Source organism: Choloepus didactylus, chromosome 3 (assembly GCF_015220235.1).
Source record: "Choloepus didactylus isolate mChoDid1 chromosome 3, mChoDid1.pri, whole genome shotgun sequence".
In the NCBI taxonomy this organism is placed as follows: Eukaryota; Metazoa; Chordata; class Mammalia; order Pilosa; family Megalonychidae; genus Choloepus; species Choloepus didactylus.
Window position 1 is genome coordinate 55748610 of NC_051309.1, and position 115733 is coordinate 55864342.

Here is a 115733-nt window from a genome sequence, read left to right on the forward strand (position 1 = left end):
CATTTCAAATTAGCTCCCAGACACTGCTGATGCTGCTTGCTGGAGGCTCATATTTTAAGCAGCAAAACTCTGGGCTACTCTGCCAGGTAACTATCTCCCTGCTGCCCCATTCACATAAATAATTATCATAGCTGATGTGGTCTTGGCTGGACTCTTTAGTCAAACAGGGAGACTTAGCTGTGCACTTACCAATGCCCTTCACTCCTGCATACAAAGAAATTTGATGTCATATACTGCTATGAATTCAGCCAGCTTTACCCAGGAAACAAAGTAAAAGATAAAGATTCGGTTTCTAAGGTATTTATTCAATAATATAATAATTATTTACTAAGCACCTATGTTAAATATGGTCCAGGTAGGGAACCCCAAAACATCCTTTTTTTTTTTTTTTGGTCACCTGGATATCCCAGGCAAATATCCAGTTGCCAGACAGACCTCTGAATTAGTTAAACCATGTTGGTTTTATATATAATGCTGATTGATGCTATTTAATTGTAATACAGCAGCTTGAGTTTAGGAGCCAACATTATGTTTGAAATGTAAAAGTTTGATCAGCTTTCAGCTATCTGTTTTTAATGGAATGGTGTGTCTATAAAAGGGTGCCTGGGCAGCCCAACTCCTTTCTTTCTTTTTCTTTTTTTAATAATTTTTTATTAGAACAGTTGTAGGTTTATAGGAACATCATGCAGGAGGAAAAAAGTTCCCATATACTCCCCTTTCACACACATAGTTTTCCCTATCATTAACATTTTGCATTGGTGTGCTACCTTTGTTACAATTCATGAAACAATATTATTATAATTATGCTATTATCTTTAGCACACTGTTTACATTGTGCTGTACAGTTCTATGGGTTTGTGTGTGAATGTGTGTGGTAACTTCCAGACAACCTAAAATTTCCCTTTTTTTTCCCTTTTTGTGTTAATTACAGACAAACTGGTGTTAATTACATACAAAGTCATGCCTCCACCCCCATTGTCCATTGCCAAAACTCTTCTGTCACCTCAAAGAGAAACTCCACACCTATTAAGCATTAACTCCACATTCTCTTCCCCCTCTTATCCCCTGATAATCTGCATTCTAGTTTCTGACTTCAGAATATGTTTATTTTGCTTATTTCATGTAAGTGAGATCACACAGTTTTTGTTCCTTTGTGTCACATGTTTTCAAGGTCCAGCCGTGTTACAGCATGCATCAGAACTTTATTTTATGGCCAGATAATATTCCATTGTATGAGTATACCACATTTTGTTCATCCATTCATCTGTTGATGGACACTTGAGTGGTTTCCACCTTTTGGAGATTGTGACTAATGCTGTGATGATGGTTGGTGTAAAATGTCTATTCAAGTACCTGCTTCAATTCTCTTGGGTATATAACTAGACGTGATATTACCAGGTCATATGGTTATTCTACGCCCAATTCCTTTCTTAATAAGAATTAGGGATGCACACAGGTGGCCCTATAACTAGGGCCAGATAATCATCTTATTTGATTGGAACCCTTAGAGTCACACCTCTTGAGACCTGCTGAGACTGGACTCATGTTGCTGACTAGATGAAGAGAGACCCAGTTTCCCTAGGGACCATTCACCTGCAAGAACAACTCCACCCTCTGACATCTGCATGCATGCCCCTGCCTGGAATGCCAAGAAACTGGAATTCTTAACTTCTCTCTCTCTCCAGAATCTACCTCCTTTCTTTCCCACTAGGCCTCAGGAAGAGCAAAAGGTGGCAGTCAAGCTTGCTTTGATTTACCCATTCCTGGGTGTGTAGTACAAAGGCCTAACTCTGGGACTATAAACATACCCTTTAACTAGCCTCCCACAGGTAGGCCCTGGAGAAACAATTTGGTGAGACAGACACAGTCCCTCACCTCTTGCTGGCATAGAGATAGACAGAGACCAGGACTCCAGGATTTACAGGGTCACACACTGCAATGGGGAACGGACAGTGTCACTGTAGGACACTCAGAAAGGGAATGGGCACTCATCCTAGTCTTGGGAAAAGGTGTGGGAGTGGAGACAGAAAAGGCTTCCCTAAGGAGTTGTTCCCTAAGCTGGGTATTAAGTGGGTAGTATTTAGCTAAGCAAAAAGGAAAGGAAGGGTGGTAAGAGAGCATTCCAAAGGAGAAAAAAACATTACATAAAAGAAGTTTGAAAGATGATGCGCTTGTTTGGAGCTGTTATGTACCCCAGAAGAGGCCATGTTTTTTTAATCCATTCCTGTGAGTGCAGACCCATTGTGCTTGGGACTTTTTGATTAGGTTGTTTCCATGGAGATGTGACTCAGCCCATTCCAGGTGGATCTTAATCCTTTACTGGAGTCCTTTATGAGAGGAGAAAAGGCAGAGCTATTTGGAGAGAGCATAGAGAGAGATACACCCCAGAAAAGCAAGAAAGAACTCACAGAAACTGAAAGAGCCAGAACCTGAAAGCAACAAAACCCAAGAGAGAAGGACCAGCAGATGTCATCACGTGCCTTCCCATGTGACAGAGGAACCCCTGATGCCAACAGCCTTTCTTCAGAGAAGGTATCCTCTTGTTGATGCCTTAGTTGGGACGTTTTTCACAGCCTTAGAATTGTAACTTGTAACCTAATAAATACTTCCATTGTTAAAAGCCAGTCCATTTCTGGTATACTGCATTTTGGCAGATTTAGCAAACCGAAACAGATGGAGTGGGGATAAGGAAAGGGAGTTAAGGCTTAAAATCTACAGAGTTTCTATTTGGAATGACAGGAATGTTTTGGTAATGGTGATGGTAGCACAACATTGTGAATGTAATTAACAGCACTGAAATAACTGAATGTGGTTTAAAAGGGGAAATGTTAGGTTGTATATATGATAATAGAATAAAACAAAACAAAAAAAAATCCATGAAACTGCACTACACAGTGACCCTAAGTTAAACTATGGACTATATTAATAGCATAATTATAAAAATGTGCATTCATCTGTTATACCTAATGTAAGATATTAATAATAGGGTGGTATATGGCAATCATGTACTTTATGCATGATTCTTCTGTAAACCCACAATTTCTCTAATAAAAAATAATTTTTATAAAAGAAGTTTGAAGACCAAGTTATTGACACAAACTCAAATCCAAGTGACAATGGCAGCTGAATATGTGGGTAAAGCTCAGGGGCGAGATGTGTCTGAAGGTGGATTTGAGGAAGTCCCCAGGCCTTCTTTAGTTTAAACCTGGTATATCCTATTATTATTTATAGGAAAGAAATAGAATGCAGAACTTTCTATTTCTTAGTATTTGGGATTTGCTCCATTCTTTATAATTGTGCTCACTTGCAGAAAGGGAATTCCATATTGGAAAGCTTCCCTGGGGAAATGTGATTTAAAAGCTGTGCTGACATTTATCTTTGCTAAATCTACAAAGAAAGGATTTGCTAAGATAATTAATAGATCAACTGAAAGCAGAAGAAATATCTAATCTACTTTAAGGACACAAATTTTCAACTCTTTGTATACACACTATATGGAAATGGTGTTATGCATTGAATTAAAATCAGCCCCTTCTAGTCACGAGAGCAAGTCTAGGCTTATCATCTACCAGGAAGTACTTAGCCATTACAAAAATAAACTTGAATTTAATTATACAATGCAGGTTTTCAAAATACTTTCATGAAAACTTTGTAGTAATTCCGCATGACCTTCTAACATATCTCACTTCTGAGGTTCTACCCAATTGAATAAATGCTGAATTGCTGAGTTGGCTTATTTTTATTTTTTAGCCTTGAATATGGAAAGTAAAGTTTCTAAATTATTCTGATATTATCAGTTTAATTAAGGCTATAATAATCAATCAAAATAAGCTCATTTATTAATACAAAATTTAGGCCCAGCCTTTTTATCCAATTGTCTGATGGAGAACTTACTATTAAAAATAAAAAATTTAAGTCCTACAATGAATATTAAAGAATCAGAAAATGTTAGAGCTGGAAGGAGCCTCAGAAATTTTCAAATTGAAAGCTCTCTTTTTACATTAAAATAACTTACATGTAGAGAGGTGAAATGATTTCCCCTAAGTTCAAAACTTTTAGTCCAACTGCCGGCACAGATTCACCTTCTCATGTCTGCAATTCGGAAATCCCAAAATTTGTTGTTGTTTTTTTAAGTTTAGTGCCAACACTTATTTAGCAGTAAAACCTGGCCAAAACCACACAAGGCTATTTTTTCCACTTAATATGAAGATTCATACATTTCCCTAAAAAATACTAATGTGTTTTATAATAGAAAGTGTTCCATATGTACACCATATGACCTCTCTGCAATCTGCAGAATTCTAGATTACAAAACATTTGCCTTCAAAGGTTTTTGGATAAGATATTATGGACCCCTAATAATAGCTATTCATTATTAGGCATTTGCTTTGCATCATCAGATGCTGTGCTAAGACTTTATTTATAAACTTTACATAATCTTCATTTCATGCATTCCACTCTGACTCCACCTCCTAACTTGCCAGCTTACTCCTTCAGGTATTCCAATTCCTCCAATGCTTCTAACCTATTGGGATCTCCAATCCATTGGTTCTTCCCTGCTTTTCAACTTGGGGCCCTCTCTTCCCTCCCTCTCTGGCTTAAATTCTTGGGTCAATTATTATGTTGTAATTACTCACTTCAGATCCCCTCAGATCTCTTGCCCTTCTCTCTCTTTGTCATACTTGCTTAGCAAAACCACAACCCTGGTTAAACCCAACTCTTCGCCTTTATCTTAATGGTTGAATATGACCAGTAAAAAATACAACAACCGTTCAAGGTGACTGGCCTCATTTTGAGTTCATGATCATTAACACTGGGCCCTTAATGCTGCCTGGCTATCACACTTTCATTCCCCTAGTCCATTATGGAGAACTTGTTCATTCTCCAGATAACTCTCCTATCCTCCTAGATACCAATTTCATACTTTCTTCTTTCTCCTCAAACCCCCAATACCCCTTCTCTTGCACTTACTCTTAGCTGATTACTTTGCTTCCTATTGCTCTAAGAAATTTGTGAGAATTAGAAGAAAACTTCTACAGATTCCCACAACCACATCTACCCACCTACTACAACTGCACCCACATCGGCAGCCTTCTCGCCTGTCAGCATAGGTGAACTGCTTGTGTGTCTACCGGAGCCACCCCTCTTACCTACTCAAGCGCATCTCCCCAGCAAGTCTTTCTCCTCTTTCCTGCATCATCAGCTTTACTTAGCTGGCTCAGTCCCATCAGCACACAAACGTGTTAGTTTTTATCCCATAGCTACTCCCCACCCCCCAACTCCGCTTTACACACATGGAGTAATTGTTTAAAATATTAATCAGACAGGCTCCCCATTTCACTCCAAGTTCTTACAGTGGCCTCAAAGCCCTATACAACCTGATCTGCAGTTACTTCTCTCTCTCACTTACTTTGTCCAAGCCACCCTGGTGTTTTGCTCTTTGTTCTCAAACTTGCCCTCTTGCCTTTATACTGACTGTTCCCTCAGTCCAGAACATTCTACCTCTAGATATCCACCTGGCTGACTCCCTTACCAACTTCAAATCTTTGCTTAAATGTCACCTTCTCAATGAAGTCTGCTCTGTCCACCCTATTAAGAATTGCAACCCACTCTCACCCTCCCATATCCCTTAATTCTGCCTTTCGAATTCCTACCCTGCACTACTATTTTCTTAGCACATAGAACTTCTAACATATTTCATAATTTGTTTTATTGTATTTGTGATTTTTTTCCCTCTCACCCCTCTCACTTGACTATAACCATCACAAGAATGAGGATCTTTATTTTGTTCACTGATATATCCCAATCACCTAGAACAATGCCTGTCACACAATAGGAATTCCAGTGCACATTGAATGGATGAGTGAATGAATGTGGTATTTTTCTTCAGCCTCACAATCTTTTCAGTTAGATTTTTATATTATCCCTAATTTATATGTGAGGAAACTGAGGCAGAGAGAGATTTTTTTAAAAAATAATGTGCCCATGATCATATCACAAGAAAGGAAAGGCAGTCAGAAATTCAGTGTCCCTAATTCCACAGTCTGCTTGCTAAATGGGCCAAACCATGCAGCCTCCCTACTAATCATGCCTGCCTCTCGGTTTGGAATAACATGCTGAACTACATCCATATAAGTGAACCCCCATCCAGCTTGACTCATATTTTACCCTGGGGCACCTGACAGGTTGGTCATTTTGATCTCACATCTAATGATACTCAATTCACTTCCTCGCTCCAGAAAACAATGGACCAAAAAGTCAGTTCTCTTTCCAATCAAAGGGGTTGATTTCACTGATTCATGCAACATTTATTTATTGAGCACCAACTTGCTAAGGCTTTGCTAAGGACTGTTCATCTGGATGCAGTCAATAAGCCAAATGTCTCCTCTTCCTTAAACCACCAGGAAAAAAAAAGTGCCCACATCAGTTTTGGAACTAAATCCACAAATGAAAGACATCTTTTCTTTAACCTCATCAGATGTAATGCCTCTCCTTCCAACCCAAGTAGAGCCTCGGGAGCGTCCATTCCATAGAAGTAAAAAGGGTATTCAGGGGCAGCAAGCCCTGTGCATCTGTGGTGTTATACGGCTATAGCTTGCTAGTTCTGAATAGCCTTGTGTTGGAATTGGGAAGCAATGTGTGTGGAGCTCAATGTGAAGCTCGGTTTGGCCTGAGGGACCATTTTAATTAAATTAATTATCTCAAGAAGAAACACTTAAATCTGTTTAAGCCTGAACAATAGGTACTTGTTCTCATTTCTAATAGGAGTCCCATTGTTCAGAGAGTTCTCTTGGAGAACAGAGGACAATACAACCACCACATAGTTAAGGAAGTTCCTCCCTCCTGCTCCCCATCCCCCCCTTCTCTTATCTTTTGCTCTCCTGTCACAAATAGTGAAGGGCCTTGCAAAGAAGAGGGATGGAGAGTCTAATGAGACATAAATGTTGACCAAATCTACACAAATGCATTCTACTGCTTTGTTAACTTTCCTGACTCATCTATGTTGTGCATTTCAGCTTGGACCTTAGTCATACTGTGTTGCTCTTTCTGTCTGCATTTCCAGGGACGAGTCCATTCTAATTGGTCCTTAACTGCTCCCCCTGAAGGAAGAGGCATCACCAATTTTGTATTATGTTCTTCCCTTCACCATTTCCTTCTAGTGTTTTCTTGTTTACAAGAGCTCCAGGCTGATATATATATTTAAGATTGTATACCCTACCTCATTGAAAAAAAAGATTCATTCTGGCTCATTTGTACCATTCTATCTGTTCTTTTTTTAAAAAAATATTTCCATGCAAATAGGTGAAATGAGTCAGTAATTCCACAGCCTTAATCTCATCCCCTGCTCCTCACAGCCAGCTGTACTCCTACAGCCTTGTCGGTAGAAGGAGTGTGAGAGAGTTCTGTTTATCCTTTGAATTCACTCCTCAGAGATATCAGTCATCTTTAAGGTGCATCATGCCTTTGTGGGAAAGCCTCGATACCCCTGGGTTTTCCTTACCCCAAATGAAAGTGACAAATCATTTTTAAAGCCTTTCTGTACTACGCTAACATGTCCTTCCTCCCTGAATCTTCCCTCTCAGAATTTGATTAATCTAAATTCCACTGACTCCTTAGCAAAGCTGTAAATGGCCATGAAGAATAGATGGAGCTGAATTCTGTATAAGATTCCTAAAACCACCATAACACAGTCCCACACACTACACGGCATAAAACAACAGAAATCTATTGTCTCAGTTCTGGGAGCTAGAAAGTCCAAAATCAAGGTGTCAGCAGGGTCATGCCCCCTCTGAAACTTGTAGGGGAGAGCTCTTCCTTGCCTCTTCTAGCTTCAAGTGTTTGTAGGCAGTCCTTGGTGGTCCTTAGCTTCTAGATGCCTCTCTCCAGTTTCTGCATCTCCTCCCCTTTCTTATGACACTGACCACACTGGATTAAGGGCCCACCCTGCTCCAGTAGGACCTCATATTAAATGAACTAATTCCATCCGCAGTGACCCTCTTTCCAAACTGGGTCACATTCTGAGGTACTAGAGGTTAGGACTTCAATGAATCTTTAGGAGGACACAATTCACCCATATCTGTCTCTATTCTTTGGTAACCTTCCCAATACTCAGGGGAAACAGACACAGCAGAGAGCCCTGAAGGATGTTACTACTTAGACCGATTGACAATAGCAGTAGTGTCATAAGGGGGTGGGGTTTGCTGCGTTTGGAAAGCACATAAGGACCAGCCTGTCAAGCTAGCTTCAAATAACAGTACTGTGCAACTGAGAGAGACAGCTAAAACCCAGGTCAGGGGCTAAACAAGTCTCTTCCCACTTTTACTGTCTAGTAATTATTTAGTCATCTGTTGCATTTAGTGGTAATTCTATGGTTCTTTAAAGTGGTAAGTAATAATGACACTCAGAGACAGCTATTGTTAACTTGGTTCTGCTATATTCTAGTTCATGTATAATAGGCACATAATTGAGAAAAGCAGGAAAACAGTTTTACTTTATCTTCCATTATTATTTAAAGAGAAAAAAACAGTTTTGTTGTAATTAAAATGTCATGGCTAATTGTTAATCGCTGGTTTTGTGGGGTTTTGTTTTTTGCACATAATTTCTTTTCTTTTCTTTCTTTTTTTTTTTTTTTTTTGATTAAAGAAGTTTACAGAAAAATCATACAGAAAGTAATGGAGTTCCCATATAACCCTCAAGGTTTTAGGTTTTGGGGTTTTGTTTTGTTTTTTATGGAATGACCCAGTAACAGCTCCCAGCCTATTTGGCAAAAACCATTCCACTGTTTTGGAACACACAGTAAAATTCCAAATCTTTTGTTTGGATGATTGGTTGGTTTTCTTTAATAATTTATTTGTTTATTTTTAATTGTGATAACATATACATAACATAAAAATCATTTAAAGTGAACAATTCTTTGACATTAAGTACACTGACAATAATACTGTGAAACTTTCACCACTATTTCCAGACCATTTTCATCATCCTAAATCAAAAATCACACTCATTTAGCAATAACTCCCCCATTCCCTCCCCCCACCACTCCTGGTAACCACAATGTTGCTTTTGTCTCTATGAATTTGCTTATTCTAAGTATTTCACATTAAGAGAAATTGTACAATATTTATTCATGTCTGGCTTATTTCACTCAATATGGTGTTTTCAAGGTTCATCCATGTTGTAGTATATACCAGCATTTCACTTCTTTTTTTTTTAATTCATTTTATTGAGATATATTCACATACCATGCAGTCATACAAAACAAAGCATACATTCAATTGTTTACAGTACCATTATATAGTTGTGCATTCATCACCAAAATTAATTTTTGACATTTTCATTACCACACACACAAAAATACTAAGAATAATAATTAAAGTGAAAAAGAGCAATTAAAGTAAAAAAGAACACTGGGTGCCTTTGTTTGTTTGTTTGTTTGTTTGTTTGTTTCCTTCCTCCATTTTTCTACTCATCCATCCATAAACTAGACAAAGGGGACTGTGGTCCATATGGCTTTCCCAATCACTTTGTCACCCCTCATAGGCTACATTTGTATGCAATCGTCTTCAAGATTCATGGGTTCTGGGTTGTAGTTTGATAGTTTCAGGAATTTACTGCTAGCTATTCCAATTCATCAGAACCTAAAAAGGGTTGTCTATATTGTGCATAAGAGTGCCCACCAGAGTGACCTCTCAGCTCCTTTTGGAATCTCTCTGCCACAGAAGCTTATTTCATTTCCTTTCACATCCCTTTTGGTCAAGAAGATGTTTTCCATCCCACGATGCCAGGTCTAGATTCCTCCCCAGGAGTCATATTCCATGTTGACAGGGAGTTTCACTCCCCTGGGTGTCAGATCCCAGGTAGGGGGGAGGGAAGTTATTTCATCTGCCAAATTGGCTTGGCTAGAGAGAGGGGGCCACATCTGAGCAACAAAGAGGCATTCAGGAGGAGGCTCTTAGGCACAATTATAAGCAGGCCTAGCCTCTCCTTTGCAGTAACAATCTTCCCAAGGGCAAGTCCTGTGATTGAGGGCTCATCCCATCAAACCACCAGTCCCCAATGTCTGTGAGCACATCAGCAACCATCAAGGTGGGGAAACCCAATACCCCTGCATTCTCCACCAGCTTCTCAAGGGGGCTCTGCATATTTTTTTCATTGGTGTTTTTTTTTGTTAAATTAACTCTTTTTTTTAAATCAACTATATATAAAAAAAAATTTTTTTTTAAACATTTCAAACAAACCGTAGCAAGGGAATAAGAAAAAGACAACTAACCGAAGATACCTACTTTACTTCCAACATGTTCCTATTCTACCCTAAGAAAATAACCTAATATAGCAACATTTCTGGGAACTTGTTCCTACCATACTCATCAGAAATTAACAGACCATAGTCATTCCTGGGCATTCCCAGAATGTTAAATTTACCCACGATAGCTTATCTGTTCTTATTGGGTTATCATTCCCCCTTCCTTAATTGCTCTCTATCACTAGTTCCCCTACATTCTACATTATAAACCATTTGTTTTACATTTGTCAATGTTCACATTAGTGGTACCATATAATATTTCTCTTTCTGTGCCTGGCTTATTTCGCTCAGCATTATGTCTTCAAGGTTCAGCCATGTTGTCATACGTTTCATGACATCGTTCCTTCTCACAGCCGCGTAGTACTCCATCGTGCATATATACCACATTTTATTTATCCACTCATCTGTTGAAGGACATTTGGGTTGTTTCCATCTCTTGGCAATTGTGAATAATGCTACAGGTATCTGTTCGTGTCACTGCTTTCATATCTTCCGGGTATATACTGAGAAGTGCAACCGCTGGATCGAAGGGTAACTCTGTATCTAATTTTCTAAGGAACTGCCAGACTAACTTCACAGTGGCTGAACCATTATACAGTCCCACCATCAATGAATAAGAGTTCCAATTTCTCCACATCCTCTCCAGCATTTGTCATTTCCTGTTTGTTTAATGGCAGCCATTCTAATTGGTGTGAGATGGTATCTCATTGTGGTCTTAATTTACATCTCTCTAATAGCTAGTGAAGCTGAACATTTTTTCATATGTTTTTGACCATTTGTATTTCCTCTTCAGAGAACTGTCTTTCATATCTTTTGCCCATTAATTAATTGGGCTGTCTGTACTATTGTCATTGAGTTGTAGGAGTTCTTTATATATGCAAGATATCAGTCTTTTGTCAGATACATGGTTTCCAAAAATTTTTCCCATTGAATTGGCTGCCTCTTCACTTTTTTGACAAATTCCTTTGAGGTACAGAAACTTCTAAGCTTGAGGAGTTCCCATTTATCTATTTTTTCTTTTGTTGCTTGTGCTTTGGGTGTAAAGTCTAGGAAGTGGCCACCTAATACAAGGTCTTGAAGATGTTTCCCTACATTATCTTCTAGGAGTTTTATGGTACTGTCTGTTATATTGAGATCTTTGATCCACTTTGAGTTAATTTTTGTGTAGGGTGTGAGGTAGGGGTCCTCTTTTATTCTTTTGGATATAGATATCCAACTCTCCCAGCCCCATTTGTTGAAAAGACTGTTATGTCCCAGTTCAGTGGCTTTGGGTGCCTTATCAAAGATCAGTCAGCTGTAGATCTGGGGGTCTATCTCCAAATTCTCAATTCAATTCCATTGATCAATATGTCTAGCTTTGTGCCAGTACCATACTGTTTTGACAGCTGTGGCTTCATAATAAGCTTCAAAGTCAGGGAGTATAAGTCCTCCCACTTCATTTTTCTTTTTTAGAGTGTCTTTAGCAATTCAAGGCATCTTCCCTTTCCAAGTAAATTTGATTACTAGCTTTTCTCAGTCTGCAAAGTAGGTTGTTGGAATTTTGATTGGGATTCCACTGAATCTGTAGATGAGTTTGGGTAGAATTGACATCTTAATGACATTTAGCCTTCCTATCCATGAACATGGAATATTTTCCATCTTTTAAGGTCCCTCTCTATTTCTTTTAGTAAAGTTACATGGTTTTCTTTGTATAGGCCTTTTACATCTTTGGTTAAGTTTATTCATAGGTACTTGATTTTTTTAGTTGCTACTGAAAATGGTATCTTTTTCTTGAGCATCTCTTCAATTTGTTCATTTCTAGCATATAGAAACATTTCTGACTTATGTGCATTAATCTTGTATCCTGCTACTTTGCTAAATTTGTTCATTAGCTCTAGTAGCTGTATCATTGATTTTTCAGGGTTTTCCAGATATAAGATCATATCATCTGCAAACAATGACAGTTTTACTTCTTCCTTTCCAATTTGGAGGCCTTTTATTTCTTTGTCTTCCTGGATCACCTTGGCTAGCACTTCCAGCACAATGTTGAATAACAGTGGTGACAGTGGGCATCCTTGTCTTGTTCCTGATCTTAGAGGGAAGGCTTTCAGTCTCTCACTGCTCAGCACTATGCTGGCTGTGGGTTTTTCATATATGCTCTTTATCATATTGAGGAAGTTTCCTTCAATTCCTACCTTTTGAAGTGTTTTTATCAAAAACGGATGTTGGATTTTGTCGAATGCTTTTTCAGCATCTATTGAGATGATCATTCAATTTTTCTCTTTTGATTAGCTAATGTGTTGTAATACATTGATTGATTTTCTTATGTTGAACCATCCTTGCATGCCTGGAATGAACCCCACTTGTTCATGGTGTATGATTTTTTTAATATGTCTTTGGATTTCATTTGCAGGTATTTTGTTGAGAATGTTTGCATCTATATTCATTAGGGAAATAGGCCTGTAGTTTTCCTTTTTTGTAGCATCTTTGCCTGGTTTTGATATTAGATTGATGTTAGCTTCATAAAATGAGTTAGGTAGTGTTCCATTTTCTTCAATGTTTTGGAAGTTTAAGTATGATTGGTGTCAGTTCTTTTTGGGAAGTTTGGTAGATACCCCTGTGAAGCCATCTGGCCCTGGGCATTTATTTGTGGGAAGATTTTTGATGACTGATTGGATCTCTTTGCTTGTGATGGGTTGGTTGAGGTCTTCTATTTCTTCTTTGGTCAGTCTAGGTTGTTCATATGTTTCCAGGAAATTGCCCATTTCCTCTACATTATCCAGTTTGTTGGCATACGGTTGTTCATAGTATCCTCTTATAATTTTTTTTATTTCTTTGGGATCTGCAGTAATGTCACCTTTCTCATTCATTATTTTGTTTATATGGGTCTTCTCTCTTTTTGATTTTGTCAGTCTAGCTAGGGGCTTGTCAATCTTGTTGATCTTCTCAAAGAACCAACTTTCGGTGTTATTTATCCTCTTGATTGTTCTTTTTTTGTGTTCTCTATGTCATTTATTTCTGCTTTAATCCCTGTTATTTCTTTTCTTCTACTTGGTTTAGGATTGGTTTGCTGTTCATTTTCTAGCTTCTTCAGTTGATCCATTAGTTCTTTGATTTTGGCTCTTTTTTTCTTTTTAATGTATTTGTTTAGTGCTATAAATTTCCCCCTCAGTACCACTTTTGCTGCATCCCATAAGTTTTGGTATGTTGTGTACTCATTTTCATTCATCTCCATATATTTAGCAATTTCTCTTGCTATTTCTTCTTTAACCCACTGATTGTTTAGAAGAGTGTTGTTTAACTTCCAGGTATTTGTGAATTTTCTTAGTCTCTGATGGTTATTGACTTCTAATTGTATTCCATTGTGGTCAGAGAATGTGCTTTGAATAATTGCAAATTTTTAAAATTTATTGAGGCTTGTTTTATGTCCCAGCATATGATCTATTCTGGAGAAAGTTCCATGAGCACTAGAGAAGAATGTGTATCCTGGTGATTTGGGATGTAATGTCCTATATATGTCTGTTAATTCCAATTCACTTATCAGATTGTTTAGGTTTTCAATTTCCTTATTGGTATTCTGTCTGGTTGATCTACCTATAGGAGAGAGTAATGTGTTGAAGTCTCCCACAGTTATTGTGGAAACATCAATCGCTCCCTTTAGTTTTGCCAGTATTTGTCTCATGTATTTTCTGGCACCTTGATTGGGTGCATAAACATTTGTGATTGTTATTTCTTCTTGTTGAATTGCCCCTTTTATTAGTATGTAGTGGCCTTCTTTGTCTCTCGTAACATCTTTGGATTTAAAGTCTATTTTATCTGAGATTAATATTGCTACTCCTGCTTTCTTTTGGCTGTAGCTTGCATGAAATGTTTTTTTCCATCCTTTCACTTTCAATTTCTTTGTGTCCCTGTGTCTAAGATCTCTTGTATGCAACATATTGATGGTTGATATTTTTTGATCCATTCTGCCAATCTGTATCTTTGGATTGGGGAGTTCAATCCGTTTACATTCAACATTGTTACTGTGAAGGCATTTCTTGAATCAGCCATCTTATCCGTTGGTTTATGTTTGTCAGATATATTTTTTCCCTCTCTCTCTTAGTGTCCTTTAATGTACCCATACTGAATCTCTTTAGTACTGAATGTTTCTCAATCTCTGTCTCTCCTTTCTTTGTTTCTCTGTCAGTAGGGCTCCTTTTAGTATCTCAAGTAGGGCAGGTCTCTTGTTAGCAAATTCTCTCAGCATGTTTGTCTGTGAAAAATTTAAGCGCTCCCTCAAATTTGAAGGAGAGCTTTGTTGGATAAAGAATTCCTGGTAGGCAATTTTTCTCTCTCAGAATTATATATATGTCATGCCACTGCCTTCTCACCTCCATGGTGGCCACTGAGTAGTCACTACTTAGTCTTATGCTGTTTCTCTGTATGTGGTGAATTGCTTTTCTCTTGCTGTTTTCAGAACATGCTCCTTCTCTTCAGTATTTGACAGTGTGATCAGAATATGTCTCAGAGTGGGTTTATTTGGATTTATTCTATTTTGAGTCTGCTGGGCATTTATGATTTGTGTATTTATGGTGTTTAGAAGATTTGGGAAGTTTTCCCCAACAATTTCTTTGAATACTCTTCCTAGACCTTTACCCTTCTCTTCCTTTTCTGGAACACCAATGAGTCTTATATTTGAATGTTTTATATTATCTATCATATCCCTGAGGTCCATTTTGATTTTTTCAATTTTTTCCCCATTCTTTCTTTTGTTCTTTCATTTTCCATTCTGTCATCCTCCAGGTCACTGATTCACAGTTCAGCTTCCTCTAGTCTTGTACTATGAGTATCCAGAATCTTTTTAATTTGGTCAACAGTTTCTTTTATTTCCATAAGATTGTCTATTTTTTAATTTATCCTCACATTGCCTTCTTTATGCTCTTCTAGGGTCTTCTTCATGTCCTTTATATCCTGTGCCATGGTCTCATTGTTCATCTTTAGTTCTTTGATTAATTGCTCCAAGTACTGTATTTCCTCTGATCTTTTGATTTGGGTATTTGGGCTTGGGTTATCCATAACATCTAGTTTTTTCATTTGCTTTTAAATTTTCTGTTGTTTTTGGCCTCTTGGCATTTGCTTAACTTGATAGGGTTCTTTAGGATATGTAGACTGATTCAAACCCTTATCTCTAATTTGTCAGATCTAGGGCTTCATGGAGTACACTTTCTCTAACTAACCAGCAGGTCGCGTCTGTAAGCCACCTATTCCCCTCAAGTGAGTTCTCCCCAACTTTGTCTTTGTGGTGAGTGGGGGTGTAAGTCTTGTGGGGTCCAATTGGTGCACCAAGCTTATGTGTGTAGTTGGTGTTGCCCACCCTGCATATGGGGTGTGTGTCTGAGCAGTTAGGGAGGGAGGTGTGGCTTTAATAATCAAATCTCCCAGGTATTCCTGGAGATTTAAAACTGTTGCAATAGTCTAATCCTTCAGTTCAGTCTTGCCACAGTTTATCTCTGCCGCTGACCCACAAGTCCTTAGTATTGGCATATGGTCCCTGGGACTTGTGAGTGAGTCCCTCTACCAAGCTGTGCACTCCTAGGTCCTCTGCTGGGGGATGACTGTGCTATGCTACAGGTAAGCACTGTCCCCTAAGGGAGGTTCTGAGCTGCAGGGCTGTGTAGGGGCGTTCCCAGCCTGCTGAAAGGATGGCTGAATGGGGTGTGTTCATTTACCCATTTTCACACAGCTCCACCTTCCCAGCTCTGGGACAATTAGCTGAGGGTGTGGGAAAGTCCATTGTCCATGCCTGATATTGTGGTGTGTGCATGTGTTGTTGGAAACACTTCCTGTCACACTGGGTTGTTTGGGGCAGCTCTGGGCTGTGGCGCTGGTGCCAGACAGGAGCATTCCCTGCCCACTGGGAAGATGGCTGCAAGGGGACGCCCCCCTTTTCTTGGGAAGTTACGGCATTTAGCGAATTTTCTCAGCCACTGGACTCATTGCCTTATGTCTCAGAGCCCTCTTAGCTCTGCTCTTGTCTGGGCCCAAATGGCAAGTCTTTGAGGCTTTCTGTAATGGGCTTCTTAGAGTAATTGTTTTAGAAAAATAGTAAAAGATTAAAAAAAAAAAAAAAAAGAAGAAGGGCCCTCCATGCAGATCTAATGGGCTATTGAAATGCTAAGAGACAAGGAGATTAGGGCCATTAAAGAACAATCGAGAAAGCAGAGAAACCAGCTCTTCAGACAAGGAAACTCACCCTCTGTATTTGCATATGAGCCTGACTGCCTGAGCCCTACCTTTCCCTGCTCTATGTTCACCAGAACTCCAAAAAGTCTCCACTTTTATTTTTGGGTTTTCCTTGTTTTTTGCTAGCCCTATCTCCTCTCCGCTGGGCTGACTGCTCCCAGATTCTCCGGTGTCTGGTCTCAGTCATCTATGTTTGGAGTTTGGATCAGCTGTCAGGTTTCAATAACAGCTGCAACTGCAGTTCTCCCTACTCATTCCCAGCATCAATGGCCCCTCCTCCCATGGGACTGAGCCTGGCAGGGAGGGGTGTGCATCCCCTGGCCACAAGAACTTACAGATTTTGCTGATCTCAGCTGTTCCACGCATTTGTGAGTGTTGTATGAAGTATGCCCAAAGGCAAATTGCTCTCCGGTGTCTGGTCCACACAGTTCCTGGCTTTCTACCTACTACCATGGAAGAGTAACTAAAACCTACACCTCACCACTCTGCCATCTTGCCCCACCCATTTCACTTCTTTTTAGGGCTGAAAATATTCCATCATATGGATATACCACATTTTGTTTATCTTTTCATCTGTTGTGGAAGCACTTGGGTTGCTACCATCTTTTGGCTATTGTGAATAATGCTGCCATGAACATTGGTGTTCAAATATCTGTCCAAGTTCTTGCTTTCAACTCTTTTGGTATATAGCTAGGAGTGGAATTGCCAGGTCATATGGTGATTCTGTGTTTAATTTTCTGAGGAGCCACCAAACTGTTCCCACAGCAGCTGCATCATTTTACATTGCCATCAGCAACGCACAAGGGTTCCTATTTCTCGGCATCCTTACCGGCACCTGTTATCAGTTTTTTTGACAATAGCCATTCTAGTGGTGTGAAGTGGTATCTCACTGTACTTTTAATTTGTATTTCTCTAATGGCTAATGATGTTGAGCATCTTTGAACATACTTATTGGCCATATGAATATCTCCTTTAGAGAAATATCTATTCAAAATCTTGGCCCATTTTTTAATTGTGGTGTTTCTCTTTCTGTTGAGTTCTTTCTATATTCTGAATATTAAACCTTTATCAGATATATAGTTTCCAAATAGTTTCTCTCATTCTGTTTGTTGTCTTTTCCCTTATTTGTGATCATATTCAAGTGGGTAGGCCAAGTGCAAACAATTTTTCAAGTTTTTCTAATCTGCCTTGCTACCATCTATTTGTCCCCTAGCAATATTGACTAAAATACTAATCCCTTCTACAGGTAAGGAAGCAGAGACCTGGTAAAACTTAACAGCAAAAGTGTGCATGGCTTAGTTAATGCCACTGAATTGTACACTTCAAAATGGTTAAAATGGCAAATTTCATGATATTTACTTATAGATATTGTTCCAGTTTGCTAATGCTACCATTATGCAAAATACCAGCAATGGATAGGCTTTTATAAAGAGGGTTTATTTGGTTACAAATTTACAGTCCTGAGGCCATAAAAGTGTCCACAATAAGGCATCAACAAGAAGATACCTTCACTGAATCATGGCCAATGGTGTCAGAAACACCTCTGTCAGCTGGGAAGACACATGGCTGGCATCCGCTGGTTCTGGATTGTTTTCAGCTCCTCTCTCAGTTCTGTGTGTCCTAAGCTTAACATCTCCAAACATCCTTCTGTCCACATCTCCAAGCATCTTTAAGCATCAGCAAACATCTCTCCAGAAGTCTCTCTCGGCTGCTTTTGGGGTGTTTTGTCCTCTCTTAGCTTCTCCGGAGCAAACTCTGGGCTAGCATCTCAAAGCATCAGCAAGCGTCTGGGCCTATGTCAGCTCTTTTTATAGGATTCCAGTAAACTAATCAAGACCTACCCTGAATGGGCAGGGTCAAATCTCCATGGAAACATTCAATCAAGAGGTCACACCCTAATCAAAAAAGATTAATCAATCTGCCTCCACAAAATTGCATTGAAGAATATGGCTTTTTCTGGGGGACATAATATATATAAACTGGCACATTCCACCCCCTGGACCCCAAAAAGACGTATTCTTTCCAAATACAAAATACATTCATCTCATCACAATATCACAAAAACTTAAATCTTTTCAGGAGCAATAGGTAAGTACAAGATCTTATCAAAATCAGTTACAGACATGGTCTATCCTAAGGCAAAATTCCTCTCTAGCTGTGGGCCTGTGAAAATTAGAACAAGTGATCTGCTTCTAATATTCAAAGGAGGGACAGTCATAGGACAAACATTCCCATTGCCATAGGGAGAAATTGGAAGGAAAACAGGGTTCATGGGATCAAAACAATTCCTAAAACCCATAGGGCAAACTTCACTAGATTTCAAAGTCTGAAAGTCATTTATAGACTGATGTTTTATCCTTGGGACTTGAGAGAACAGGAGTCCAACCCTTTCCAAGGGCCTTTGTGGCAGCACTTTTCTCTCCAAACACTGGGGTGAGTTCTCCAACATATCCACACATTGAGGAGACCATCTTCTTCTTGGCCCCACCTCATCAAACATAGAGGCACCACCCAGACTCTACCTCGCCAGAGTAAAGGCCCTACCCTCTCCAAACAGTAGACTGGTGGCCAGGTTCTCCCCAATCCCTGGGGAATGTGCTCCACATTCTCTGAGGCCTGGAGCTGTAGCACTCTACCTGAGCATTGAGGCAAGGCAGAAGGCCCACCCTCTGCCTCCAGGGCAAACTCACTCTTTCCATATACACAGGTTGCTCTGCTCTCCTTGCCCAAGATTTCTTGACTCCAGACCTCAATTTCCATGGTTCTATCTTTGAAGAAATTTTTCCTTCAATTTGTTCCTTCTCTGTCCCCTCCAGTCTAGACTGGCAGTGGCTCTGTTTGTACTGCTCTCACAAAAAATTTGTTGGCTTGGCATGAAGTACACAGGGGTCAAAGCCATCAGACAACAGGCATTTCCACAAATGCTTTCTGGATAACTCTCCAATCCTGGCTGGTACTGAAAGGCTATCAGGATCCAGGTGTGGTTAAATCCTACATGGGGCTGTAGCCTCTGGGGCTCCACCCCCTGGAAGCCCAGAGTTTTCCAGACCATCAATTTCTGGATCCTTTGAACCCAAGAGTTTAGTTCTCAGCCTATCTCTTTCCTCTCACACTTAACTATTTTACTGAAGCCAGGATGCATTTTGGACATTCAGTTTCAAAATCTCTTCAGCTAAGTATCCCAGCCTGTCACTTTCAAATGCTGCCTTCCATCCAACACCAGGACGCAATTTTGCCAAATTCTCTGCCACTTTAAAACAGGATCACCTTTCTTCCAGTTTGCAATGACACAGTCATCATTTCTGTGTAAGGCCCCATCAGAAGTATCTTTAGAGTCCAAATTTCTACCAACAGTTACTTCAAAGCATTCTAGGCCTTTTCTATCAAGCTCCTCACAATTCTTCCAGAATCTTTCCCTTATCCATTTAAAAAGCTGTTCCAACATTTTTGGTCTCTGCAAACTCAGCAATACCCCTGTCCAGATTAGTCAATCTGCCCCTACAAGATTGCATTAAAGAACATGGGAGAGAGACACAACCATGGAAGAAGAGGCAGGAGAGATTTGAAGTGTGACAAGGACTCAAGCAAAATAGCCACTGCTGTCTTTGAGGATGGAGAAAGGAGACCACAAGTCAAGGAGTGCAGACAGTCCCTAGAAGTTACTCCTCCAGGAAAGTAGGTAGAAAGCCAGGAACTGCGTGGACTGGACACCACAGAACAATCTGACTTTGGGCATACTTCATACAACACTCATGAGAACGTGGAACTGCTGAGATCAGCGAAATCTGTAAGTTTTTGCGGCCAGGGGACCCACGCCCCTCCCTGCCAGGCTCAGTCCCGTGGGAGGAGGGGCTGTCAGCTCCGGGAAGGAGAAGGGAGAACTGCAGTGGCAGCCCTTATCGGAAACTCATTCTACTGATCCAAATTCCAACCATAGATAGACGGAGACCAGACACCAGAGAATCTGAGAGCAGCCAGGCCAGCAGAGAGGAGACAGGCATAGAAAAAAAACAACACGAAAAACTCCAAAATAAAAGTGGAGGATTTTTGGAGTTCTGGTGAACATAGAAAGGGGAAGGGCAGAGCTCAGGCCCAAGCTCAGGCCTTGAGGCGCATATGCAAATCCCGAAGAAAAGCTGATCTCTCTGACCTATGGACCTTTCCTTAATGGCCCTGGTTGCTTTGTCTCTTAGCATTTCAATAACCCATTAGATCTCTGAGGAGGGCCCTTTTTTTTTTTTTTTTTAATCCTTTTTTCTTTTTCTAAAACAATTACTCTAAGAAGCCCAATACAGAAAGCTTCAAAGACTTACAATTTGGGCAGGTCAAGTCAAGAGCAGAACTAGGAGAGCTCTGAGACAAAACGCAATAATCCAGTGGCTGAGAAAATTCACTAAACACCACAACTTCCCAAGAAAAGGGGGGTGTCCGCTCACAGCCATCATCCTGGTGGACAGGAAACACTCCTGCCCATTGCCAGCCCCATAGCCCAGAACTGCCCCAGACAACCCAGTGTGACGGAAGTGCTTCAAACAACAGGCACACACCACAAAACTGGGCGTGGACATTAGCCTTCCCTGAAACCTCAGCTGATTGTCCCAGAGTTGGGAAGGTAGAGCAGTGTGAATTAACAAAGCCCCATTCAGCCATCATTTGAGCAGACTGGGAGCCTCCCTACACAGCCCAGCAGCCCAGAACTGCCCTGGGGGGACGGCATTCATCTGTAACATAGCACAGTCATCCCTCAACAGAGGACCCAGGGTGCACGGCCTGGAAGAGGGGCCCACTTGCAAGTCTCAGGAGCCATACGCCAATACCAAGGACTTGTGGGTCAGTGGCAGAGACAAACTGTGGCACGACTGAACTGAAGGATTAGACTATTGCAGCAGCTTTAAAACTCTAGGATCACCAGGGAGATTTGATTGTTAGAGCCACCCACCCCTCCCTGACTGCCCAGAAACACGCCCCATATACAGGGCAGGCAACACCAACTACACACGCAAGCTTGGTACACCAATTGGACCCCACAAGACTCACTCCCCCACTCACCAAAAAGGCTAAGCAGGGGAGAACTGGCTTGTGGAGAACAGGTGGCTCGTGGACGCCACCTGCTGGTTAGTTAGAGAAAGTGTACTCCACGAAGCTGTAGATCTGATAAATTAGAGATAAGGACTTCAATTGGTCTACAAATCCTAAAAGAACCCTATCAAGTTCAGCAAATGCCACGAGGCCAAAAACAACAGAAAATTATACAGCATATGAAAAAACCAGACGATATGGATAACCCAAGCCCAAGCACCCAAATCAAAAGACCAGAAGAGACACAGCACCTAGAGCAGCTACTCAAAGAACTAAAGATCAACAATGAGACCATAGTACGGGAGATAAAGGAAATCAAGAAGACCCTAGAAGAGCATAAAGAAGACATTGCAAGACTAAATAAAAAAATGGATGATCTTATGGAAATTAAAGAAACTGTTGACCAAATTAAAAAGATTCTGGACACTCATAGTACAAGACTAGAGGAAGCTGAACAATGAATCAGTGACCTCGAAGATGACAGAATGGAAAATGAAAGCATAAAAGAATGGGGAAAAAATTGAAAAAATCGAAATGGACCTCAGGGATATGATAGATAATATGAAACGTCCGAATATAAGACTTATTGGTGTCCCAGAAGGGGAAGAAAAGGGTAAAGGTCTAGGAAGAGTATTCAAAGAAATTGTTGGGGAAAACTTCCCAAATCTTCTAAACAACATAAATACACAAATCATAAATGCTCAGCGAACCCCAAATAGAATAAATCCAAATAAACCCACTCCGAGACATATACTGATCACACTGTCAAACACAGAAGAGAAGGAGCAAGTTCTGAAAGCAGCAAGAGAAAAGCAATTCACCACATACAAAGGAAACAGCATAAGACTAAGTAGTGACTACTCAGCAGCCACCATGGAGGCAAGAAGGCAGTGGCACGATATATTTAAAATTCTGAGTGAGAAAAATTTCCAGCCAAGAATACTTTATCCAGCAAAGCTCTCCTTCAAATTTGAGGGAGAGCTTAAATTTTTCACAGACAAACAAATGCTGAGAGAATTTGCTAACAAGAGACCTGCCCTACTGGAGATACTAAAGGGAGCCCTACAGACAGAGAAACAAAGACAGGACAGAGAGACTTGGAGAAAGGTTCAGTACTAAAGAGATTCGGTATGGGTACAATAAAGGATATTAATAGACAGAGGGGAAAAATATCACAAACATAAACCAAAGGATAAGATGGCAGATGCAAGAAATGCCTTCACGGTTATAACGTTGAATGTAAATGGATTAAACTACCCAATTAAAAGATACAGATTCGCAGAATGGATCAAAAAAAATGAACCATCAATATGTTGCATACAAGAGACTCATCTTAGACACAGGGACACAAAGAAACTGAAAGTGAAAGGATGGAAAAAAATATTTCATGCAAGCTACAGCCAAAAGAAAACAGGTGTAGCAATATTAATCTCAGATAAAATAGACTTCAAAGGCAGGGAAGTTTTGAGAGACAAAGAAGGCCACTACATACTAATAAAAGGGGCAATTCAGCAAGAAGAAATAACAATCGTAAATGTCTATGCACCCAATCAAGGTGCCACAAAATACATGAGAGAAACACTGGCAAAACTAAAGGAAGCAATTGATGTTTCCACAATAATTGTGGGAGACTTCAACACATCACTCTCTCCTATAGATAGATCAACCAGACAGAAGACCAATAAGGAAATTGAAAACCTAAACAATCTGATAAATGAATTAGATTTAACAGACATATACAGGACATTACATCCCAAATCAACAGGATACACATACTTTTCTAGTGCTCACGGAACTTTCTCCAGAATAGATCATATGCTGGGACATAAAACAAGCCTCAATAAATTTAAAAAGATTGAAATTATTCAAAGCACATTCTCTGACCACAATGGAATACAATTAGAAGTCAATAACCATCAGAGACTTAGAAAATTCACAAATACCTGGAGGTTAAACAACACACTCCTAAACAATCAGTGGGTTAAAGAAGAAATAGCAAGAGAAATTGCTAAATATATAGAGACGAATGAAAATGAGAACACAACATACCAAAACCTATGGGATGCAGCAAAAGCAGTGCTAAGGGGGAAATTTATAGCACTAAACGCATATATTAAAAAGGAAGAAAGAGCCAAAATCAAAGAACTAATGGATCAACTGAAGAAGCTAGAAAATGAACAGCAAACCAATCCTAAACCAAGTAGAAGAAAAGAAATAACAAGGATTAAAGCAGAAATAAATGACATAGAGAACAAAAAAACAATAGAGAGGATAAATATCACCAAAAGTTGGTTCTTTGAGAAGATCAACAAGATTGACAAGCCCCAGCTACACTGACAAAATCAAAAAGAGAGAAGACCCACATAAACAAAATAAAGAATGAAAAAGGTGACATAACTGCAGATCCTGAAGAAATTAAAAAAATTATAAGAGGATACTATGAACAACTGTATGGCAACAAACTGGATAATGTAGAGGAAATGGACAATTTCCTGGAAACATATGAACAAGCTAGACTGACCAGAGAAGAAATAGAAGACCTCAACCAACCCATCACAAGCAAAGAGATCCAATCCGTCATCAAAAATCTTCCCACAAATAAATGCCCAGGGCCAGATGGCTTCACAGGGGAATTCTACCAAACTTTCCAGAAAGAACTGACACCAATCTTACTGAAACTCTTTCAAAACATTGAAGAAAATGGAATACTACCTAACTCATTTTATGAAGCTAACATCAATCTAATACCAAAACCAGGCAAAGATGCTCCAAAAACGAAAACTACCGGCCAATCTCCCTAATGAATATAGATGCAAAAATCCTCAACAAAATACTTGCAAATCGAATCCAAAGACACATTAAAAAAATCATACAAAAAAAAAAAAAAAAAAGAACATGGATTTTTCTGGGGGACATAATAAATACAAACTGGCACAGATATAGATATGGATGGTACCACAATTTTCAAAAAAGGAAAAGATACAAGTGAGTATGGTAACAGATAAGTTTGAGACAACCCTTAACTCATAAACTACTAAACTTTAATTTAGTTCATGAGTTACCAGTTTCTCATGGTAACTCATGAACTAAAGATGAGCTGTCTTAAGACACAGAAGTGCTTCCATATTTGAAAACAATTTTTGAATAAGGGTAAAAATGAGAGATAAATAAGAGTAGAAATCATACTTTGCTTTCCACATTTAAATGCCTTAGTAAAGGTTACTTGGAACACATACATTCTTACATTAGGAAAATTCATTTGTATTAATTAAGACTAAGTTTCATTGTTTCACTCACTTGAAAAAAATTTTTAAAATATATTCAATTTGGGAGAAAGAAAGATTATTCTGTGATTAGAAAGAGTATTATCCTCTTGGGACTATCCTCTAAAGTCTCCTTCGGACCAACACAAAAAGGATAGACATGTTTATGCTACTTTTCTTTCCTGTGTTTTTCCTCATAGGATAGTCTGTGTGTTGTCTAAATCATGACCCATCAGATATTTACATATTTTCAAAGTAGATTCCAGCCTTTTATTCATTCCTAGCCACATCACATAAGACTGTGTTACCTTTTATCAGCGACATCAGGAAAGTATGCTTGTTTATTTAAATCAAGAGTCAGGAGAAATACTTGAAGTGTGAGGAAGGAGACTCATAACATGACATGTCTTTATTGTGTTTTGGCCTACACCAATAATTTCCTGATGAACTTCCTCACTGATGTTTATTCAAAGGCAGTATCCATCTTCTTTTCATTCTGAAGGGGTTTGGAGACTAATATTTTTAACAGTGGCTGATGTAGATGAACAGAGAGACTATGCTTCTCAAAGAATGGAATGAGATGAGATATGGACACACAAAGCCACAAGACACATTTCTAAGTTGTGTGATAAAAATAATTTTATATTAAAACAAATATGGTTACACTATATGATAGAGTGCAAAATTCAATTTATTCATTCAACAAAAATTTATTGAGCATGTAAGTATGGATCAGGCAATGGTCATAGTGATGGGAAATATAGTGATGAATGAGACAGACAAGGTCCCCAATTTCATGAAGCTGATTTTCTAATAGAGGACATACCAAATAGGTATGAAGAAGAGAAATTCCGATAGTGAAAAGTATAGTGAAGAAAATGAAAGATGATGTGAAAGTGGTTGGGTGGAGAGTAAATACAGACTGAGTGGCTGGGAAAGTCTTCACTGAGGAAGGGACATTCATGCTGAGACCTGAATGACAGAGCTGGTCATGAGACCATCTGGGGTAAGAACATTCTAGGCAGAGGCAACAAGTATAAAGCCCCCAATGGGGGACCAACTGCCTTGTTCAAAAGGCAATGTAATTAGACTAGAGTGGGTGAAATGCTGAGTGGTAGGAAATGATGTCAAAAGGTAGGCAAATACCCCACCTCCATGGTTGCTAACATGACCACAGACATAGGGGACTGATGGTTTGGTGGGTTGAGCCCTCTACCATAGGTTTTACCCTTGGGAAGACGGTTGCTGCAAAGGAGAGGGTAGGCCTCCCTATGGTTGTGCCTAAGAGCCTCCTCCCGAATGCCTCTTTGTTGCTCAGATGTGGCCCTGTCTCTCTAGCTAAGCCAACTTGAAAGGTGAAATCACTGCCCTCCCCCCTACGTGGGATCAGACACCCAGGGGAGTGAATCTCCCTGGCAACGTGGAATATGACTCCCGGGGAGGAATGTAGACCTGGCATCGTGGGACGGAGAACATCTTCTTGACCAAAAGGGGGATGTGAAAGGAAATGAAATAAGCTTCAGTGGCAGAGAGATTCCAAAAGGAGCCGAGAGGTCACTCTGGTGGGCACTCTTATGCACACTTTAGACAACCCTTTTTAGGTTCTAAAGAATTGGGGTAGCTGGTGGTGGATACCTGAAACTATCAAACTACAACCCAGAACCCATGAATCTCGAAGACAGTTGTATAAAAATGTAGCTTATGAGGGGTGACAGTGGGATTGGGAAAGCCATAAGGACCACACTCCACTTTGTCTAGTTTATGGATGGATGAGTAGAAAAATAGGGGAAGGAAACAAACAGACAAAGGTACCCAGTGTTCTTTTTTACTTCAATTGCTCTTTTTCAGTCTAATTATTAATCTTGTTATTCTTGTGTGTGTGCTAATGAAGGTGTCAGGGATTGATTTGGGTGATGAATGTACAACTATGTAATGGTACTGTGAACAATCGAAAGTACGATTTGTTTTGTATGACTGCGTGGTATATGAATATATCTCAATAAAATGAAGATTAAAAAAAAAAAAAGGTAGGCAAAGACAACTGCTGTAAGAATAAAAGAACAAAATTAAGAAAAAATAAAAAAGGTAGGCAATGACCAGACTATAGAGGAAGTTGCAAGAACCACTAAGAGGCTATTAGGCAGTGGATATGGTGAGGAATTAATGTATTAAGGATATATTTTGGCAAAAGAGCTGACAGGATTAGTATTATATTGAATATGGGAAATATGAGAAATGGAGGGGAAATGACAGCTCCTAGGTTTTGGCCTGAATACCTGAGTGAACAGAGGTGCCATGTACTGTGGTGAGGAAGAATGAAGAAAACACTTTTCACACAGAAAAAAAACATGAGTCCTGTTTGGCCATTTTACGTGTGAAATGTCTATTAATTATTCAAATAGAGAAGTGTCAAATCAGCACTTGAACAGCTCAGTTAATTCACTGGAAAGGTCAGAGCTGGCAATATAAATTTGCATGCTGATGGTACCTAAGCCATAGGAGTAGATGAGATTAGGTACATAAATAGAAGAGCAGAAGGTCGAGGCCTGAGCCCTGGAACGCTCCCTATCCTGATAGGGTCAGGAGCAAGAAACTGGGAGAGCATGCTGTCAGAGAAGCCAAGAGAAGACAGTTTAACAAGAGAATGGAATGGTCAACTGCATAAATGCTGCAGAATAACACGAAAAGTGCTCACTGATTTGGCAAAATAGAGATGTCTGGTTATCCAGACAAGAGCAGTTTTAGGGGAAGAGGGAATGAAAACCTAGTTAGGGTGGATAGAGGTAAGTTGAAATGTAAGAAAGCTTTTGAGGAGATTTCTGAGAAGGTGTGAGAGAAGGAGCAGAAGGGCATGTGGGATCAAGCGAGGGTTTTATTTTGTTTGAAGGTGGGAAGCAAAAAAGAATGTACAGGAGTGGCAAGATGGTGGCTTAGAGAGGTGTGGAATTTAGTTAGTCCCCTGGAGCAAATAATAAACAACCAGGAACAACTAGTAAATAATCTGGAATAACTGCTGGGGGACAACCATGACTGTCCACACATCATACACCAACTGGATTGGGTGGAGTGGCAGAGATTGCAGCATAAATCTGTAAGTAAAAACTGCGAACCGACACTGGGAGCCCCCTGCCCCCATGGCAGGCTGAGTTGCAGGACATCACTGTGGCAGAAAGCAGCATTCTTGGAGCAAGCAAATATAGCCCAGCCCAGCTCCAATTGGGGTTTTAATTAACAAAAGTGGACTGCTGAATACAATCTACAAACACAGAACCCTAATAAGCAGCAAAGTACCCTGAGGTTGCTCCCAGCAGAAAGGAGGTGGGCTAATGGGAAAAAAATTTTTTTAAAAGGAAAAATATGGAGGCTTTTAGAGACTGACCTTGGAGAGTCAGAGGACTGGGTGCTCTATCTGACTGAAGGGCAAAATTGGGGGGGCATGGACTGGCTCTGGAAGGGGGCTTTCTGTCCCTTTTTCTCTCACTCAACCTGAGTGGCCATTTTCAGTTTGCAGCACTCTGACCCTGATAGGATGGAGTTACAGAGCTAAAGAGACAAAGGAGCTATTCAAAAGCAGAAGATAACTCCCTAGGGGATGTATCTTCCCTAAGATGAAGGAGGTAGGACACAGCTCTAGTGCTGGCCCACCCTTCAGAACTCAGACACCAGGGCCTGGGGGAAAACGGTCAAAACATAAACTAAGCTAAGAATTAAAGGGGTCACACCTCCTAACACCAGTCAGGAACAACAGGCTGACAGGTGCCATCTGTGGGGCAGATTAGGAAAAGCACAGTGGCTGGAGGCCTCACAGGAAACTCTGTCAATCTACTAAGACACACCCTCAGGGAAACGTGACTCTGAATATAGCCTCGCTCTGAGACTTGAACCCAATCTGGTCTGGGAAAATCTGATAGGGGTAACCAAGGAAACCAGATGCCTAAACAACAGAAAACTACAAATCACATTAGGAAAACTGAAGATATGGCCCAGTCAAAGGAACAAACTTACACCTCAATTAAGATAGAGTTAAGATATTGTTTCACTTTAATGAAACAATCAATTAAAGATTTTCAAAGAAATATGCTAAATCATATAAAAAACCAAGTCAACAAGTTCAGGGAAATATGGCAAAAGAGATGAAGGATATAAAGAAAGCACTGGATGAACATAAGGTAGAAATCAAAAGTTTGAAAAAACTACTGGCAGAATCTGTGGAAACGAAAGGCACAACATAAGAGATGAAAAACACAATGGAGACATACAATGGCAGATATCAAGAGGCAGAAGAAAACACTCAGGAACTGGAGAACAAGACACCTGAAATCCTACACACAAAGGAACAGATAGGAAAAAGAATGGAAAAATATGAGCAACATCTCAGGGAACTGAATGACAACATAAAGCACATGAATGTACGTGTCATGGGTGTCCCAGAAGGAGAAGAGAAGGGAAAAGGGGCAGAAGCAATAATAAAGGAAATAAGCAATGAAAATTTCCCATCTCTTATGAAAGACATAAAATTATATATCAAAGAACGCAGTGTACTCCAAATAGAATAGATCTGAATAGACCTATGCCAAGACACTTAATAATCAGATTATCAGACATCAAAGACAATGAGAGAATCGTGAAAGCAGCAAGAGAAAAGCAATCCATCACATACAAAGGAAGCTTGATAAGACTATGTGCGGATTTCTCAGTAGAAATCATGGAGGCCAGAAGGAAGTGGTGTGATATATTTAAGATACTGAAAAAGAAAAACCGCCAACCAAGAATGCTATATCTGGCAAAACTGTCCTTCAAATATGAGGGAGAGTTTAAAATATTCTCTGACAAACAGACACTGAGAGATTTTGTGACAAGTTTCCTACTCTACAGAAAATAAAGGGAACACTACAGACAGATGGAAAAAGACAGGAGTGAACACAATTTTGGGTGATGGTAGCACAACAATGTAAGTACACTGAACAAAGATGACTGTGAGCATGGTTGAAAGAGGAAGGTTAGGAGCATGTGGAATACCAGAAGGAAAGAGGAAAGATAAAGACTGGGACTGTTTAACTCAGTGAAACTTAAAGTGCTCAACAATTGTGATAAAATGTACAAATATGTTTTTACATGAGGGAGAACAAATGAATGTCAACCTTGCAAGGTGTTAAAAATGAGGTGGTATTGGGAAAAAATATAATCAATGCAAACTAGAGACTACAGTTAACAGAAACATTGTATTATGCTTCCTTTAATGTAACAAAGGCAATATACCAAAGCTAAATGCCTATAAGAGGGGGATATAAGGGACGGGTATGGGACTTTTGGCACTGGTGATGTTGTCTCTTTTATAGTACTTTAGTTTAATTCTATCTTTCCTCTCATTGCCTTTTAGCTATCATTTTCTTCTTTTCTTTTGTCACTCTACCTTCTTTGACTCTTCCTCCTTTGTAGAAGAAATGGAGATGCCCTTATATAGACAGTGGTGAAGGTGGTAAATGCATAAATATGTGATTATACAGGGAACCATCGATTGTTTACTTAGGACAGAATGTATGGTGGGTAAAGAAAACCGTCTTAAAAAAAAACAAAAAAAAAAAAACAAACAAAAAAAACTGGTTGATGAAGAAAACTTCAGGACACTATATTGAGTGAAATAAGTCAGACACAAAACGACAAATATTGTATGGTCTCACTGATATGAACCAATTATAATATGTAAACTCATAGACATGAAATATAAGTTACCAGAATACAGAATGAGGCTAAAGAATGGGGAGTGATTGCTTATTATGAACAGAACGTTTAACTAGGTTAAGCTTAAGTGTTTGGAAATGGACAGAGGTGACAGTAGCACATTATTGTGAGAATAACTAACAGTGCTGAATGGTGTGTGAATGTGGTGGGAAGGGGAAGCTTAGAGTCACATATGTCACTAGAAGGAAAGTTGGAGGTTAAAATATGGGAATGTATAAAACAGTTAATCTTGTGGTAGACAATGTCCGTGGTTAACTGTACCAATATTAGAATCATGAACTATAACAAATGTATGATACTATAACTAGAAGTTAATAAGAGAGGGGCATATAAGGAAAAATATACCTATTGCAAACTATGTACTACAGTTAGTAGTATTTTACACATTCTTTCATCAATAGTAACAAATGTACTATACCAATATTAGGAGTCAATAATGGAGGGGCGGTGGTTAAGAGTATGGGAGGATTTGAGCTTTCTTTTTTATTTCTTTTCTGGAATAATGGATGCACAGCTGTATGATAGTATCACGGGCAATTGATCATGCACTTTGGATAATTGTACGGTGTGTGAATAATCTCAATAAAATTGAATTTAAAAAAATGTATGCTAATAGAATGATCCAGTAGTAAAGGAAGGTCAGTGCTAGGTATTTGAAGAGGGAAGTAAAGGTATGACAAAACAATTTTGGAGAGTAACAGAACAAACATTTGTGTAGTAAGATCTTTGGGAAGTACCTATCTGACATTTGTGATAATGAACTTAACATGAACTTAGTCAGAGAGCTAGAGCTCAGCAGATATGAATGTCAGTATTAGCGCATACAGCAACTGTTAAAAACAAAAAACAAACAAACAAACAAAAAAAGCTGAAAAGGAGCCCAGACTTCAAATAGTGATATGAAGGAAGCAGATCTGGTTAAGGCTAGGGCAAACTGGGCCAAAGGGTAAAGGTCAAAACTGACCATGTTTTAAAATTTCAACTTCCATGTGAGACCAAGGGAAAAGATGGCTATTTGGTGCAGGATCTATATTTTCTAAACAGTATAACTCTACAGTCAGTTTGTTCAAACACCGCAATTACATGGAACTTTGAATAGGAAGTGAGATATGGTAGGTTAGTATAGGTTAGAGTGAAATAGTGACACATCCCAAAGTAATTTGGGGAGAGAATAAAAATATATTTACAGGCCCCCCAGAGGAGCTGGGGAAAAGTGTGGGAGTGTTGGACTTCCTCACCTGGATTGTTGCTGATGTTCTCACAAACATTGAGGACTGGTGGTTCGATGTGCTGGGCCCCCTATCATGGGACTTGCCCTTATGAAGCTCATTACTGCAAAGGAGAGGCTAAACTTGCATATAATGGTGCCTAAGAGTCTCCCCTTGAGTACCTCTTTTTTGCTCAGATGTGGCCTTCTCTCTCTCTCTAACTGAGCCACCTCAGCAGGTGAACTCACTGCCCTCCCCTCCTACGTGGGACCCGACTCCCAGGGATGTGAATCTCCCTGGCAACACAGGATATGACTCCAGGGGATGAATCTGGACCCAGCATCATGGGATTGAGAGTATCTTCTTGACCAAAAGGGGGATGAAAAATGAAACAAAATAAAGTTTCAATGGCTGAAAGATTTCAAATGGAGTCAAGAGGTCACTCTGGTGGACATCCTTATGCACTAAATAGATAACACGTCTTAGGTTTTAATGTATTGGAACATCTAGAAGTAAATAACTGAAACTATCAAATTGCAACCCAGTAGTCTGGGCCCCTGAAGACAATTGTGTAACAATGCAGATTACAAGGGGTGCTAGTGTGATTGTGAAAACCTTGTGGATCACAATCCCTTTATCTAGTGTATGGATGGATGAATAGAAAAATGGGGACAAAAACTAAATGAAAAATAGGGTGGGATGGGGGAGATGATTTGGGTCTTCTTTTTTATTTTTTATTCTTTCTGATGTAAGGAAAATGTTCAAAAATAGATTGGGGTGATGAATGCATAACTATATGATGGTACTGTAAACAGTTGATTGTACACCATGGAAGAGAGTGTATGGTATGTTATGTGAATGTATTTCAATAAAACTGAATTTAATTAAAAAAAATGAAATTAGTCAGTATAGTTGTAGGTTTTTCTCCAGCCCCATAGAGCTGTTAGATACAAGAATAGAATAGGGAGGATAGCTGTGTTTAAAACAAGTTAGGACTCCCAGGTGACTACAACAGAGGGAGAGGGGATCAAGGAATTGTGATTACAAAGTAGCAACTGCTAATGACAGGCCATGATAAACTGAATCATGTGTTTGGTAAATGTTTGTTGAATGATACAGACCTGGGATCAAATCCTGGTTTTATCAGTTCCTAGAAGGGCAAGTTACTTAACTTCAACCTAAGTCAAACCTTCCTTGGTCAGAATAAGATACTACCCCTCATGTCCCAAGATTTCTATGAGAATTTAATTGTACTTGTATAGTGCCTAAAACAGTACCTCACATCCATAGCCACTAAATATATATTATTTTCAACTCTGCTTCCAAAGCACAATTTCTTTTTTTTTAACTTGTTCAGTTACTCAACAACTATTTCTTCAACACTTAGCCTGTGCAGGGTACTGTACCAGGTGCTAGGGAAAAAATAAAAGACTGACAGGGATCTGCCTTCATGGTATGGCAGGGAACACAGACATTATACATGTAACAATGCTTAATAAATACTTAAGTTCAGTCATGATAAACACTACAAAGTTTGACCAGTGTTATATGTTGGGATGATTCGATTTTAACATTTTTAAACTTATGTAACAATGTTCAAAGAATCTGTTGTGAGAAGTCTCATATTCTGACTTAATACTTTTGAGTATGAAAAATACTAACTCTAAGTACAAAATCTAAAACATAAGACAAATCTGTTCACTCAGAAAAGGAGTAAGAATGCCCTGACCAATACCAATAAAGCTGAATCAACACTGTTATATAAATCTCAAAAAATGGGCCAAATTGGCCATTATACTAGGGTTAGAATGAATTTGAGAGTTGTGTTCAATATTTCAATTCCTTAGTAAATATTTCCTGAGCTTTAACTTTCTGCCAGGCATTGTGCTAAGTAATGAGAAAGAGAAAAGCAGCTTCTGACATCCAGGAGTTGGCTTGTTACTATCATCTAGGCCTTTCCCGTGGAACATAAGCTTAATCTCACAGAACATCAGTAAAGTCCCTCTGTGATTGCCATAAAATGAGACAAAAAAACAAGGCCTCTTCATAATCCTATTTTAGAACGGACAAAAACAAAGTCACAGTGCAAAACACAGAGTACCAAACACCCCCTCTCCCACCTAATACAAGTGACTGCTGCTGCTTCACCAATTACAGCTTTAGCTTCATTTCATTCCTCCCACCATCTAAATGAGATCCATTTAAGATACTCAGTCATAAAGTTTACCCACTTCCTGAAAACCCAAATCTAGAGCAAACTCCTGCTTTCCTAAACTCTTCCCATTAACCAACACAAGCCCAAATCCTAAGGTCTTTCCGGGACCCTCTGATCTAAACACTCCCATGATTCCCCATGGTGTGTGCTCTAGTTCCAACAAGCAGTTAAGTCCAATTTTGTTCAACTACACGTGTGTTCCTAGTGGTTTTTGGTTGGATGCCACTTACAGAAGTATATGTGCATTATGTTATTTAATCCTCACAGCTATTTCTTGAAACAGATGCTATTATGTATCCATTTTACAAGTGACAAAACTGAGGCACAGAGGTATTAAGTAACTTTTCCAAGGCTACACCGCTAGAAAATAGCAGAGCCAGAATTAGAATGCAGGTTTATTTGACCGCAAAGAGATTCCCTGATAATGTCCCAGATAATTATCTAGAATTGTTAGAAGGCTAGTCTTTCAGCTCAACAAAGGGCAAAACAGTTTTTCTACACCTTCATTCCTTCTATCTTACCTACTTTTCGGCCTTTTTGCTAAAATAGTGAGTTCTTTAAGGAATTATGACTTGATAGCTATACAAAACACAGTAGGGTGATATCAGGGCTTGTTCATTTTGACTTACTGAGCTTTGTAAATGACACATCTGATCAGGTCCACTTACTTTCTAAAAACCCTTCAATAGCTTCAGGTTAAAATTTCAGCATGATTCACATATCTCTTTTGCCTTTTCTAAACTTATCTCCTGATGCATCCTCATAATTCACTAATGGAACAGGTAATTATTATGTATCAGATAATTGCTCCCTATTTTCCAGTCATGCAGAACCCCTTGTAATTTTTTAATATTTACATCTCTGCCTTTGCACTTGCCTGTTAAAGCTTCAAATGATCCTTCAAAATCACCCTGGCTATCTCTTTTGTACAACTCCTTAACCTTGCCACCCAATAGGAAATCTATTGCTCCTCTGTAGCCACCATACCATGCACATTCTGATTACTGGCACTACCACACCACATTACATGCCTATTCCTCCAACCTCAACCCTTTAGAAGAGAGATGTTATTCCCCTCGATATCCTCCTCACCTGGCACAATGGGAATGGGCCAAGCTTAACATATATTCCTTGAACCCTTCCTTCACCAAACCAACTTAAAATATAACTCTATTGAGGAGGACAATTCAAATGTCCCCAATTTCATTAGTAATGTTTCTAGCTCTGTTACCTGACACTCTAGAAATCTAAGTTGATTATTTAATAAACTGCTTATTAGCCATGCTGGTAGACACTTGGTCTTCAGATTATTTTCCTAGATCTATTGTGGACTATAAGATAACTTAATAACTGGATTTTTTTTTCCTCATTTAGGAATAGAAGTTCAATAGGTCTTTATGTTACAGCAGTGTCATCTCTTGGAAATAAACTATGATGTAGTTTTTGAGGAAGTCTTTCATCTGCTATTCTAGGCCCCTGGTTATACCTGATTTGGGGACACAGTGTAGTTTTCCTTGATAAACAGTACGAACATAAATACTAATAACAAAAACATGATCTCACAATAAAATGATTACTTTGGGAAAACAACTGAAGAGCTACTACTCTCTTTTTGTACTTTCTGGATTCTGAACTGATGTAAAAAAATCAATAAAAATATTTTAAAATTAAAGCTGTAGTTGTCAGAAGTAACAGAAATAGCCATACAGCCTGTGGGGGATAACTAAGAGGTAATTCATTTTATCTATTCAAATGTAATGGACAATTCTATGAAGAAAATTACATTAGAATGGTAGCTTTTAAAAGTAGATTTTAAAATTGAATGGGTTCTCCCCCTTTTTTTTTCAGTAAAAGGATTAGCTAATCATGTATTTTTAAACTATTAAGAATAAAATCGGGGACAAAGAAAACACACTTAAAGTGGCACTGAAATGTCAATAATAATTTTTTTGTTGGCTTCCAAGGAAACTTCTGTTTTGGAGAAAGAGAAGTCTTTTCAAGGCAATTTTGTGAGTAAACAGATTTCCTGTAATAGGAAATTTTGCCTTGTTTGAATTAATTTGACATTCTCTTTATTTCTGTAGGATTGGCTTTAAAAACTTTAACAATTAAATCTATCACAGTTTCAAAAAGTTCAAAGCCTTAACACATCTCTTGTTAAAAAGAAAAAGCCAAATAATCATTTTGTCAAAACAAACTTAAAAATAAAACTCAAATTCTGAAATCTAAATATCATTCCAAGACAGAGCTACTACTGACTTTGGATCTCTGGCCAACACTTTGAATTATTTAAAAACAAAAATTGTCTTTTGTCTTTTATTCCTTCTGTTTAAGCTATGTAAATGTTACCCCAGTTAACTGTCAACATAACCCAAAAGCATACCTTAAATAAATTTTAACCTACTGTTCAAGTATCAGAGTTTCAACATAGCCGGCTCCTTTACTTCATTTTTCTACTTAATTAAAAACATTCTCCAAATTGAATTATAAAAAAAAATAAATAAATAAAATTAAGGAAGTAAGTTAAGTAAGTAAATAAATAAATAACGAGAACATTGTAGGATATGCATTAACCAAGATCAGTGGTTCCCAAGTTTGGTGAGGGACCCCTGGGGATTTGAGATTCTTTCAGGGGGTCTGCAAGTCCAAATTATTTTCATAATAAAACTATGAAGTTATTTGCCTTAAAAAAAAAAATTCTCCGGTTCATTTAGAATGATTTAATGAATTTCATATGTGATCTTGCTACAAATTCATTCCAAGAATGCAACTTTGATGAGTAAATCAGAGTTTTAACATGTATTATTAAAATGTAGCTCAATGGAGAAAATTGACAAAGATAACCAAGAAATTGTTTATGTTTACTCATTCATGTTTGAAAATGTGGCATTCAAGAATCATAGCAGATTTGAAGCATAATTATAGGGACATCATACTGCTGGAAGGAGAGAGTGTAAGAAAGACAAATGCCAGAGTTCAGTAATCCTGCCACATCAAAAGCCTATATTTTTCACTGATGGCTGCTTCTTCAAGAACAGAATTCTAAAGCTATGAAGTTTCTGAGAGTGCTCCAGGAATTCAAAATAAAGGCACATTCATAAAACAAAAGCATTAAGAACTCTGATTTTTAAAGCGTATTTTACAGCATTCTTTTATCAAAAATATATCTAAAGCTGCTAAAATATTTTAAGCAGCTAAATTTTCACTCTGCATAAGATTGTTATTAAATAAGATATTCTAGTCAAAAGGCATGTCAGTAAAAACAATTTTAGACACTGTAACTTTCTGCAATTGACATTAATACACGTCGATGTATATGATATCCGATTTTACTCCCAGAAAATGTATTCCTCAACCATGGCCTGAAGTCATAATGCCATTATTACTTGATGCCCACAACTAAAAGTAGGGCCTTGCCTGTTATTTCTCCAGCAACTGCTTGTCAATTACTCAACTGGCAGCCTGCTGGTCAGCCACCTTCCTTGAGCGTAGAGTTCTTAGTTCTAACATTTCATTAGTTGGCCACCATTTCCCTCCACGAAACTTCCAAGTTTTGAAAGAATAACAAAACAGATCTGACTCATTCTATACTAGTCTCTAGTGAATGTCAATTATCAAATACTATTTTCTACATTGCCACTCATCATCATGATGGCTAATTTATACTCCATGTGGATGCAGAACTACAATGGCAAGTCTGTGGAGAGCTTGTTTACTATACAGATGAGCAACGAAGCTCAGAGCATTCTTCATTATCCCAAAGTATTTATTACATGATGATACATTACATCAAATTTATGTGCACACATCTATAAATAATGTGTAAGAGAAAGTAGGGTTCATTGAAATTAGTATTTCTACAGTTAGCTTATACCATAAAAATAAAGAGAGAAATTAATGGTAAGGAAACACAGTATGGTAGCTAGCATTGTTATTCAGTTGTTTGCTTGGAAAACGCAATGAGCATGCACGCACCTCCCCCCCCCCAACACACACCAGTGTTTGTAGACCTTTGTAATTTAAAATGTTAATGAAATGTAAATTTTTCAGTACAAAATTCATGACTGCTCATTTCTAGGCTATATTGTCTGACCTTGTAGAAGTCCTTTTTCAGTTTATTAGTACCAAAAGTCCCTCATTTGTCCATTTCTCTTCTATCACCACACCACCAAAGAAAATATATGACAATTACAATCAGAATGGTGGCAGAAAAACATAAAATAATTTTAATTTAGAAAACGCACCTCTTGCATTTTCAATAACAAAATAACATTTTGATAACAAGTTTTTGGGATCCAAGCTATTCATCATGAAGAGGATGTGTTTAATCTAATGTGAAGTTGGCTACCCAGCAGTCTAGTCAGGCTGTAGAATGTTTAACCCTGGGTCTGGTAGACTGCCAGCCATCCTAAATGTTTTCACATGGATAGGCAATAAATAATTAAATGTCTAAATCATAGTTCTCAGATTGGGCAGTAGATACATCTGAAAATCCAGCACTTAAAAAAGACAAACAAGAATTTCTTTTTTGGTCCAATCATTTGCTTTCAGGGTGCTCAAGGCATAAATGATACTCTTTCAGCTACAGAGAATCAATTTTGATAACACTTTCTGCATGGATATCAAATGATCACTTTTGAGATTTTTTTCAATCACTAAGTTTGCAAAAAGAAAGATTCTATTTATAGTATTTATTGCACATTTGTGATCTAGAGGTCAGTAGGCCTGGGGTTTTAGTCCTGGCACTGTCACTAATAACCGATGACCTTAGTCATGTGAAAAATTCCTTAGATCTTAATGTCATTATAGAAAGGTTAGACTGGAAAGGGTGATGTCTAAATACAACTGAGAAGTTGTTTCAAAATACACATGCTTTCCTTCCATCTCCTCTCAATTCTAGTCACAGGGGATGTAAGGTGGGGAAAGGGGGAAGGTACAGCCATGTATATTTAAAAACAAAAAACTCCCCAGTTGATTTCAATGCACATTTCCACTAGACAACCTCTGGGGTTTCTTCAGCTCTGAGGTTCCACCTTTTTTAAAAAAAAATTTTAATGGATATGAACTAAAGATCAAGATTCAATACTGACAAAATTGGGAAAGAGGTAGTGCTTATCACACATACCTTTTTAAAAACTCTCTTTCATGGTTTAGTTTAATTGTTAATGTTTTTGACAGTACTTAATAACATGTAATAAATTTACAGATGGCCTAACTGTTCTAAGCAGTATATAGGAGAAATACTGATCAATCAGGGCAGAATGGTGGATTTTCACAAAATCACCATCCAGCAGATAGTAGTGTGCTACAAACTGAAGACTATGAATTGCTGGCCTTTCAGAGTTCATAAATCTTAGGATATCTCTTGCATAATTTGCAGATCTTAGGGAAATAATTTAATGAGAGTTTTTATTAAATGTTTGATGCTCGGGATAAAACTATACTGCTTATGCTTCATGTGCATGAACAGAACAGGTCTGCCTACTACTTCAGGGTCGGGCCTTCCAAGTGTAAGAATTTAAGAGTTTAAAGTAATTTAAAAGTTGGTTTCAATAGATTAATTCAAACTTGGGGAAAAAAACAAAGCTCTCAATATATAGTATAGAAATATTTGTATATATCTCACTACCATTCACCTACAATTAATTCTGAGCTATTTTTCTTATCTTAGAATTCTTAACTTTGGGAGTATGCTACGAAAGAATTAATTAGAAACCATTAATTCATTAATATAGAAACCATTACAAATACAGGCAGAACTACCAGGTTGAAAATATAAATTCATCCCTATATTTTCAACATTATTCTGTAAGCTAGAGTTATTTAGTTTTAAAAGTTTTGTTTTTCTAAACAAAATATTTCAGGGAGGAAAAAACCTCAGAAGTACAAGTAAACCAAGATTTGAGGATGTAACACATTTAATCTGGAGATAAGCATTTTATCTATTTGAAGCACAAGCCTCTGGGGGGGGGACTCTACTGAAAAGACACTGTAAATATAGGAATTAAGGATTTCCCTTTTCACATGTTTTTATAAATTTTTTACTTCCCAATGACAGAAGACTGCCTCTGCAACTTAGGCTTCCTGCCTAGATCATTCAACATTAAAGGACTGACAGTTTAGACTTCTATTTTGGTGAAGTAATTAATTTTTTTCTACATAAGAATTTTTCATCTCCAAATAATGCAGGCTTGATTTTTATAAACACGAGATGCTCCCCTCTTAATCAATTTTCAATTTCCTCAAGGCTTCTATAGCAATTTTTCCTCATGGTTTCTACATTGTTTTTGACATTACTAATTTAAAATGTCTAAATATTCTTTGAGTTATATCAGTTCAATAGGTATGCTTAGTAAATGTTTAACATCATAATATTTTAAGAATGTAAGGCACAAAAGGGGTTTAATGTGACCTTCATTTAATGCAACTTAAACAAACTACCTCACTGATTAAAGATATGCCTTACTGGACTCTTCTATTCATACAGAATACTTGAGTTTTATTAAGAAGAGAGTGTTTGGAATCTAGAATATGATAGAAAATAAGGAGCATATAACTAAAACCTTCAATTTATTCTAGGTATCATTCTTCTCATCTAGGGAGATTTACAAACAATATTTGAATATGCTAGTTCTCAGAACCAAAAGCACTGGTTCATCCATAGGGCTTCCTTTAAAAGACAACTTAAGGTCATAAGGTATACCAAGTCTGGCCACAGCCAAGCTCTAGGAAGGACTCAAAAAGAGATTTAGGGGCAAGAGAGAACCATCTCTTGCTGCTTTTGTAATGCGCCTATATCAGTCAGTGAGGTAATCTATGGTGTGCCAGCCCAGGCTCCAGAAAGTGGGTGGTCTCTGCAGAAGGAGGCGCTCCCTCAATCTCTACCTCTGACCGAAGCCAGTTACTGCAGCTGGACTGAAAGAAGCCCACAGACTGCACTCGGCACATTTCTTCATTTCTCACTTGAGTGCCCTTCTTTAGTTCCCTTTCAACTGTCCACTTTATATCGGCTTCATTACACCACCGCTCCATTTGTAATGTAAATTGGGAAACTCGGGGAAGTTTTTCTTTTGGCCTTGTCTACGGAAGAATACCAAGAGGTATTCAAAACGTATTAACACAAATCAATGGCACCAATAAAAGCAAAATCTCCTTAGCAACATAATCTTGATTGCAAAAGGAGAACTGAGAGCATTTAGCAGAACAGTGGCCCACATGGAATACGCATTTGTCTGGAAGAATCCAGCACAAAGCCTAAAAGAGAGATTTTGAAAAAATCCAAAATTAACTCACAGCGAACAGTTACTCTTTTTTACAAAAGTACACAATTGGCTACATTAAATCTATCGTGTGCTTTTGGCTCAGCAACATTGTATCACACCGCTTTGCAAACTGAAATTACAACACCCTGCATGCTTCACATGAGTTACAGGGTGTTTTTTGTTTGTTTTGTTTTGTGGTTCCCCCCCCCTCCCTTGGTTGATTTCTTTGGTAAAGCAAACAAAAAAGTCTCAAGAAATATTCATCTCACACACAATGCACAGAAAACTGAATGGCTATGTAACAATATCAAAGACTGTAGGTACGAAGTTTTGGGTTACATTTTAGGCTTTCTGCAATGGATTCTAACATATAACTACTGAAATCAGGAATGGCATTTTGCTTGATTCTCCATTTGTGAAAAAAGAAACTCAATACACTTCTGAGAGTGCTCAAATTCTTCTCGTCAGGAGGAAAAAAATGAAAAAAAGACTAGAAATTCAGAAAATAAGGAACTCATTCTTTAAAAAACTACAATATTGAGATCACACAAGGAAACATAAAAGTATTCCACAAACATGAGTTTTCCCTCTTCATTTTTCAGATGTTCCAAATTAATCAATTATCACTTGGTATTTTAACTAAGAATCCAGGTGATGGAGGTAAAAGCATCTTTACTGCCTACTACTAAAAGAAGTTTCAGTGAACTGAGTCAATTACCTTAGTATATAATACAAACATTCATATATTCTAGAATATATTCTAGATTATTAAAAGGGAAAATGACCAGGAATTATATTAGTATACAATAATCTTAGACTATATATAATACATATGTATGTATTTTTTCCATATATATGAGACTATTTTTGTAAAGGTTTATATTGGAATCTGGGTCAATCTGAGTAAAACAAAAAAGAAAAAAAGTTTGTGAACCAAATAGTCATTTGATACAATGTAACAGAAGTTATAGTTAAATATTGCTAAATATGTATATTTACAAAAGTGGTGATGAGAATTAGTTCTGTACTATTTAAAAGCTGCATTGGCTTTTAAAATTTAGGGACAAATAAACTAAGATCTTTGAATACAAAAGTTAATACATAAGGTACATATTTTTCTATTCTTTTCTCCAACTATGATGCAAGTTCATGAAGACTCAATATAAAATTTTAATTTCATTGCACACAGTTTGTAAACTCCTTTTCATAACAATGTCAATTTAATTATTTTATTCACAGGCATTTGTACAAGATATGTCTACAAAAGAAAAAAAAATGTGTATATGTATATACCTACATGTACATACATACACCTGTATCTCTATTTAAACATCTACACATACCAAAATTAGTTTGGTCAAAACCCCTTTAAGGTGATTTGATCTCTGAGTTATAGACACCCTTTTCTGACTCTACTGAAACTACCTTAAAGACCAAATGCTGGAAATTTATCCGTATTTTAGTTTTGAGAAAGGACTTGTGTTGAAATCATGTGTTGGAAAAGATTCACTTAAAAACCACAGAAACTCAACTAGCCAAAGCCAGCAAACAAACAAAAAGTCAAAAACTCCTCTAGCTCAAATTAGGTCTCCATTCGTTTACTAGAAAAATTCAGTCAATGAAGACTTAAATGAAATTTTAACAAGATTACATATACTGCAATTAACATGGAACCAAAAACCAAGCCACCTTAAATACAATCCATCTTTATATTGCTTCACAGTAATGAAGGCTGTTACATTTTTATCTAACCAAAACCACCTCATTTTAAGAAAAATAGGCCCTGTGTGTCTCGGAATGGCTTTAATTTCTTAATAATAAAAGAAATGATATTAAAGGAAAATATTTTAAAAATACAATTAAAATTCAACTTTATATTTTATTAAAGTTACTTTCAAATTTTTAAATGTTACTATACTTACCTGAATTTATAATTTCCAAAATTATAATAGGGACCCTGCTATTGCTCTGCATAATTGCTCACCCATCAGAAGTTTATGATTACTTATTTGATTTGAAAATTTTTCCATGCTCTTTTAGGGTCACAGGAACAAATTCCTAAAATCCTTTTAGAGTTTTTAAATTGCTTAACTGTAACACTTAGTATAAAAGGTAAGTAGAAGTATATTTTATTCAAGATAGCCTCCCACAATTACCTCAAAGGACAAGATAGCAGACGGAGGCCCTATCTAGAACAACTGTTTTCTTTTTCTTTTTTAAAAATATAATTTCCACTGTGATATAATATAGAAAGTATAAAAGAAAGGATAAAGCTGTCTGCAGTTCCTGGCCACTGCATAACTTTCAACCTTGTAAATCAAAGTGTAGGATAATAATGCAGTTACTTCTCTCAACCTATAGATTTCAGAATCTTACCTTCCATTCACGTCTACCTTGTTTCCACAGACATAACTATTGTTAAGTTTCACAATGCTTAACTCTTCTGAGAGGACACAATGTCATTAACGTCAACAAATACTAAAAAACAGAGACTTTTTATAAAAGGCTTTGACCTTTATAAACTCCTGTTTATATAGACTTCATGATAATGTAATGAGACTGTTATAATTACCCAATTAAATAAGCTGTTACCAGTGAAAAAGAATCCTTGAGGGAGAAGATGCTTTCCTTCCAGAACATTTTAAATCTATATAGTATTTATGTCAAGAGAAAGAATGGAACCAGCTGTACTAAATCAAGAACCAGTAGGACAGGCAATAGAAAGAAAAATCTGCAGTTTGATGGTACACTGTGATCCAATAAAGGAGAATGAACAAAACACTGCTCTATCACTTATCTTCTCTTAAATGCTGCTTACCACTATGGTTTGTTTAAAAAAACAAACAAAAAAAAATAGACAATCTGCTAAAATTATGAATGCCTGCTGTGGTCAGCTCATTGAAATATATCTGAAATGAAGAGCTAGGAAAGCATATATCTATTTTTCATAAAAAGAAAAAAGCAGTCAAAAATTCAAAGCACTACATTTATGAAGTAGAGGAAATATTTTATGGGGGGGCATGGTTTTGCTTAAGCATCTCAGATGAATCTATCTTTAAAAATATTTTATCAAATTTTTCAAGTACTGTATTTAATGTTTACCTGATTTTTAAATACACAAAGCATTATTATAAGTACATATAGGGAGTACCCACTGTAACCCTATTTTTAAGTGAAAAATTTAACAATAACTCATTTATGCAACACTGTAAATAAGTAGAAAATGTTAATCATTACCATTAAGCATCTAACTACTTACTTTTATATGATTTAATAAATAGCAAAATAAATTATTGTTTCCTAAGTCAACACCATGAGGTAGTCATAGTAACTTTCTTTTGTGAAATGAAAATAAAAGCAGAGGCCCAGTAACTTGAGGATCTTGAGTAACATCAGAAATGAATTCAAAATCAAGATCAGCATTCCAAATTTCTGTTTTCAGTATGTCTATTAAGGCTCAACAACCTCTATTGGCTCAATTTGTCATTTTGGGGGGAAATCATTGCTCCCTAGTTCATAAATAATACACAGAATTGATTAATAATGAAAACAATATCTAGGCTTCTCTTAGATTACCATCTAAAAATCTTTGTAGAAGTGCAGAACAACACAGTAACTCAAAATTCAAAGACATCCGTCAAATCTCAACTTAGATAAAAAGTATGTTCCTAAAAACAACATGAAGTTGGATATTGCATCTATGGAAAATAAGGTTACTTTATTTCATTTTTTAAAGGGTATTTAAACACAAACCACTATGTGGGATAATTAATAGTTTGGTTTAGGATTGGCCCTGAACCTATACTTTCCTTCCAAAACCTAGAAATCAGTTTCCTCTAGAAATGGTGGTCTGAGAAGAAGCCCCGTGTCCAACCATCCTATTACAGGCATACCTCGTTTTATTGCGCTTTGCTTTTTTGTGCTTTACAGATATTGTGGTTTTCACAAATTGTAGGTTTATCACAAATTTGAAAGTTTATCGGCACCATTTTTCTAACAGTAGGCACTGACTTCATGTCTCTGTCTAACATTTTAATTAATGTATGTACTTATTTTAGACATAATGCTATTGCACATTTAATAGACTACCGTATAGTGTAAACATAACTTTTATATGCACTGGGAAACCCAAAAAACATGTGACTCGCTTTATTGAGATATTTGCTTTATTGGGTGGTCTGGAACCAAACCCACAATATCTCAGGCGCATGCCTCTGTTCCCTTCCTGGAAAGTCTGGACTGACAGGGTCTACTGACAAGGAGAACACCAATTGCTAAGAAACTTCTCTTTTAAAATCCAAGAACCACCTTAACAGAATTGAGGACGCCAGCCATTCATCACTTAATATGACACACTTTAAGTGGTCTTTTAAACACCTAGCTTGGATGCAACAGAATTAATATTCTGATTGGGAGTTTTGGGGAAAGAAGATGAAAGGCAATTCAAGAGGGCAGCTAAAGGAACCATGGTGCCTCAGTAGGATAAGAGAAGGAAGGACGGTCCAGGACTAGATATTGGAGTTTAGTCAAAGACAGTTTCACACACACTGAACTTCTGATTTAGTACTACTGACCAACCATGAGCCAAAGAAAATATATACAGAGAAACATCAGGCATGCAAGTAAAGGTTATAACTGTGACTGTCATAAAAGTTGAAACAGTCAGACTATGTACATAAAGTTATTAAAACCTAGTACAGCTTGAACACATGCAACTGTGGGGCCACTGTACCCATTGCTATTTAATATCATTCTTTTATAACCGAAGATTGATAGGGATTGTTGTCAAAGTTTTATAGGGTTGCCCCGTGTCTACTAACACAAAGAAACAATCAGAAGCACTCTACAAATAATTCTGAAAACACAGCCAGGGGAAAAGAAGTGATTCTTCCTGACTTCAAATTACTCAATTACAAAACTAGGTTTTTCTAAAGAAAAAAGGAGATCATTTTACTCTTGAGATTTGAGAACTTCTTGATTTTAGGCTAAAATTACATATTTATATTTTAAGAGAATGAAACCTAGTCATTAAAGAATCTTAATAAAACATCTGATGGTCACTTTATTAGAAAAGGTGACCTCTTGTCTGAGGGAGGGGCAAGATCTGCCTTAGAAGCTAAATGTATCACACCAGACTTTTACTATAGTCATTAGGCTTTGGAGAATAAATGTTAACCCAAATATTCAAAGCCATGTAGTAAAATATTGTTTAAGAATTTGCAAACTACATTATTTGATAAAAGACTGTTCAGGAATAGTGGGCTGATTATAAAATGCCAGTAAAGTATTTTTTTAAAAATCCTATTATTCACTTACCTATGTAAAAATCTATATGTTGGATTTTCTGCCCGAAATAACTTTTTTTGATCAATTTTAAAAGTATTTATGGTTCACAAACTTTATGCCAGAAAACAGGAGCTGAAGAACAATAATAATTTTAAATATTTCCTTTGGGCTAATGTTCATATAACACAGGCATCTCTGCCGTTTCTAATTTGCCAGTAACATGAGCACTTATATTCATGATTCAAGAAAGACTAAGCTAGAGTTATACTGGGGGTTACTAAAGAAAACAAAAGCATGGAAATCTAACTGGTCAAGGCATAATTAGTTTGTAGTAATGCCACAAATTAAACAATTACTATATATATATATATACACACACACACATACACACACACATTAGAAGTCTAAGACTGCATATTTCTCGGGAATTTCTTTAAACAACTGACCCACATCTCAATAAAATTAGAAAAGCTTTTTTTAAAATCCTAATACTTAGTACTATCAACTATGAAAATTATCTGTTAAAATATTCTTAGAGGAACATAATTTAAAACTGTAATTTGCAGAGGACATAGAAGAATAACAAGTATTTCTACATAAGTACAGTTCTTGTAAAGCTGTTAAATAAAATGGTCTACAGATTTACTCAATTTTAAATATAGAACACTGTGTTGCATAGTCTATATATATCTTTCTGCTCTTTCTGAATCCTGAGGCAGATTCAACATTCTTCAATGAATGATTTTTCACATTGAAACCACAGAGGAATACTAGAGTTTAGGGAATAGCATAACCATTGAATCACACTATTTTAAGGGGATGGGACACACCCCTATACACGAGTTAAATAAAGTGAGAAGCGGTTGAATTCTTTGTACTTTGAATTCTTCATAGCAAAATACTCAATAAATTCAAGTTCTCAGTTGATTGGGGGATAATGGAAACAATCATTTCAGCCAAAAAAAAAATCCTAGTTTTTAAGACAATTCCTCGAGTCCAATATAGGATTTGGATATTGACATTCAATGATTCAAATTCATATGGAATTACAGTACTTTGGAGAAGTATAAAGAAATATTTTTTAAAAATACAGGTATATAAATTAATGAAACTGGTATTTAAAAGATTTAATACAAGGAAAAAGGTATTGTATAGTGGTACCAACTCTTAATACAAAGTACTAAGCATAGTTTATATAATTTCAAAAGTTATTCACATTATTGCTCAATACCACAGTTGTATGGAACAGGTTCTTGACATACATTAAAATATGTATAATTTCAGTCTTATAAAAAGAAAAATTTACACATAGGCCATTTAGAAATTTTTAGTTTTAAAATGTATATACAACTAAAAGGAGAAAAAAAATGTGTATATGTGAGTGTGCCTATTTAAAAGAAACAAACTGACCATATTCAAACTTGTATGTCACACTTTCAGTCAAAAAAGTATACATAACTGGACAGAAAGCAAACTAGTGGATAAAAATGTACTAAATATGTTCTCCATTTATTACTAATAATCTGCTCTAAATATCGTTGGGGTATTGAATAACGGCTTACTTTTAACTGTAGACGTTCTGTTTTCTTTCAAAGACTTTTCAGAAACATATCCATTCCTCAATTTTGTTAGATTGGGAGAACTATTTCCTCTAGAAATTTCTAAAAGGATACTTCCATACCTTTGTATGTAAGATTTGACAAACAATAAAAAGTAACCCAAGTAAGGCCATTATTAATATCACCTTGATCAAAACTATACAGATTGTGATGCTACTAGATTTTTGTGATCCTGAGCTCTAGTAACCATTAGATGCATGCATACCATTCATTGCTTCCTCTATTCTAATAAAAATAATTTAATCCTGTCTTACTGCATTTGAAGGCAGAAATATTTTCAAAACGTCCCATAGGTCTTCATAATGATTACAGATATTTCTGCTGTAAACAGAACATTAGGAAGTATATAAGAAAGGGTATGTTTTTCTATTGAAAAAAAGTTAGTTTACAAATGATGACTATGTTAAATTTAAAAAGGAAGAAAAATAATACAAAGAATGTGTTTGCTAGAATAGATAGAGATAGAGGTATTTTTCTATGTTAAAGACTTTATAAAGAACTGTGTGTACCTCGGTGATAAAATAAAAAAGGCTGGCCACTTTTTAGGCTAAGTTCAAATGTATTTTTTTGATAATACAAAAAAGTAATCCTTGAAAATCAGAATACATAACAGAAAAGAGTACAATAACTTAAGTATTAAACATTTTGTATGAAATAACTGTTGGAAAGTTTGACAAAAAATGCACACTTAGAACATGCGATTATTTAAAAAAAAAAACAAAAAACAAAACACCACACGATTCCGTAGAACCCATGTTATGTCACCACCAGGAGAGCACCAAGCAAGGCACCATTGGAAAGACAACATACTTGGAAAGTCTCTATAAATAAAGTAAATGTTAATCTGGTCGAAAAATTGGTGTCTTTGGTAAAAATTCTATGAGGATGACCTGTGGAAGGAGAAAAAAAAAAGCTTTAAGATTTAAATAGGTTTTTATCATAAGAAAACTTCAACTATATTCAACTATATTCTATCACTTCAAAAAATTTTTGAAAATTCACTTATATTTCATAACCGTGATTTTGCATTATTAAAACAGACATTTATCTAATAACCCAGAGCTCCATTATTGATAATTTTTTCTTATTATTTCTGTATCCTTACCAAAGAGGCAAAATACCTCAGCTCTGCACTGCATGAAACAAACAAATAAATAAAATAACCAAAGTCTAGGAAAGCGAGTGGAAGTGTTTTCCAGATAATACCCCTAACACATGGGAGGAACTTGGATGGATGGATGTACAAATGGATAGAAGAGAAAAGGGAGCTAGCATTTACTTAGAACTAACCACATGCCAGTGTTTCATTCTATATGGATTCCACTGAATACTAACAACTTTTCTATAAGGTAAGTATTATTATTCCCATATTACAAATCAGGAAACTGATGATCAGAGAAGTTTAACACCATAGATTGTGGAGTCAGGATTTGAACAAAGAACAGTCTTGACTCTAAAGCCTTGATCTTTCTACTGTAGCTAACCCAATATTTAATTCTTCAGGCTTCCTCTCTTCTATCTAACCCAATTCCATGGACCTATCCTAGGTTCTAGAGTTGTTTTCATTTTACTATTTCATTTACTGTACTTTTACTCTTAATAAAAGATACCAGTTCCTCACTATTAATTTAAAAAAAAAAAGTCCTCTTCCTCTTAGGTTAGCAAAACTAAAAGTTAAAATTTGTTCCAAAGGATCTTTTAAGAGGAATCCGCAGGAAAACCAACAAAAACATACACTAACAGAGAAATACACAAGTTAACCAGAACTAATTTTACTCCAAATTGAACTGTCTTAATCACAATTAACTCTTTCTCTTGCTAAACAAAAATTCTTTGATTTGAACAGCTTCCATGTTTGGTGAACTCATTCTTTTTCAGAACCAGCATCTTGATATGATCTCCACGTCTGGACACTCTTCTATTCTACAGTTAATGCTTTGAGCTGGGAACCTTTATTTTCACTCTTCAATTCTCCTGGCTTTTGATTTGCCTCGATACATACCTGGTTCAAAAATATTCCTCTCCTAGTTCACTTTTGCAGTATATACTAAATACTGCCAAATACAGGCAACCTGTGACTATATTTGAATTATCATTAGGGTTTAAAGAACCTATTCTACAAACACGTATCCTTCCAAAGGCATGCATGCAAAGTAAGTGGCCACATCTCGTTTCTTCTGAGATCTCTACCATATCTGAACAAAGAAAAATTAGTATAAAATTGGTATTTTTTTCTAGATTGTCTCCAATATTCAAAATACAATCAAGGAGTCTGACTTTCCTTTAACTAACAAATGAAATTTCTGAAAGTTACAGAAAAGTTGAGATCAAAGAAGAATACATGGTAGAAGCCCCAATTCATTAGTTAAGGAATAGTCTCTTGTTATTAAATTATTTGTTATTTTAATATTTTGTTTTTAATTTAAAAGGGAGTTTTTGAAACTATGTTCTTCCCCCATCAACCAACCCAAATATACAGACTCTGAGAAAATCCAGGAAAACACATTTTTAAAGCAATTTTACAATAGTTTTTGTTTTCCCTACTCTCATAGATATCTTCCATGATGCTGTGAAAAATAATATGGCTTCAGAAGAAAAATATTCTAAATTTTCACGGTAAATTAAAGGGAACTATTTTACAAACAAAGCACCCCCGTAGTTCAGACTGTCTCTGGAGATCAATAAATTATTTTATTTTTACTTAATAAAAAAGTCATAAAAATAAAAATGAATATAATGAGTCTATTTTAAGAACAAATGACATTTACATAGCTCTGTCTGGAAATAACTGACGGCACTGGGACAACTATTATATTTTCCTTCCAAAGTAAATTTAGAAATGCGTTTAAAAAAAAAATGTTAAGTTTTAGTTTTAAGCTTAGTGTTTGAATTTATAAATGCAGCAAATATTTTTTCATAAAATCCTTTAAATTACTTATCCATTCCTCCCCCCAAATACATACATAAGCCCTCTCACCATCTATGATGAAAATACAAGACTAACATTTTTATAGGTCAATCTCAAAACAACCTACTCAGATGTACCTTTTTCATGATTATAAAGAAGTATCATGTGTCTTTCTCATCATCATAAATTAACATGTTTAATATAATAGATAATGATATGAAAAATCTACGTTGTTCAGTTCACTGAATAGAGCTATTCTATGAAAAAAAGGAATTTTTTAAAAGGTCTTTTATGTTCAAAGCTAGAAACGGTATTTGTGCGATAATGAAAGAAAGGGGAAACGCTAACGGAGAAAAATGATTTTACAATAATTTCCAACTATTTAAACACTGTTTTAATCAATCTTTTTTTTACATATATATTATCTATGATGGCTACATTGTTTTAAAGAATAGACAAGATTTGTTAGAAATGTCACGCCAGGTACTTCACAAAGGCTATGACTTTAATTTTCAATAATTAACCCTTTCTTAGATCTTGTTCTTTTAATGTAATAACCTTTCCATGTTTAAAATACCCAAACTCACAGGAATATACTGAACTTTTCAAAAGGACAAAAATTGTTAAATTAAATCAGGGAGTCGGCTAGGTAAATTTAATCCCATACTGAATAGTTCTAAAATTCATCGTATACACATGTCAAATTAGATATCTGCTAATGAATAAATATGGGATGAACAACATCCCATAATCACCTGCTTGCTTTTAAGATAATTTTTACAAAATGATATTCTAATAATATTTTGAAAGATTCGTTAAAAGGCCACTGAGGCATGGGCATTAAAAATGTATAAAGGCTAAAGGTTTCTTAAGCTCCAATAGCTTGGCTGAAAGATTTTCTTCCATACTTGGAAATTGATTAGCATTATATAAAAAAGCCATATCTGACTTGCTGCGTAACCAAAGTTGTGGTTATTCTTTATACAGCATCTAAAATTTCACACTCCATCAACACATGTTCAGGCTATTTTATCTTGGCAATTAATTTATTATTTTTCAGTACACAGTGAACCCTTGTTTTCAAGTCATTCATAACTTTATAAATCATTCTTGCACATGAAACCATGCATCTGTGAACCGTAGAAAATCCTTGCACTCAGGAGATTAAGCTCCTGACACCTTTGCTGATTAATAATCATGGAAAGAATAAGATCAGAAGCAAAATAAATGATCATTTAATAGAGAAACTCACAAAACAGCCCTTTAACTTACATATTCCATCATGTTATTCGTTTCACATTTCCTTTTGCTCAGTCTCCAGTGCAAGCACAGCTAGACAAGTAGGAGAGCAAAAGAAGAAAAATGAGCTCTATTTTATTGCAGCACACAGACTAACCCATTTGTCCACCTTTCATATTTTTAGTTCAACAAAAGCATCTGTTTCCATACTGTGCAATTCAGACTCCAACAGTACGAAGCTGCTCCCTGTGGTACTCACCTTGTGGTATAACCTATTGTTTTCCCATTCTAATAACTTCTCAATCGATCTTCGTGTCTGGAAGACATTAAGAAAAAAAGGTTACTCTTGACTGGTTTTAGAAAAATGAGAAAAAAATTTACTCTTGACTGGTTTTAGAAAAACTTTGTTTTGCAGCTGCTTTTTGTGTGAAAAGGGGCGACGTATAAGACACTGAATACAGGGTGGTCTGTAACACTACCAGCATTCTAGCTTTAAATAACAGTGCTAGCAAGTTTTTTTTAAAAAAGAAAAGGTTTTGATTTTCAGCATGTGTATCACTTTTTAAAGTTTCAAACTTACTAGCATCTGATTTTAAACTATCAAAAACATTCTAAAAAGCTGATGTTACCTACCAAATTATATAAATTTACATCCCCACTTTTTTTTCAAAATATTTTGCAATACTTAAAAGGTAATAAAAGTTTCTTAAAATATATTTGAAAACCAAGGTTATTTAAATATTAGTTAACAAAATACAAATGACCTTAGGGTAAATTCAAAAAAGGAAATAACTGAAAGTTAATAAATGGGAAAAAAAAAAACAATTAGTTATAAAATCAAACTAATTTTCACATTATATTTAAAAATAATGCCCAAATTTAAAGGCTAGTATACTTATGATTCCATAGATGGATTTTTCAGAAGGAGCCAAAGTTTTATTTAAAACAACATAAAAGTGACTTCTGATAGTAAAAACCACTCAATTCAATACTACTGTTTTAGGAAACAACTGAGAAATTTACCATTTAAGATCACTTGACTGGTGTAATATATACTATGCCTCATGAACTGTTTCTTGCCTGGAAGTATGAATAAAGGAGAGCATAATTCATGGTGCCAGGTGTTAGGATGAGACTGACACAGCTGCAGGTGCAAAAAAAGACAGTGTTGCCACAAGAATAAACCGCAACACAGTGCAGCTGCAGCTTCCTTACAAGGGAAGAAAAAAAGGATGTAGTGCTATTAATGCAGCACAACTGTAAACAGATACTAATAATCAAATATGAAAATCTGCATGTCAAACAAGGATGATCTAGGAGAAAGTAAAAATTGTTTGGATCAAGATGGTTTTGAATAGTTTAATATTTCATATAATGAAATGTTAAAATTTTTTAAAGTATGTACTGTAATCTAGTTACCATATTACCTTTCCATGTTAAACATGAGAAAGACACTCCATAGTCACATAGTTGCCAATTATAAGTCATAATTACCAACGAATTATCACTGCTGCCTTACATATTCCCAAACTACGCCATAAAAATCAGAAAATCAACTAACTTTCTGGGTAACAATACATCAATGACTAATTTATTACATTACTTTTTTTGGACAGCCTTTTTGGCAAGAATTTTGAAAAAAAAAGTGCCCTTGTTAACAATGATCAGCAGACCTCATTTGTTTCTTTGTAAAGATAGCCTTTTAGAGGCAGCTCTCCTTTTAAATGAAAATAGGGCAGCAGTTATGGTCACACTTTTTGTTAATTTAGTTGCCAGTCAGCCCCAAATCAAAAGAAAATAAGGCTGCAGAGTGTAATTAACATTCAGTTCAGTCGTTTTGTCCCTTGTCTAGCCCCCAAGCTTTGTTAAAATTGCCATCTGAATGCTGAAGGCTGTAGGGAAATCGATTTGATTCTAATCGCACCATGAAAAGAACATGATCTAACTGCTTTCAGCCCTCCGTAAATCTGTACTAGGTCTTTAGCACAATGCAACTTCCAATTTAAAAAGCACTGAATGTCTCGTCAATGACTTTGTGAAGAAAAAAGAACAAGGAGCAGACATAAAAATTCCAATAGTTGTTTAAGCATTAAAGTTCATTTGCATCACAGCGAACCTGAAAAGGGCTGACCTCTCAAACCGCCTCTCAGGTCTATGAAGTTGTAGCCTTGACAAGCTCACATTGACAGAGCTCATTGACTCTGAAAGGCTACTCTATCAATGGTGAAAAATGGCAATAGGTTCTACTCTGAGCAGGCATCTGCCTGCCCACCCGCTGCTAAACCAATGGCAAAACTGATTCAAAACCTGAATCTACCTTGTAATCTTCCTTTCTAGGACCTTATAATAATAGATTAAGATTACTATACAATTTGAGGTTTTACTTTTACTGATGGTTTGGGTGGGGGGGGCAATGAAAGAACTAGCTGGGGTGGGGAGAATAAACTTTTCAAGTCATTGTTTTATATTAATGTATAAAAATAGTACCCCAAAGCTTAACATTACAATCTACAAATATTTATTACTCAAAGAAAAAAGCGAATGTACTTACTATCATAATTACTTCTTTACAAAGTTAAACCCATGCTATGAGACTGGATCTCATTATGATATATATATAAACAATTAGTTTAGAAAATTAAAAATATTTACTTTAAATAACTTAAATCAACTACCAGTATTTGATTAAAAGATAATTATAAAGTATGAGTTGTAAAAATATTTATTATGTAGGCATTCTGAACTTACTCTTTGCCTCCATTAAGAGTTTAATGATAAGAGTATGGTATAATCACTGCATCTTATGATAGCTGAGAATTCTAAACAAAAAAAAAAGGTACCCCATATTCTGAATAAGCATCTAAATGTAAAATATTTCTGCGAACTTGACAGTCTGGAGTAAAAGCTGTGATTTAGACAGTACCATCTAGTCTTGCTATGAGACTTCTTTCCTGGTTGACAGGTGAAAAAAAAAAAGCACTTGCACGTGCAGCTTAATTAATCATTGCACTTGACATCTCAATGATTTACAGTGAGGAGCAGGTGAGAATATACAAAACCAGAAAGGAACCCTTGATTTGAGTGGAACATTCCTAGCACACTAAGGTGACAAGTATATAGATTCTGGCAGTCATTAAAAAAGAAAGAAAGAAAGAAAAGAAACCGTGCCACAAATTATTTGTTAGTAACAACAAAAGCTCAAATTAAATGGAAAAAAAAAAAGCTCTAACTACTGAGAATGTTTAATACTCTGCAATTATTTTTAGTTAACAAAATCAAAATATAGTTTCAAGATAAAATACAATACCAATTTGGCAGACACTGAAAAAATATATGACACTTCAGCATTTATAACAGCTATTTAAAAGCCTTTAAACATGAAAACAAAGCACATTATAATTGCAGTCATCTAGAAATAAAAGTTAAGATTTTTTGTCCACAGGGCTGGCAGATAGCTATTTCTAAAGAAATAAGATTCAACACTATCAAACCCTACAGTTACTACTGGACAAGCAAACCTAACCATATAAAAATCTGCCTTTGATTTTTAAATGTTTATAGTGACCCCCACATTTTCCAAAAAAGTTAAAGCAAGTTAATATGCATCATAAAAAAATAATGTATATAGGATATACCAACATGAAATACCAGTAGAACATCATCTTTCAATATTCTAGGATATCTTTTTTTGAAAAAAATAATTCATCTTAATTTACTTAAAAGAATTTAGTGCTTGTGAAAAGCACCAGATTGATAGTCATGGGAACTAAAAATCTTCTATTTAACTGAAAGAACAGGGGAAAGGGCAGTGCAGGCTTCAGCGCAAGCTTCCCTACAGTGCGCCTTAATCCTTTTCAGTACTCGCACCCTGGGGGTGAGGGGACAGGTTAGTGGTTTTATACCAATGAATCCTCTGTCCTTCTGCTTAAGATGAGATCAACAAGAAATCTAATTTTATCATGAATTCTTATCCTTAATTAAAAGGCCCAAGACCACCAACTCACACCATGCAAGCAAAACAACTCTTCTGTGATAATGCTGTGTCACTAACCTGGTCTGGAAGAGGACGGCTCCAAGCATCTGGGCTCCCACCCATTTCCCTCATCTGAGAATTCAATCTAAATGACCTTTTCTTTGAACACATTTCTTCGTTTCAATACTTTGGAAGTCATATTTTTCTCATTGGTGAGCTAATTCTAATATAGCCATTCAGCTATGTTCAAGTCAAAAATAACAAGAGATTCAAAAACATCATTTCAGTTACTAAATAGACTTAACTAGAACAAACAGTAGTAATAACAGGGAAAAAATTGTGGCTTCTATTTCTATTGCCTTTAGTACCCTTTAAATTTTTGGATGAGTTGTAGAAATAAGACTAAATGTAAAAGCTGCAGGAGAGGTTAAAAAAATAACCTAATTAGCCACAAAACGGCTAATTAGATAATAGTCAATTATCTAGCAATCAATATTAGGTTTGACTTATACCCTTAGCAACTACCAAAAAAAACAGTAAAAGCTTACCTTTTACTAAGGGAGGTTTACAATAGTAAAATAAATACAAAACAAGGAAAATTTTAATTACAATTAGGATAAAGCACCTAGAAATAGTAAGTTCCTAAAAGTGAGCATCAAAATTAGAGTTCCCTGAAAATTCAAATTTTACTTACTATAAAAGTATTTTTGTAATCTTTTCTAAATATCATAACTTTCTAAAGAATAAATTACTATTTACTATAAACAAATCAGGTGCTATCACACATAAATAACTTCTTCAAAGCAGCAAGGGCTCATTTAGAAAATCTTAAATGTATTACTCCCCAACTTTGTTACTTCTACAAAATATACTCATTACAAATGATTCACTTATTCACAAACAATTGTTTGAAAAAGTGAGTCACTTTCTAGAAGTTGTTAATATGGAGATGTCATTTTTTTTTCGTGGATTTTTAAAGTTCTTATAGCCAAAGAAAAACTCAAATGTATAAGATATATAAAATTTCTCTGCATTTTTCCTAAAGAAATAGTATTTATTCTTGTCAAAGTCTTTAGAACATAAAGATGCTAAAATAGGCCAACAGAATGCATAAATAAGAGCATCTCACTAATAACTATTTATGAAAGTTCAACTACCTTAACTTAGAAACTTAAATTTATTTGAATTGAGTTTATTCACAACATCACAGAATGTCACAGTGCAATTTCAAATGTTCAACTTCTCATTTAAAAAGTTTCATTTTTAATCTCCTAGTTTATGCCTTCATCAAGCTTTAATTAGAATAATACTTTGAATGCATTCATCTTTTACTTTTTTTAATTTTCTAATATTTTTCAAGTAAGAACTGAACTTATCTTTTGACATCTAAATTCAAATTGCAAAATTAAATGAAACAAAAATGTTCTTAGTAATAAGTCATTATAGGCAACCATACAAAATTTTAAATGAATTATTTTAACTTGCAAGAAAATTACTTGATTCACCTCTGTTTGGTCTGGATTAATATTAACTTTATATTCCAGTGATGTACAGAAAATTCAATGGTATATATCAGTATTATAACACATAAAAAATCTATTTTCACCAAAAAATAAACTAGAATATGATCAGACTCCTAAAAAGGGTTTTTAAACAAATTCCCTTCTTGTACACAAAAGCCTTTCAAAAATTTTATGTCAACACAAACTTTTAAATAACCTACATACTATAACACCCACCAAAGTACCAGAGCAGTTCTCAGTATTTTTGTTAAAAGCACTAATTTTAAACAGAGATAAACTTAACAACTGCAAACATTTTGTGTATCAAAAACACCCTTTTAACTTAGTACTGTTAGGTATGGTTAAACAGAATTTCATCAGGAGTTCAGATATAGGCTAGTGGTTCTTAACTTTTTTAGGTTATACTGACTACTTTTTTAAATGCAGCATAGAAACCATCTGAAATAGACAATCACTGGTTCACAGTATCATCACATAGTTGTGCATATAGCCCCATGATCAAATTTACAACATTTTCATTACTCTACAAAACAAATAAAATTTTTTAAAACCCTAATCCTCCCATACTCCTTATCCCCTCATATTATTGACCCATAGTATTGGTGTGGTACATTTGTTACTGTTGATAAAAGAGTATTAAAATATTATCATCAACTATAGTCCACAGGTTGCAATACATACATTTTCCACATAAACCCCTCTATTATTAAATCCCTGTTAATAGTGTCATACATTTTTCTAGTTCATGAAAGAACTTTTTTATATTTGTACAGTTTATTACAGATACTGTCCACCACAAGATTCACTGTGTTATATATTCCCAGGTTTTAACCTCCAACTTTCCTTTTGGCAACATAATATGACTGTAAACTTCCCTTTCCACACACCATTCAGCACTGTTAATCATTCTCACAACAACGTGCTATCATCACTCCTATTCATTTCCAAACATTTAAGTTTACCCTAGTTAAACATTCTGCACCTATTAAGCAACCACTCCCTCATTCTTTAGCCTCATTTCATATCCTGGTAACCTATATTCTATATTTTATGTCTTGAGTTTACATATTATAATTAGTTCCTATCAGTGAGATCATAAAATATTTGTCCTTTTGTGTATGACTTATTTCTCTTAGCATAATGTCCTCAAGGTTCATCCATGTTGTATACTGACTACTTTCTGAGTGATGAAAGCTGTCTACTCTCTCCAGAAAAAAAGGCAAAAATGCATATGCATATAAAATATTGCACACAATTTTAAGGGGGTTACCACACTAACTTCTGATAACATTTCACAAAATACTGGTAACACTTCAAAAACTAAAACTGAGTTGCCATCGATATTAGAAAAACTGTTTATAAGACAAATGAATTTCACTAAGCTAATACAATAAAAGTAGTACAATCAGGGATTTAAAAAATTACATAATTACAAGATGAAGAATCACTGGTTAGGACTGACAGGTAGGAAAAAAAAAACACCTGCTGATTGATTTATAATGGACAATAAGAAGAGGTAAGGAACTAGCATATGTTGATCCTCACTTTCGGTCTGGCACCACACTAAACTGTCTTCCTTTGTTACCTTACTTAATCTTCACAAGAACCTACATATATGGCCTTCAACCCCATGCTCTTCCCTTTATACCACAAAGCTATGAACAAAGCAGAATTTGTAACCTTTGTTAAAGTTATTATCCTGAGACAAATAACATGTCTATGACATACAAGGTATAGCCCCTAGCCAGGCTGTCAGCCTGAACAACCAACTTATTCTAAAGCTAACTTTTTTTCCAGCTCTAATAGTCTGTGGATCTAAGTTCTGAGAAATAACTATTCTACTCAATTCCGCAGTTTCAATGAAATTTATCCAAATGTATTTTTATTTATACCTTGTCTCATACAACAAAACATGATTTGAGGTATATTTCTATTTTATAGATTAAGTACACTGGCTTACAGAAATTAAATGGTTTGCCCAAGGTCCAACACCCAGTCAGTGTAACAACAGGATTCAAACCCAGATCTCCAAACTTTAAACCCAGGGCTCCTTCCACTTTGGATCAGCAAAAATCCCTCTATTCAAGGTACAAACACAAAAATGAACACAATGTCCTTATAAAAGGTGTTAACAATACAATTTCAAATGTGAAATAAAACCAAGAAATTTCACATAAAACATTAAAAACAAGACAAAATATCACTTCATTTTTTTCCTCCAAACAAGCAAAGAATAACATAATTCTTTACATAAATTAAAAATAATTGGGGGGGGGGACACATAGGCTTTTAAAAAGGCAGGATTTCTACTATAAATACTATCAAATCAAAAGACTTTTGCCAAGTAATGTTTATATATTAAAATAATTTGGAAATACTAAAAAAGGAAGAGTAATATGAAAGGAATTATAAATATTTGTTAGTTACAGAAATACAGCAAAACTGCTAGAATTGTAATAAAAAATTAGCATTGATTTTCTACATCGTCAATCAGTAGTAATGGTTGTCATAAGACTATTTCATTTATGAGAGTTACTGACCACAAATTCTGAAGTTCCAAAGACAGAGTAAATTAGATTTTTGAAAGTTTTGGATAATTTTTAATATGTTCAGTATAACTAGGTAAAGTATATTTCAAATATCTCCCATATACAAACAGTATTAGCTTTCTATTTATGATTCATGACAAGGTAGGATAAAATCATAATACTCATGTACAAATCTCAATTCCTTCTCTCTCTCTTGAAAAGGAAGCACAGTTCTGAAACCCAGGTTCACTTTTCCCTTGGATTTCTTTAAGTCTTTAAATGCTCCATTCCCACTAAAAAAAACCCCTATTCTTGACCTCTCCCATTTGGATTTTCAACACCTACTATTCCCTAACCAGAGTATCTTGTAATCACTGCATAGCTAAACTTAAGGTTGAGGAAAAATATTCAGAAGTAAATTTAAGTATACTAGAACTTCAAATAAAAGAATTATAGTTAAACTGGATTACTGTTTATTTGTATATTATGAAACACTTCAAAAGAAAAAATACAGGTCGTTTTAGTCAATGTTACAAAAACTAAACAGCAATTGCTTAAAAAAATCTCAGAGAAGCAAAAAGTAAGAAAGTCTATATGAAAGTATTTTCCTAAAATGTTAATCTTGTGATTTGAAATACATAGCAACATTGAGAGCTTCTTTACTTAAAACCTAGTAATAGAGACAGTTTAATAAACCTACTAAATGCAATTTTCAAAGGAACTGTAGATTTTCAGAGCTGCAAAGTACCTGGGAAATCAGTTCCTATCTTCTCAGATTAAAAGAAAAGACGGGGGCGGGGGGGGGGAGTATTTAGGCCCAGAAAGGTTTAAGGGATTCTCTCAAGGTTACTTAGCTTCAAACGGTGGTTTCCTATCTTTTACACTTTATCACACTGCCCCTGAAAAAAAATGCCTATTTGCTACCATAATTACATGGAACTTTGAATAGGAAGTGAGACCTGGTGGGTTCGTATAGGTTAGTGTGAAATACCCATACATCCCAAAGTAATTTGGGCAGAGAATAAAAATATATATGCAGGGCCCCCTGAGGAGTTGGGGGAAAATGCAGAAGTGCTGGACTTCCTCACCTGGATTGTTGCTAATGTTCTCACAAACATTGAGGGCTGACAGTTTGGTATGCTGAGCCCTCTATCTTGGGGCTTGCCCTTATGAAGCTTGTTACCACAAATGAGAGGCTAAACCTGCTTATAATTGTGCCTAAGAATCTCCCCCTGAGTACCTCTTTGTTGCTCAGATGTGGCCCTCTCTCTTAGCTAACCCAATTGGGCAGGTGAACTCACTGCCCTTCCCCCTAAGTGGTATCTGACTCCCAGGGGTGTAATCTCCCTGGCAACGCAGGATATGACTCCCAAGGATGAATCTGGACTTGACATTGTGGATGAGAATGTCTTCTTGACCAAAAGCGGGATGCAAAATGAAATAAAATAAAGTTTCAGTGGCTAAGAGATTCCAAATGGAGTAGAGAGGTCACTCTGGTGGGAACTTTCACACACTATATAGATAACCCTGTTTAGGTTTTAATGTATTGGAATAGCTAGAAGTAAATACCTGAAACTATCAAACTGCAACCCAGTAGCCTTGACTCTTGAAGACAATTGTGCAACAATGTAGCTTACAAGGGGTGACAATGTGATTGTGAAAACCTTGTGGCTCACACTCCCTTTATCCAATGTATGAATGGATGAGTAGAAAATGGGGACAAAAACTAAATGAAAAATGGAGGGAGGTGATTTGTGTGTTCTTTTTACTTTTATTTTTTATTCTTATTTTTACTTTTCCTGGTATAAGGAAAATGTTCAAAAAACAGATTGGGGTGATAAATGCACAACTATATGATGGTACTGTGAATGGCTGATGGTACACCATGGGTGATTGTATGGTATGTGAATATATCTCAATAAAACTGAATTTAATTAAAAAAAGTCTACTTGCTCTAAATGGCAAGATGCATTTACCAAGGGATTTTCTTTTGAATAGTAAGGACTGCTATCTCCCAAAATGTTACGATCTTACTATTCAGAAATTTTAATGGCCAAAGAATACATTTTTCAACAAATACTTATTGAACATCAACTATATGCCAGGCACTGTGAGAGGAACTGAGGATAGGTAGTGTCTGTAGTTAACAAGACAGACACCAGGGAATAATAACAATAAAATGATAATTATAGTAATCGTCATTAAGTATCTACTATAGGCAAAATACTATACTAAATATTCTACATGTACACGCTTTAATTCTTGAAACAATACTACAAAGAAGGGATTAACACCATTTTAGAGAGGTAAAAACTGAGGTTTTGAGAGTGTGATTCTAGGGGGGCAGAGTAAGTGCCACACTGCAAACCAGTTCTTTCTAGCTCCAAAATACAAGTTCTGCCACTGGTGTTGCAGGCTTCTTTCGTATTGCTAAGTAAATGATTCCATGATATAGGACAAAATACCAAATAATAGTATAAAAGGAATGGAAATATACAGTATTTACAATAAATCCATATTTAGCAAAGAAAGCCACAAAATTCTAGTCAACATATGTAACAGAGAGATTAAAGCACTAAAAAAAGAAGGTAATACAGCTAACAAGATTAAGAAGTTGGTATATAAACAACTAAAAATTAGGGTTCTTCAGTCAGAAAAGGATAGAGGCTGAGAACATATATAAACAAAGTCTATAAAGACACTGAGTTGGGATAGGATCTATAATTGCAAAATCTCAGAAAACCAAAACTAAGTTACTTTAAGATGGAAAAACAAAACAAAAACAAAACAAAAAGTACTACAATGCAACATGCAATAAAAGTATAAAATTTCTTCAAAAAATGAGCCAGGCTGAAAGAACATGCAGAACAAACAGAGTTCACTTCCTGGACATCAATTTTCTAAACTATAATACTACAATACAGGCACAGCCAAGATGAAAAGTATAAGCTTGCAAAGTAAATGTCATAAAAACTTATTTAATAAAGCTGAAGCATTTTATTCATAGGAGAGATCCTCAGGCCCTGACAAAGAACTTACTAAAAGGCTAGGGTTCCAGTTTTATTGTGTCCAAAGCACTTATCACTATTTGAAATGATTTCATTGTATTTACTTTTTCGCTTTTCGTTACCTTTTAGGTCAAGAGGAACTGCCTTACTTGTCAATCTTGCTAACCACAAAACCCCAGCATCCAAAATGGTGCAGAGACCACAGTGTCCCTTCAGAAATATTCATTGAATTAATGAATAAATGACTTCCAGAGAATGACACAATGGCAGCATAAAGAAATGAGAGCTAAAACCAGCAATTTCATAGGACAAACATGCCTATCTTTTTAGAACATTAATTTCCACCCAATGATAAACAATTTTTATATTTAATATTTTCTATTAAAACAAATATATATTACGAATGGAAAATTCGTATATGTTTGAGATACATCACAACACTTCAAATATATTTTGTGATTTCAGGGCGGTTACTTCGTATTTCTAGACTCCAAAGAATACATATTTATTCCCTTTTGCTAGTGATACTTCACAAAAAATTTGAGAAGGCCTTACAAACTTATATTATTTCTGCACTCACCTAACCAATTCTCCAACTAGATTATGTGCTCTTTGAAGAGAGTATTAGCATACATTTTTTCATATCTAGCATCTAGCATGGTGCTTATACATCAAGAACAAGCCACCAATGTTTCTTGACAATAATGATGTTTTCCCATGATTCACGACAGTTTATACTAAGAGCAATTCTCCAACTTTCAATTTACTATTCCCATGCTGACTTTCCAAACTTGATGGGATTAATGGCATATGAGACATTGCAGAAAAGATCAGTGGACTTGAAGACTAAAGAAATCATTCAAAATGAAAACCACAGAGAGATTAAAAAAATAAATTAAAAGAATTATCAGTGAGCTGTAAGACAACTTTAAAGAATTCTACCAAACTTTGAAGAAGAAATAATACATATTCTCACAAACTCTTCCAGAAAATTGAAGTGGAGACAATTTCCAACTCATTTTATGGAGCCAGCATTACCTTGATGCCAAGACCAAACAAAGAAACTGTGAGAACAGAATACAGAAAAATACCCCTAACAAACACTGATATAAAAATTCTAAACAAACTTTAATTTGTTTTTGTTGTCTATCAAATCCAACAAAAATATGAAAAGAAAAATACACATGACCAAGTAGGATTCATCCTAGGAATGCAAGTTTGATTTAACATTCAAAAATTCAATCAATGTAATTTAACATACTCACAAACTAAAAAGAAGAAAAACATACAATCATCTCTTTAGAGGCAGAAAAAGCATTTGACAAAATCCAACATCTATTCCTGGTAAAAACTCTCAGCAAGTAGTAGAATAAAATTTCCTCAGGTTGATAAGGGGCATTTACAAAAATCCTACAACTAACACAATACTTAATAGTGAAAGTCTGACTGTTTTCCCCCTAAGATCAGGAACAATACAAGGAAGTCTGTTTAACCACTTATATTCAATGTGTGGAGATTCTAACCAGTGCAATAAAGCAAAGAAAAGAAATAAAAAGAATCCAGATTAGAAAGGGAGAAGTAAAACTGTCTTTATGTATAGATGACATGAACATCTATGAAGAAAATTCAATGGTATCTACAAACAAGCTCCTAGAACTAACAGGTGAGTTTAGCAAAATTATCCACTAGCAAGGAAAAATCAAAAATTAAAAATAAAAATATGCATACCATTTAAAATAGGATAAAATACTAATGGATAAACCTGACAAAAGACACATACAAGAAAGAACTGTACACTAAAAATTACAAATATTGTTTTTAAAAACTTTAAAAGAGTGAGGTAAATTGAGAAAGATCCTGTGCTTATGGGTTAGAAGAGTAAATATTTTAAAGGTGCCAATTTCCCCAATTTGATCAATAAATTTGATGCAATCCAAACCCAAATCCCACTGGGATGTGTGTGTGTATGTGTGTGTGCTTGTGTGGGAAAGCCAATAAGCTGACTATAAAGTTCATGTGGAATAAAAATAACCTAGAAAAGCACAAACAACTTTGAAAAAGAAGTACAAAGTTGGATAACTAACACTACCTGACTTCAAGATTTATGAAGCCACAGAACTCAATACGGTATGGTAATGGACTCAAGATAGACAAACAGATCTATGGAAGAGAACAGAGTCAAGAATAGACCCACACTTACATGGACAACCAATTTTCAACAAAGGTACAAAGGTAATTCAATGAAGGACAGTGTTTATAACAAATCTACTGGAACAATTAACTGGATCTCTGTATGCAAAAGAATGAACCTCAATCCATGCATTGTACCATATAAAAAAATTCACTCAAAATGGACTGTAGACCTAAACATAAAATCTAAAACTATAAAACTTATAGAAGAAAGCAGAGGATAAAGTCTCTGTCAGCTGAACTTAGGATAAAACACTAAAAGCACATCCATAAAAGAACAAATGGATAAACTGGACTTTATTGAATGAGAAAAAATCCTTGTAAAGGATATACTTGATAAAAGGCTTGTATCCAGAATATATAAAGAGTTCTCAGAATTCAACAAGAAAGAATCCAATTAAAAGTCAGGCAAAATATTTGAACAGACACTTCCCCAAAGATGATATACAAACAGCAAATAAGCACGAAAAGATGCTCAAAATTCTCAGTCATTAGGGAAATGCAAAGTAAAACCACAATGATAACACGACACATCTATTAGAATGGTTAAAACTTCATATACTAAATTTCAGTAAGAATGTAAAAGAACAGACTTTGCTGGTATACAAACAAATACCACCAACATTTTGGAAAACAGTTTGTCAGGTTCTTAAAAAGTTAAACATACTTGTACCATATGATTAAGCCATTCTACTTTAGAAATTTACCCTAGAGAAAAGAAAGCGTATTTCCATACAAAGACTTGTAAAAGAATACTCATAGAAGCTTTCTTCATAATAGACCCAAACTAGAAACAACTCAAATGTCCACCAACAAAAATATGAAAAGAAAAATATACATGACCAAGTAGGATTCATCCTAGGACTGCAAGTTTGATATTCACATATATATTCACATATATGTTCTCAGCCTTTATCCTTTCTGACTGAAGAACCCTAATTTTTAGTCTGTTTATAGACCAACTTCTTAATCTTGTTAGCTGTATTACCTTCTTTTTGTTGTATGGATGGATGAATAGAAAAATGGGGACAAAAACTAAATGAAAAATGGGGAGGGGGGATTTGTGTGTTCTTTTTACTTTTATTTTTTATTCTTATTTTTACTTTTTCTGGTATACAACAGAACGTTATTCAGCAATAAGAGGATGAACTACTGATTCAAGCAACAACATGGATGAATCTCAAAATAATTATGAGTAAATGAAGACAAAAAAAGAATAGATACTATATGATTCCATTTATATAAAACTGTAGAAAATGCAAACTAATCTACAATGCCAGAAAGCAGATCACCTGGAAACTTTTGGTCGTGATGAATATGTTCACTATCTTGATATACACATGTATATGCCTGTGTACACATATCACAAAACTTACCAAGTGGTACACTTTAAATATGTGCAGCTTATTGTCTGATAATTATACCTCAATAAAGCTGTTTAAAAATAAATAAGAATTTAAGACACCACTATCAAGATAGACTATATTTAAGACCATAAAATAAAACAACACATTTAAGAGATCTCAAATCACATCAAGTATTTTCTCCAACAATAATAGTTAAACTAGAAATCAGTAAAAAAAGATGTCTAGAAAACTCCCAAATATTTGCACTTTAAACATACTTCTTAACCCATAAGTCAAAGACCCAGGGAAAATTAGAAAATAGTTGGAACAGAATGAAAACAAAAATCCATCATATAAAAATTTGTAGGATGCAGTCAAAGCTGTTCTTAGAGGGAAATGTTTAGCATTAAATGCTTACATCAGAAAAAAAGAAATATCTCAAATCAACAGCATCTGCTTCCTCCTTCAGAAACTAAAAAAGAAGAGTAAATTAAATCCATAGCAAGCAGAAGGAAATAATAAATTTAAGAGCAAAAATCAATGAAATTAAAAACAGAAAAACAATAAAGAAAATCACAAATAAGTCAAGGAATCTACTCTCAGCACTTCTATTCAACATTACACTGAAAGTTCTACCCAAGGATAAAAGGCAAAAAAAAGAAATAAAAGGTATACAGATTGGAAACCAAGAAATAAAACTGCCAGTATTCTTGCACAATATGGTTATCTAAGTAGAAAATCCCAAGAAATCTTCAAAAACTCTCCTAGAATTAAAAAGTGATTTTGGCAAGGCTTTAGGGCACAATGTCAATATACAAAAATCAATTGTATTTTTGTATACTAGACATGAACTGGAAATAGAAATTTTAAAAAATAAAACCATTTACAATAGCACCAACAAAATGAAATACTTAAGTATAAAGTTAACAAAGTATGTGCAGGATCTGTATACTATGCTAAAAGCTACAAAACACTGATGAAACAAAACAAAGGAGACCTAAATAAATGGAGCTGTATGCCACATTCACAGATTGGAAGGCTGAAGTCAGGATGTCGACTTTCCCCAAATTGAGCTACAGATTTAAAGCAATCCCAATCAAAATCACAGCAATTTTTTTTTATAGTTCTAAAATTTATACAGAAAGGTGAAAGTATTAGAATAGACAAAACGATCTTGAAAAAAGAAAAACAATGCTGGAAGACTCATCCAACCAATTTCAGGACTTACTATAAAGCTACAGTAATCAAGGTACTGCAGTATTACGATCAAGATAGACACAGGTATCAATAGAACAGAATAAAAAGGCCAAAAATAGATGTACGCAAATAAGGTAAATTGATTTTTGACAATGTACAATGGCAATTCAGTGGAGAAAGGAGGGTCTTCTCAGCAATGTGAAGTAAAGACTTCACATCTACACAAAAACTGACTCAAACTGAATCACAGAGCTAACTGTAAAATATAGAAGAAAACGTAGGAGAAAATCTTTGTGACCTTGGTTTAGTCAAAGAGTTCTTAGACACGACACCAAAATCACAATCCATTTTTAAAATTTGATAAATCGGACTCCATCAAAATAAAAAACTTTTGATCTGCAAAAGAAAAGCAGAACTCTTTTTGGTGTACAGTTCCATGATTTTTGTTAAGAGAATAAAAAGACAAGCTACAAACTGGAAAAATATATTTTTAAGTCACGCATCTGACAAAAAACTTATACACAAAATATATAAAGAACTCTCAAACTCAATAAGAAAACAGCCCACTTTTTTAAATAGGCAAAAGATTTCAATAAGCACTTTAACAAAGAAGATGTACAAATGGTAAATCAACACACGAAATGGCATTCAAAATTATTAGTCATGAGGGAAATGCAAATTAAAACCACAATGAAATGCTACTATATATCTATTAGAATAACTAAAACTTTCAAAACTGACAATACCCAGTCCTGGCAAAGATGGTGAGCACCTGGAACTCTCATACATTGCTGGCTGGAATGCAAAATCATACAGCCACTTTGGAAAACAGTTTGGAAGTGTCATAAAATTAAACATACAATTATCATATGACCCAGAAACCCCACACCTAAAAATAAAAACTTATGTTCACAAAAATATATACATATGAGTAAGCAGGTTTATTCAAAATCACCCAAAAATAGAAACAACCCAATGTCCTTCAAATGGTGAATGGATAACCTGTGATACATTCATACAAAGAAATGCTACTCAGCAATAAAAAGGAACTATTGACACACACAACAAAATAGATGAATGTCAAATGCACAATGCATTTGAGCGAAAGAAGCCAGACTCAAAAGGTGTCAGATACTGTAGATTCTGTTTATATGACAATTCTAGAAATTGGAAAACCACAGGAATGGAGAACAGATAAGTTAGTTGCAAGGGTTTAAGGGTTGAAGATGGGTGACTATAAAAAGGCAGCATAAGGTTTTTGGAGTGAAAAAACTGTGTTTCTTGACTGTGGTGGTAGTTACACAACTCTTATACATTCATCAAAAATCAAAGAACTATACACCACAAAGTGAATTTTCCTATATATGAAAAATAAAATTTTTCAAAAAATAATAATTTTACTGAATACAAAAATAATTTTCAAAAACAGGCTAAGACTGTCAAAAAAAAAAGGCAATTTGGAAGGTCTAATAACAATAAAAATAACAATAGGATCAATTAAAAACAAGGTCTCTGGAACAAGACCAGTTAATAAAAAAGGGCACTTGAGTTGGGACTAGGTGTCAAGAACAAGACTAATCTAGTTACTCAAACTGGCAGATAATATCAAGAACATGAAAACACTGAGCTACAGAATATGCCGTTGGTCCTACTTTTTCTCTGAGCCTGGGACAACTAACTGTATAAAACAGGATTACATGTCACAAGTGAGAGAAAAACAGTGGGGTTCAGAAACTGCTAATCAATAGGGTGAAATAGTTCTTTAGCCATTTTTTATACCAGTACCTCAAAATCAAGGGTTATTAACATGGAGTACCTAGATACTGTACTGTGAAATGAAGTCTGTGAAAATAGGTAGGACAAAAATTCATCTTTAGTTTCACTAACCTCTAACTGAAATGTATTTCCTTAGGTTTCAAATGTATGCAACTAACTGCAGTAGAATAAATGGGATTTGTGCTTTTATCATGCATAGAAATCAGATAATTTCCTATCAAATCAGATTACCATAGACCCACTGTTACCTTATTTTGTATGCATTAAAGAGAAATGTATATTTCTACATAAATGAGGTTTTTTTAGATTTTGATAGCTATATTTTATATAATTGGTTTCCTTTGTAATACTATGTATTTTCTTCTATACATGTAAAACCCTGAGAAACGGTTCATAGGCCTCACCCTACACCAAAGGAGTCCATGACAAATAAAAGTTTAAAAATCTCTGCTCTAAATTATGCTGCCTCATCTTACAAAACTCCCTTTTCTAACATTCTTCATAGGTGCATGAATTCTCACTCTCTCTATAGTTAAATAATATAGTTACACGGTACTTTACTCCTGAGACAGGGAAATGCATGGCTTTTTTTAAAGGAGTAGTCATAATTCCTCATGCTCACTAAATGGTAGAGTCAACAGAAACCTAAATGTATCAAACATAGGCTCCATCTAGTCATACACAGACACACAAACACACATACAAAGAGAGACCTTAGACTGAATACTACAATATTAAATGAAATGCACTTTCTGAAACTACAGATGGGAATAGCCTTAAATAATAAATCTACCTTATGTCTCAAATAAAAAAAGAATTTAATGAAAGCATTTCTTTGAAAAATGATTTTAAGCTGCTGCGAATGTGTGAAATCAAAGAAGTTTACTTTTGTTCTCCAATTCTACATTATTTTAAACTATGCACACACTGCATGCAATATCTTGTGCTACTAATTTAAAAAGCAAAACATGAAGAATGGGTTAGATCTCAAAGGTTACACCAGTAATAAAACTCCACGATACCATGGGTTAAGTGAAGCAACTTGCCAACTAAGTGGGATATAGCAGTCATTTAAACAATAAAAGCACTCAAACTGTAGGAGGAAATGAGAAGATCTAAACTACAAAAGCTGCACATTCAACTATGAATCCAGGGACACAAGAAATGGAAAAAGAAAGGTCTGTGGTTTGAAGACGATCTAGTGAGAATGATGAAAAATAGAAATATTCTTGGGAGAACAGTAAATACTACAAATATTACAGCAAATATGACAAAGGTACTTATATTACAAAGGCACTACATCCTTTCTATCAATATACTACTTAAAAGTGTTTTTTAGTACAACTATACCTCTTATTTTATAATATAAGACAAAAGGCAAATAAAATCTGCTTTTCCATACTTCCTACCATTATCTGTAGACAAAATGAAATGTAGCCACACAAAACCATTTATTCAATTTCAATTTAACAGTATTTCATTTATATATGCATAATTACCATTATCATGCAAAAAAAACTTGAATAAAAATGTAAGGCATTTAATCTACACTAACTTGCCGTATCTCTACCAACATCCTGGGAATTCTGTTAGAAACAATCAAAATTATGACCCTTCAGACTACTTTTTCTGGTTATAGAATCACTATGTGCCTCTTACAGGAAGCCTGTAAAACATTAAAAAAAAAAAAAAAAAGAACATAAGAGAGAGAAGGATTGGGGGAGGGAGGGAAAAAAGAAATCCCCACAATATTCAACTAAGATAATCACTGTAACCATTTTATTTCTTCTATAGATATTAGCTTACATATTAGTAATTGTGGCTTGGATCTACACACCCCAGAAAAGCATCTTCTTAAACTTAATCCATTTCTGTGTGGATGTGAGCCTATTGTAAATAGGACCTTTTAGTGAGGTTACTTCATTTAAGGTGGACCCAACTGAATCAGGATGGGTCTTAACCCTATTACTGAAGACCCTATAGGGTAGGCCAGAGAGAAAGCTACAGGATGCAGCCAGAAGTTGGAAGTCAAAGGAACTGAGAAACCAGGACAGGCTGCCACGTGCACTACCATATGACAGAAAAGCCAAGGACCAAAGATCAACGGCAGCCAGCCCCAGAAAGCCACATTCTTCTGGGAGAAAGCACTGTTTTGATAATGCCTTGATGTTAGACTTCTCCTGGCCTCAAAACCATGAGTCAATAAATTCCCACTGTGTAAGCTAACCCATTGCATGGTATTTGTTTTAGCACCCAAGAAACTAAAACAGTAATAATGCTAAAAATCAATACATATTAACCACTTCCTTTGAGCTACTTACAAACTCTGCACTTTGTTTACTTTACTTACCTTGAGCTTTACAAATAGTATTTCAGTTCATCCTTACAGAAATCCTATTCAAGTAAGTAGCTGATTAAAACCATTTTACAGATGAGTAAGGTTTAAAGAGGTGAGGAAACATGACTAAAGTCACAGACTTTAAGTGGTAGAGCGGAACCCAGCATTCTCTATCGCAATTCTCTACCAATATTGATGAATACACAGACAATGCCATATTCTACTCTTTGCTCTAATTTCCTATATTGAAATTGAAAAAAAATATATTTATGATTTTTAAATAGCTATATAACAACATGTGGATGTACCATAATTTACTTAATCACTCCTCTACTGGATCAGATTATTTTTATATAGTATTCATGATAATTCAATTCAAAACAAAAAATTAAAGACATAAATAATGCAAGACTTGCTTGTCTACTTCTAAATTGAAATTAAAATATATAATTCAACTTACTCTCTTACTGAGGCAAATAACTGGCCACATACTGCAACCTAATGTGCAGCAGCAACAAAGGCAGCCACAAAGTAGCCAACGTACATTAACAGGAAGGTTCTTCTTAAGACAACTGTTAACTCTGTTGATGCTGGCTTTAAATTCTTCAGGAGCCACCTAAAGAAAAAAATTAAGAAATTACAACACTACATTATTAATATCAATAAACATGCCTCATAAGCATAACTAGTTTTTCTAATTTGTTAGCAAAGGACTTTAGTTTTAAAGCATATAAATAGAATCGAAATAACTGACACTCACTTTTCCAGTTAATGAAGAAGGGAATTCTGATTCAAATTTGTTGCTCAGACCAAACCTGTTTAAAAAGAAAAAAAGAAAAAAAGAAAAAAAAAAAAAGATTATGTTATTGTATGCAGTTGCTGGGGTGGGGGGCAGGGGATCATTTGTTAACTTAATCAAAGGTCAAGAAAATAACTAGAATGCAGCTTCATATACAGAGTAACAATGGAAGTTTAAGACACAATACATTGCAGTCAGCAATTTATTACATTAACAAGCAGTTATTTTGGCAGTTGAATCGTTAGTTTTACATAAGAGGCTGAATGTTAATTAACCAGCAGTATCTAAACAAAAGACTAGATGGCTCATTCACATGTTTTATTTAATTAGAGCTACCACCTACACCTTAAAAAACTGACTTCAAATCACATTTTTAATAGATGGGACAGCAATTTTTTTTTCTAGTTTTAAATATTACTGGTAGAAATAGGCAATGGCTGTGAATTTTAGGTGTCCTTGACAAACATAGGAAAGAAGTGAAAGAAAATGCTAGGGAAAAGAGAGAAGCAGAAGAAAAGAAGGAGAAAAGAAAGAAACAAAAATGAAGTGAGAACTGACAAAAGTGCTACCCAAAATTGCCTTAAGTACCAATCAATATCTATTTAATTTTCAGTCAGTTGTATGTTATGAAAGAAAGTATAGACATTTGCTACATCTATGCCTGTTTGGATTACCTCAAAGAACTTTTTCTTTTAATTCAGCTTTATTGAACTATATTCACATAACATACAGTCATCCATGGTGTACAATCAACTGTTCACAGTACAATCATATAGTTGTGCATTCATCACCACAATCAATTTTTGAACATTTTCCTTATACGAGAAAGAATAAAAATAAGAATAAAAAATAAAAGTAAAAATGAACACCCAAATCATTCCATTCCCCCATCCCACCTTATTTTTCATTTAGTTTTAGTCCCCATTTTTCTACTCATCCATCCATACATTGGATAAAAGGAGTGTGAGCCACAAGGTTTTCACAGTCACACAGTCACACCATGTAAGCTATATAGTTATACAACCGTCCTCAAGGATAAAGGCTACTGGGTTGCAGTTTGACAGTTTCAGATATTTTCTTCTAGCTATTCCAAAACACTAAAACCTAAAAAGGGATATCTATTTACTGCACAAGAATGTCTTCCAGCGTGACGTCTCGACTCCATTTGAAATCTCTCAGCCACTGAAACTTTATTTTGTTTCATTTCACGTCCCCGTTTTGGTCAAGATTTTCTCCATCCCATGATGCCGGGTCCAGGCTCATCCCCAGGAGACAAAGACCTTTTCTTGACTCATGGTTAAAATACCCTATGGTTTAAACTACTTTCAAAGATTGGAAAATATGACAAGAAGATAAAAGACATATTAAACTTAAAATATTTCACTCTTACCTATTATTAGTCTACCAGTACTTGGAGAAAACTCATTCAAACCACAAATACTGAGCCTTTCCACTGCCATTTCATGAAGCCCTATAATAGGGGGTTTTGATAAGATTTTTTTTCTCAAGAAATATTGTACAATCCAATTTCACTTTTATATACTTTGAAGTAATTTTCAAAGATCATGTGATATGCCTGGGAAGACTTTGCAGAGGTTCTACAACTTTATACCTAAATTCCAAATGGAATCTTGAAGTAAGTTTGTTTTACTCATATCCACCTGTCTACTTCCATTCCTACAATCTATGGCCATAATTCAAAAATGTAAACTACTCCTGTTACCATGCATCCTCTTCACCCAATAGAGCTTCTCCCTTTCCTTTGGAACACCTAATCTGCTACCAGAAGAGCCCCTTGTATCTTCTCTTAAGAGGCGGAGGGGGGGAAACAAACCTCTATTTCTTCACTTTAACCAAAAGCCTGTTGAAATGACATTCTTTCCTTGGAAATCCTCAACTATAGCTCATTCCCCAGATTCCATTTTCCATGTTCTCCTCCTTAACTACACTCTCTTTTATAGTCCTTATTATATTACATTATAATTATATTAACAAGCCTAACTCTCTACCCTATTAAACAATAAATTGTTTATGGGTAGGTACAGCATCTTAGTTATCTTTATACTCCAAATGTCTGGCCCAATGCTTGACAAATACAAGTATTTGATAAAAATTTCTTGAATAAATGAATCAATTTCTGAACCAGAACAAATGTCATCTAACCACCCCAGGTTAGATGATTCACTAGGAGGACTCACAGGACTCAGCATACAGTTATACTCACAGCCAAAATTGATTACAGAGAAAGGATACAAAGCAAAATCAGCAAAGGGAAAGAAAAGACAGATGAGGTGAAGTCCACAGGAAATCAGGCACAAGCTTCCACAAGTCCTCTCCCAATGAAGTCACACAGGACATGCTTAATTCCTCCTGCAATGAGTTGTAATATGACAAATGTTGTCTACCCTAGAACATATTAGAGACTCAGTGCCCAAGATTTTTATTAAGGACTGATCATATAGGCAGCCTCTGCCTAGCACTTAACACAATCCCAGACTCCCAGAAGGAAAGCAGGTGTGTAGGAAAAAAACAACCACATCTGTAGTTTCAGCAGAGTGAGCCACTTATCAGTTCTGGAAATGCTGGGAACCCTACTGAAATCCAAGATCCTAGACGCCAGCAAAGGGCTACATTACAAGCAAGACTTTCTAAGGACAACAATCTCAGGCCTGCTATAATTACTCTTTTCTACACACCTTCACACTCTCTGAGGATGCAGACACCCACTTCAGTTTTCCTCTCCACTGTGTCTCTTACTTTCATTTCAATTAATTCAGTATTCAGCCTACCTGGTTACCTGACCTCATCTATTCTGAAGAAATTCACCTCCATCTAATTTAGCAACTCATTCATTGTGATATACTCTGGATATTGTCATCACTTGGGACTACATCACCTCTGAAGTTCTGAACTATCAAATCTCCTCTTACCACTACCATTTATCATTTCATTTCTTCCACCCTCACCAATTCTGTTTTTTGGCTCTGGTTATAACCTAATGCTCCTCATCCCTCTTCCTTGCTTTTTTACTCTATATCAGCTCCCTGTGACTTCTCTTCCCTCCTTATTTGTCAGAACTACATGATGAAACATTTTGACCATACTCTGACAAGCATCCTTTATTTTCTGCATCTCTAGAGTGTCTCCTGCCAACCCAGGTTCAATTGAACTATTTATTTTCTTCACTTCAACTCCCACTGCATGGAGTTACCGAAGAAATATCATATAACCACTGAAAACACATTATTTCTAACCTCAGATTAATATTATAGCAATCTTTATTCATTCCTAATCAGCTCCCTTTTCCTTGCTTCTCAGTTGTTGCTCCTCTCCTTTTATGCTCAACCTTACCCTCATAACTCATTTTTTTTTTTTTTTTTTGCAATAACCATAGCCTCCAACTCTTGTTGGAGTTTTTAAATTCTTAAATTTACCTATATGTCTTCATTACCATTACCTTTACTGTCTTTCTTAATGGAGGAAAACTTCCCAAAGCTAACCATTAGCTCCTGGTTGTATCTCCTCCTGTTTCCTCTGCAATCCACCACATTTCTCCCTCTCTACTGGCTCCTTACACATAGCCTATAAACGTGCTCAAGTCTACCCAGCCTGAGAACCTGAATCTCTGTTTTCCTCTCCCTCAATGTACAATGGCATCCATATACTTTCCTTCCACATTCAAAGTCTTTAAAGAGTAGTCTATAGTCACTATCTTTACTTCATTTTCCATTAATTATTCAAATCACTACCTAATCCAGGCTTTAACCCATACTTCTTTTCCGGTGAGACTGCTCTCTCATCAGAGTAGTTGAAAACAACTCTTTTCAGCAGTACTTCTTCATGCAGCATGCTTTCTGCTAGCTAAGAACTTGAACATCAGAGCAGGGAATGTCATATTTGACATACAGGCCACAGCAAATTATTTCCTACATTATGTCTTTCATTTCTACAAAGCCTTTTTTTTTTTTTTTAAATCTAGACCAACCAAGCAATGCAGTCAGGTAGTTTCAACAAGACCAGCTCACTTTTATTAGATGGATAAGAAAAGTTTCATTTCATATCTGTTAATAACTGCACAAAAAATCACCTTTAATGGCTTTAATTTGACAAAAGTTGCTCAGTTTTGATAATACCTTCATCCTGGCTTTTTTTTTTTTTTTTAACTTAGTTTAAAAGGAGGTGGAGGTTTTAGGAATGAAAATGGTATATATGTTTTAGTTTAAATAAACTGATAGCATTCTAAATTATTCTTTTTATTTATTGTGCTCTTACAGGTTTATACTAAAGTTTTTGGTGGTTTTTTCAAGAGAAGCTACATATCTATAAACTAAAGTTTTTTAACATGGTAAAAATAATTTACTTTATTCTAAATCAAAGTAAAATTGGCCCTGGACAGTACTAGAAAGATAAATTTCATCTATAAAATCATGATTTGACGTGTTCGAAAGAAAAACAATGTTCCTGCACTGAGTAGGAAGCTTAACTTTCTTCAAATTCTAATAATCTAAAAAAGTACTCTACTAATCCAAAAAGCTTTTAGAAGCATTTACTAATTTTAAAAGATATGATTTGAGGGAGGCGGGGCAAGATGGCAGACTGGCGAGCTGTATGTTTTAGTTACTCCTCCAGGAAAGTAGGTAGAAAGCCAGGAACTGCGTGGACTGGACACCACAGAGCAATCTGACTTTGGGCATACTTCATACAACACTCATGAAAACGTGGAACTGCTGAGATCAGCGAAATCTGTAAGTTTTTGCGGCCAGGGGACCCGCGCCCCTCCCTGCCAGGCTCAGTCCCGGGGGAGGAGGGGCTGTCAGCTCCGGGAAGGAGAAGGGAGAACTGCAGTGGCAGCCCTTATCGGAAACTCATTCTACTCATTCAAACTCCAACCACAGATAGACTGAGACCAGACACCACAGAATCTGAGAGCAGCCAGCCCAGCAGAGAGGAGACAGGCATAGAAAAAAAACAACACGAAAAACTCCAAAATAAAAGCGGAGGATTTTTGGAGTTCTGGTGAACATAGAAAGGGGAAGGGCCCTGAGGCGCATATGCAAATCCCCAAGAAAAGCTGATCTCTCTGCCCTGTGGACCTTTCCTTAATGGCCCTGGTTGCTTTGTCTCTTAGCATTTCAATAACCCATTAGATCTCTGAGGAGGGCCCGTTTTTTTTTTGTTTTTTGTTTGTTTTTTTTTTAATCCTTTTTTCTTTTTCTAAAACAATTACTCTAAGAAGCCCAATACAGAAAGCTTCAAAGACTTGCTATTTGGGCAGGTCAAGTCAAGAGCAGAACTAGGAGAGCTCTGAGACAAAACGCAATAATCCAGTGGCTGAGAAAATTCACTAAACACCACAACTTCCCAAGAAAAGGGGGGTGTCCGCTCACAGCCATCATCCTGGTGGACAGGAAACACTCCTGCCCATCGCCAGCCCCATAGCCCAGAACTGCCCCAGACAACCCAGTGTGACGGAAGTGCTTCAAATAACAGGCACACACCACAAAACTGGGCGTAGACATTAGCCTTCCCTGCAACCTCAGCTGATTGTCCCAGAGTTGGGAAGGTAGAGCAGTGTGAATTAACAAAGCCCCATTCAGCCATCATTTCAGCAGACTGGGAGCCTCCCTACACAGCCCAGCAGCCCAGAACTGCCCTGGGGGGACGGCACTCACCTGTGACATACCACAGTCATCCCTCAACAGAGGACCCAGGGTGCACGGCCTGGAAGAGGGGCCCACTTGCAAGTCTCAGGAGCCATACGCCAATACCAAGGACTTGTGGGTCAGTGGCAGAGACAAACTGTGGCACGACTGAACTGAAGGATTAGACTATTGCAGCAGCTTTAAAACTCTAGGATCACCAGGGAGATTTGATTGTTAGAGCCACCCCCCCCTCCCTGACTGCCCAGAAACACGCCCCATATACAGGGCAGGCAACACCAACTACACACGCAAGCTTGGTACACCAATTGGACCCCACAAGACTCACTCCCCCACTCAACAAAAAGGCTAAGCAGGGGAGAACTGGCTTGTGGAGAACAGGTGGCTCGTGGACGCCACCTGCTGGTTAGTTAGAGAAAGTGTACTCCACGAAGCTGTAGATCTGATAAATTAGAGATAAGGACTTCAATTGGTCTACAAATCCTAAAAGAACCCTATCAAGTTCAGCAAATGCCACGAGGCCAAAAACAACAGAAAATTATAAAGCATATGAAAAAACCAGACGATATGGATAACCCAAGCCCAAGCACCCAAATCAAAAGACCAGAAGAGACACAGCACCTAGAGCAACTACTCAAAGAACTAAAGATCAACAATGAGACCATAGTACGGGAGATAAAGGAAATCAAGAAGACCCTAGAAGAGCATAAAGAAGACATTGCAAGACTAAATAAAAAAATGGATGATCTTATGGAAATTAAAGAAACTGTTGACCAAATTAAAAAGATTCTGGACACTCATAGTACAAGACTAGAGGAAGATGAACAACGAATCAGTGACCTCGAAGATGACAGAATGGAAAATGAAAGCATAAAAGAAAGAATGGGGAAAAAAATTGAAAAAATCGAAATGGACCTCAGGGATATGATAGATAATATGAAACGTCCGAATATAAGACTCATTGGTGTCCCAGAAGGGGAAGAAAAGGGTAAAGGTCTAGGAAGAGTATTCAAAGAAATTGTTGGGGAAAACTTCCCAAATCTTCTAAACAACATAAATACACAAATCATAAATGCTCAGCGAACCCCAAATAGAATAAATCCAAATAAACCCACTCCGAGACATATACTGATCACACTGTCAAACACAGAAGAGAAGGAGCAAGTTCTGAAAGCAGCAAGAGAAAAGCAATTCACCACATACAAAGGAAACAGCATAAGACTAAGTAGTGACTACTCAGCAGCCACCATGGAGGCAAGAAGGCAGTGGCACGATATATTTAAAATTCTGAGTGAGAAAAATTTCCAGCCAAGAATACTTTATCCAGCAAAGCTCTCCTTCAAATTTGAGGGAGAGCTTAAATTTTTCACAGACAAACAAATGCTGAGAGAATTTGCTAACAAGAGACCTGCCCTACTGGAGATACTAAAGGGAGTCCTACACACAGAGAAACAAAGAAAGGACAGAGAGACTTGGAGAAAGGTTCAGTACTAAAGAGATTCGGTATGGGTACAATAAAGGATATTAATAGACAGAGGGGAAAAATATGACAAACATAAACCAAAGGATAAGATGGCTGATTCAAGAAATGCCTTCACGGTTATAACGTTGAATGTAAATGGATTCAACTACCCAATTAAAAGATATAGATTCGCAGAATGGATCAAAAAAAAATGAACCATCAATATGTTGCATACAAGAGACTCATCTTAGACACAGGGACACAAAGAAACTGAAAGTGAAAGGATGGAAAAAAATATTTCATGCAAGCTACAGCCAAAAGAAAGCAGGTGTAGCAATATTAATCTCAGATAAAATAGACTTCAAATGCAGGGATGTTTTGAGAGACAAAGAAGGCCACTACATACTAATAAAAGGGGCAATTCAGCAAGAAGAAATAACAATCGTAAATGTCTATGCACCCAACCAAGGTGCCACAAAATACATGAGAGAAACACTGGCAAAACTAAAGGAAGCAATTGATGTTTCCACAATAATTGTGGGAGACTTCAACACATCACTCTCTCCTATAGATAGATCAACCAGACAGAAGACCAATAAGGAAATTGAAAACCTAAACAATCTGATAAATGAATTAGATTTAACAGACATATACAGGACATTACATCCCAAATCACCAGGATACACATACTTTTCTAGTGCTCATGGAACTTTCTCCAGAATAGATCATATGCTGGGACATAAAACAAGCCTCAATAAATTTAAAAAGATTGAAATTATGCAAAGCACATTCTCTGACCACAATGGAATACAATTAGAAGTCAATAACCATCAGAGACTTAGAAAATTCACAAATACCTGGAGGTTAAACAACGCACTCCTAAACAATCAGTGGGTTAAAGAAGAAATAGCAAGAGAAATTGCTAAATATATAGAGACGAATGAAAATGAGAACACAACATACCAAAACCTATGGGATGCAGCAAAAGCAGTGCTAAGGGGGAAATTTATAGCACTAAACGCATATATTAAAAAGGAAGAAAGAGCCAAAATCAAAGAACTAATGGATCAACTGAAGAAGCTAGAAAATGAACAGCAAACCAATCCTAAACCAAGTACAAGAAAAGAAATAACAAGGATTAAAGCAGAAATAAATGACATAGAGAACAAAAAAACAATAGAGAGGATAAATATCACCAAAAGTTGGTTCTTTGAGAAGGTCAACAAGATTGACAAGCCCCTAGCTAGACTGACAAAATCAAAAAGACAGAAGACCCATATAAACAAAATAATGAATGAAAAAGGTGACATAACTGCAGATCCTGAAGAAATTAAAAAAATTATAAGAGGATACTATGAACAACTGTATGGCAACAAACTGGATAATGTAGAGGAAATGGACAATTTCCTGGAAACATATGAACAACCTAGACTGACCAGAGAAGAAATAGAAGACCTCAACCAACCCATCACAAGCAAAGAGATCCAATCAGTCATCAAAAATCTTCCCACAAATAAATGCCCAGGGCCAGATGGCTTCACAGGGGAATTCTACCAAACTTTCCAGAAAGAACTGACACCAATCTTACTCAAACTCTTTCAAAACATTGAAGAAAATGGAACACTACCTAACTCATTTATGAAGCTAACATCAATCTAATACCAAAACCAGGCAAAGATGTTACAAAAAAGGAAAACTACCGGCCAATCTCCCTAATGATATAGATGCAAAAATCCTCAACAAAATACTTGCAAATCGAATCCAAAGACACATTAAAAAAATCATACACCATGACCAAGTGGGGTTTATTCCAGGCATGCAAGGATGGTTCAACATAAGAAAATCAATCAATGTATTACAACACATTAACAAGTCAAAAGGGAAAAATCAATTGATCATCTCAATAGATGCTGAAAAAGCATATGACAAAATCCAACATCCCTTTTTGATAAAAACACTTCAAAAGGTAGGAATTGAAGGAAACTTCCTCAACATCATAAAGAGCATATATGAAAAACCCACAGCCAGCATAGTACTCAATGGTGAGAGACTGAAAGCCTTCCCTCTAAGATCAGGAACAAGACAAGGATGCCCGCTATCACCACTGTTATTTAACATTGTGCTGGAAGTGCTAGCCAGGGCAATCCGGCAAGACAAAGAAATAAAAGGCATCCAAATTGGAAAAGAAGAAGTAAAACTGTCATTGTTTGCAGATGATATGATCTTATATCTAGAAAACCCTGAGAAATCGACGATACAGCTATTAGAGCTAATAAACAAATTTAGCAAAGTAGCGGGATACAAGGTTAATGCACATAAATCAGTAATGTTTCTATATGCTAGAAATGAACAAACTGAAGAGACACTCAAGAAAAAGATACCATTTTCAATAGCAACTAAAAAAATCAAATACCTAGGAATAAACTTAACCAAAGATGTAAAAGACCTATACAAAGAAAACTACATAACTCTACTAAAGGAAATAGAAGGGGACCTTAAAAGATGGAAAAATATTCCATGTTCATGGATAGGAAGACTAAATGTCATTAAGATGTCAATTCTACCCAAACTCATCTACAGATTCAATGCAATCCCAGTCAAAATTCCAACAACCTACTTTGCAGACTTGGAAAAGCTAGTTATCAAATTTATTTGGAAAGGGAAGATGCCTCAAATTGCTAAAGACACTCTAAAAAAGAAAAACGAAGTGGGAGGACTTACACTCCCTGATTTTGAAGCTTATTATAAAGCCACAGTTGCCAAAACAGCATGGTACTGGCACAAAGATAGACATATAGATCAATGGAATCGAATTGAGAATTCGGAGACAGACCCTCAGATCTATGGCCGACTGATCTTTGATAAGGCCCCCAAAGTCACTGAACTGAGTCATAATGGTCTTTTCAACAAATGGGGCTGGGAGAGTTGGATATCCATATCCAAAAGAATGAAAGAGGACCCCTACCTCACCCCCTACACAAAAATTAACCCAAAATGGACCAAAGATCTCAATATAAAAGAAAGTACCATAAAACTCCTAGAAGATAATGTAGGAAAACATCTTCAAGACCTTGTATTAGGCGGCCACTTCCTAGACTTTACACCCAAAGCACAAGCAACAAAAGAGAAAATAGATAAATGGGAACTCCTCAAGCTTAGAAGTTTCTGCACCTCAAAGGAATTTCTCAAAAAGGTAAAGAGGCAGCCAACTCAATGGGAAAAAATTTTTGGAAACCATGTATCTGACAAAAGACTGATATCTTGCATATATAAAGAAATCCTACAACTCAATGACAATAGTACAGTCGGCCCAATTATAAAATGGGCAAAAGATATGAAAAGACAGTTCTCTGAAGAGGAAATACAAATGGCCAAGAAACACATGAAAAAATGTTCAGCTTCACTAGCTATTAGAGAGATGCAAATTAAGACCACAATGAGATACCATCTAACACTGGTTAGAATGGCTGCCATTAAACAAACAGGAAACTACAAATGCTGGAGAGATGTGGAGAAATTGGAACTCTTATTCACTGTTGGTGGGACTGTATAATGGTTCAGCCACTCTGGAAGTCAGTCTGGCAGTTCCTTAGAAAACTAGATATAGAGTTACCATTCGATCCAGCGATTGCACTTCTCAGTATATACCCGGAAGATCGGAAAGCAGTGACACGAACAGATATCTGCACGCCAATGTTCATAGCAGCATTATTCACAATTGCCAAAAGATGGAAACAACCCAAATGTCCTTCAACAGATGAGTGGATAAATAAAATGTGGTATATACACACGATGGAATACTACGCGGCAGTAAGAAGGAACGATCTCGTGAAACATATGACAACATGGATGAACCTTGAGGACATAATGCTAAGCGAAATAAGCCAGGCACAAAAAGAGAAATATTATATGCTACCACTAATGTGAACTTTGAAAAATGTAAAACAAATGGCTTATAATGTAGAATGTAGGGGAACTAGCAATAGAGAGCAATTAAGGAAGGGGGAACAATAATCCAAGAAGAACAGATAAGCTATTTAACGTTCTGGGGATGCCCAGGAATGACTATGGTCTGTTAATTTCTGATGGATACAGTAGGAGCAAGTTCACAGAAATGCTGCTATATTAGGTAACTTTCTTGGGGTAAAGTAGGAACATGTTGGAAGTTAAGCAGTTATCTTAGGTTAGTTGTCTTTTTCTTACTCCCTTGTTAGGGTCTCTTTGAAATGTTCTTTTATTGTATGTTTGTTTTCTTTTTAACTTTTTTTTCATACAGTTGATTTAAAAAAGAAGGGAAAGTTAAAAAAAAAAAAAAAAAAGGAAAAAAAAAAGATGTAGTGCCCCCTTGAGGAGCCTGTGGAGAATGCAGGGGTATTCGCCTACCCCACCTCCATGGTTGCTAACATGACCACAGACATAGGGGACTGGTGGTTTGATGGGTTGAGCCCTCCACCACAGGTTTTACCCTTGGGAAGACGGTTGCTGCAAAGGAGAGGCTAGGCCTCCCTATGGTTGTGCCTAAGAGCCTCCTCCCGAATGCCTCTTTGTTGCTCAGATGTGGCCCTGTCTCTCTAGCTAAGCCAACTTGAAAGGTGAAATCACTGCCCTCCCCCCTATGTGGGATCAGACACCCAGGGGAGTGAATCTCCCTGGCAACGTGGAATATGACTCCCGGGGAGGAATGTAGACCTGGCATCGTGGGACGGAGAACATCTTCTTGACCAAAAGGGGGATGTGAAAGGAAATGAAATAAGCTTCAGTGGCAGAGAGAATCCAAAAGGAGCCGAGAGGTCACTCTGGTGGGCACTCTTACGCACACTTTAGACAACCCTTTTTAGGTTCTAAAGAATTGGGGTAGCTGGTGGTGGATACCTGAAACTATCAAACTACAACCCAGAACCCATGAATCTCGAAGACAGTTGTACAAAAATGTAGCTTATGAGGGGTGACAAGGGGATTGGGAAAGCCATAAGGACTATACTCCACTTTGTCTAGTTTATGGATGGATGAGTAGAAAAATAGGGGAAGGAAACAAACAGACAAAGGTACCCAGTGTTCTTTTTTACTTCAATTGCTCTTTTTCACTCTAATTATTATTCTTGTTATTCTTGTGTGTGTGCTAATGAAGGTGTCAGGGATTGATTTGGGTGATGAATGTACAACTATGTAATGCTACTGTGAACAATCGAAAGTACGATTTGTTTTGTATGACTGCGTGGTATATGAATATATCTCAATAAAATGAGGATTAAAAAAAAAAAAAAAAAAAAAAAAAAAAAGACATAATGCTGAGCAAAATAAGCCAGGCACAAAAAGAGAGATATTGTATGTTACCACTAATGTGAATTCTGTGAAAAATGTACAATGTTTTATACTGTAGAATGTAGGGGACCTAGAGATACCAATTAGTGGAGGGGGAATGATAATCTAATAAGAACAGATAAACTATGGAGGGTAATCTCAATGTTATGGGAATGCTCAGGAATGATTATGGTTTGTAAACTTTCTTGAATATAGTAAGATCATGTTGGAAGCAATAGAGTTATTTTAGGTTTTTTTTTTTTTTTCTCTTATTCCTTTGTTTTCTTAGGGGTTGTTAATTTTCTTGGGGTATGGTAGGAACATGTTGGAAGCAATGTAGTTATTTTAGATTATTTGTTTTTCTTACTCCTCTGTTTGGACATGGTTTATTAATTTTCTTGGGGTATGGTAGGAACATATTGGAAGCAAAGTAGTTATTTTAGGTTATTTGTTTTCCTTAATCCATTGCTTTGTTTGAAATGTTGTGGGGTTTTTTTGGTTGTTGTTTGCCTGTTTGTTTTTAATTTTTTGATAAACAAAGTTAAAAAATTGAAAAAAAATCAGTAGAAAAATGGGAGTAAAAACTAAATAACAAATAGGGTGGGATGGGGGGATGGTTTGGGTATTCTCTTTTCACTTTTATTTTTCATTCTTATTCTGATTCTTTCTGATGTAAGGAAAATGTTCAGAAATAGATTGTGGTGATGAACGCATAACTATATGATCATACTGTGAACAGTTGATTGTATACCATGGATGACTGTATGGTTTATGAATATATTTCAATAAAACTGAATTTAAAAAAATAAAAAATAAAAAAATAAAAAAATAAATAAAAATAAATAAAAAAATTAAAAAAAAGATATGATTTGAGCTGGGTGGCATCTTAATTCCGTTATCAATAAAGACTAATAAATAAAATAAGACTAAAAAAATTTTTTATGTTGGCAAGAAGTTCTTAAGATGAAAAATATCATGCATTGTCAGTGGAACTATAAATTATTACAACCATACCAGAAATCAATTTGGTTTTAAAAATATTTATACCTTTGTCACAGTAATTTCTCTTTTAGGAATATATTCTAAAAATGCATAAATGAAATGTCGATAAAAATGTATGCATCAACAAGCCCACTGAAGTTTTTTTAAATAAAGAAAAACAAACAAAATAACATTCAGAAAATGATGATAAGTAAATTATGGTATCTCAAAATGACAGAATATTACAAGGCATTAAAAACCAAGTTTGCAAAACTTTAAATAACACAGAAAGTACATATAATATACTATAAAGTGAAAAAGAAAATACAAAACTGTACATATTACATGATCTAAACTGTAAAGAAAAAAAATTACAAATTTTATGTAAAAAGTCTTAAAAATATTCATATTTTTTGACCCAGTAATTTTTTTAGAAATTTATCAAAAGAAAATAATCACAGTGGCACAGAAATATGAATGAATAATCAAATGTTCTGCAGTGTTATTTTGGGGAAAGGGATATTAAAGACATTGTTTCATTTGTTGTTTCTTAAAATAGGAACTATTTTTCAGTGGATGTAAAGAAGCTAAATAAATATTTTTAAAGCATTTTATAATATGCAATACCATCATCATGAATTTTTTTTCTATTTGAAACTTATTTTGTATTATCTAGATATTTTATCGTAAGTAAATAGGGAGTTTTTGGTTCACTAATCAATAGTTTTCTTGAATGCATTTCAACCTTTTCCACAGTCAAGTCCAAATAATCCCTAGTTCTTTTTACTTCCATTTTTAACTCTTCTGTGTCCCTTATATTTTCTCATGCTAATGTTTCTTAGAATTCACTGATGAGTTGTCACTTTGAATTAAGATATGATTTGAACCCAAGGTGAATTTTGTCTTTCAAATACAGAACTACAAGAATTTAACTGTTTCAACTTCTTTTAGCCTTAGTCAAAACTATTTTTTCTGTGTTTATTTTCCTTGCTTCTGAGTTGCAGTGCTGTTTTTAACAGTGAAAGTTTAAAATCATTTAAAAATCTTACAATTACATTAAATTAATTATAATAACTAACATCAATTCAAAAAATCACTACAAAGATCAAAACCATTTGTTCTAAAGAGTTACTCTGTAATTCTGAGTGTCTGACTAGGAGCTTCCTACATATGGGCTAATTAGACCACAAATAGGCATCTGCTTTAAGAACAGCTAATCCCTGGGCTGGCTAGCAGCATATGGAATGGCAGGGCCCAAAAGCCCTGTCCGACTTGGACATTAACTCAATCAGATCTTCTCACATGGGGTATCTGATATAAGACAAATAACTGGTAACATGCACAGGAGCTGAAAGAAGAGAAAGAGTTTAAATTGAAGCTAAGATACAGCAGAGCCATGAATAAGTGGAAATCAAGAATAAACTGAAGCCAATAGTAAGAAGAAGTTATGGAATGGGGGGGGCGGAGTTATCGCTAGTTCATGTGGGAACAACAGAAACTGGAACTGAAAGTAAATAGGTCACTGTGACAAAGCAAAGGACACATACTGCTGAGAATAACTTGATCATCAGAGCTGCACTACATCCTAAACAATGTTTCAGTCTCCCTGAAGCCTGGCTATACAATGGCAAAGCTTCCTGTTTTCCTTTGTCCCCATGCATACTTACAATAAACGATAACTGCTGAAGGCCACCTGGGTGGTTCTGTTCTTTGAAACCAAATAAAGGCTAAAATATCGTATTTTCTTTAAGAATGCATAATCATATTAGGTAATGCCCCCAATATGATGTTGAATGAAAAATGCAGGATACAAAATACTTTATAGTCTTTCAATTTGTTTTAATAAAAATATTTACCTACAAACAAACATAGAGAAAAGCAGAAAAAGCTAACCCATCAAAATATTAATAGTGGCCAACCCTAGGTTATGAGATAATGGGTGACATTCCATTTTTTTATATTTTCATGATCTCCAAAGTTTCCGTAATAACACAGATTATGATTTAAATCTGAACAAAAGATATTTAGAAAAAGAAAAATTTAAAACTAATACACCAAAATATTAAATGACTTTTGCTTCTTGGTGATTACAGGTGGCTTATGTTCTGCTTCACTGGGAATTTCTACTTCTCGATTTTTTAACTCTTTATGCTTTTTTTTATAATTAGAAAAAGAATTAAAAGAAGAGAAAAAAGGTGATTGAAGGGGTTTTGTTCTTTATTTTTAAGCCAGACTAAGGAAACAGATTATAATTGACATTTCTAGATTTAGAGATAATTCTACTGGTTTAGAGATAATTCCACTGTTATTTTAGAGCATATTTTTAAAATCTATTTCAGTACATATTAAGTGCATTTTAAATATATTATAGAGAATTTAGAAACTAAAGCAAAAAAAAAACATATTTCCTAATTCCACAAAGGTAGAATCTCAGAATTTGAGAAGTATAAGGGACAGCAATCAGTTAATCGAACACTGCATTTTATGGATGAAGAAACTGATGCACAAGAAGCAAGTAACTTGACTGACAGTCTCAATGCTTATTAATATGTAGGATATAGGCTAGAGCCTTGCTCTCCTGAACCCAACCCCAAGGCTCTTTCTACTTTAGGACAATGCCTCTAATAATTTTCTCTGTAAGCACAGGAAATGTTTATCACCTTGATCTAGATGCTTCTAAGTTAAGAAAACATTTGAGAATTGGAGGTGGGGGTGGAAAGGTAGGGATACTCTTCTTTTTTCATCAAATAGAAATTATAAAATTAAGACCAGTACATAACAAATATTAAAGTCATCATATGGCTCTAGAGAAAGAACTGTTTTTGAGCTTTTCATATTTACATCTAAAATCCCCAAATCAATAAGATTTTGTTATACATGTTTGTGATGACAAATAATACAGAGAACACATAGATTTGCTGTTTTGGTTCAATAAAATAAAAAAAGGCAATTACACACACGGACTCTGGAGCCAGACTGCCTAACTGAGCTCAACACTGCCCCTTACTAGTTGCCAAGTTGAACAAGTTAGATGATTGTCAAACATCACACATCTTGTAGCTAAAGGTTATCACTTTATGCAGGTCCTCGCTTCAAAATCTATAATCATGTGGGAATGCCCCTCTCCACTGAGTGCTGGCTGCTTCCTAGTTACCTAAGTAAGGTGAGCAAGTCAGTTACCTTTTCTGAGTCTCAATTGCCCTATTTATAAAACAGGGATAATAGCAGTGCCTAACAAAGGAGAGGCTAAGCCTGCCTATAATTGTACCTAAGCGCCTCCTCCAGAATGCCTCTTTGTTGCTCAGATGTGGCCCTCTCTCTCTACCTAAGCCAACTGGGCAGGTGAAATCACTGCCCTCCCCACTACGTGGGATCTGACACCCAGGGGAGTGAATCTCCCTGGCAACATGGAATATGACTCCTTGGGAGGACTCTAGACCTGGCATCATGGGATGGAGAACATCTTCTCAACCAAAAGTTGGAAGTGAAAGGAAATGAAATAAGAGTCAGTGGCAGAGAGATTCCAAAAGGAGCCGAGAGGTCACTTTGGTGGGCACTCCTACACACAATACAGACAACCCTTTTTATGTTCTAATGAATTGGAATAGCTGGCAGTAAATACCTGAAACCATCAAACTACAACCCAGAACCCATGAATCTGGAAGACGGTTGTATAAAAATGTAGCTTATGAGGGGTGACAATGTGATTGGGAAAGCCATATAGACCACACTCCCCTTTGTCCAGTGTATGAATGAACAAGTAGAAAAATGGGGGCAAAAAAAAAAAAAAAAAAAAAAGGCACCCAGTATTCTTTTTTACTTTAATTGTTCTTTTTCACTTTAATTTTTATTCTTATTATTTTTGTGTGTGGTAATGAAAATGTTCAAAAATTAATTTTGGTGATGAACGCACAACTATATAATGGTACTGTGAACTGAATGTATGCTTTGTATGACTGCATGGTATGTGAATATATCTCAAAAAAAATGAATTAAAAAAAAATAGTGCCTAACTTATTAAATGAGTTATATATGTGAAGCACCAAAAAATAATAAGAAGAATAAAAATAAGAATAAAAACACAAGAAGAACACCCAAAACATCCCATTCATTTAGCTTTTGTTCTCATTTAGCTTTTGTTCTCATTTTTCTACTTATCTGTCCATATACTAGACAGGTGGAATGTGAGCCACAAGGTTTTCACAATCACATGGTCATACCATGTAAGCTCCATAGTTATCCAACTGTCTTCAAGAATCAAGACTCATGGGTTGCAGTTCAACAGTTTCAGGTATTTCCTCCTAGTTATTCCAATATGCCAAAAACTAAAAAGGGATACTTATATAGAGCATAAGAATACCCTCCAGAGTGACCTCTTGACTCAATTTGAAATTTCTCAGCCACTGAAACTTTATTTTGTTTCATTCTCTTCCCCATTTTGGTCAAGAAGATTTTCTCAATCCCAGGATGCTAGGTCCAGGCTCATCCCCAGGAGTCATGCCCGCATTGCCGGGGGGATTTACACCCCTGGGAGTCATGTCCCATGTAGGGGGTAGGGCAGTGAGTTCATCTGCCAAGAGGGCTTAGAGAGCAAGAGCCCACATCTGAGCAACAAAGAGGTTCTCTGGGGGAGACTCTTAGGCACAAATATAAGTAGGCTTAGCCTCTTTGCAATAACGAGCTTCATAAGGCAAATTCCCCAAATCAAGGGCTTGGCCTACTAAATTGGGAGTCTCAATGTTTGTGAGAATATCAGTAACAGCCCAGGTAGGGAAGGTCACATTTCTGCATTTTTTTCCAGTTCCTCAGAGGGGCCCTGCAAATATATTTTTATTCTCTGCCCAAATTACTTTGGGATGTATCAGGATTTCACCCTAACCTGTATAAACCTACCAGATCTCTCTTCCTATTCTAAGTTCCATGTACTTACGGTGTTTGAATAAACTGACTATACACATTAAATTATTCAGTATGCTATAAAAAATATAGATCCTGTGCCAAATAAACATCTCTTCCCTTGGTCTCACACATAAGTAGAAGTTTTAAAACACAGTCAGTATCATCCTTTACTATTTGGCCTGATTTGCCTTAGTCCTAACCAGATCCGCTTCATTCATATCTCTAATTGAAGTCTGAACTCTTTTTCAGCTTTTTTAACAGTTGCCATATGAGATAATACTGACACTCATAGCTGCCAAGCTCTAGCTCTGAGTTTCAGGTGTCACACAGATATCCAAAGTTCCAGAGACTGACCAGGTTATACACAAAGAGCTCAACATCTCAAAATTTAGAAATAACCATTACAGCTCAGGAATAGACGTGACTGCCGTAAGAGTTTGCAATCCAGGGACCTTTACAATAAGTCTTCCCCTGATAACCTGCACTCTAAGATTAAATTCTCAGAGTTTACACATTATAGTTAGTCCGTATCAATGAGGCATGATAAGGTTTGTCTTTTCGTTTCTGGCATACTTCACTCAAAATGCTGTCCTCAAAATCTGTTCACCTAGTTGCTGATATATTTTATTATGGTTATCTTCCTCCTAAGAAAGTGGGTAATATTATCAATTAAATATCAAATACGGATAACCGGATAATTAAAAATATCCAGAACTCAATGACTTCATAAATATCCTCTTCAAACAGTTTAGCAAATAAAATAATCAATTATCAAGTTGGCTAATACTAACTGTAAAAGACTTTCCAACTTTCTGCCCACCTCTTCAAGGTCTGGGACAGGGTACACAGCTTTCCTGGGTTCAGAAAAGCCAAGCAATATTAAACAGTGTGCAGCTAATATTGAAAAGGATTAAGCCAGGAATCCAGACAAAGGTTGAAAAACACAAAAAAGATACTGTGATGAAGACAGAAGAGCAACATAGTGGAGAGAGAGAATGATTAAATTCTAATGCTGGAGCAAATACCAACTAGGTATATAATGTTAGAAAAGCAATCTCTCTACTGATTTTATTTGCCTCAGGTAAGGCAACTGGCCTCTCAAGACCATACAGAGCCCAAAGGTTAAACACTGTCCACTAAAATTCTTAAGGGAAAAAAAAAAAAATCCAAAACCTAATTAGCTAGGTTTACTGGGTTCCCTTTGAAGATGGGATAGCTGCTATAAAAGGGGAGGCTTATAAAACCTTATTCTTGTCAAAAGAGGTTATCAAGAATTCTTCTCAATACAAGAGAAGGTTGTCAAAAAGTCTGTAATCTTTAACAAGTCTGGTTCTTCTCAAGTTCTGAAAGAGAGAGCACTATGAAAAAAAGAAAAAGGTAGAGCAGAGTAATGGGGAACGGATAAATTGAAATTTGAAATAGGAAGGAAGGCAAGCCTCATTAAGAAGATAATTGAGAAAGATTTGCAGAACATGAAGGAGTTAGCCATCTGGATATGTTGTGGAATATTCCAGAAAGAGAAATCAGTCAGTGCAAAGGCCCTTAGCCAGGAGTGTGCCTGGAATACTCAAGGAAAAGAAAGGATGCCATGTGACTAAGGCAGGTAAGCAAGTGAAAAGAACAGTAGGAAAGAAATAATCAGAGAACTAAGGATGAGCCAGATATGGCAGGGCCTTTGTAGGCCATTAAAAGGACTTTAACACTGAAGGAGATGGGGAGCTTTTATGGAGCTTTATACAGAAAAGAGACATGAGCTGATTTATGTTTTAAAAGAATCACTATAGAAGATGTACCAAGAAGATTATAAAGGGAGAGAGGCAAAGGTAGAGGAAGGGAGAAGTATTAAGGGCAAGCCAGGAGAAAGACAATGGTGACCCACACCAGCAGCGGAAGCACCAAAAAGTGGTCAGATCTTGAATATAATTGAAGACAGACCCAACAGATTGTTGACAGAGTAGATGAAGTAAGAGAGAAAGTGAAATATCAAGGATGTCTCAAAGATTTTTGGTATAAACAAACAAGATGCTAGATCTGCCATCAACTGAGAATAGGAAGGCAGCAGTTGAAGCTGATTTGGGGGTAAGATTATGAATTCAGTTCCTGACATTTCAGATTCTGAAATACTCCACCTGTCCAAATCTATAGCTTCACAGAATTTTATCTTCCTAAATATGTGATAAGACCTATGAACATATGAAGCAGAAATTTCAGACTTAAACTGAACACATGGGTTATGCAGATGGCAAGTGAAGACAGCACATTTCCTAATGCTGAACTTTTAGCTCAATGGGATAAACGTTTAGCTATTTGTGGAAATGAAGTCATAATTACAAAAGAAATTAACAGATTTTGGTGCATATAAATATTACTTTAAATTCATCTGGTTGCCTCAATGTATGTCTGAATATCAAAGTGGCTCAATTTAAGAGAAAAGATAGAACTAAAATTGTACTGTTTACCCAGAAAATACAGAACCCCTGGAATTGGAGAAACACTTATGAGTCTCAGAATACATCTAAAAAGTCTAGCTCTGTGGTCAAATTCTGAACAATGTTCATGTTCATCTGACTCTCTGAAAGTACCTTCTATTCATGAAACTAGTGAAATCAAAGCCTTAATTATTTAAATCATATATTAAATTCACTCTATCATAAATCTCATCACTATGCACACTCCCATTAATATTCTAGCATTATCATCCAATTACTAACAGGTTATTACATATATTGCTAAACAGTAAGTTATATAATGTATCCCATAATATTCATGGTATTGACTTCTGATGATACAGGGATTCAACTGATCAAATTCAGTTGCTTTAAATTATCCATACCAGACTAAGGGAAACAGAATTTTGTGCATCTAAATTATATTTTTAAATATTCTTCATACTTATATAAATCTTATGAACAAAAACAATATGTTAAATAAATTAAGACAAACATATCATTGAATTGGTTTATAGTATAGACTCCCAAAAAAAAAAAAAATCAACTTCAAGTAACATTTACAATTGAACAGTTTAGAAAGGGCAGAAGAAGGAGGCTGGATACATAAAAACTCCTCTAGACTAACCAAGGACTACATTATTATAATGCAAGATCAAAGAGATACAAAAAGGACCTCTGGCAGGAAGCTGATCTCACACACACACACACACACACACACACACACACACACATGCACTCTTATCAGCCAAAAAAACAAAGATGGGCTATGTCAAAGCCCAATCAACCCTACACTAAGTGAACTTCATTTACTAGATGTTAGGACAGAAAACAGCTCAAGTGGAAAAAAATTTTTTTCAGGGCCCTTATGAGAAAATTTTAGCACTTACTGGTACAATTCAGTTTTAAATGTAGGTTGCAAAAAGCAGAATCTTTTTCTCATATGTATTGAATAGATCATTGTCAAACACTACACATTTTGTAGTTAAAGGGTACCACTATGCAGGTCCTCACTTCAAAATCTATGATCAGGTGGGAATGGATGCCCCTCTCCATTTCTGGCACATGCTGTTCTCTTTGGTGTGCTAGCTGCTCCTTAGCAGCAGAACAAGAAGTGCAGGTAAGTCATCAGGATGGTCCCAAGTCATCACTAAGGGCAGCCTCAGTTCTTTAACCTCACCATTCACAAAGCCAAAAGCAAAAAAACAAAAAAACCTGGGGAATCAGAGGGCAAAAATGGCCAAAGATACGTTTTTCCATACCTTGTAGGAAAGTTGTGAAATTTGACATCCTATAGCCAGAACTCTAACACCTCCTTTATCTAGAGACCACCATCCTAGCCCAGGCCACTACCATGGCTCATGCAGACTGCTGCAACAGCCTCCTAACTACTCTCTCCATGTTCACTAGAATTCCTGCACTATCCTTTCTGGCCCCTACTTGAGTTCTCCAATCTCATTTCAAGGCACTATCTCTTTTGTTCACTACATTCCTGCCACGATACAGAAATATTTTCAGTTTCTCAGGAAAGCCAAGCTCATTTTGCCTTAGAGGCTTGGCACCTGCTGTTCTCCAGACCTGGAGCCCTCTTCACAGGACTTTCTCATCCTTCAGACCTGGAGCCCTCTTCACGGGACTTTCTCATCCTTCTTAAATGTTACCGCTCAGATTAAATTACCTCTCTAATCACATTATTTTCAATCACAGCATTCTACTGGACTCCTTCTTAAGAATTTTCTCAGATATAATTTGTCTATTAGCTGTATGCTCCATGACGGCAGGAACTATGTGTGTTTCATTCATAACTATATAGCAAGGGCCTCACATAATAGCTGGCATAAAATAGGAATTTAATAAATATCTGTTCCTTATCAGAAAACCTCAATAAGACAGCTTAATCAAGGATTAAGCAAAAAATAATCTAAGCAAACAATAGGAATTTCATACTACACAAATACTAAGATGCAAGTATCTAAATCTAGCACTCATAACAACTTCTCTCACTTTATACACAGTTTTAATAAGGTCGGTTATTTCACTTCCAAGCTACAGCTGATCAATCAGATAGCAGGGAAGCAGATAAACAGGAAGTGACAGCCCATACATGCAAAATTCAAAAGAAAGTGCCATTTAGGAAAGGTCCTCAATCCCCAACATATCTCAAGGGCCCCCAAGGATCTTACTGAGTATGAACAGTGATAATATCTGATTTTGATGAAATGATTCCTCTAGTCAAGCAGATAAATCTCATTCATACTCGGGATCTTGTTTTAAAGCAGGAAAGCACATATCACATCAAATTTAAGACTGATTTCAAAACAATAAAATATGCCAGCAAGGATAAACATCAAAATATGTGTTAAGTAATAATTTATTGAATGCCTATTGTGTGTCCAGGTCCTTATATAAATTATTTCTGACACTCACACCCACCTATGAAGTAGATCTTATTCCCTTTTGCAGACAGGAAAAATGAAGTTCAGAAAGGTTAATTTGCCTACGATTACAATTAGGAATTGTCTGAGAATTGGAAATGACCTGCTTGACTTCGAAGACCACAGTATTTCCACAGTATGACCTATTACTTTCCAAATATGTTTGGCATAAGAATCCCATAAGCACTTATTGAAAATAAAATTCCTAGACCCTTCCTCTAAAGATTCTGGTTGGGGAGGTCTGGGTTAAAAACCTAAAATCTATATTTTTAACAACTGCCCTTAGTGATTATGACAATTGGGCAAATTTAAGAATTTAGAATTTAGGAAATCTTGCCCCTGGAATTGAGCTAGACTGCTTAAACATCGAAACAATGGTATAAGATCTGATTTTATACATGGATTCTGAAACAAATTATGAAAAGTCACAAAAAAATATCTTATACGGAAGATACTAGTAAGGATACTTTACAGCATCTGTTGCTACATGTTATATTTAAAGCTTAATTTTATTGAGAATGAAATCTTAATAGCTTTTAAGTAAATCAGAAAGGACTTAAAAGATTCCCTTCTGAGTGTATAGTTGGTCTAATGTCCTGAGCCTTTCAAACTTCTAGGAAAATAAACATAAGTTGGAATTCAAAAGCAGCTCTCAAATTAAAATTAATATTCTTTAGAGTACTATTATTAGAGCAATATTATTATTTAAAGTAATAATAGTACTTGATCAATTATTTACCATCCTAAATAATTCAATGTTATTTACTTATCACTATTTAATCTCTGTATGCCACTAAGCTAGTCACACAAAATTTTAAGGATTAATCAGTTTCACATCTCTTGGTAGGCAGAAATCCAACACTGAATTGTCTGGATTGAAATATGTGAATTTTCAAATTCAAATATAGTAAAACTGAAACTTCACTACCATATTCCTCATTTCTTCAAGAACGTTTACCCATTAAGAAGCTTTAGTAGTTGATCCAACTAAAATGCTTAACATTTTTTTCATATTACCAAAGACATGTGCAATGTTATATATCAAATTCATTTCCTTTCAATTTATAAGGAGTAAGAAAAATCTCTGGGAAAAAAAAAATATGTCTAACTTAATTTCACAATTTCTTCACAAATAACAAATTTTGATTAAAAATTTTTAATGGTTTAAAAAACTATTTATCTTTTTGAGTGTGAATTTTAGGAATTCTATTTTAAAATACTGTTTCCCTTTGTTTGGTGCAGTAGGAAGAAAACAGTGATTCCTCTGACAATTCTGGCAATATCCAAACATGTATGCAATTACCTCATTCATTTAGAGAATACTTCAGAACCTGTAATATTCCAGGCACCATATTAAATATTAGAGAAACAAAGGCACAGTGGCTGCCCTCAAGGATATTTACAGTCTTGTGGAAAAATATCAACAAGGTCTTCCAAAATCTCAAAACAAAAAAATTCAGTCTTTAGAAACGGATATGCCTTACATATTATGCTGGGTTGGAGAAAGGAGATGGGAGCCATAAGGTTTAAAAAAAACACACACACACAACTGTTTAATTGAAGTGACTCTGTCACTTGGGCAAATCATGTCCCAGTCTCTTATTAATTACTACCACAGCACCTGATAGTAGTCTTGAGATACTGATGCATATCAAGACAAATTCTCATTAACTCTATCATATGGAAGGTCAAAACATACCGAGGTGTTCTTGTGCAAAGATTATATTGTACCCCAAAGCAGTTTCCAAACTCTTTCATTTCACATCACATTTCCAAATCTTTTAAATTTCCACAGCATATCTGAGATGAAGACAAGCAAAGAGAGTGATGTCTCACAGCACCATAAAAACTGGTGCTGCAGACTGAGGAACTACTCGTAGAGATGGTTAGACTATACCTCAGAATAGAGATGGTAAACTATACCTCAGAAAACAATACACTAAAGACAATAATTTAGTGCAATTAAAAGAGAATAACATTAGAAACAAAATTCAGCGAAATAACTTGGTTCCATGACAGGGCTTAAATTAGAAGTCAAAGACTGCGCATGCCCTAGGAAAGCCCCAAATTCGATTCTGATATGAGAGGCATGAAATGAGAAAGGAGCAAATAGTATCAGCTATAGTGATTTACAGTATTAACTAGGAAGTATTGGCCCCAAACTACTTTCACATTCTAATTTTTTAAATTAACACATTCCTTAACAGTTATCATCACTGTGAAATACGAAAGTTTTCAACAAACGCGCAATATATTTTGCACAATTTTATTCTGAGGGGTAAAGAACTCTATAATTTTAAAATACTAGCCAGTCTGGTCAACACTACCTATTAAAAGTAGTCGCCTTTTTCCTCATCTTCATTACATAAGAAGTCACTTTGAAAACTCATCTAGTCAGTCTCTCCAAAAACAAGAAATCTACTTTTAATCAAATTGTGAACTCAAGCTTTTTAAGTTACAGATACATAATTATACAATAATAGGAATATAATGTACCATTTCCCTCCCTTCCTTTCAATATTTTTCTTCAAAATGTTTCTGTACAAGATTTCTCTGAGCTACCATGTTCTTCCTTACTGCTACAACAAATCTAACAATGAAGGAAAATTATTATATTCATCCAGAAGATTATAAAAAAATAATATTGACTATGATGGAAGTGCAAAGTATAAGTCTGGGGTCAACAGGAAAATATTTGTACCAAAAAAAAAAAACACACACACACATTAAAATAGACTTTGCTTAGCCGAATTATACATTCTATATTCTTATGTCCCCAAAATCTGATTATGCCCCAAACTAACCTAGACCTGTGTAGCAGAAAGGTAATTCACTTTCTTACATCCCCACAATGATACGTCAATCATATCATCCAAGAATATAGTGGTTTCTAAAATAAGAGTAATACTGTAAAAGTAGGAGAAAAAAAGAGTAGAACTATTCAATTGCACAGGCCTACTCAAAAGTGAAATCTGTGAAAAACACATATGAATGGACCTATATCCTTCCACACCGATCTGAATCACAGAACATTCAGCTTATACTCCAGTTTACTTTTATTCAGTTCAGTGAGGAAAGACTGCCCTGAACAGTTAATACTTAAAAGACGGGATTGGGGGAAGGTCAGGGGCAGTGAGAAGCTTAAGGTCTTACTACAACTGTTTTACAAGTTTATATTTAAAGGCAAGAAAAACTGAAAGTACTCAACAGTTATAGTAACACATTAAACACAAATTTCAAAAACCTTTATAGGTGCCAACTGAGCTACCTACTAGCAGAGTATACCTATGAATTATGCAAGACAAAGTCATATAAAAAAAGTTCAGTATTACTATTACCATACCCATCTATGTCACCACAAGACAGGCTTAGGTCTTGCAGAAAGATCCTTATTAATTCTTATCGAAACATCATTCAGTAAATTTAAGTTCATACAAGGTGTTTACAAATGGAAAAATAGGACTAAAATGAATCAATGTGAGGTTTGAAAACGGTAGTTCTGATTTTTTAGTACTTACCTATATTTCTCAAAGTGGAAAACTTTATCTGGAGAGGAAAACAATCAATAAAAGCTAACATTTATTGAGCACAGAACACACACTATGATGTATTCTTTGCATGCACTGTCTCATTTAATCCTTAATGATCTTAAAAGTTAGAGACTATGATTATCCCCATCTTAACTCAAAAGGCACAAAGTAATTTATCTAAGAAGTGGCAGAGACTAGATATGAACCCAGAGCCTAGAACCAAGGTAATGGGGAGAAGAGGGAAGTGATTGAGGAGGATCACAGAAATATGAACTTCCAATGTAGAAAAGCATACCATTTAATAATGGTATATGTTTCCTCCTTATGCTCTAGAATAGTGGTTTTCAGTCCTGGCTATACACTGGAATCAACTGTGGGACTTTTTAAGCAATATGGATGCTTGGGCCCCTCTCTCAGATATCTGACCTTCAAATAGCCTGAGATGGGGCAAAGGAAGGGTATTTTTTTTAAGCCGTCCAGGTATTTCTAACGGGTAGCTAAGATTGAGAACCACTAATAATTCTCTCCCATCCTGTTAATCTCTCTCAGTAGCCAGCTACACTCAAATTTACTGATCACCTATTTGCTATTAGGCACCTGGCCCATTATATTTTCCATTTACCCAACAAAGTACTTAGTTTTTCTTCTCCAGCTGTAGCTGCATACTTTTAAATAACAAACTTTTACCAGTCATTCTTTGGCAGGAGGAATGTAGGAGCCAGGAAGGGCAGACAACATGAAAAAGTTGGAAAATCCCTTCTTTAAGCACTCATATACTCCTCAGGTTTAAAACAATATAAAAAGGTCATAAGAGTCAAACCAAAAACTAAATGAAATGGCAGGTTATGAAACTAAAAAAGTTCTGTGATACATGTTAAAAAAGATTTACTATCTGTGATATTTGGTTATATTTATTAATTTAGCTAGTGATGACAGTTATAACACTTAAGTAACTGTGGGGAATAAATTTCATTGTCTTGTCATTCCACTGACAGCAATTACAGTGTTTTTACCCTGTTAAGTCACCTGAATATAAATTAACAGGTGCTAAAGAAATCAAAGCATTACATAAGCATATCCAAACAACAATATGGTTGGTTGTATCATACACTGCGAAATGCAAGGATTTTGCTGAGGAGCTTATATGAGAAGACTTACTGTTTCACCAAAGTTTTCCACAGCACTTCCCACTCACCCTATACTCAAAAATATCATGATAAGGTTCCAAACATTCTCCAACTTGCTGGTCCTTTTATTTTATTTAAAAGGTAAGGCAGAGAGATATCTAAACAAGACATCTAAAATGAAAAAGAATATTAATACTTCCACTTGTACAAAACTTGGACTTCTCAGAGAAACATTACAAAACTTCCTGCTTCCGGACAGCTTATTATTTGGTTCAAGTCTTCACATTCCTTTATTAGTCATGACCTTTCAGAAAGCTTGCATTCCTTATTGTTCGAATAATATCAGACTTTTAAATGCTGATAGTCGTATTTACTGGAAACCTTATCAAATGAAGAAGCATCCTAGAGTTTATGCCCAAAGGAGGGACTTAGGTAACAGAGAACTCTCAGTACCCGAAGCAGAGTTTGTATCCCTGACGTAGATTTTTTGAACTTGGCACTGGTTCTGCAGAAACTAATTCTGTAAGAAACTTGGAAGATACTGAATATGTATGAAATATAACTACAGTGAACTTCATGACTGATTGTCACTGGGGTGTTATATGGCCCAGATCGGGCCTCTGAGCCATATGTCACTAGGTTCAAAGGCACAGATAAGGAGAGAGAATCATAGGATAACTGGGGGAGAAAACAAGCGGCAGACACCTCATAAATACGTGTACTTCCACCCCGAAGCTCAAGGGTGGCCCGAAAGGCAGACCCTAAAGAAAATCCTGTCCCACTAGGACCGTCACCGCACCCAGGCCTCTGGGGCCTGTAAAAGGGGTGTGTGGAGGAGTGGGGGGAGTATAGGCAGTTTCTGTCCCCACTTCGGAGACCTAAACAAACCAAAACAAACCAAAATAAAGCAAGTTCTCACTTCCTGGTCGCCTACTCTTCACGAAGGCCTCCCCCCCCCCCCCGCCGCCGCCGCCCCGACAAAAGACGGACAGCGGGGCAAGAAAGCTTCCGAGGAGTAAAAGGGGCCCACCCCCGCCCTGCACCTCCCGTCCTCACCCTCACCCTCTTCTAGGCCTTACACGGTGACGTGACCGGAGCCGCGGACCACCACCGGGTCCGGCGAGTACTTAAGCAGCTGTTCCTCCAGGGCCCGCTCCTCGTCTTCCTCCTCCTCATAGATCTCGTCGAAATCCGCCATCCTGCGCCTCCGAGGCCCTCAGCCCAAAGGGGCCTGACTTCAGGGGCCGGGGCGGACGTACGGGCCGGCGAGGCGGCGGAGGCTGAGGCGAGTCGCTGCCACCGGCTCAGAGGCCTCAGAGTTCGCTCTTGACGGTCTCGGCTCCCGCTACAAGAGAGCCGGGGTCCCGGCCGCCGCCGCCACCGCCGCCATTACCACCAGCAATAACAACAACACAATGTCAACATCCGCCCCGGGGCGGACACCTCCACCAGCGCCGCCACCGCCGCAGCAGCAGCAACTCGAGGAACCACAGCAACAGCCGGAGCCACCCGCAGCGGGAGCAGCCAGCTACAGCATCGCGATACTTCCCGGGAATGCGGGCAGGCGCGGGGGCGCGCGGGATGGAGGGTGGGCGGGCGCGCGCACGTGGCAAGAGCGCGCGCTCCCAGGCCGCCTTCTTCCTTCCTCCACTCGCAGCCGCCGGCAACTCCTCAGGCGCGCGGTCCCGCCCGCGCTGCCCCACCCATCCAGCTCCTCCGTCGCGGACTGGGAAGGGGGTGATTCTGCGGCTGGATGCGATGACCTGACGCCGAGAACCAGGTACGGAGTGTTCAGTGGAGAATACGGTTCCTCAGAGTAATCTCTAACCAAAACAAACAACTAAAAAATAAAAGCCCTGTTTGGAATGGGTAATTTATCGTGCGTGTGATTGCCAGTTTAACTAATAATCTAATCTCGCTTTTCATCAACTTATTTTACTCCATGACTATAAAGGACTGAGTCTGTACTTTCCCAGTTTGAGGCGCGCAACTGACACACTCCAAGCATTTTTGTCGTAATTCAAACATTTTGTCCCATCATCCCCTTAAATATAGTCCAATTTATGAGGCCAGCGATCCTGCTTTCTTTCAAGAAAAGTCACCATAGTCATGCTGTGACACAAAATTGATACATTCTCCAGATTCCAGATTCCTGTCCCAACTCCTTCACCAACATAATCCGTTTTCTTCTCTTAAAACCTTAGTGAATCCCTTTCCCTAATTACTATGACCCCACCCCCCAAAAAAGTTTAGTGAATTCTGCATACCTGCCTAGACCACCGGTAAAGGCCTGAAGGTCAACAACTTCAGGCATATAAATAGTACAGGGGCAGGAGTGGACTCTTGCAGAAAGAGTCCTAGGTATGGTGGTAGGGAAGAAAGGATGGTCCCACTCCATCGGGTATGCTGGTCAGAATATTCTGGAAATATGGTATTCATGTACAGACTAGGGCAGTTCACTTTCAATGGGCCATTGTTGGAGTGGAAGAATGTGCAAAGGAGAGCAATGAGAACCGTGAAAAATGTCAAAGTCTTTTACCGGGAATGGTTGAAGGAAACAAGCATAAAGCCAAGAAAAGAGGGAAGAACACAGTAGGTGTGTCAGACTTGTTGTAGAGCTCCTCAGAGGACATTTATCCAATTATTCATTCAACAAATATTTACTGAGCTCCAACTATGTTGGCAGGCACCATGCAAACATGTGAGGGTGTATATGAAGGAGGCATAGTCTCTGCCCTCCAGGACCTTCTTTGTCATTAAGGCAAGTAATTGTAATCCTGTATCAAGGGCCCTCAGATGGTTATACACACAGTGCTCATGCAGGTAGCTTAGTTTGGTGGTTAACAAAGGGCTCTGAAGCCTGACTGCCTGGCCTTGAATCTCAACTGTACCACTTACTATGTGACTCTGGGCAAGTTATTTTACCTCTCTGTTCCACATTTCTAAAATGAGGATAATAACAGTACCTACTCCACAGGGCTGCTCTGAAGATTAATTGCTTAATACTAGTACTTAGAATGTGTCTGGCACACAGTAAATGTGGGTTAGCACTAAGTGATCCCTAAGGCTCCATCCAGCTCACTGACCCTATGAGGAGCACCACAATTTTTACCTTTTGTAATGCTTTACTACTTATAAAGCACAAGTATAATATATCACTTAATATTCCCCAAGAACCTGTGAGGTAAACAAGGAGGATGTAATTTATTACTTAGTTTCAGAGATACTATGTAAGTTTCCCAGGGCCACATGGTTATTTAATGATCAAGCTCAGGGCTTCAACTCCAGTACACAGGGTAGGTCAATTTCCTGAATATCTGTCTTGGTAGGAGCCAGAAAGCCAGTGACTGTCCTTAATAGACGGAGTGGCTGGAAAGGGGAGGATAAGAAAAGGGAATAAGAGGTAAGAAGGTCAGCATGTTCCCAGCTGCAACCCATACCCCCTGTATTGTGGCTGTGAATTCACTTTTCTGTAGAAACAATGGTCAAGATAAAGGGCTGGTGTCCCAAAGTATCAAAATGATCACATAGCTGACAACTCTGCAAGGGCAGAGGAAGTCATGCACAGCTCCTTAAATATCCCACACCTTCCATAGTTCTTCAGGGAAAGAGCTTAATAAATGTCATCTCAATTGAGATATATCATTATTAATACTATTTCCAGAACATCATGAGTTAATGAAATCTTCAGAGGACTGTAAGAATCTCACCCTTACCTTAACACTGGTTCTATGTGGAAGAAATGTTCTTTTTCTAAAATCTATTCAACAGAGAGATCTTTGTAACTCCCACTACCTGGATATAAGGTGGGTACTACCTTATTTTTGCTCTTCCTATTTTGCTCTTCTTTTTCCTGCTCCAAAAACCTGCCAGAGCCAGCAAGAAGGTGTGGAACCTGGGAACAAGGCCAAGAAAATGAGGGAAGATGAATCAACCATTTCTCTGATGATAGTTGACATCATAATCCCAAACTCCACCCTAGGCCCTCCAGGATCCAGTTTCCTGTCAGACTCCTTCCCCCAATCACATATTTGGCCATAACCACCCTTTTCAGTATCTTTTCCCTCTTTCATGTGTTCTTCTGCTCTCTCCCTCTATGCTCATCCCTGCATAGACTACTTTCCATTTGACTTCCCCTTTGTACCCCTGACTGACACATTTTCACATTTAACTTCTTACCAAATCAAAACTAAGCAGGATAATGCTTCAGGAGTCTCTTGAGTTGCATTAATACCCAAGTTCTGCCACTCTCTAGCTGAATGATCTTGGACTAATTTAACACGCTGAGCCTTCTTTTCTTCATCCTAAAATGGAACTTATGTCATGGGGTAGGTATCAAGGATCAAATGAGATCATGTATGTGATCCTTCATTCATTCATTAAACAAGTATGCACTGAATGATTCCGATGTGATACACACAGTGCCAGGCCCCAGGAATTTAGCAGTAAGACAGTAAACAAAACACAGTCCCTAACTTCATGGAGCAGAAAGTCCATTGGGGAGGACTAACAGCTCATAATAAAAATAACTAACTACTTAGAATTGTGACCAGTCCTGTGAAGAATTAGAAGGGACCATGAAAGTAATTAACAGACCTAACTCATCCAGAGAAATCTGGAATTCTTCTCTGGGGAAATGACGTTTTAAATGTTGAGCTAAGGTTGGCAAAGCAAAGGCCTGGGGGTTGAAAAGTAGAGAGAAGAGAGGAGAATGTTCCAGGCCATGGGAACAGCATGTTCAACCACCCTGACACATGGCAACGTGAGACCTGAGTCCCAGGGATGAGCCTGGGCTGGCATTGTGGATTGAGAAAGCCTTCTTGGACCAAAAAGGGGGAAGATAAATGAAACAAAATAAAGTTTCAGTGGCTGAAAGATTTCAAATGGAGTCAACAGGTCATTCTGAAAGTTACTGTCATGCATTATATACATATCCCTTTTTAATTTTTAGTGTATTAGGATAGCTAGAAGGAAATACCTGAAACTGTTGAATTGTAATCCAGTAGCCTTGATTCTTGAAGATGATTGTACAGCTATGTAGCTTTTATGGTGTGACTGTGTAATTGTGAAAACCTTGAGACTGACACTCCCTTTATCCAGTGTATGGACAGAGGAGTAAGAAAATAAAGACAATAAATAAATAAATACTGGGGGGGAGGGTGGGGTTAGGTTTGATAAAGCTGCTGAAATGCAAAATACCAGAAATGGATTGGCTTTTACAGTGGGAGTTTAATTCACAAATTTACAGTTCTAAGGCCATGAAAATGTCCAAATTAAGGCATCAAGAGGTATATACCTTCTGTTCTGGTTTGCTAAAGCTGCTGTTATGCAAAATACCAGAAATGGATTGGCTTTTATAAAGGAGACTTACTAGGTTACAAATTTACAGTTCTAAGGCCATAAAAGTGTCCAAACTAAGGCATCAACAAGAGGATACCTCCACTGAAGAAAGGCTGATGGCATCTGGAACACTTCTGTCAGCTGGGAAGTCATGTGGCTGGCATATGGTACCTGCTGGTCCTTTGTTCCCAGTCTGGTTTCAAAATGGCTTTCCCTAAAAAGTCTCTGGGCTTCTGTCTCTCTTAGCATCTCTCTCTCACTCCTGTACATCATGGCTTCTTCTCCCAGGGCATTTCTCACTGAGCATCTGGGGGTCCTCTTTAGCTTCTCTGGGGCAAACTCTGGGATTCATCTTTTAGCTTAGCATCTCCCAATGTCTTCTCTCTCCAAGTATCTGGATCTGTGTCAGCTCTTAGCTTCTCCTGGTGGTAAACTCTGGATTACTTATCTTAGCTTCTCTCCAAAATGTCTCTCTCAGCATCTCTGAGCTCCTTCTCTCTGTGAGGTATCTTCAAGGACTCCAGTAAACTAATCAAGACCCACCCTGAATGGGTAGGCTCAAACATCCAAGGAAATAATTTAATCAAAAGGTCTCACCTACATTTGGGTTAGTCACATCTCCACGGAAACATTCAATCAGAAGGCCCCATCCCACAAGATTGGATTAAAAGGGTCCATAAGAGCTTCAAACCAGCACACCTTCTCTGAGGAAAAGGCCAATGGTGTCAGGAACATCTGACAGCTGGGAAGACACATGGCTGACATCTGCTGGTCCTTTGCTCCCAGGTTGCATTGCTTTCAGCCTCTGATGCCAGTGGCTTTCTCCATAAGAGAGCAACTATGGGCTTCATCTCTTAGCTTATCATTTCCAAACATCTCGGTCTGTGTCAGTTCTCAGCTCTCTTTCTTTCTCTTAACTTCTTAAGGACTCCAGTAAACTAATTAAGTACCACCTTGAATGGGCATAGTCACATTTCCATTGAAATAATCTAATCAAAAGATCCCACCCACAATAGTTCTGAACTCACAAGACTGGATTAGAAGAACATGGCTCCCAGGGGGGTACAAAATAGATTCAAACCAGCACAGGGGAGATAAAGCGTATGGGATGTTTGGGTGTTCTTTTCTGTTTTTATTTTTATTCTTATTTTTATTTTTTTGGAGTAATGAAAATGCTCAAAAATTGATTGTGGTGATGAGTGCACAAATATATGATGATACCGTGAACCACTGATTATACATTTCATATAATCTGGTATGTGATTATATCTCAATAAAATTACATTTAGAAAAGATACTCTGAGGCAGAAAAAAGCATGGCCTAAATGAGCTACAAACCAAGACCAGTGTGGCTGGATTATAGTGAGAAAGGCAAAGCCAGACTTGAAATGAGGTCTGAGAGGTTGGCAGAACTTTGAAGGCCTTAGTAAGAAGTCTGAAGTTCATCCTAAGAGTAAGGGAGATACACTGAGGATTGGAAGCAAGGCAGTGACACTGTCAGATGTGCATTTCAAAATCTCCAAATGAGAGAACAGTGGTCCAGTCTACCGCATGCATCTTCCCTTCCAAAAATAGCACACCACACACTCCAATTTCCTTTTAGGTGAATCATAATTCCCCACCTTCAATATACACGGTTAGGTTAAGCTGACAAGGTCCCCAATTTGGGTGATGGGCATGTGACCTAGAGCTCCCCAGTCCCAGAACATAGCATGCCCTAGGGCACAGTGCTTGGTTCAAATGGATACATGATTCAGAAAGAGCCAATGAGATTCAATTTCAGGACTCTCAATAGAAGTATTAGGAAGAAAAAAATTTTTTGGTTTTTCTATGGATCTTCTAGCAGCCATCTTGTTACTGAAATTGTAGAAACTGTCCAAGAATGATGCCAATACCAAGGAAAGCAGCACAAAGAGATGGAGAAAACATCATTTGATCCTGATGGCAACATGTAAGTCCCTGAGTTCAGCCACATCTAAAGATCTCCCAGGTTTGTAAGTGAGGTTGATGAATTCAGTTCAGGGAATAAGAGACACCCAAGTAGAGATGTCCAGCAGAACATAGATAAACAAAGAGATTAGATTAATAGATTGATAGATCGATAGATCCATGGATGGATGGATGGATGGATGGATGGATGGACGGACGGACGGACGGACGGGTGTATGGGCAGATGCATAGATGGATACGTGGATGAATACATAAGACAGAAAGTGAGAGATCTATCCAGGGCTTGGAAAAGAAGTCTTGGAAGGAAATAAATACATTTTGGATCCTTCAGCTTATTGAAAAAAATGACAAAGATGTCTCAAAAACTGAATGAGAAGATCTAGAATGAAGGAATTTCAAAGATTGGTGATGGGTAGAGGAGTGATTGACAAAAGAAGACTGAGAGGAAATGGTCAAAGTGTACTGGCTGAGAGAGTGTGGCAGCACAGATGCCAAAAGCAGAAATAAAAGTAAAAGAAGGAGATAATAATCTTCCACTGGGGTGCTGCAGAGATGAACAAAGAGGGGAACCAAACAGTTTCCACTGTATTTAGGAGAATAGCAAATACTGGGGAATGACTCAATTTCCACAACCAGCAACTTGACAGCCAAACACAGAACCCCTTGGCTCTATAAACCCACAGAAGCCCTAGATCAAATATAACTATTAAAAAATAGTCATACAGGAAAGCACATCTCCCTACCTCTTAATTGGGCTGCACATAGTGACTTGCTTCCAATGAGAACAGTATGGAAAAGGAGGGGAAAGAATAACTTCTTCAGCCAGGTAATCAAGGTCTAAATCGGCAGTCATAAATCCTGTCAATAATGCATACCTTTGATATGAGCTCATAAAAATAGTATTTTACATTCTGATCTTTTTCCCCAAAACCCATAACCCCAATTTAATCATGAAACAAACAAATTCCAATAAAGATGCATCCTACAAAATGCTTGACCAGTATTCCTCAAGACCACCAAGGTCATCAAAAACAAGGGAAGGGATGATGTCATCAACATGGCAACGTAAACAGCTGCTAAAAACTTATCTCCAGATTTCAACAACAACAAAAAAAAGACAATTTCGAATTGTTTGAAACTCTGGAGGAGGATGTAGGCTGGAGAAAGACTCTGTAATGCCGAATTGAAAAAAAGAGAAGAAACATCAGAAATGGAAATGTCCTCATAGATTGTAGTGGTGAATGCATAAGTATGTGATTTTACCAGGAACCATTGAGTGTTTACTTAGGAGGGTATATGTGGTGTGTGAATAAAACTGTTAAAAAAATAAACAGGGACACAAGTGCAGGAGAAAATGTGGAGAGAGAGATGTACCTAATCACTGTTGGGGAAGTAGAATGGTTCATCCCATCTGGAGGGCAGTGTGGTGGTTCCACAGGAAGCTAAATATGGGGTTGCCATATGGTCATGCAACCTGTTATTGGGTATATACTTGTGTGCCAGTTTGAATATATTATGTCCCCCAAAATGCCATGTTCTTTGATGCAAACTTTTGGGGGCAGATGTATTAGTGTTGATTAGATTGGAATCTTGTGATTGAGTATTTCCATAGAGATGCGACTCAATCAACTGTGAGTGAAATGTTTGATTGGATAATTTCTATGGAGGTGTTACCCCACCCATTCAAGGGTGGGTGTTAATTGGATCACTGGAGTATAAAGGAGTTCACAGAGAGAAGGACCACAAAGAAGCTAAGAGTGACATTTTGGAGAACAATTGAGAGTGACATTTTGAAGAGGAGCTTCAGCTAAGAGAGGACAAAACGCCCCAAGAGCAACATTTTGGAGAATGCCATTTTGAAATGCAACATGGGAGCAAGCAGACACCAGCCACGTGCCTTCTGAGCTAACAGAGGTTTTCCAGACACCAGTGGCCATCCTTAAGTGAAGGTACCCTATTATTGAAGCCTTACCTTGAACACTTTATGGCCTTAAGACCATAACTTTGTAACCAAATAAACCCCCTTTATAAAAACCAATCCATTTCTGGTGTGTTGCAAAATGGCAACATTAGCAAACTGGAAAAACTTGGAAGAACCGAGAACAGGGACATGAATGGACATTTGCACAGTAGTGTCTATGGTGGCAGTATTCACGATTTGCAATGGATGGAGGTGGCCTAAGGGTACATCAACCAATAAATGGAAAGGTGAACTGTAGTGTTTTCGTACAATGGAATATTGAGTGGCTACAAGAAGGAATGGAGTCATGAGGCATGCTACTAGGTGAGTGGAGCTTGAGGACAGTATGTAGAGTGAAATAAACCAGAAATGAAAAGACAAACATTATAACACCTCACTAATATGGACTAACTATAATGTGGAAACTCAGAGAATTGAATCTGAGAACACAGGTTATCAGGGGAAGACTTATGGTACAGGTTCCTAGAGTATAAGCTCTTGAGTGATAGGCTCAAGGACTAGACCTGGGACTGAGAGGGGGAAGGAGCATTGCGGAAGAATTACTGGACCAGACGTAGGCTTTAGCAGTTAGAGGCAAGAGTTTTAACACCCGTAGGCTTTAGCAGTTAGAGGCAAGAGTTTTAACACCCATACTCGGATAGGAAACTTGACCATAAGTCTACTCAAGGCAGGACCATGGCATCCAATCAGGCCCCTGGAAGAGCTGTCCACTTAATTACAGGGAGACAAGAAAAACTCTGGCCAAGGAAGCAATGTGGAAAATTCTTCTTCTGGAATTCTGGGTAGGGGGGGAAAGATCTCTGGTGAAAAATCAAGGGTCTAGGCTTGGGTGCTATGTCTGAATTTATACCAAACTTGTGGTACAGGAATCACCAACCTAAGAAATTAGTTGGGGGAAGGATCACTTCTAGCATATGACTTCTGGAAAGGCAAAATGGGATGGGATCTAGAATTTAGTGCCTGGAATCTGGTAATCAGAATCTGTTCTCTATTTAGTTTCTTATTACCCTACCTTCCTCTAGTAGTATCCAACACCAGTGATGGGTACAATTCTAATTATAATGTACGATGCTTGATGTTCTTGAACCTGATTTATTGGGCTAGGCTAGTTGTGGTAGCAGGAAAAATGGCCTGAGGAGCAGAAATATTCAGTCCCAGACATTAGTGCCATCTTCCTAGGTGGGAGGGAGAGTTTTAAATTGTTGTCTCAAGAAATTCTAACTTCCTGATCCTCTGAGAAAACAAATAAAATGTCTTAGTCCTTACAGATATAATTCAAAAAAAGAAAGAAAGAAATCCTTTCAGTACACATTGATCATTTAAAAAACTTTCTTTGACCTGAAATTTGCAGGATTTTCCCAACCTTAGAGCTTGTGGTGCCCACAGCATAAGTAATGGAAAATAGCTTTGCTGCTTCAGCACCCAGGGCTAAGGGAAAGGTTGTGTACAATACAACTATGGGAAAGTCCTTTGGAATACAACAGAGATCCTCTTCTATGTCCATGGTAATCTCAACAACTGTGTTGACTGATGGAAAAGATTCTCTAAACTTGACTGGGATCTTCCTGAGGGCAGAACCTATTTTGTTTGGGAAAAAAATTCTAAATGTTTATGTAGCACTTACAGTGTGCCAAGCACTGTTCTAAGCACTCTGAACATATTAACACATTTGCCCTCACAAATACCACCACAACATTGGTACCATTTCATCCCTGTTTTATACATGTACAAATGGAGGCACAAAGAAGTTAGGTAACTTGATCCAAAGCCACACAACAAAGAAGTGATAGAACCAGGATTTGAGCCTAAGCTGTATGACTCCTGAGCTCATGATCTTACCACTGGGCAATCTTAAATACCAGTACTGATAACTGTGACTGGCATATAGTTAATAAAAGTAAATATTAAATAAATGGGTACATTAATGAAATCATCCTGTTTCATTTTTTCTACTCACATGTGTACATATTTAGTTCAAAGTCTGCCCCCAAATGTTTTTATAATAAATCTATAAAATCCAGGTGGATTCTCTTAGGTTACACCAGAATAATATCTATTGTTGCTCTTCTGATTTCAACCAATGCTGTAAGTATGAAATACAAAGCTATACTGGGTTCTCTTCACTACCATCTTTTAAATTCATAAACGCAGGCAGCTGGGTCTGGAGAAAACTTGTCCTGGAATCACAGGCTCACAAATCAGAATGGGACTACAGAAATCATCTCTCTGTTCTACTCTGCCCCTCAAAACCATATTCTAGTCTAAGTCATGTTGTGCTCTCTTCTCTACATGAACATGTCCAATGTTTATATATAATAATTATATTAAATATGTGTAGCATAATGAGCATACATAAAACACTAGGTTCTTCCACATCCATAAAAGCCTGGATTCTTTAAGGACTAGATCTATGCTTTGGCTACTTTTGTATTCCAAGCCCTTGGATACCAGCTAGTGTCCAAGAGTCATTCAGTAGATCATCTTTGGTGAGCATCAAAACAGATCCACTCCTTCTTCTGTGTGACAGTCCTTCAAATATGAGATGTCCCTACCCCAAATCTTTTTTCTTTGAGTTAAAGATGACCATGTACTTCGACGTTTTTGCCTCCAAGAAGTTAGTTTCAAGCTCCCCCCTCTATGTGGAGGCTGTCTCAGACTCCAATCAGCCTTTGTTTGGGAAATAGCCTTCCTAATATTTAGGGCCCAGAACCACACATAGTGTGATTTGATTAGTGAGACAGTCAGCCTCCAAGATGGCCCCTAATGAGCCTCATCGCCTGATACTCATCGCCCTTCTATGGTCCCCTCCCACTCTGAATAGAACTGACCTGTGTGACCAATAGGATTTGAGAAAGTGATAGTATGTGACTCTGGAGGAAGTCAGCTGCCATGTTGGAGGAGACTCAAAGAGCTCAATAGAGAAGTCTACATGAAGAAGAACTGAGGCTGGCTGCCACCCATGGAAGGACACCATCTTGGACCCTCGATCCCCAGTCAAGCCTTCAGGTGACTGCAGCCCCAAATGACCTCTTGACCTCAACCTCATGAAAGACCCTGAGCCAGACCACCCTGAGGCTAATTCCTAACCAACAGAAACTGTGGGAGATGGCAAATACTTTTTATTGTTTTAAGCCACTAAGTTTTGGGGTTGTTAGGTAGCAATAGATTACTATTACAACCAGGGCAGAAGTAAAAGGAACTAGCACTTAGTTCCTGGTCCTGATCATCATAAGAAACAGTAGAAAGAACAAGAAAAATAGATTGAATTGATTGGTCAAATTATTAGTTTCTCGGGTGTTTTGTTTTGGTTTTAGAACGTCTGTGTGTAAAAGTTTCTTATGGTATCTTTTTAGTTAAGTTGTTTTATGTCTCTATAAGTTTGCCACCATTCCATACTTAACTCATGTAGACACTCAATACATAACTTTTAGTATGATGAACTTCACCTTTAAAGCCTGAAAAACACAAGCAATTTTTGCTTCAGCATGGGTGTGGTGAAAATCTACTCTCTTCCCTTTTGGAACTCTCACTGGGAGGCGAATGCCTTCTTACACACTAGTGTTAGATGTTTCTACACTTCTTTGCACATGGTACAGGAAAGAGTTGGATTCAATTGTTACAGTTATGCTTGACTTCTCACTTGATTGATTTTAGGCAGAATACTTAGCTTCTTTTGGGAGCTTAGAAGAGAACTTGTACTCTCCCCCTTGCCCATGCTCCCTCTCCCCCTCCAATACCTTGCTAAGCTATTTCTTTCCTCATATCTTTTTTTCTTATCATTTTTTTCTCATATCATTTTCTTCTCAGTATCTATTTATTCACTCATATTCTTTCCAAATTTCTTTCTTTTCTACTCTCATTAGGTAGTGTGTTTCAACTTATTAAAACCTGAGTTACTCTTAAGTAGATCTAAAATTTTAAAGAGCAAATTCTTTGATGTAAGGTAACTTTAGGACTCCATTAGCCAAGGTATTATGTGGCTCCTAGTGAAGTTAAGCACTTAAGTAGATGCATGAATAAGTTTAGGCTTTGGGGAATAATATAGTAACTGTGCAATAGATACATTTAAAGATACCAATGTGTCCTCTGAAGCTGTAATGCACTATGAGGTAATCTAGAGGTTCAGAAGATTAAATGCACCTTACTTACTATATGAATAACTAGACATGGAGAGACAAAATAGTTCAAAGTGAAGTTTTTCAGAAACCTTGCTGTTACCTTTTTCTGTTGTAGTGGATTGTACCATTTTGAAGTCATTTGTATATGAACATATAAAGAAATGCAATGTCTTCATTCAGAAAAATAAAAGAAAAAAAATGAGACAAAGGAAAAAGACCAGGTACAAGTAGAAATAATATTTATATCATAGTTTACATAGTGCTGAACACTTTACAAAACATTTTCACCTACAATGTCTCATCTAACCATCATAGCACACCAGTGAGGTAAACGGAGGGATGTTGCTCCCATTCTATAAAGTTCAGAGGAAAGTAAAATTAAATTACTTACTCAAGTTCAAAATACTCCTAAAAGGCTGAGATACAACTAAGATCTCAGACTCCTAATGTTTCTGTGGGTAAAAGTTTCCAAGTTTAAAAGAAAGAGAAGTTCAGAAAGAAAAAAAAAATATAAACTTAATGAGAAAATGAGGCTAACAGTTCTACTCAATATAATGAGGAATTTTTTTGTGGTTATAAAAAAAAAAGTTCATGTACTTCCCCAAACACTTAATTCCAGGGTGCTATTTAGGTAAATGGGGAAACTGGTGTGACCCAGCACTTATCCTCAGCTGTGCAATGGAGCTAATTATAGTACTCATTGCATATTGTTGTTGGGAGGATTAAATGAGAAAATACATGTAAAGCATGATAAGTATGTGGTGTTAGTTGTTATTGCTGATGTCATTTCAATTAGGTTGAACAGAATAAAGAGTAGTAACTATGAGTTTCTTGCTGCATTGTGATCAGCCAACTCTAAATTATCTTCCTTCAATTCTCTTATTTACAAAACGAAGACAATATTCCTTTCTAGTTGCCTCCTTCACAGAAACAATTCACCAAGCCATATCATGTTCTGAGCCCTGTAGAAACAGAACATACTGCAACCATTTTTCTCCTCTCATCTTTCTCTCTTCTTGACATTCTGAGCAAAGCCATACTGTGGGGCAGTGGAAAGGGTGTCTGAGTAATCATCCATTCAGACCTACACAGTTGCCTGGCAACCTGAGGATTCAATGGCTGAACTGGAAAGAACAGCCAACTTGACTTTTTTTGTTTTCCAGGATTCAAATGAACAGCTCACATTATCTATAAGAGGTTCATCTGAGGAATGGACAGTTTATTTTGCTGCAGATTAGCACAAGGATTAGCAAAGCCATTGCAGCTGCTTCTCACCCTAGATGTGATCCTACTTTGGCCCAGAAATCCCATTCTGCTAGCAGTTCTGTTAGGTCCCTGTAACTTCATTCCTATAGCAGTCCCCCTGCCACTCCACTGCCAACCATAACGACCTACTATTTAACGTCAGGCCACCTGAGCAGCTGATCATTCTTGTTGGCATTGCACAGCAGCAGGTCATCCGTGATTAGAGCATGACTGCTGACTAAATCAGGTACCAT

The 115733-nt window shown here is 36.6% G+C and overlaps 1 protein-coding gene across 1 annotated transcript; it reads right to left on the minus strand.

The window, feature by feature from the left end:
• Positions 1-42340: 42340 nt before the first annotated feature.
• On the minus strand, positions 42341-102407 carry CHIC2 (cysteine rich hydrophobic domain 2). Its single transcript, XM_037829829.1, has 6 exons — positions 101925-102407; positions 72965-73019; positions 72665-72820; positions 52585-52641; positions 52359-52418; positions 42341-49068 (listed from the first exon to the last, which is right to left on the minus strand). The coding sequence occupies exons 1-6, from the start codon at positions 102041-102043 to the stop codon at positions 49018-49020; spliced, it is 498 nt and encodes a 165-aa protein (XP_037685757.1). The 5' UTR covers positions 102044-102407; the 3' UTR covers positions 42341-49017.
• Positions 102408-115733: the final 13326 nt, after the last annotated feature.

Excerpts from the sequence above, each read along its gene's own strand:
- CHIC2 (XM_037829829.1), bottom strand. The coding sequence starts at position 102,043 with ATGGCGGATTTCGACGAGATCTATGAGGAGGAGGAAGACGAGGAGCGG. Across the intron at positions 72,821-72,964 it reads CTTCTTCATTAACTGGAAAA|GTGGCTCCTGAAGAATTTAA; the intron begins GTGAGTGTCAGT and ends TTTTTTCTTTAG. Across the intron at positions 52,419-52,584 it reads ACAATAGGTTATACCACAAG|CTGTGCTTGCACTGGAGACT; the intron begins GTGAGTACCACA and ends CTACTTGTCTAG.